This window comes from Papio anubis, chromosome 12 (genome assembly GCF_008728515.1).
Source record: "Papio anubis isolate 15944 chromosome 12, Panubis1.0, whole genome shotgun sequence".
Classification (NCBI taxonomy): Eukaryota; Metazoa; Chordata; class Mammalia; order Primates; family Cercopithecidae; genus Papio; species Papio anubis.
In genome coordinates, this window is record NC_044987.1 from 68814963 (window position 1) to 68958434 (window position 143472).

A 143472-nucleotide genomic window follows, 5' to 3' on the forward strand; every position below is an offset into this window, starting at 1 on the left:
TTCGCTGTTGTTGCCCAGGTTGGAGCACAATGGCGCGATCTCGGCTCACTGCAACCTCCGCCTCCCGGGTTCAAGCGACTGTGCTGCCTCAGCCTCCCGAGTAGCTGGGATTACAGGCACCTGCTACCACGCCCCGCTAATTTTTGTATATTTAGTAGAGATGGGGTTTCACCATGTTGACCAGGCTGGTCATGAACTTCTGACCTCAGGTGATCTACCCTCCTTGGCCTCCCAAAATGCTGGCATTACAGGCGTGAACCACCGCACCCGGCCTTTTTTTTTTTTTCAGATCGATTCTCACTGTGTCACCCAGGCTGGAGTGCAGTGGTGCTATCTTGGCTCACTGCAACCTCCGCCTCCGAGGTTCAAGCCATTCTCCTGCCTCAGCCTGCTGAGTAGCTGGGATTACAGGCGTCCTCCACCACGCCTGGCTAATTTTTGTACTTTTAGTAGAGACAGGGTTTCACCACGTTGATCACGCTGGTCTCAAACTCTCGACCTCGTGATCAGCCCACCTCGGCTTCCCAAAGTGCTGGGATTACAGGTGTGAGCCACCGTATCCAGCCTGAAATAATTGCTTTTAACCTTAACTCATCGTTTATCTTTTTTCTATATATATAGGAAATATATATCATATATAATTTCTATATATGTATAGTAAACATATATACTACTTTAATGCTTATAGCATGGTATAAATATGCCAAACCAACCAATTCTCCGGTAAGTTTTGAGTTACTGAAAGAAGTGTTTTAGAAAATATGATCTTAAGAGTTTTTGAAGGGGGCTAGAAATAAGTTACCTCTTATTTAGGAAGTTGGGGAAATTATTTAATTTCTGTATTTAAGAGCCTGGACTAATACTGATTGACAGGGAAACATTTTCAAGCCATTAATTTGACCGCATGTAACATGATAGAAAGGAAGGGAGATGAATTGGAGAACATTTTAAGCTTATGAATGGCTCTTTGAATACTATGTACATTTGAACTCTGTTCTATAGTCACTGGTAAATACTATTAATACAAGGTTCCATTACCTGTGACAAATCAGAATTAGGTTTCTCTCTGAATCCAGTTAGAATTACAGCATCCTATCCACCACCACCATCACCGCGATTCAATTTTTACAACCACTCAGTAATTTCCAGGGACACAAAGATGTCCTGTAACTGTTATCTACAATAAGAGGGCGATTTAAAAATTCTTGAGATTCTGTATTACAGTGCTTGAGTGAGTAGTCTACAGGCATGGGACTTAGTGGAACTGCATAAAAATATTCTGATTGGTTAAAAAACCCTTCTGATTAGAAAACACAGAAACATGTGGAAGGAATCGAAAGTATAAATTAAAACCGTTTGTTTTTCAGCTGAGCTCTGTACTTCTCTGTAACAGAGAATGTATCCACTGGGTAGGAGACTGATTTAACTGAGCAAAATCCTCCCGTTAAAAATAACCTAATCCTTTTTTTTTTTTTTTGAGACGAAGTCTTGCTCTGTTGCCCAGGATGGAGTGCAGTGACGCAATCTCAGCTCACTGCAAGCTCCGCCTCCCGGGTTCACGCCTCAGTCTCCCGAGTAGCTGGGACTACAGGCGCCCGCCACCACGCCCGGCTAATTTTTTGTATTTTTAGTAGAGACGGGGTTTCACTGCGTTATCCAGGATGGTCTTGATCTCCCGACCTTGTGATCCGCCTGCCTCGGCCTCCCAAAGTGCTGGGATTACAGGCGTGAGCCTCCGCGCCCGGCCACCTAATCCATTTTGTATATGTGACACTTTTATTTTAACGGCTTAAAAAGCAATCCAGGCCGGGCGGGATGCCACTGCATTCCAGTCTGGGCGACAGGGCGAGACTCCGTCTCAAAAAAAAAAAAAAAAAAAGTAATCCGGACGGATTTAAACTTCTTTATTAACAGAATATGTGTTCTAACAAAGCTTAAAGTCCTATTTTCTTTAGAATGGCGTCTAGGCCGCCATTACTCAACTATCCGTTGGTTAGGGTCCGCACCTCAAAGTAGACTTAATTGTAAATCAAAACATTTACTATCCACACTTAGAGGGCTATCTTTAACATCTTTTTTATTTATCCCCGTCCATTCGATAATCGTCTGAAATGCAAGACATTAAGTTGAACATCATCCAGATTTCTGTTTTTCTAAGCGGGATCTAAATCTTTCACAACAGGGTAGCCTCTCATTCTCTTGGTAGCTCAATTCTAACCCTGGCCTGGCCAACTTAAGACATTTTGAGTCTAATACACCCACCTCATCTTTAGTCGGCCGGGTGCGCCAAAGCAAATTTGTACTGAGTGCCTTCGGAACTGACTAGTAAGTATATCCAACGGTTTAGAAAGGGCTGGGTTGAGAGCTACAAGAAGCATTACCACAACGGACACAATTAAGTTGTACCCATTCTTAGTAACTTTAGGGAACCAGACTGAATGCTTTTCCCATCCTTTTGAATTTCCTTTATTAGTTCGCGACACAAGAACATACAAAAGACCGTAGCGACACCATTTCTGATGCCTTCAAATTTTAAACCGAAACTACGTGAAAGCACAAAGCATCCGTGGTGTCTCCCAGCGCAATCCAAGACCCCCCAGCCAGTTGCCAAGCCGCCAGAATTTCAGCAGGAGAGGAAGGCTCACCCTCCCACCGCATGGCGATGCCCCGGCGACTGGAGAAGCTCAGACAGGCTTGGAAGCCAATCCCCGGCATACAGCAGCTCTCGGGAATGCAGAGCCCCAGACCAAGACCAAGGGCCTCGGCCGGCACTGAGAGCCTCCAGGGAAAGGTCAGGTCTCTCATTCTGTCCTATTCCTCCCTTCGACTTCCCTCCCAGCGGGCTGCTATTCAGCATTCAGCAATCGCTAGGCAAAGCCCTTCTGGTCTGCAGAACGCACTCCGGCAAGCCCACCGGGAGAACCAAGGCCGACTCCTCGCCCCTGTGGGGAAAATGGCGCTCGTCACCCCTTCTCCCTCCCGGGTAATCACAAGGACCAGCCTCCCTCCCTCGCTACAAAATGGCGCCTCCCGCTGGGGCCCCAGAATCGGTGTAACTCACTAGTCAGTGAGGCGGTGTCCGTCTGGGATGAGCGGTTCTGTCAACCAGTCAGACACAGGAGTTTTGACTCTGCACTTTGCGCGAGCCACTCAGGGGCGGGCTGTAAAGTCAGGCTTGGCTGACGTCAGATGAGGGGGCGCGGCTAGGGCGGTTTTCTTTTGCGTCGACTAAACGTGGGCCAATGGAAAACCGGAAGCATCCTGTGAGTGATGTAATGACAGCCCAATGGAAGCTGGGGGCGGGCCTCAGACACACTATGCGGGTTGCGGGGCCTGGGGGCCGGACGGCTGTTTCCTGTCCTGGTGCATGGTGGTCGGACGAAGGAATTGTTGGAAAATTTTCTCGGAGGTTCGTATATAAATGTGTTTTTACCCAGTGTGCATTATTCTCCGCCCGGCCGCCGCCCTCAGCGCGGCGGCGCGGGCCCGCTTGGGCCCGGGCTCCGGCTCCCGTTGCTCAGCCTCCGCCGCAGGCCTTGCCGATTCTATGGGCCGGCCGCAGTAGCGGCGTCTGGGCAGAAGCGGAGTTTATTAATAACCCGCGGCCGCCACTCTAGGCGGCGGAGCTTTTCTCGCTGAGGACTCAACCCCCCCAAATCATCTCTGAGCGATACGCCCCGCCTGTTTCCCTCAGGGGACCGCCAACGGGAGGGAGTGAAAGAGGGGAGGGTGGAGCCCTCGGGAACCTTGGCCGCGTTTCTCGGCCTGACCTCCGCGCGGAGCGAGTCCCCAGGCGCCGCGGAGGCAGAGTTCCGCCGCCTGGGACGCCGGGCCCACGGGCGGCACCAGGCCGCAGCGGTGGCGCCGAGGACAGGGCTGGCCCAGGCCCTCCCAGCACCCCGCCTGCCGATCGCACGTAGCGGTTCCCTCCCATCCATATCGTGGGCAGATTGTTTCCCCGACACCCTTTCTTTTATTAAAAAAAAAAAAAATAGGTTACTGAGGTCTAACATCGAATATTAGAAATTTACAATTTTATCGTCCTTTTCTCCAGTTTTGGCCAAAAGAGTGAGCAAATCCTTATAAGTCGCTTTGAAACATATTATTGTGGAACGTGAACCAGTTTTTATTCCTTCCCCTTTTGCTTTTGACATTTTTTCCCCCATAATAACGAAGTTAAAAAGAGGAAAGAAGAATACCATCGCCAGCCCATTTATTTGTTTAAAGTCAACGTCAGCCTTTGCCTTGGAAGTGTCTAAATCAGCTGGTGTAATCAAGTGTGAGGATGTGGGGAGAAATTGTAGGTTCAAGATTGTGGTCGGCTTTGTCCTGAATCTTATCAGAAGATACTTATGTTTTCCTGTAGTTGACAGAAAACGGTGCAGTATTTAATGTTTTTTCTTGCTGAGTATGTAAATCAAATTTACATTTAGTAAGAAAATACGTGACAAGGAGATCACTCAAAAGCACCCATAACATGCATCGCTAATTTTATCCTGCGTATTTTGACTGTTTGGAAATTTTTTTTTGTCAGTGTCCACTATTTGGAAATTCTGTGAGCGGTCAGCTGTCTGCAGATATTTGAGTGTCTTTTTTTTCCTTTACAGAAGCCCCCCCTTTATTTTTTTAAAATAGCTTTATTGATGTAATTCACATACCTTACAGTTCACCCATTTAAAATGTGTAATTAGGCCTGGGCAGCATAGGGAAACGGCCCTCCCCCGTTTCTACAAAAAACCCATTTTTTTTAAGTCAGATCAGCGTGTGCCTGTAGTCCCAGGTTCTTGGAGGCAGAGGTGAGGGGATCACTTGAACCCAGGAGTTCCAGGCTACAGTGAGCCATGATTGTGCCACTGTACTCCTGTCTGGGTGACAGAGAGACCTGTCTCAAAAAGGAAAAAAAACAAGTTATAATTAGTTTAATTTTAGCCTGGGCGTGGGGGCTCACACCTGTAATCCCAGCACTTGGGGAGGCCGAGGCGGGTGGATCACCTGAGGTAAGGAGTTTGAGACCAGCCTGGCCGACGTGGTGAAACCCCCTTCTCTACGAAAAATACAAAAATTAGCTGGGTGCGGTGGCAGGTGCCTATATCCCAGCTGCTCGGGAGACTGAGGCAGGAGAATCGCTTGAACCCAGGAGGCGGAAGTTGCAGTGAGCCAAGGTTGCACCATTGCAATCCAGCGTGGACAACAAGAGTGAAACTCCATCTCAAAAATAAAGTTGAATTTTAACATATTCAGAGTTGCGCAACCATCACTACAATCAATTTTACAACATATTCATCACCCTCAAAAGAAGCTATACCCGTTAGCAGTTACTCCCCATTTCCTCTCAGTTGTCCCACCCCACTACTAGTTTGCATATTTGCCTATTCTGGATATTTCACATAAATGGAATCATGTAGTATGTAGTCTTGTCCAGGATCATTTATGTTATAACGTATCAATACTTTCTTTTTATTGCCAAATAATATTTCATTGTGTGAACATAGTACATTTTACTTATCCATTCGCTGTTGATGGACATTTGGGTTGTTTCCACCCTTTGGCTATTATGCATAATGCTATGAACATTTGTACAAAAGTTTTCGTGTGGACATAGGTTTTCATTTCTCTTGAGAGTAGAATACCTAGGAATAGAATTGCTGGGTCATATAGTAACTCTGTTAAACTTCTTGAGGTACTCTAAAACTTTTTCAATGTGGCTGCACCACCTTTACATTCCTACCAGCAATGTGTAAAGGTTCCAGTTTCTCCACATCCTTACTAACACTTGCTATCATTAGTCTTTTTGATTATATTTTTCTAGTGTGAATGAAATGGTGTCTTTTGTAGGTTTGATTTGCATTTCCCTGACGGTTAATAATGTTGAGCATTTTTTCTATGCCTAGTGATCATTTATAATCATTGGAGAAATGTCTGTTTGGATCCTTTACCGATTTTAAAGTTGAATTATTCATCTTATTATGACTGGGTTGTGAGAGTACTTTATACGCTCTAGCTAGAAATCCCTTATCAGATACATGGTTTGCAAAATGTTCATAGTCCTTTCCTGTGTGTTGGGATGTTGCTGTGAAGTAAGGGCTCATTGTGTTCTTCACAGAAATATAGCATGACTGTATTGAACTGTGCCTCTACTACATGGTTTTATTTTTAAAATAAAAAACCACTCCACCTTCATAGCATAGTTCCATTTCTGGAAGGTAAGCACTGAATTTTTAAATGTTCATGCAAGCATATACAGATATCTATATACATTTTTAAAAACATGAATGCAATCATATGGTATCTGCTCTTCTGCAACCTGCTTTTTCCCACTTACCATGTGTCTTGGACATGTTTCTCACTGTTTCAAATAGATAGATCTCATTCTTTTAAATGCCTACATGTTTCATTTAGGGATGCCGTGTGTGTGTGTGTGTGTATTTGTGTATAGATATTTTTTTAAAAATCAATTTTTTTTAAGAGACAGGGTCTCACTCTCACCCAGACTAGAGTGCAGTGGCATGATCTCAGCTCACTGTAGCCTCAACCTCCCTGGCACAAGCCATCCTCCCACCTCAGACTCCTGAGTAGCTAGGACTACAAGTGCACACCACCATGCCCAGCTAATTTTTAAAAAAATGTTTGTAGGCCGGGCGCGGTGGTTCACGCCTATAATCCCAGTACTTTGGGAGGCTGAGATGGGTGGATCACCTGAGGTCAGGAATTTGAGACCAACCTGGCCAACATGGCAAAACCCTGTCTCTACTAAAAATATAAAACTTAGCTGAGCATGGTGGTCCATGCCTGTAATTCCAGCTACTCGGGAGGCTGAAGCAGAAGAATCGCTTGAACCCAGGAGGCGGAGGTTGCAGTGAACTGAGATTGCACTACTGCACTCCAGCCTGGGGGACAGAGCAAGATCTGTCTCAGTCAATCAAGCAATCAATCAATCAATAAATGGTTCGTGTTAATTACATAATAAGAATAATGCTCATGCCTGTAATCCCAGGACTTTGGGAGGCCAAGACGGGTGGATCACAAGGTCAGGAGTTCAAGACCGGCCTGACCAACATGGTGAAATCTCATCTCTACTAAAAAAATACAAAAAATTAGCTGGGCGTGGTGGTGGTCACCTGTAATCCCAGCCACTCAGGAGGCTGAGGCAGGGGAATTGCTTGAACCCGGGAGGCTGAGGTTGCAGTTAGACAAGATCGCGTCGCTGTGCTCCAGCCTGGGGGACAGAGGGAGACTCCGTCTCAAAAAAAAAAAAAAAAAATACTAAATGGCCTGTAAGGGTAACTAATTTGTTAAATGTGAGTTAAAAGTGATCAATTTTTGACAACTTAGGAAAATTTATAGAAATGAAAAAAGCTGAATACAAAATGTTATCTGTATGATAATTATGCTGTAAAAATTATGTATGTGTGTGGCTAGCAAGGCTAGAGAATAAAACCAGGAAAAATGAAAATGTTTGATTTGTTAAGCTATTGGGACTTATTATTTTATTTATTTTATTTGTTTTGAGACGGGGTCTTACTCTGTCACCCAGGCTGGGGTTCAGTGGTATGATCTCAGCTCACTGCAACCTCCACCTCCCGGGTTCGAATGATTCCCCTGCCTCAGCCTCCCAAGTAGCTGGGATTACAGACATGCACCAGCACCCCCAGCTATGTTTTTTTAATTTTAGTAGAGACAGGGTTTCAGCATGTTGGCCAGGCTGGTCTTGAACTCCTGACCTTGTGAGCCACTGTGCCTGGCTGGGACTTATCTTTATTTATTTATTTATTTTTTCTGAGATGGAGTCTCACTCTGTCGCCCAGGCTGGAGTGCAGTGGCATGATCTCGGCTCACTGCGAGCTCCCCCTCCCAGGTTCACATCATTCTCCTGTCTCAGCCTCCCGAGTAGCTGAGACTACAGATGCCTGCCACCACGCCTGGCTAATTTTTTTTTTTTTTTTTTTTTTTTGTATTTTTTGTAGAGACAGGGTTTCACCATGTTAGCCAGGATGGTCTTGATCTCCTGACCTCGTGATCTGCCCGTCTTGGCCTCCGAAAGGACTTATTAAGTTTTAAATTTATATTACAATATTGTGTGCAAGGAAAAGTGTTTTTTTTGTTTTTTGTTTTTTTGCTTTTGGGAGGATTTCTCTCTGTTTCCCAGGCAGGAGTGCAGTGGCACAATCACAGCTCAGTGCAGCCTGTACCTCCCAGGCCCAAGTGATCCTCCCTCCTCCTTAGCCTGCCAAGTAGCTTGGTATTACAGGTCCAAGCCACTATGTCTGGTAAATTTTTTTTTTTTTTTTTTTTTTTTGAGATGGAGTTCGCCCAGGCTGGAGTGCAGTGGTAGATCTCGGCTCACTGCAGCCTCCAACTCCCAGGTTCAAGTGATTCTTCTTCCTTAGCCTCCTGAGTAGCTGGGATTACAGACACCCACCACCACACTTGGCTAATTTTTGTATTTTTAGTAGAGACAGGGTTTCACCTAGTTGGCCAGGCTGGTCTCGAACTCCTTACCTCAGGTGATCCACCCACCTCAGCCTCCCAAAGTGCTGGGATTACAGACGTGAGCTACCATGCTTGGCCTAATTTTTTTCTTTTTTCAGTAGAGACAGGGTTTCACTGTGTTGCCCGGGCTGGTCTTGAACTCCTGGCCTCAAGCCGTCTTCCCTCCTTAGCCTTCCCAGGTGCTGCAATTACAGGTGTGAGCCACCATGCCCAGCCTGCAAGGAAAATTTTAGTGGTCTACAAAACACAATAAAATAGCTGACAGTGTTACTAGACTGAAACGATGAGAACATGGCGCAGACAGATTACTGTAATACTTTTAAATATTACAATAGGGTAATACTCTTAAGTGAGAGGATGAAAAAGAAGTTTTTTTTTTTTTTCGAGATAGAGTTTCACTCTGTTGCTCAGGCTGGAGTGCAGTGGCACGATCTTGGTTCACTGCTGCCTCCACCCCCTGGGTTCAAGTGATTCTCCTGCCTCAGCCCCCAGAGTAGCTGGGATTATAGGCACCCATCACCATACCCGGCTGATTTTCTTGTATTTTTAGTAGAGACAGGGTTTTGCCATGTTGGCCAGGCCGTTCTCAAACTCCTGACTTCAGGTGATCCACCAGCCTCACCCACCCAAAGTGCTGGAATTATAGGTGTGAGCCACCATGCCCGACAACAAAAATTTTGAAGAGTAAAACTCATGGCTGGCTGGTGCAATGGCTCATGCACTTTGGGAAGCTAAGGTGGGTGGATCGTGAGGTCAGGAGTTCAAGACCAGCCTGGCCAGCATGGTGAAAACCCTTCTCTACTAAAAATACAAAAAATTAGCTGGGCATGGTGGTGTGCGCCTGTAACACCAGTTTACGAAGTTTAAGAGAAGTGTTTTTTGTTCTTTTGCACATCAGTGGTTCAGTTAAGATCAAACCATCACCAAACTGGGCATACCTGATGACTAGACCTAGATGTTCATTTCTAAATTCTTGTCTCTGCTCTCAGCTCTTTTCTGTCAGGTATTTTTAGCTTTAAGCCTAGCAGGCCCTATCTCTGTTGTCACTTCAAAGGTATCAGGCTGTACCTACCTGCCAGTCAGTTTCATATATTCAGTTTTGGAATAGTCCTGGAACTGCACAAAGCCTTCAAGTTTCAACATTTCACCCATCCAGTAGGATATTCTACTGCCCCAATTAAAATTGGCAGTATAAACTCTTTCCCCATACTTTAACCCTTAGCATCTTATGGAGTCTGTGAGAACTTTGTCTCATTTGCCAGCACATTCTAATTACTTTTTACTTCACTAAATGATGTTTATTTAATGGAACATGCTTAGACTCTGGCTATATTTAAATATAACTCAACACTAGGTGTGGCTTATTTCTATAATCCCAGCTACTCAGGAGGCTGAGGCAAGAGGATTACATGAGCCCAAGAATTTGAGGTTGCAGGGTCCTGCCACTGCAGTCCAGCATGGGTGACAGTGAGACTCGACTCTCAAATATATATCATATATTTTCTGGGCGCAGTGGCTCACTCTTGTAATCCCAGTACTTTGGGAGGCTGAGGCATGCAGATCACTTGAGGTCAGAAGTTTGACACCAGCCTGGCCAATATGGTGAAACCCCACCTCTACTAAAAATACAAAAACGAGCCAGGTGTGGTGGCACACACCTGTAATCCTAGCTACTTGAGAGGCTGAGGCATGAGAATCGCTTGAACCTGGGAGGTGGAGGTTGCAGTGAGCTGAGATCACGCCATTGCGTTCTAGCTTTGGCTACAGTGAGACGCTGTCTCAAAAAAAAAAAAAGTGGAGTAATGCAGTATTTGTCTTTTTGTGACTGAAAATTAGCCTATGCTAATTTTATACTCAGCAGGGGTCTTTTTCTTTTTTACCTCCCCCACGCCCCGAGACGGAGTTTCGTTCCTGTTGCCCAGCCTGGAGTGCAGTGTTGTGATCTCGGCTCACTGCAACCTCTGCCTCCCGGGTTCAGGCAGTTCTCCTGCCTCAGCCTTCCAAGTAGCTGGGATTACAGGCGTGCACTACCACGCCCGGCTAATTTTTGTATTTTTGATAGTGACGGGGTTTCACCTTGTTCATCAGGCTGGTGTTGAACTCCTGACCTCAGGTGATCCATCCACCCTGGCCTCCCAAAGTGCTGGGATTACAGGTGCGAGCTGCTGCACGCAGCCCACGGGTCTTAACAGTAGGGTACTGGTGTTACTTTGAGTTTTCTCTGTCAGCCTTTGGAGGTGCCAAGGAAATGACGTTTCATCTTGTTCTATGAACAGTTATAGATTATGGATCCTTTTGTACCTAAAAGGTCACCCTTTAACTTTTTATTTTTTTTCTTTAAGTGTGCGTGCCACCACATCCAGCTAATTTTTTTGTATTTTTAGTAGAGACAGGGTTTCACCATGTTGGCCAGGCTAGTCTCAAACTCCTGACCTCAGGTGATCCATCTGCCTTGGCCTTTCAAAGTGCTGTGAATTCAGGTGTGAGCCACTGCGCCCAGCCTTGACTGACTTTTATCATAGCACTGATACCTTTTTGTGTATATGAACAGTAGTTCCCACTTTTGGTCTAATGAGGGTACAGTTCATAGTATTTCCAAGACAAATTTCTTCAAACAATCCTAAACGTAAAATGAATTACAAATTATTACTACTATCTGTGTATTGCTCTTTTATTTATTTATTTATTTACTTATTTATTTTTTGAGACGGAGTTTCACTCTTGTAGCCCAGACTGGAGTGCAATGGCACGATCTCAGCTCACTGCAACCTCCGCCTCCTGGGTTCAAGCGATTCTCCTGCCTCAGCCTCCTGAGTAGCTTAGGATTACAGGCTTGCACCACCATGCTCAGCTAATGTTTTTTTGTAGTTTTAGTAGAGACAGGGTTTCACCATGTTGGCCAGGCTAGCCTCGAACTCCTGATCTCAGGCGATCCACCCACCTGGGCCTCCCGAAGTGCTGGGGTTACAGGCGTGAGCCACCGCGCCCATCCTGACCTGGAAAGGTCATCCTCAAGACATCTGGTTCAGTTCCCTGGCCCAAGGCAGCTAAATTATCCTAGCTACTGTTTGAGGTAAGCCAAGGTCCACAGAGGTAAGGAGACCTGGAAGTAGAAGGGAAGAAGGAGGTTGTGTTGGTGATTCGTAGAAGAGTTGCCCATTCATCCACTTATTCAATACCTATTGTACTTCTACTATGGGCCAAGCACTTTTTAGGCACTAGAGTCAGCAGTGAGCAAACAAAAAAAAAATCTCTGTCCATTCTCATGGAAGGGGAAATAGATAAACTAAATAAGTAAATACATGTAATTTGTCAAATAATAAGGACTGTGCAGAAATATGGAGGGGAAAAAAAGGATGGGGTTTACCGTGATTGAGCAGTTGGGAGGTACAGTTTGAAATGGGATGGACAGAGAAGCTCTCATTCCATTTGAGCAAAGACTTGAAGAGGTGAGGGAATAAATACTGAAGATACTGGGGAAAATGTTTCAGGCAGAAGGAAACTCAAATGAACATGTCTTAAGGCAGCAGAACATCCAGTATGCTTGAGGAAAAGCAGGGATGCCACTGTAGCTGAAGTGGAGTGAATGAGATGGTGAGTAGTAGAAATGAGGGGCAAGATCATTAGCCTCATTGGTCAGTGTAAGGATTTGGGGATTTTACTCTGATGAGGAGTCCTCGGAAGGTTTTGAGGAGAAGAGGGACATGAGCTCACTTTTCCCTTCAAAGGACACTGACTGCTGTGTCAAAAGAAGAGTGTAGGAGGCTAATGGAGAAGCAGGGAAATAAGTTAGGATGCTGTTAACAGTAATGCAGATAAGAGACTGGTTGTGGCTTGGATCAGGGAAATAATGGTGAAGGTTGTGAGAGGTAGCCAGATTCGGGGTAGATTTCTGAAGATTAAGTCAACAAAATATGCTGACACATTGTAAGTGGGAATCTTCAACAATGCTAAACCCAAAGGAGTCAAATTATGGGAATTTTAGAGATCATACAAAACTGATGGGTACAATTTGTCAGTGCGCTTCTAAGTTGCTGAGCACACTGATAAAAGATTGTGCCCATCAGTTTGAATTGTTGAATTATGAGATGCATGCCTTGGACTTCGGGCTAATACTCTTACCCTACATATTGAGTGAAATTTTACCTTATTTCCAACACCATTACATCCTCAGCAGTTTTTTGTGATTCACAAATATTCTTTGTAACTTTCATTTCATATGTATCATTCTTTGTTCCCAAGTGTCTTTATTTTTCTTCAAGGTAGAAGATGTTGTTAGCCCAAATAAATCGAGATTCTCAGGGAATGACAGAGTTTCCTGGAGGAGGGATGGAGGCTCAGCATGTTACCCTGTGCTTGACAGAGGCAGTCACAGTGGCAGGTGAGCAGTTGTGTTTGAAGGGATGAGTTTGAAAATATCATTTATCTTAAAAGAAAATGAAAATTTACAACTTCCTAGTTCCTGATTTAGCAGAAAACAATATATATAAACCTAGGTCTTTCTATGAGGGTTTTTTTTTTTTTGAAACGGGACAGAGTTTTACTCTTGTTGCCCAGGCTGCAGTGCAGTGGCGCGATGTCGGCTCACTGCAACCTTTGCCTCCCAAGTTCAAGCGATTCTCCTGCCTCAGCCTCCTGAGTAGCTGGGATTATAGGCACGCACCATTACGCCAGCTAATTTTTGTATTTTTAGTAGAGACAGGGTTTCACCACATTGGCCAGGCTGTTCTCAAACTCCTGACCTCAGGTAATCAACCTGCCTCAGCCTCCCAAAGTGCTGGGATTACAGGCATGAGCCACTGCGCCCGGCCTCTATGTGTATTTTTTACCTTGGTGTGGGTACAGTAGGGCACGTAATTTTTTTTTTCTTTTTCTTTTTTTTTTTTTTGAGACAAGGTCTCGCCTTGTCGCCCAGGCTGGAGTGCAGTGGCACAATCTCGGCTCACTGCAACCTCTGCCTCCTGGGCTTAAGACATCCTGTCACCTCAGCCTCCCAAGTAGCTGAGACTACAGGCATGCACTAGCGTGCCCAGCTAATTATTTTATTTTTAGTAGAGACATGGTTTCACCATGTTGCCCAGACTAGTCTCGAACTCCTGGACTCAAGCCATCCACCCACCTCAGCCTCCAAAAGTGCTGGGATTACAGGCATGAGCCTTTTGTTCCCAGCCTATTTTTTTGGTAAGTACTAAATCTCACTTTTTTTTTTTTTTTTTTGAGGCGAAATCTGGCTCTGTCGCCCAGGCTGGAGTGCAGTGGCACAATCTCAGCTCACTGCAACATCTGCCTCCTGGGTTCAAGCAATTCTTCTGCCTCAGCCTCCCAAGTAGCTGGGACTACAGGCGCGCACCACCGTGCCCGGCTAATTTTTGTATTTTATTAGAGATAGGGTTTCACCACATTGGCCAGGCTGGTCCCAAACTTCTGACCTTGTGATCCACCCGTCTCTCCAAAGTGCTGTGATTACAGGCGTGAGCCACCACACCTGGCCACTAAATCTCATTTTGAGTCTGAGTTAAGCAATCTACCTTTTTTCTGATCTTTATTTTTTAAAAAAATTAGCGTGTCCATATGCTAGCTGTCTAAAGAAAATACTGATTTTTTTTTTTGTAATAGATGGTGACAACTTAGAAAATATGGAAGGCGTAAGCTTGCAAGCAGTAACACTTGCAGATGGTTCTACTGCTTACATACAACACAATTCTAAAGGTATGTGCCTCACATATGGCTGATTGGTTAACACCAGTGATTTATGACCTGTGAGTTGGAGCACCTAGAAGCTATCCCACCTTTCCTATCTCTCCTAAAGATGTTGTATTGCACATGATAATTTTAAGTCATTTCAGTTTAATTCCTTTTTTTTTTTTTTAATATAATTTGGGGTCGTCCCTTGAGATACTTGGAAGATACCCTGGGATATCAAAATTAGTGGGGGAGAGGAGAGCAAGGAGTATGTCTGGACTATTTTCTAGTAAGACCTTTCTTGCTTCTTTACTTCAGGTCATTATTTCATATTTTTACCAAATATGTGTAAGAGTAAAGACATTTGGGGCTGGACACGGTGGCTCATGCCTGTAATCCCAACACTTTGGGAGGCTGAGGCGGGCAGATCACCTGAGGTCGGAAGTTCGAGACCAGCCTGACCAACATGGAGAAACCCTGTCTCTACTAAAAATACAAAATTAGCTGGGCATGGTGGTGCATGCCTGTAATCCCAGCTACTCAGGAGGCTGAGGCAGGAGAGTCGCTTGAACCCAGGAGGCAGAGGTTGCAGTGAGCCGAGATCATACCATTGCACTCTGGCCTGGGCAACAAGAGCAAAACTCTGTCTCAGAAAAAAAAAGACATTTGGTCTTGCTTATCTAACATTGTCTCTGAACTAGTGTTTGCTTTGCTCTAGGAAACAGCCAAGTCCTCAAAAACTCTTTGTTTTTATGGAAACCTACTGAACACATGCATACATAAACAAGGATCTTTTAGCCCTCAGGGATGAGAATGACAACTGACCTCACATACACTGACATATCTGTCTGTCTTCCCAGCTTCAGCTCCCCCCGGTCATGGTCACTGATTCTAAGTGACTCTGAAAATACCTATATAGCAGTCGAACTCATGTAGCTTGCTGTGATGAGCCACTCTTCCTCTTGACCTCATCTAATTGAAAATTGCAGGGGAGGAAGGATGGCTGAGGGAGGATTTTCTGCTTTCTGTAGGATCACTGGATGTGTTATTGAATTGCCTCAGAACGTTGAGGGAAGAATCAAGATGAACACGAGCTTAAGTTGTGTATGTTTTTATAGTTGATATCATTTTGAAATTGTATAAAGTTTAAAATTTTTGTTTGTGCCAATTTATTGTCTTGAATCTTTTGTTCTAGATGGAAAACTCATAGATGGCCAGGTCATTCAGTTGGAAGATGGTTCTGCTGCCTATGTTCAACATGTACCCATACCTAAAAGTAGTAAGTATTTAAGATAACAGCACAGGAAACCATTTTAATTCTCAGCTTTTAGTATTTGCTGCCTGCAGCTCCCTCTTACTACCTAAACTTGGGCTCGATCTCAAGTCCTCCTTCTGTAAAGGGAGATTATAGATGCCACAGAGTGGATCTTAACCAAGACTTTCTCTTAAAGATAATGGAAAAGAAGTTACTGGACTGCACTGTGGAGACTGAGTAACAGTCCTAAGTGAATGTTTCTGTTTTTTGAGTTGAATCGTACATGTCTCTCATTTTCTTCATTTTTCCCCTTCTTTCAACTCTCTTTAATACTGGTATATATTCCTAAAACCAATATTCTAATATCTTTTTACCTTTAAACACTGACTCAGAGAAGCTTTGCTGAACTTACTTAAATGTTCGAAGACTCATGAAGCAAATATAGATTGTTATAATGTGTTAATGGTTTATTGACTCTTGTTGCTAAGTGAGTTAATTGGAATGTGCTAGAAAACATGAGATCTAAATGTAAGCATTGTTCTTGAGCAGGGGACAGTTTGCGTCTAGAGGATGGTCAAGCAGTGCAGTTAGAAGATGGTACCACAGCATTTATTCACCACACCTCCAAAGGTAAAATAACTTTGAAAGTACGAATAAAATAAGGGAGAAGTGAGAGTGTAGGGGGAAAGAAGACCTGCGTTTAGCTTCTGAAGTGTTGTCATAGGAAAGAATTGTATTTCTTCATTAAAGTACAAGGTGGCATGATTTAAGGAAAAATTTTCCTACAATTTGAGATGTCTAGTGACAAGTTGGAACAGCAAACTAAATGATTGGTCCCTGGAATACTTTTTTTTTTTTTTTTTTGAGATGGAGTCTCGCTCTGTTGCCCAGGTTGGAGTGCAGTGGCCGGATCTCGGCTCACTGCAAGCTCCGCCTCCCGGGTTTACGCCATTCTCCTGCCTCAGCCTCCCGAGTAGCTGGGACTACAGGCGCCCGCCACCTCGCCCGGCTGGTTTTTTGTACTTTTTAGTAGAGACGGGGTTTCACCGGGTTAGCCAGGATGGTCTCGATCTCCTGACCTTGTGATTCGCCCGTCTCGGCCTCCCAAAGTGCTGGGATTACAGGCTTGAGCCACCGCGCCCGGCCGGTCCCTGGAATACTTAAAGTAGAGGCCACATTTTGTTTTTTTCGGGTGGCTTTTTTTTTAAAAGACAAGGTCTCACTCTGTTGCCAGGCTGGAGTGTGGTGGCGCAAGCACAGCTCACTGCAGGCTCAAACTCCTAGGCTCAGGGATCCTCCCACCTCAGCCTCCTGAATAGCTGGGACTACAGGTGCACGCCGCCACTCCCGGCTAATTTTTTCATTTTTTGTAGAGATAGGGTCTTACTGTGTTGCCAGGCTAATCTCAAACTCCTGACCTCAAGCCAGCCTCCCAAAGTGCTGGGATTATAGGCGTTAGCTACTGCACTCAGCCTTAATTTCATATTTTAAATGCAGCCTTGGCTACTTTTTAAAAAGACTAAGAAATAAAATCACGATGTAACATTGAAATGGTTAACTTCATATTTTATTTATTTCTGTATTTTAGAGATAAGATCTTACTCTGTTAGGCTAGAGAGCAGTGGCACGATCATAGCTCACTACAGCCTTGAATTCCTGGGCTCAAGGGACTTTCCTGCCTCAGCCTCGTGAGCATCTAGGACTATACGTGTGTGTCACCACAGCCAGCTAATATTTTAATTTTTATTTTCTGATTAAATTTTTTTTGTTAAATATAGGGTCTTGCTCTGTGGCTTCAAGCTAGTCTTGAACTCCTGGCCTCAAGAAGTCCTCCTGCTCCAACTTCCCAAAGCACTGGGGTCATATACATGAACCACTTTGCCTAACCTGTTTCTTCCTCTTAAATAGAATTTTTTAGCTGGACACGGTAGTTCATGCCTGTAATCCTAGCACTTTGGGAGGCCGACGCAGGCGGATCACCTGAGGTCAGCGGTTCGAGACTAGCCTGGCCAACATGGCAAAACCCTGTCTCTACTAAAAATACAAAAATTAGCCGGGTGTGGTGGCGCATGCCTTTAATTCTGGCTACTCAGGAGGCTGTGGCAGGAGAATCGCTTGTACCCAGAAGGAGGTTGCAGTGTAGTCGAAATCGTGCCACTGCACTCCAGCCTGTGCAACAAAGTGAGACTCTGTCTCAAAAATTAAAAAAAAAACAACCAACATATATATATATACACACATATATATAAAATTTTAAAAGCAAGGTCCTTTGCCTACTGTGTTTAATTGAAACTAAGTATACAGTTTCAAAAATATTTGAAGCAAATACAACAAAACGTTAATGCTTATTACATTTGTTTAAGGGAAGTTCAGAGTTTTGAGGTGGAATGTGTAGGAATGATGAGTACAGCTCTGCAGCCAGACTATGTAGATTCAAAACCACTGTTTTGTTTTTTTTTTAGTTGTGTGACGTTAAGCAGATTACTTCTCTGTTCTTTAGTTTCATCATCTGTAAAATGAGGATTATAGTACGTGTCCATATCATATGTAGGGTTGTTGTGAGGGCAGAATGCACAAACATGTAAAGCACTTAGAACTGTGTTTGTCACATACTAAATGCTCAACAAATGTTACCTATTGTTACTACTTTAGAGAATATTTTATTTTATTTTATTTTATTTTATTTATTTTTTTGAGAGAGTCTCACTCTGTTGCCAGGCTGGAGTGCAGGGGCGCAATCTCGGCTCACTGCAACCTCCGCCTCCTGGTTTCAAGTGATTCTCTGGCCTCAGCCTCCCAAGTAGCTGAGATTACAGGCACCCGCCACTACGCCTGGCTAATTTTTGCATTTTAGTAGAGATGGGGTGTCACCATGTTGGTCAGGCTGGTCTCGAACTCCTGACCTCAGGTGATCCACCCACCTCAGCCTCCCAAAGTGCTGGGATTACAGGAGTGAGCCACCGCGCCCAGCTACAGAATATTTTATTACAGAATGACATAACACATTTTAGAAAGACTGTTTTGTTGTGAAGCCAAAGGGAGGAATCTTTAAAAAAATTAAAACACTTAAATTTATAAATAAATTTAATTACAGTTGGAAAAATGTAAAGTCTACACCCCTTCCTTCCTTCCTTCCTTCCTTCCTTCCTTCCTTCCTTCCTTCCTTCCTTCCTTCCTTCCTTCCTTCCTTCCTTCCTTCCTTCCTTCCTTCCTTCCTTCCTTCCGTCCCTCCCTCCCTCCCTCCCTCCCTCCCTCCCTCTTTCCCTCCCTCCCTCCCTCCTTCCTTCCTCTCTTCTCTTTCTTTCTCTCTTTCGACAGAGTCTTGCTCTGTCATCAGGCTGGAGTGCAGTGGCACGATCTCGGCTCACTGCAACCTCCACTTCTCAGGTTCAAGTGATTCTCCTGCTTCAGCCTCCTGAGCAGCTGGGACTATAGGTGCGCGCCACCATGCCCAACTACTTCTTTTGTATTTTTAGTAGAGATGAGATTTCACCATGTTGGCCAGGATGGTCTTGATCTCTTAACTTTGTGATCTGCCCGGCTTGGCCTCCCAAAGTGCTAGGATCATAGGCGCGCATGGGCACACTTTTTTCTTTATCAATAAGTTTTAGTCATAAGTTAATTGTAACTGGCTAGATTTATTATTTCACTCTCTCTATATATATATATCGATATAAAATCACAATTTCATATCGATACCATTATAGATATAGATATATCTTAGTGTGGACATTTAGAGGGTAAAAAGAAAAACACCATGGAGGGACTGTGGAGTCATACTGACATGAGTTCAAATTCTGATTTCTCTACATATTGTTTTTGACTGTTAATTGTTAGTGTGGGTTTTTTTGTTTGTTTTTTGAGAGGGACTCTCGCTCTGTTGCCCAGGCTGGAGTGCAGTGGCGTAATCTTGGCTCACTGCAACCTCTGCTTCCCAGGTTCAAGAGATTCTCCTGCCTTAGCCTCCCCAGGAGCTGGGAATACAGGCGTGTGCCACCATGCCCAGATGATTTTTTTTCTATTTTTAGTAGAGCGGGTGTTTCACCGTGTTAGCCAGGATGGTCTCAATCTCCTGACCTTGTGATCTGCCCGTCTCGGCCTCTCAGAGTGCTGGGATTATAGGCTTGAGCCACTGCACCCGGCCTGTTAGTGTTTTTTAAATTTTCTGATTCCTAAGGAAAGTGATGTTACTTCTCCAAACCTGAGTTCCCATTTATACAATGAAGGCGGTAAATATACCTGCTTTGCAGAATTACTGTGAGGATTAAATGAAATAACACATATAAAGTACATGGTCCAGTACTCAGAGTAAACTACTCAATAAAAGCTCATTTCTCTCTTCCTTTCAATATGTAAATATTTGTCAGATTTTACCTTTAATTTAATGCCATTCTCTTCCACTCTCTCAGATAGTTATGACCAGAGTGCATTACAGGCGGTTCAGCTGGAAGATGGCACCACAGCTTATATCCACCACGCAGTGCAAGTCCCGCAGTCTGACACCATCTTGGCAATTCAGGCTGATGGGACAGTGGCAGGTCTGCACACTGGGGATGCCACAATTGACCCCGACACCATCAGTGCTTTGGAACAGTATGCAGCAAAGGTACAGCATTTCACAATGTTAAGAATGTCCAATATATAACTTCTTTATTTTTCATGAAAAGAAAACAAAACAAAAAAGTACACCTCATCAAAAAAAAACTGGCCAATTTTGGCTAGGCATGGCGTGATATCACACCTATAATCCTAGCACTTTGGGATGCCAAGATGGGAGGATTGTTTGAGCACAGATCCCTGTCTCAAATTCAGAAATTAAAAAAAGAAAAAGACACTAGCAATTCAAAGTCAAAATCAGTCAGTATCGAAGAGATCAGCATTTATCTTAAGTGAAGTGTAGAAAGACTGGAAAAAAAAAAATAAGGGAATAGGGTAAAGGCTTATAGAAGAGAAATGAGTGGCAGGTAATTCACCAAAAGATATACAAGGATGAAGAGCTATAAAAGAAAGTATAAATGGAACTGCTTATGAATTAAGAAGTAGTAACTATAGATGAGGAAAAGTAAAGGAAAGTCTCAAGTTTTATATCAAAAGGGCTGATATTTTTCCCCTGCATTGAACATGTATCTCTCATATAACTTAAAAGGTTTTTTTTTTTTGTTTTCACTTTTATTAGGGAAATTTTCTTTTTTTTCCCTTTACAAACAAAATAAATAGAGACAGAGTCTTGCTCTTTTGCCCAGGCTGGTTTTGAACTCCTGGGCTCAAATTATCCTCTTGCCTCAGCCTCCCAAAGTGCTGGGATTACTGGCGTGAGCCACCATGCCCAACCTATTATGGAAATTTTCAAATATACACAAAAATAAATGATTAATGAAGCACCATGTACTTTTTTTTTCTTTTGTTGTTTTTGCAAGCTTCTCCCTGAACCATGTACTTAACCAGGCTAAACCATTATCAAAATGGAAAATGTTTTAAAGCTTTATTTTATTCCTATAGGTGTCCATTGATGGAAGTGAAAGTGTAACAGGTACTGGAATGATTGGAGAAAATGAGCAAGAGAAAAAAATGCAGGTATGTAAAACTACTTTTTAATATAAAAATCTATCTTAGCATTTCTGTGCCCTTCTGTGGATGAAAGTAAGAATAGGTAACTCACTACCTCTCTAGGAAAATCTCACCAATTCAGAAAAACAATGTATGTATTAGGCAGCAGCTTTCTCAAACTGCCTGAGGTCCCAGTGTTCATTGGTGGATGCAAAATGACACTAAAGAAATGGAAATATCACAGAAATCCAGTTGAAACTTGTGTGCTGAATTCTAAGGCAGTTTTCTGGACAAGGCAGTTGTGGAGACGAGGTGATTTCCTGACTGCCCCCACCCATGGCATGGCAATTTGTGGATACTTTTTCTGGGACTCCATCATGATTCTTTCTAAATAATCCTCACTGCTTTGCTTTTTGTATTTTTAAATTTCTTCTCCTTCCAACTGATTCCCTCCATATTTTCCTTTTCAACCTCTGAAGGGAGAGTCCAGCCTAGCTAATCTTGGACAAAGCTGTTTATACTTTTTCTACCAGACTGCTTCCTGGTCTGCAGGTGGCCTATGGGCTGGTTTCCCATGGTTCAGATGTTCACCCTGGGTCCAGTCATTGGCTGCCCCTTACCTAATTAACAGCCTAGAGCACCAGTGCTTCTCAAAGTTTTGTAGTATGTACAAAATAGTCACAGGTACATTCTTGGGTATCTCCTACAATCAAAAATTCAAAACTTATGTTATTCAAGAATTGTTTTTGTGTTTGGGGGGATGTTTGTGTGGAGGGTATGCTTGGAGCTTATACAATCATTGTAGGACATTCCTGCTTTAATGCTGCTCTTTATTTTCTCACCAATTATCTCTAATATTTTGTTGACTGTTCCTTTATAGTAGGTGTTTTTTTTTTTCATTTTTCAGAGTTTTATTATATTTAACTCCTTAAATTGCTACTCAGGGTCACATTTATAACCTTGAGCATTAACATGACCACTTATGACATTGTGTGATACTGTTAGGGGTTGTCAAGAAGATTTTACATTTATGCTAATAGTAAGTGATAAAATAACAGGAATCACTGAAATCACTTGTAGAAATATGCTTCTGGCCAGGCATGGTGGCTCATGCCTGTAATCCCAGCACTTTGGGAAGGCTGAGGTATATGGATGAGTTGAGGTCGGGAGTTCGAGACTAACGTGGCCAACATGGTGAAACCCTGCCTCTACTAAAAATACAAAAAATTAGCCAGGCATGGTGGCTAGTGCCTATAATCCAAGCTACTCAGGAGGCTGAGGCAGGAGAATCGCTTGAACCCAGGAGGCAGAGGTTGCAGTAAGCCCAGATCGCACTATTGCACTCCAGCCTGGGCAGCAAGAACGAAACTGTCTCAAAAAAAAAAAGAAAAAAAAAAAAAAGAAATATGATGCTTCTACACATTGCTGAATAGCCAGTATTTCTGTTTACCAGCTGAAGTGATGCCACAAAGTGGCAATAGTATAAATACAGTTTTCAGTTCACTAAGCCCATCAGCTTTGATGCTGTGTGATTCTTAGCAAAATTTTCAGGTCTCAATTCATATTCATATTTTGTGAATGAAATGAGACTTTAAGGTGGGTGTGGTGGCTCACACCTGTAATCTGGATACTTTGAGAGGCTGAGGTGGGAAGATTGCTTGAACCCAGAAGTTTGAGACCAGCCTGGGCAACAAAGTGAGACTCCGTCTGTACAAAAAATTTAAAAATTAGCAAGACATGGTGGCACACATTTGTAGTCACAACTATTTGGGAGGCTAGGGCAGGAGGATCCCTTGAGCCCGTGGTTTGAAGTTATAGTGAGCTGATTGTGCCACTGCACTCCAGCCTGGGCAACAGAGCAAGACCCTGTTCTCCCCCACCCCCCAAAAAATGAGACTTTAATATTTTTTGTACAGTTCTATGTCAAATCCACCTAAGTCAACCTCTATTAAGATACAAACACAGGGCTGGGCACGGTGGCTCCAAGCCTGTAATCCCAGCACTTTGGGAGGTGGCGGAGGATCCACACGAGATCCCAGGAGGTCCGAGCCATCCCTGGCTAACACGGTGAAACCCCGTCTCTACTAAAAATGTCTACAAAAACTAGCCGAGGCTGAGGGTGGCGAAGCCTGTAGTCCCAGCTACTCGGGAGGCTGAGAGGCAGGAGAATGCGTAAAAGCCGGGAGGCGGGGCTTGCAGTGAGCTGAGGTCTGGCCACTGCACTCCAGCCTGGGCAGCAGAAAGCTGAGACTCTGTCTCAAAAAAAAAATTGCAAACACAGGGTAAATATATGCGGGAGTTATAGGTCAGTGGCTTGGAGTATTGGAGTGGCCCAATAAGTTATCTGTCTTACTGGTGACTGACAGACAACTACATTTTAAAAAAATAGAATATTTTAAAGAAAAGGCTGGGTGCAGTGACTCACGCCTGTAATCCTAGCACTTTGGGAGGCCAAGGCTGGTGGATCACCTGAGGTCAGGGGTCTGAGACCAGCCTGGCCGACATGGCGAAACCCCATCTCTACTAAAAATACAAAAATTAGTTGGGTATGGTGGTGTGTGCCTATAATCCCAGCTACTCGGGAAGCTGAGGCAGGAGAATCGCTTGAACCTAGGAAGTGGGGGTTGCACTGAGCCAAGATTGCACCACTGCACCCCAGCCTGGGCAACAGAGCGAGACTGTCTGAAAAAAAAAAAAAAATTTCTGAACTCAGAAACGTAACTAGGAATTCAGAACTGCTGAGGCAAAATGTCATAAAAAGCCCCATTACTCTTTATCTGTAGACATATTACCATTTGGTATGGGTACCAGTAGACAAATAGAAGACTGTTGAATAGGATTCTTTTTTTTTTTTTTTACTGTAGCTCTTTTCCTTTGCCTTTTATACCTCTTCCTTACAGACTAGATCTGCAATGTCCAGTACGGTTGCCACTAGCCATATGTGGCACTTGAAATGTGACTAGTCCAAATTGAGATGTGCTGTAAGTAGATTTTGGAGACGTAGTACGATAAAAAGAATGTAAAATATCAATAATTTCTTATATTGATAACATCGAAATGACAATTTGGACTTACTGGGTTAAACAAAATAATTACTATTAATTTCACCTGTTTCTTTTAATTTTTTTCAGTTGGTTACTAGAAATTTTTTATTTTATTTTATTATTTTATTATATTTATTTATGTATTTTGAGATGGAGTCTTACTCTCTTGCCCAGGGTGGAGTGCAGTGGTGTGATCTTGGCTCATTGCAACCTCCACCTCCCGGGTTCAGATGTTTCTTCTGCCTCAGCCTCCCGAGTAGCTGGGATTACAGGCGTGCGCCACCACGCCCAGCTAATTTTTGTATTTTTTAATAGAGACGGGGTTTCCTCCTGTTGACCAGTCTGGTCTTGAACTCCTTACCTCCAGCAATCAACCCACCTTAGCCTCCCAAAATGCTGGGATTACAGGTTTGAGCCAACATGCCTGGTATTTTTTTTTTTTTGACACAGAGTCTTGCTCTGTCAGACTGGAGTGCAGTGGTGCGATCTTAGCTCACTGCAACCTCCGTTCAAGCCTGCTCAGTTGAAGCAGTTCTCCTGCCTCAGCCTCCCGAGTAGCTGGGACTACAGGCATGCACCACCATGCCTGGCTAATTTTTTGTATATTTAGTAGAGATGGGGTTTCACCATGCTGGCCAGGCTGGTCTCGAACTCCTGACCTTGTGATCTGCCCATTCGGCCTCCCAAAGTGCTGGGACCACAGGCATGAGCCACCACGCCTGACCCCTATTTTATTTATTTTTTTGTTTTTTGAGACTGAGTCTTGCTCTGTCGCTCAGGCTGGAGTGTAGTAGTGCAGTGTTGGCTCAAGTGAGCCTCCTGCCTTGACGTCCCAAAGTCCTGGGATTATAGGTGTGAACCAATTTACGTGGCCAGAGTTTTTTTTTTTTTTTTTTTGAGATGGCGTCTCACTCTGTCACCAGGCTGGAGTGCAGTGGCATGATCTCAGCTCACTGCAGCCTCTGCCTCCCGGGTTCAAACAATTTTCCTGCCTCAACCTCCTAAGTAGCTGGGACTACAGGCACATGCCACCACACATAGCTAATATTTGTATTTTCAGTAGATACAGGGTTTCACCATGTTGGCCAGGATGGTCTCGATCTCTTGACCTCGTGATCCGGCCGCGTCAGCCTCCCAAAGTTCTGGGATTACAGGCGTGAGCCACCGTGCCTGGCTCAGAAAATTTTTAATTACATATGTGACTTGCACTTGTGACTCATTATATTTCTCTTCATTAGTGCTGGATCGGAAGTTCATGACTTCACCATTCTCTAAAACAATTAATTACCATATTTAAGGTTGAGAACCTAGTACTTTGGTTTTTTGTGGTTTTTGTTTTTTGAGACAGGGTCTTGCTTTGTTGCCCAGGCTGGAGTGCAGTGGCCTGATCTCGGCTCATTGCAACCTCTGCCTCCTGGGTTTAACTGATTCTCCTGCCTCAGCCTCCTGAGTAGCTGGGATCACAGGCACATGCCACCATGCCCGGCTAATTTTTTATATTTTTGTTAAAGAAATATAAAAAAAAATTTTTTTGTATTTCACCATGTTGGCCAGGCTGATCACAAACTCCTGACCTCAAGTGATCCACCTGCCTCTGCCTCCCAAAGTGCTGGGATTACAGGCGTGAGTCACCATGCCCAGCCTAAACCCTGCTTTTCTAAGTCTCTATCTTTCCACCTCTAAAAGAAAGCTATTAATTAGATCGATGACTGTCTTAGGGGCAAGTTTTTTTTGTTTTTTTTTTTTTTTTGAGATGGAATCTCACTCTGTTGCCCAGGCTGGAGTGCAACGGCCTGATCTCGGCTCACTGTAGCCTCTGCCTCCTGGTTGAACTCCTGACCTCCAGTGATCTGCCCACCTCAGCCTCCCAAAGCACTAGGATTACAGGCATGAGCCACCACACCTGGCCAAAGATTTTTTAAGATAATATTTGTAGTAGTTTTTTTTTAATTCAGAGAAAGTACAAAGAAGAAAACCCAAAATGACCCATAGTCTTACTCTACACATATCTATTTTACATATTTTTAAAGATAAAAGTAATCATGTTTATGTTTAGAAAATCCAAATAGTATAGATTAGTAAAAAATAAAAAGTGAGAGATTTACTGCCTGATGATAATTATTGTTAGAAATCGACTTTGTTTTTGTTTTCTCTCTCTCTCTCCTTTTTTTTTTTTTTTTTTTTTTATGAGAAGAGTCTCGCTCTATCACCCAGGCTGGAGTAGAGTGGCACAATCTCGGCTCACTGCAACCTCTGCCTCCTGGGTTCAAGTGATTCTCATGCCTGAGCTTCCCAAGTAGCAGGAATTACAGGCTCACACCACCATGCCCAGCTAATTTTTGTATTTTTAGTAGAAACAAGGTTTTGCCATGTTGGCCAGGCTGGTCTGAACTCCTACCCTCACGTGATCCACCTGGCTCGGCCTCCCAAGGATTATAGGCAGGAGCCACCGTGCCCCGCCTTGTTTTTGTTTTTTAATCTTCCTGGCAGTGCTGATGTGTTTCATGGTTCCTTAGAAGTTCCTCTGGTGCCACACTTCTAGGATTGTTTCCTTTCTTCAAAGAGAACACGTTTTTTAAAATTCAAGTTGTTTTTATTTTATCCTCCCCCAAGAATATAGATTATTTACATCATACAAGTTAACAAATACCAGATTGTAAGTTATATCTCCCATGTGCATTAGGCCATTACAGTAAATGGGATTATAACTACTAAACCAGACAATATAATGCAATATTTATCCTCAGCCCTACTGAGTCTCTCACTCTATAATTACAGAAGCTCTGCTAGTTAGGTGCCACTAGACTACAGCATCCTGAAACCTGGTAGGTTAATAGCTTGAGCTCTAGAGCCAAACTCCTTCAGATCTCACTTCCTAGATTTTGGCCATGGGCAAGTTACATTACTTAACCCCTCTGAGTCTCATTTTTTTCTATTTGTAAATCATAGATAATATTGAATTCATTGGGTAGCCAGGGGGGCCAATTAGACAGTATGTGTAAAGCAGCCACCACAGTGCATAACATAAATGCAACTGCTCAGTAAATGCCAGTTAGCCTCTTTATTTTTGAGGTCACTTTGGAATTTAATCTTAGCTCCAGTCATGTATCTACCTCTGGAATTTGCACCTCTTTAGAATATAGTGGTCCTAGGTGCTAGTATAACTAGCACCTCCTAGATTGTTTAAGCCTAAAAGGACTTAGGTTATCTGTCTAGTATGGGCTTTTCAAGCCCTGTTTTTTGAGGTTTCAGTAGTCCTGTCAGGGACTCGCAGATCTCTGATCTACCCTCATCTGCCAAGGCCAGCAGCTCCAGTTCCTTTGTCTGTTTTACACAGTAGAATGCTGTGTAAGATTTTATCTGCCAAAGGTGTTTGACTCCTTCAAAAAAGAAAAAACATTACTGACTTAGAACAATGTGTGTGTGTTTTTGTTTTTGTTTTTGTTTTGAGACAGTCTCATCTGTCACCCAGGCTGGAGTGCAGTTGCACAATCTCGGCTCACTGCAGCCTTTGCCTCCTGGGTTCAAGCAATTCTCCTGCCTCAGCCTCCTGAGTAGCTGGGACTACAGGCACCCGCCTCCGCGCCTGGCTAATTTTTTGTATTTTTAGTAGAGACAGGGTTTCACTGTGTTAGCCAGGATGGTCTTGTGATCTGCCTGCCTCAGCCTCCCAAAGTTCTGGGATTACAGGTGTGAGCCACTGCACTCGGCGTTTTTTTTTTTTTTTTTTTTTTTTGAGATGGAGTTTCACTCTTGTCACCCAGGCCGGAGTGCAATGACGCAATCTTGGCTCACTGCAACCTCCGACTCCCAGGTTCAAGCAATTCTCCTGCCTTAGCCTCCCGAGTAGCTGGGATTACTGGTGCCCACCACCACGCCCGGCTAATTTTTGTATTTTTAGTAGAGATGGGATTTCACCATGTTGGCCAGGTTGGTCTCGAACTCCTGACCTCAGGTGATCTGCCTGCCTCGGCCTCCCAAAGTGCTGAGATTACAGGCTTGAGCCACCACACCTGGCCACAATATGTTCTTTATAGACAGGCAGATACGCCCTATGTATCTTGCACAATGTTACATGATGAATTTATGGCAGAGCTAAGGTTATGTCTTAATTCTCAGAACATACATTAAATACCAGTTAAGTCATTTTCTATACATGGTTCTTGGAAGCTGATTAATATTTCATTGGTGTTAGCTTCAAAATTGCCCTTGAGAGTTTTCCCTTGTGATGATATATCAGATTGCTGTTTCTTTGACAGAGACTGCACATATCTCATGTTACATAACCCTGAAGTACCTATTATAGTTTTGGTCTTTTAACTGAGCTTTTGAGTTATGGATTCTGTCCATTTTTGCCCCTAAAACATCTGTAGAATCAGCTATTGCTTTCTGTTCCACAGTCATTATCCTAGGTTTGTTTTTATCACTTCTTTCCTGCATATTTATGATTATACAAACTTCTTTTGGTTTCCCTACCTTATTTGTCTTTTCAATCTGTTCCCCGCCATTACTGTAGTTCTCTTTCTAAAATGCAGATAGCCAGGCATGGTAGCACGCGCCTGTAGTCCCAGCTGTTCGGGAGGCTGAGACACAAGAATTGCTTCAACCTGTGAGGCGGAGGTTGCAGTGACCTGAGATTGCACCTCTGCACTCCAGTGTGGGCAACAGAACGAGACCCTGTCTCAAAAATAATAATAATAATAATAATAAATTAATTAATTAAAACACAGAGCTGATCTTGGCTTGTCCCTTACTTAAAAATTTTTAACACCTTCCTTTGGCTTGCATTGTCTAGGCTTACTGTTCGGGGTAGCATCTATTGCTTTTCACAAACTTGGTCCTAAACTTTCATTTTCATGAAACTCATTCTATTATGTAAGCATAATACTCTCATGTTGTTTCCACTTCTTCTAGATATACTGTAAACCTTTGATCATACTGTTCCTTCTGCCTGGACAGCACTCCCCAGTCGTCTTCTTCAGCCTTCAAATTTCACCCCTAGACAGCTTGCCCTAACCTACATCTCCCTACTTTTGCATTTTGCCCTGTTAGATCTTTTCATAGACTCCTGTGATAGCAATTATTATGTTCCATTATAATCCTTCATTAATAGCACAGTTTTACTAGCTAGACTGAGAGCCCTACAAAGGCAGGAACAGTATTTTATTTATCATTTTAAGAAGTAGGTATTTAGCCAATCATTTATTAAACATTTATTATTTTACAATGTTGTGATAGGAAGTGGTAGGGAGTTGTGATGGAGGGATAGGTATAAAGGGTAGTTTATTGGAAATAGAATAAGGTATAGATACAAAGTGGGTTCTAAATAGAAAAAAAACATTTATTTGGGAATTGAGAAGGTAAATGTTAGCCTAGATTGGAGATAAAGAGCTTTGCAAGGAAACATTTCCAATAAAAAGAGAGGGAATCCTATCACACCCAAATACTCTATGCATTGAGATAAAAGCCAGAATGACTTTTTGACTGTGTCTTCCTGGCCTTTTATTTTTCCAACTACTGTATACTGTAGGTCATTGCTATTTTTGTAGTTTTCTTTCCAGAGGTTTCTTTTGTTAGTTGGGTGTTTGTACAGGTATTCATCCTACTGCACTTCGTGAGAATGCCTTTAAGAGAGGTCTGTTTTGGGTAATTAGATAGTAGTGGAAATAATTCTGTTGGACACTGCCCTTACTAATAATTCTCATAGCATGCCAAATGCTAGTGACTTCAGCTGGCTTAGAAATACGAAACCTTGCTGTTATCACCCATGTCCCCACCCCACAGGCACACATTCAGAAACCTCAGTAGTTCTCCCTAAACTGAATTTTCTGACCCTTATTTTACTACTGTAAGTTCTTAAAGTCTCCACTATAGACATTAAGAATAGGAGCAAAAACAAGTACATTTTTGGAAAAAATTTCCAATACTCATCATTGGTTAGGAATTCAACATTGTTTCCTTGGCTTAACTAAATTAGATGCCAAATTCCTGGTATATGTTTCATACCAGAAATGAAGCTCCTAATAAATTGTCTTAGGAGGAAGCAATAGAAGAACAGAAAAGATTCAGATATGAGTCTTTCAGGGATTATTTGCTGCTGCTACCTAGTCTGAAAGTGTGAGCAGCTGGGCTTAGTTTGACAGATGTGGAAAGGTGGTAAGCACTTTCATTTCATAGTGCTCTTAGAGAGGAGGGGAAGAGAACAGGAAGAAGAGTCCTTTTCTCTTAATTTGGAGTCTTTCGTCAGTTGAAATCTGCCTTTACAAATCATATAAAGCCTGATGTCAATTCTACTAAAATAAAGCTCTACACTTATATGTGTATTTAAAAAACACTGGGCTGGGCATGTGGCCCACATCTGTAATCCAAACACTTTGGGAGGCTGAGGCAGGAGGATTGCTTGAGGCCAGGAGTTCAAGACCAGCCTAGACAACATGACAAGACTCCATCTGTACAATTTTTTTTTTTTTTTTTGAAAACAAACTGAGCGTGGTGGTACACACCTGTTGTCCTAACTACATGGGAGGCTAGGCAAGAGGATCACTTGAGCCCAGGAGTTGGAGGGTGCAGTGAGCTGTGATTGTGCCACTGTACTCTAGCCTGAGCGACAGAGTGAGACCCCATCTCTAAAATAAATAAATAAAAAATACTGAATGGAAATAGACCAAGAAGTTGACAATGGTTTTCTCTGGATGGTGGAATTATAACACGCTTGAGCTTTTTTTTTTCTTTTTTCTTTTTTTTTTTTTTTTTGAGACAGGGTCTCATTTATTATCCAGGCTGGAGGGCAGTGGAACAATCTTGGCTCACTGTTGCCTCAACCTCCTGGGTTCAAGTAATCCTCCTGCCTCAGCCCCTCAAGTAGCTGGGATGACAGGCACACACCACTATGCCCAGCTAATTTTTGTATTTTTTTGTAGAAATGGGGTTTTGCCATGTTGCCCAGACTGGTCTCCAACTCCTGGGCTCAAGTGATCCACCTGCCTCAATCTCTCAGAAGTGCTGGGATTACAGATGTGAGCTACCGTGCCTGGTTGAACTTTTTGTTCTTCACTATGGTATCCAGATTCCTCCAGAGTATATGTGTTGCTGTTACAATACATGAAAAAAATTATAATGAAGTTATTAAAATAATAGCTAATTTTTAAAGGGTTCATAGAGGCTCTTCTGTTTTCATGAGAAGTAAACAGAAACTGATTTTTTTGAGACAGGATCTCATTCTGACGCCCAAGCTGGAGTGCAGTGGGGCGATCATAGCTTACTGCAGCCTTGATCTCCCAAGGCTCAGGTGATCCTCCCACCTCAGCCTCCCAAGTAGCTGGGACCACAGGTACACACCACCACACCCAGCTAGTTTTTTATCTTTTGCAGAGATGGGGGTTCCCCCATGTTTCCCATGCCGGTCTCAAACTCCTGGGTTCAAACGATCCTCCCACCTTGGCCTCCTAAAGTGTTGGAATTATAGGCATGAACCACTGCATTTGGCCTAGGAAACTTTTTTGTTCTAATAATATTTGATTTCCATTTCTTATAGTTTTATTAAGATATATTTCACATACTAGCTGGGCAAAGTGTTACATGCCTGTAGTTCCAGCTATTCAGGAAGCTGAGACAGGAGGATTCCTTGAACCCAAGAACTTGAGTCTAGTGTGGACAACATAGCAAGACTCCAATTTCTTAAAACAAGAAAAAGATATATTTTACATACTTTTTTTTTTTTTTAAATTTTTGAGACAGGGTCTCGCTTTGTCACTGTAATTTTATCTATTTTATTTCTGTATTTTTTGTTTATTAAGACAGGTGTCAGCTGGGCATGGTGGCTCACACCCCTAATCCCAGCACTTTGGGAGGCCAAGGCAGGCAGATCACAAGGTCAGGAGATCGAGACCATCCTGGCTAACACGGTGAAACCCCGTCTCTAGTAAAAATACAAAAAAAATTAGCTGGGCATGGTGGCGGGCACCTGTAGTCCCAGCTAGTTGGGAGGCTAAGGCAGGAGAATGACATGAACCCTGGAGGCGGAGCTTGCAGTGAGCCGAGATTGTGCCACTACACTCCAGCCTGGGCGACAGAGCGAGACTCCGTCTCAAAAAAAAGAAAGACAGGTGTCTCACTCTGTCACCCAGGATGGAGTGCAGTGGCACAAACACAGCTTGCTGCAGCCTAACCTCCTGGACTTGAACAATCCTCTCACCTCAGTCCTGAGTAGCTGGAATTATAGGCAGGTGCCACCATGCACAGCTGATGTTTTTGCGTTTTTTGTAGAAATGGGGTTTCACCATTCGCCCAGGATAGTCTCGAGCTCCTGATCTCAAATGATCTGCCTTTCTTGGCCTCCAAAAGTGCTGGGATTATAGGCTTGAGCCACTGTGCCCAGCCTACATACTATTTATTTATTGATTTATTTAGTTTTGTTTGTTTGAGATGGAGTTTTGCTCTTATTGCCCAGGCTGAAGTGCAATAGCATGATCTTAGCTCAGTGCAACCTCTACCTCCTGGGTTCAAGTGATTCTCCTGCCTCAGCCTTCCAAGTGGCTGAGATTACAGGCATTCGCCACCACACCTAGCTAATTTTTTTTTTTTTTTTTTTTTTTTTTTGAGACGGAGTCTCGCTCTGTCTCCCAGGCTGGAGTGCGGTGGCGCGATCTCCACTCACTGCAAGCTCCGCCTCCCGGGTTCACGCCATTCTCCTGCCTCAGCCTCCCTGTGGCTGGGACTACAGGCGCCCACCACCACGCCCGGCTAATTTTTGTATTTTTAGTAGAGACGGGGTTTCACCGTGTTAGTCAGGATGGTCTCGATCTCCTGACCTCGTGATCCGCCCATCTCGGCGTCCCAAAGTGCTGGGATTACAGGCATGAGCCACCGCGCCCGGCCTTTTTTTTTTTTTTGAGACGGAGGCTTGCTCCTTTCCCAGGCTGGAGTGCAGTGGCTTGATCTCGGCTCACTGCATCTTCTGCCTCCCACGTTCAAGCGAGTCTCCTGCCGCTGTCTCCCTCGTAGCTGGAATTATAAGCACATGCCACAACGCCCACCTATTTTTTGTAATTTTTAGTAGAGACAGGGTTTCACTGTGTTGGCTAGGCTGGTCTGGAACTCCCAACCTCAGGTGAATTCGCCTACCTTGGCCTCCCAGAGTGCTGGGATTACAGTTGTGAGCCACTGCACCCAGCCCTAATTTTGTATTTTTAGTAGAGACAGGGTTTCACTGTGTTTGTCAGACTGGTCTCGAACTCGACCTCAGGTGATCCACCCACCTTGGCATCCCAAAGTGTTGAGATTACAGGCCTGAGCCACCGTGCCTGGCACAGCCTACATACTTAAATTTACCCATTTAGAGTATACAGCTTAGTGGTTTTTAGTAAATTCAGAAAATTGAACAGTTACCACAATCTTAATTTTAGAACTTTAAAAATACCCCTAAAAAGAAAAATTTCTTGTAATTCTGTTCATATATTTTAGTGGTGTGAATCCTTTTATAAATCTTACGACATTTTCAGGGTGAACCTAGCACTGTGAGTTATGAAGGCATATAAGACATAGTTCTTGACTTCAAGTAACTGATAGACTAATAGGGAAGAGAAGGAAATATAAATATCTTTACAACAAGACAGTGTGAAGGTCAAGTTTCATACCAGTGATATAAGCTAAATATCACAGGTTTGCTGAGGAAGTGAAGAATCATCTGTGTTTGGAATGATGAGAACAGGCCTCATGGAAGTAGGGAGATGGAATTTTCTAGACAGAAAAGATGTAGAATTACATTATTCTTTGTATAGGCACTTTTCAGTCTATAATGAACATTTCCCTTTTGCCCATTGGGAATTATGCATACTTTTTTTTTTTTTTTTGAGACGGAATCTCACTCTGTCTCCAGGCTGGAGTGCAGTGGCGTGATCTCGGCTCTCTGCAACCTCCGCCTCCTGGGTTCAAGCGATTCTTCTGCCTCAGCCTCCCGAGTAGCCTGGACTATAGGCCTGTGCACCTCCACGCCCAGCTAATTTTTGTATTTTTAGTAGAGATGGGGTTTCACCATGTTGGCCAGGATGTTCTCGATCTCTTGACCTCATGACACGCCCACCTTGGCCTCACAAAGTGCTGGGATTACAGGCGTGAGCCACTGCACCTGGCCTATGCATACTTTTATACAAATATTTTATCAGCAGATCTACCTTCGTTCAGAAAATTATGGTCTGCAACGTTTAATAGACATACCACAGTATGGGGATGACCAAATAAATAGCTTGTAATTTAACAATTACACTGAGATCTCTCCTGCTTGTTTTTTAGTTGATTTATATTACAAGGAAAAGTCAAAGTCTTTCTATATTCTTGTCACCTAATGCAGGGTATTTCTCAATTCCCCCACTGTTATTCTAGCCTCTATAACTCCTCCTTTCTCTCCCCTTACCATTCTGGGATGTGTGTAATTGTAGTAGGTCATTACCCAGAATTATGTGCCATGTGTGACAGTCTGCAGAGATAGGATGTTGCAACACTATCACCACATGGCCCACAGAGTAGAAAGTCATTCTTCAATTTTTATGATACCCTAATTTCTATTTTAAAAAGTCTTTAAAAATCAGTGTTTGGATTTTTATGGTATTACATCCCAGAAAAATGATCTTCTAATGAATATAAGTGCAGAGTAGTAATTTTTTTGTATGGATTGTAATGTTTCCTATAGGTGACTCAGATGATCTAATTCCCCCCTTTCTCATTGCTTTTGAAATTGAAAACACTTCTGACATTGTTTTTAGGACACAGGTTCTAAAAAAAGCAGGTAGACGGATCACTTGAGTATATCAAGGAATACCTGCATCCAATGAAGATGCTACTTAGGTTGATTTTCTAGAGTGGGAATAATCTGTGAGCTCCAGCTGTGTATTTCTGTGACTCTCCTTTTGACTGCTGTACTTTCAGAGTCACTGAATTCAGCCGTGCAATGGAATTAATGTGACTGACTTAGGGTGAGAATCCTAATAAAGTGATGACCTGAGATTGGAAACCCACATAACAGTTTTATCTTTTTTATTCTGAAAATCATAATTTGTCTATTTTATTTCTGTATTATTGATGGATTGATTGAGACAGGTCTCACTCTGTCACCCAGGCTGGAGTGCAGTGGTACAATCACAGTGCACTGCAGCCTTGACCTCCCTGGGCTCAGGTGATCCTCCCACCCCAGCTTCCCAAGTGCCTGGAAACCACAGATGCACCACTACACCTGGGTAACTTTTTAATATTTTTTTTATATAGAGACAGGGTTTTGCCGTGTTGCCCAGGCTGGTCTTGAACTCCTGGGCTCAAATGATCCGCCTACCTCTGCCTCCCCATGTGCTAGGATTACTGGCATGAGCCACTGTGCCTGGCTTAAGTAATTTAAATGATACTATTTGTTTTATTTAGATTGTTTTACAAGGACATGCTGCAAGAGTAACTGCTAAATCTCAGCAGAGTGGAGAGAAGGCATTTCGATGTGAATATGATGGATGTGGAAAATTATATACAACAGCTCATCATCTCAAGGTATATATAAAAGAAATGTTCTATCTGGTTATGAGAATACCTAGGATATTAAATACTAAGATCATATTTTTGTGTAATTCAGATGCCACTGTTTTGTCCCCATTATCAAGATACTGGGACTTGGTCACACTCATACACAGACATGTAAAAACCTATGCAGACTTTAGAGACTGTTAATTTTTTGAGGGCTTGGACTGTGTTTTTTTCATCTCTGTATTCCTGGTGTCCAGGATACTACCTGGCACATGGTAGGTACTCTATGTATTTGAATATATGTTGTCAAGTATGAAATCCATATAATTATATGAGAGATATGTGTGTAGTCACACATCTCTGTTAATTCACTGAAATCTAGCAAAAGTTGGTATTAATTTGTCTTTTAAATATTTGGGCTAAGGCCGGGTGCAGTGGCTCACGCCTGTAATCCCAATACTTTGGGAGGCCGAGGTGGGTGGATCACCTGAGATCAGGAGTTCGAGACCAGCCTGGCCACATGGTGAAACCCTGTCTCTACTAAAAGTACAAAATTAGCTGGGCGCGGTGGCAGGCGCCTGTAATCCCAGCTACTCGGGAGGCTGAGACAGGAGAATTGCTTGAACCCGGGAGGCAGAGGTTGCAGTGAACCAAGATTGCACCACTGCACTCCAGCCTGGGCAGCAAAAAGCGAAACTCCATCTCAAAAAAATAATAATAAATACATAAATATTTGGGCTAAGTATTATTATTTCACTTGTTGCTATATGTAACAGAATATACCATGACTCAATAATAGCTAAGATTTGTTAAAGAACTTCCAATGTGTCACGAAGTGTGCACTTAGCATATCTGGAATAGTGACCCTAGGGCCCATCTTCACTATTTATCAGTAACCTTGACATGTTAGTTGACCTCTTAGTACCTCATTTTCCTCATCTATAAAATTGGATCCTAAGAGTTGTCTCCCTCTCAGAGTGGTTGTAAAAATTAAATAAATTAATACCATACACATAAAGTACTAAAAAGAGTGGCCTGATGTGGTAAATGTTCAGTAAATGTTAGCCATTGTCATTGTTACTCATTTGTCACAGCATCCCTCTATGGTAGATGCTATTGTGTCCCTACTTTTCAGAGAGGCCTTTGAGGCTTAGAGAAGGCAAGTGCCCATGTCCACACCACTGGGCAGTGGTGGATCCTTGCCTCAGATCCAGGCCCCTCTAGCAGCAGCCTCCACACTCTTAACCTTACGTTGTGTAGCCTCTCCCAGCCCCCTGCTTCTAGTTTCTCATCATGTGTATGTTTCATGCAAACACCTTTGACCACTCGAGAAAGCTCACGCCTCAAACGTTCCTGTTCCCTACTTAAAATATTATTAGTAGGTACCTCTTAATATTTAACATTTAGGTCTATATTGAGAACTATTGGGCTATCGTTTTTGTGAAGTTACCTTTTTTATAAGGAAAAAAAAGCATACAACAAAATCATTTAGCAGTGTGGGAAAAAGTAGGTCTGTGTTGCAACCATATTCCTGAGGAATAGGTAAAGGAAATAGAATCATGCCTGCATTTTAATCACAGGTCCATGAGAGGTCACACACAGGAGATCGGCCTTATCAGTGTGAGCATGCAGGCTGTGGGAAGGCATTTGCAACAGGTAAAAGTATGAATTTTGTTTTTTTCTTGGTTCTAATTAGGGGTCAAGTAGAGATAGGCTAGTGGAAGGAACTGACCCCTTGGCTGTGTCTGAATCTGCAGAAGCACATGATCAGTTCTTCAGTCTCTCTCATAACTGCCTTTTGTCCTGCTTGCTCTAGACCCCTCTCTGTTCTTTTCTTCACTGACCTGTCTCTGCCTGCTGTGTTTTTTCCTTCCTTCCTTCCTTCCTTCCTTCTTTCCTTCCTTCCTTCCTTCCTTCCTTCCTTCCTTCCTTCCTTCCTTCCTTCCTTCCCTTCTTCCTTCCTTCCTCCCTCCCTCCTCCCCTCCCTCCCTCCCCTCCCTCTCTCCCCTTCCCACAGTTTCTCTGTAAGCTCAGTTTGGTGTGTGAATCTTGGCTCACTGCAACCTCCTGCCTCCCAGGTTCAAACAGGCCCTAGTGCCTCAGTCTCCCAAGTGGCTAGGATTTGTGCATTTTAATGCCACAATGCTCTATTTTGTGTTTTTACTAGTATTAGAGATGGGGTTTCACTATGTTGGCCAGGCTGCTCTCAAACTCCTGGTCTCAAGTATTCCGTCCGTCTTGGCCTCCCAAAGTGTTGGGATTACAGGTGTGAGCCACTGCACCCGGCCTGCCTGCTGTGTTTGATACTTTTCACTCCTCCACATTCTGTTTATTTTAGCAGGAAAATAAAAGCCAAGCTTTAAAGGCTGCCATAGACTCTAACATCAGGACAGGCCTTAGCAATGGGATGAGACCTCTGCATCCAGCAGGGCCGGGACTGGCACCAGGCCTCCTGACTTCCATTCTTCATTCCATGTCTTGATTCTACTTTGAGCTTTTGGAGTATGAGAACATCTGATAAAAGTGAAGCACTCGCCGGGCGCGGTGGCTCACACCTGTAATCCCAGCACTTTGGGAGGCTGAGGCGGGTGGATCACAAGGTCAGGAGATCGAGACCATCCTGGCTAACACGGTGAAACCCCGTCTCTACTAAAAATACAAAAAATTAGCCGGGTGTGGTGGTGGGCACCTGTGGTCCCAGCTACTCAGGAGGTTGAGGCAGGAGAATGGCGTGAACCCGGGAGGCGGAGCTTGCAGTGAGCTGAGATCGCACCACTGCACTCCAGCCTGGGTGACAGAGCAAGACTCTGTCTCAAAAAACAAAACAAAACAAAACAAAACTGAAGCACTTTAGAAAAGAAACACACAGCCTCTTCTAGACAGAAATGAAACTATTGAATTTTTAGGATGGCAGTCCTGAGCTGTGATACTTTTGTACATTTTTTTGTTTGTTTGTTTTTGAGATGAAATCTCAGTCTGTTGCTGGAGTGCAGTGGCGTGATCTCGGCTCACCGCAACCTCCGCTCCTGGGTTCAAGCGATTCTCCTGTCTCAGCCTCCCAAGTAGCCGGGACTACAGGCATGCACCACCACACCCGGATAATTTTTTGTATTTTTAGTAGAGACGGAGTTTCACCATGTTGGCCAGGCTGGGCTGGAACTCCTGACTTCAGGTGATACGCCCGCCTTGGTCTCCCAGAGTGCTGGGGGTACAGGTGTTAGCCACCGTGCCTGGCCCTTTTGTACATTTTAAATAGTTATTCAGTGTATTTGCCTAATATTTTATACTTGGTATTGACTATATTTTTCAGTGACTTAATCTCAGTGTGCACGTTTAGAGGAATATTGTGTAATGACATTTCTTTTAATTTTTTCTTAAAGGTTATGGATTAAAAAGTCACGTCAGAACTCATACAGGAGAAAAGCCATATCGGTGTTCAGAAGATAATTGTACTAAATCTTTCAAAACTTCAGGAGATCTACAGAAACACATCAGAACTCATACAGGTACTAGTGGAAACAGAGTGTCATATTAGGCCAGGAATTCTTAAATCTGCAGGGAGGGGACTTGAGGAAGGAGTCTCTGGAAGAGTTTCAGGAAGTCAGTATCAAGGACCTCTCTTAAAACCCTGAAATTCCATATGACTTGCTGTTTGTGCATGTCTGCTGCTTTTCAGGATGAGGTCCCATAGCTCTGTTAGATTCTCAGAAGGGTCTATGTCCCAGAAAGGATTAACAGTGGCCCTAGACCACGAACTCTCTCAGGTTTTAGGAGTTGTCTGGGCAACAAGTTTATTTACCTAGGATTACACATCTAATTAGCAGCCGATCTGAGACAGAACCTAAGGCACCCAGTTGTTTTCCTGCATTAAGCAGCTGCTAAAGAAAGTGTCTGAACCCCAACAGCCTCACAGAAAGGAAGACTCATTACTTTTTGTGATCATTTCTCTTTAAATTTTATCTTATTTTCCTAAATAGTACTTTATTCTTATCTCCCCGACCATCTCCTCTCCTCCTTATACTTGATTACTTGTGGAGTTGGTATTAATAAGGTAAATATTTGCTTTGGATTGGAGCTAAAAAAAGTTCAGCAGCTATTGATAAGAGATGCTATTATAAGCTGTTGACTAAATAATGCAGCATTAAGGTAATTTAGTTTGGGATTTTAGTATAGATGTTTTAAACATGATGTGATAGCTGTGTCCCCATATGTGGAAATATATGAAATAGTTTAGCTAATTTCCATGTAGGATTCCTGCAGCTATTAATGTTTAACCTGCAACTCAAGTGTGACCCCAAATTGGCTTTACTTTACAACATTGAGGAACAGAACTGTAGGTCCCTGCTTCCATCTCATTCATGCACTTTTTTTTTTATTGTATCAGAGGTGAGTATTTCCAAGCTCCCATAAATTCTACTTGAATTTGCAAATAAAACCAACTTGTTATATAAAAGCTATATCAAACCAATAATCTAGTTCTATAAATATTGATTTAAAAACGTCAGAATTGTGATTTATTTCATTGTATTCATTTGTCAAACCACATGTTCATATAACAGCTTTAAAATCATGATGTTTTCATTGGTATAGTGTGGGATTGAGTAAGGGGCATAAGGACTTCTGTAACAAATACAGAAGATTTCAGTGCAAAAACAAAGCAGGATGTTACAGAATCAGAGTAGTAATACAGTGAAAATTATTCTAGAACAGTTGATTCCCTATCATTAGCATGTCAGAGCTGGGAATACTTTAGAGGTCATCTAGATCCAAGAGAAAAAGACTTGCCTAAGATAAACTCTTTGTTTTCCTTAGGCTGACATAGTGAATAAAACTTACTAAAGATAGGATCAAAGATTCCTGCTCCTTTTAAAATGATTTCATACTTAAGGGGAGAAATCTTTTGGAATGCTTTGCACCAATAGGGAAATCATAATTTCATTTGACCAAAAGAAAAACAACAAACTAGCCAGGCATGGTGGCATGTGCCTGTGGTCTCAGCTACCTGGGAGGCTGAGGTGTGAGGATTGCTTGAGGGTAGGAGTTCGAGGCTGCAGTGTGCAACCGTCGTGCCTGTGAAGAGCCACTCCATTCCAGCCTGAGCAACGCAGTGAGACTCCGTCTGTTAAAAAAATTTAACATCCTTACTATATATAGATAAATATCTGTATCTGTCTACATAAAGAGATATTTTTTTCCCTTCCCCAGAAGTTGTTTGCCTAATTTGAGCTCGTCCTAGAAAAGGGTACATGGGAATCAAAAGCAAAGGCTACTTCTTGCTTGACAATTTAAAGGCCTTTTGTGTTCCAAGATTGTATAAAGCAAATATGAAGGAAAGAAACATAATTGGTAAAGCAGATTTTTTTTTTTTTTGAGACAGTGTCTCACTTCAGTGCCTAGGCTGGTGTGCAGTGGCACAGTCACAGCTCACTACAGCCTTGACTTCTCGTGCTCAGGTGATCCCCCGTCTCACCCTCCCGAGTAGCTGGGACTACCAGTGTGCACCACCACACCCAGCTAAATTTTTGTATTTTTTTTGTAGAGATGGAGTTTCGCCATGTTGCTCAGGCTGGTCTTGAACTCCTGAGCTCAAGTGATCAGCTTGCCTTAGCCTCTCAAAGTGCTGGGATTGCAGGCATGCACTACTGTGCCTGGCCAGACTTTTTATAAACTTAGATAATGAGAGTAGTAGTAGTATGTCCAGCAGGTGTTTTTGACATATGTGCTAGGCGCTAGATTTTCTTTTCTTTTTTTTTTTTTTTTTTTTTTTCTGGTTCATTAACACAAGTGTTTATTGAACACCTACTATTTCCTGACACAGTTAATATTAGGCATTATCTTGTTGAACATTAGTTAAAACACCTTTTTTTTTTTTTTTCTCGAGACAAGAGTCTTGCTCTGTCACCCAGGCTGGAGTACAATGGCACGATCTCGGCTGACTGCAGCCTCCGCCTCTTGAGTTCAAGCAATTCTCCCACCTCAGCCTCCCGAGTAACTGGGATTATAGGCACCCACCACCACGCCGGACTAATTTTTTGTATTTTTAGTAGAGACAGGGTTTCACCATGTTGACCAGGCTGGTCAAAACACCATATTTTTAAAGAGCAAAATTTTTTTTCCTGCAAGATATTGTAGAATAAATCAAGTAGGATACAAGCTTTTAGGAAATTCTGGGTTTGTTCTAATTTAATTCATGTTCCTGACTGTACTTTTCTTTTATATTTCTTATGTTTTTCTCTCTGCTTTTCTCAGCTCATTTTTTGCCTACCTGGATGATTCCATCTTGGAGAACTATGTAATCAGTGATTAGTTTTGAATACCATTCCCAGTTTCTTATGTAAATTTAAGTTTGGAGTGGAAGATGCTGTTTCCCCAACTCCCCGCCAAAAAAAAATGCCGAAAGGGAAGTTCAGCACCAGAAGGCTAGAGTCTTGAGCATGATCCTAGGCAGGATTGAAGGATAAGACATTTCAATCTTCTATATATTTTTGCACCATTTAATGTATTACCCTTTATATTTGCAGGAGAAAGGCCCTTTAAGTGTCCCTTCGAAGGCTGCGGTCGGTCCTTTACAACATCAAATATCAGAAAAGTGCATGTTAGGACACACACAGGAGAAAGACCTTATTACTGCACAGAGCCAGGATGTGGGAGGGCATTTGCCAGTGCAACAAATTATAAAAACCACGTGAGGATACACACAGGTAACAATCTCTGATCTTTTGGTCTTTTATCATTCAAGGCTTGTAACTCCTGCCTCTTCCAGAAACCATTTCCAACTAATCTCTTCCTTCCTTTCTATCACTTGGCATGGTGGAAGGAGATTAAGCAACTTAAAAAAGTTTCACCTTAACATTCATACATTCATTTATCCAACAAACAGTTATTGAGTATCTCCTGCCAGCCATCAAACAGAGAGAGAGAGATAAGACATTGCCAAGGGCAGGCTACTTGGGAAGAGATAGTAGACATACAGTTGCTGCAGTGTCTCCCATTATATGGACAAGATGCTGTGGGAGCAGAGAGGGGGGCAGTCACTTCTGCAGGAGTGGGAGAAGCATTTTGGGAAGGCTTTCTGGGGGAAATTCGGCATACAGACTCAATCCTGAAGTTTACCACATAGGAGAGAAGGGTATTCCTGGCAGGGGAAATGTCATGGGGAAAGGCACAAAGGTATGAAAAAGCATGATACTTAGTGGTTCCATATGACAGGAGCATCAAGTACATGTAGAAGATTTGTACAAGGTGAGTTCTGAGAGGTAGCCAGAGGCCTTGCGTATTGTGCTGTCACAGTTAAGGTACCTCCTAAACCTTTTTTTTTTTTTTGAGATGGAGTTTCGCTCTTGTTGCCCAGGCTGGAGTGCAATGGCGCAATCTCGGCTCACTGCAACCTCCGCCTCCCAGGTTCAAGTGATTCTCCTGCCTCAGCCTCCCTAGTAGCTGGGATTACAGGCATGTGCCACACGCCCGTCTAATTTTGTATTTTTAGTAGAGACGGGGTTTCTCCATGTTGGTCAGGCTGGTCTCAAACTCCTGACCTTGTGATCCTCCCATCTCGGCCTCCCAAAGTGCTGGGATTACAGGTGTGAGCCACCACACCTGGCCAAAGCATCTTTTTATGTATTTATTAGTCGTGTATATCTTCTTTGGAGAAATGTCTATTCAAATCCTTTGCCCATTTTAAAAATTGGGTTGTGTCTTTATTACTGAGTTGTATAACTTTAATTCTGGATCTAAGTCTCTTACTAGATATGAGTTACAGATATTTTCTTTCATTCTGTGGCTGGTTTTTTTTTTCTCTTGATGATATCGTTTGCAGTATAGAAGCTTTTAATTTTAATCCTCCATTTTGTGGATATAGTTTTGGTGGGTGAGAATGGAATGGCAAATGTGAGAGTAAGGCAGGATATGCATTAGTTTTATAAGACAAATTTTAATTATTGTTTTATTACTGGTATTAAGAGTAAACTTTTGTTAATTCAAAATTAAAATACTTTTTTCTTTAAGACGGAGTCTCGCCCTGTCACCCAATGTGGAGTGCAATGGCATGATCTAGGCTCACTGCAACCTCCGCCTCCTGGGTTCAAGCTATTCTCCTGCCTCAGCCTCCCGAGTAGCTGGGACTACAGGCGCACACCACCACACCCAGCTAATTTTTGTATTTTTAGTAGAGTCGGGGTTTCACCATGTTGGCCAGGATGGTCTCCATCTCCTGACATTGTGATCCGCCCACCTTAGCCTCCCAAAGCACTAGGATTACAGGTGTGAGCCACTGTGCCCGGCCAAAATACTTTTTTTTTTTTTTTTTCTGAGACGGCGTCTCGCTCTGTCACTCAGGCTGGAGTGCAGTGTCATGACCTCAGCTCACTGCATCCTCTGCCTCCTGGGTTCAAGCAATTCTCCTGCCTCAGCCTCCCAAGTAGCTCGGATTACAGGCCCCTGCCACCACACCTGGCTAATTTTTGTATTTTTAGTAGAGACAGGGTTTCACCATGTGGGCCAGGCTGATCTTGAACTCTGACCTCAGGTGATCCACCCGCCTTGGCCTCCCAAAGTGCTGGGATTATAGGCATGAACCACCACTCCCAGCCCTGATACTCAATTTTTGTGTGCTATACATAAACATGTACCTACAAATGAGTTCACTTACTGTTAAATAATTATGGCCAGGCGTGGTGGCTCACACCATTGCACTCCAGCCTAGGTGACAGAGCGAGACTCCGTCTCAAAAAGAAAAGAAAAAAGTAATGGAATACAGACTAATTATCTGAAAGCTAGCCATTCAACACATTTTATGGGCAAATTAGCATTCAATAAGAGAGATGCCTACATTAAGTTTGGCCATACCAATATCTTTGGAACATTTAGGTAGAGCAATGCTCTCAAATGAGGCTGCATAAATCAGTCTTTAAAATAGACTGATAGACTGATTTTCCAGATCCTGTCTGCAAAGATTCTGACATAATTGGACTGGGGTGAGGCCCAGGCATCAGGATGTATTAAAAACTCCCCAGGTCTTTTAGTAGACTGTTTGAGAATAATTGGAGTAGAGACAGTCAGTATGCAGTTATAAATGTTGGTCTGACCTAAGAGGTAGTTGTGGGCTGGAAGAAAAGATTGGCTAATGATCAAGTAACTGCTACAATAACTGGTCACAATATCTAGTAGAGTGTAAAGATTCAGTCCTGAGAAATGCAGTCCTTCCCCCCCCCCCCCCCCGCAAGGCTAGTCAGATGACCCAGTTGAGGCAGGCTATGCAACTAGCCAGTAAGGGAGCTCAAAAGCTCAATCCAAATCCTTTTGCCTGCTGGCTGTGGTTTGGTGCCACCTAGTGGCAGTTTCTGCTCCAGCCTAAATATCAATTGGGGGCTGATTTTTCCAAGTTGAGATTGGCTGCCCTTTCTCTTGCCCTCACCACATCTCAACAACCATCCACCAAAATAAGAACATTAACCTGCCTGCTTTGAGAATGGGAACTGGGCAGAGGACAGGAAGCAATCGCCAATTACGTTATGTATAAGACTTATGTTCCAGTACATTAGTGTAATATCTTATTATTTTGGGTGGGTTTAGTGTGTTTAGAACCACTGGGAAAGGTGCAGTTACCCAAGGAATGTGTCAAATGAGAATAAATCAGGACATGTATATGTATACACACTTTCATATGTACATTTTAAAAATCTGAATTCACACCAATACCTCCAATTCCATTTCACCACAGGGTTCTTCTTTTTTATTCTTCCCCCATTCCATATTTGTATTCTCCCTTTTCCACAGCTGGAGCCCTTACTTCCAGCAGCATTTGAAATATTTACTCATTTGCTCAGTGTTTTATTCCAACTAAAATAGTTTCAGAATCTCTTCACCCATACCACTACAGTAAACAAGCCTACTGCAGACGAGCTGAATATTTGTTTGCAATTCTTCCCCTCACCCTCACCACTGAGCCCAAGACTGAGGGCATAAGTCAAATACTGTGTAAATGAGCTACCTTAATTAATTTATTTGTTCCCCCACCCCAACCCCTTCAGTGTAGTTAAAAGTATTCATTTCAACAATTAGGTTAATTTGTTCCAGTTTGCTTTCAGTTTTAGGTCCGTATACCACCACATTTTAGCACTGTCTAGATATTTTGTGATACGAAGTAATATTAATTTTGTTTACATATTTTTTAAGCAGGAACACATCTTTTAGGTATACAGTCTGAAAGAAAAAGAGTGTTACCTGGAACTGTTTCAGAATAATCCTGGTCAGGAAGAAGGGGGAAATGGGTAGTAAATATAAGAAACAATATTGGTCATGAATTGATAGTTGAAGCTGGATGATTGGTACATAGGGTACTATTTCTCTATACTTCTGTGTATATTTGAAATTTTCTGTAATAAAAAGTCCTAAAAATATATGTACTGCCTATAATGTTCTCAAGCTGTTTCATGGGACAAAAATTTAAGTATTTACTTCCCTGTGTATTGCCTGCTTGCTCTTAGTAAATACTCAGTAGCTTTTGATTGGATGCAAGAAGTCAGGTTAAGTTAAATGAAACATGTATGTCCTTTCAGATGTATTGACATATCTAACTAGGTTTAATAGACTTTTAAATAAAATCCTTTTTTATTATCTTTATAAAATTCTTAGGAAGCTGCGTAAGTTACAGTAATAATAGCATTTATTATTGTCATTATTAATAGAGTATCACTAACAGTATCTAGGTTATCTAATTATGGGAAACAATAAATTACAGTTTCATTAAAGTTAAACTGGGCAACATCTCCATCCTTTTCTCATTCCTTGAGATTAAAGGGAACCTGGTGTTGATGCATGGAGACAGCACTAAGGATGCATACTACCTTTTGAGTCAAGTCAAAACCATAGTTAGGGAATCTTTTCTTGTGTGCTGCCTCATGGTGGGATGAGGAGGGATTTGGCAATTATTTATTTTTAGAGGTATTTTACCCCCTGGGGATGAAGTATGGAATGATTATGCCTACATATGTAAAAGTTGAACTTTTTGTTGGTGCTGTCTTTAGGGGAAAAGCCATATGTTTGTACAGTTCCTGGGTGTGACAAAAGGTTTACAGAATATTCCAGTTTGTACAAACATCATGTTGTCCACACTCATTCCAAACCTTACAACTGTAACCACTGTGGGAAGACATACAAGCAGATCTCCACGCTGGCCATGCACAAACGGACAGCCCACAACGACACTGAGCCCATCGAGGAGGAGCAGGAAGCCTTCTTTGAGCCACCCCCAGGTGAGAGTTTTGTCTGTTATATTTTGTTTCTGAGTTTGAGAATCAACAGTTATTAACATAATTTATGATTCATAGCATTTTCTCAAATCATAATGTGTCAGTCATATAATCACACAAACACAATTCACAGCTGCAGTAAGTGCTATTGAAGAAAAGTATGTGGTGCTCTGGGATGTATAGAAGGGAACGTTAGTCTGGGAGGTCAAGGAAGGAATTTTTAGAGAGATCTGGAGGTTGAATAGAGGTTAACTGGGTGAAGAAGCAGAGGTTGCTGGGAAGGGAAGCAGGAAGCAAAGGCAAGAGAATGTTCCAAATAGAGAGAATGGCACATGCAGAGAGCCAGGAGGTTGGAGAGACCAAAGTAAATTGGAGATACTGGATGAAGCCTGGCCAGTAGGGCAGTACTGCCTGGGAAGGTGGTGAAACAAGACTGGAGAGTGAGGCAGGGGCAGCCAGACTGTTTGGGTCCATTAAGGATGTTGCTCTTAATCGTAACAGTAGAGAAGTACTCCCAAATAACTCATCATTGATTCAGGTGCTATTAAGTATGTTATTGTAAGAGACAAAATTATTTGTTTCAGTAAACTCTTGGAAAAATATTTTAGAGAATTACATTGAATTATTTCAGGTAAATAAGCATAGGTAAGTAGGTAAAAGGAAGTAGGTTCTTCTAAAACACAAAGCAAGTTGTCTTATAGTTTCACTGAGTACTTCTAAAATGAAGTAAATTTGAAAATTAAGAGATGGCATCTTTTCTCATTTTTAACAACTGATATTGAAGCATTGAAAAACATTTAGGTGGAAAAAGTTTGTTGAAGAATAAGGGAAAGAACAAGTCATCTGCTCAGATGATTCCTTGTAGTCCTGATTTGTCTTTTCAGGTATTTGTTAGGTGATGGTAGGAGAATAGCAATTCCATCAGTCTTCATGGTGATTATTTTCTAGCCAAAACACTGTAAGTGTGCATGGTTAGATATTACATCAATTGGGGAGATACTGGTCAAAGAGTACAGAGTTTCAGTTAGTAGGGGATAAGTACCATAGATCTGCACAGCATGTGACTACAAGTTAATAATAATGTACTGTATATTTGACAATTGCTAAGAGAAAGGAAGTAAATAAGATACTACAACAACTGCTGAATCTTTTCAGTTAGAAAGCAGGCTTTAATGATATCAGACTTAAGTTTGCAAGACTCTTTTTTTATTTTTTAACCTTCCTCAAGTCTCTTCCTTAAATGTTGATATTTCAGATGATCAGAAGTTCCTATATTCTTTTTTTTTTTTTTTCTTTTTGAGACAGAGTCTCGCTGTGTTGCCCAGGCTGGAGTGCAGTGGTGCAATCCCAGCTCACTGCAAGCTTCGCCTCCCAGGTTCATGCCATTCTCCTGCCTCACCCTCCCAAGCAGCTGGGACTACAGGCGCCCGCCACCAAGCCCGGCTAATTTTTTGTGTTTTTAGTAGAGACAGCGTTTCACCGTGTTAGCCAGGATGTTCTCGATCTCCTGACCTCATGATCCGCCCACCTCGCCCTCCCAAAGTGCTGGGATTATAGGCATGAGCCACTACGCCTGGCCTGGAAGTTCCTATATTCTAGAAAATAGTCTATAATATAATAATATACATTTTATTTTCAAAAAAAAAAAAAAACTAGGATTGCTTTTCAAAGTATAGGGATGGATTTCTGTTTTCTCTCACATGGTTCCCTGGGTTTTGTAACCTATTGGAATAATGGTATATAAATAGCTGTGAAACAGAACAAAAAGAAATGAAGTAATGTCTGTCATGGAAATTACACCTTGATGACTGTAGCCATATGAGTGCATGGATTAACCATTGACTTGAGAAGTCCTCTTAGATTAGCATATTAAGTCCTTTGAGGGGGAAACATTTTTTTTGCTCTCTTTCTGACCTCATGGGAGGTGGAAAATGATGAAAGACAGAGGGACCAGGAATCTTCCTGGTTGACAGTTATAGCAGTAATGAACTGTTGAAATTGCTGTTTACTTGCTGGTTCTTTATGAAATAAAGAAGTGATGGAGTTTCCTTTTGTGTCACTAAATTATTAACCATACCTCAGATAATATGCCATACATTGTCTTTACACAGTGAGGTCATTGTGTACTGATGCCTTGCAATCAATCACTTGTGCTAAAGACCAAGTTTAGTATCAGTGAGTGTGTTTACAAACCGTTCTGGCTTTGTGGTTAATGTTTATGAAAATGAAAATAGTCTTAACCACTTTTAACAGCCTCTTTTTTTTTTTTTTGAGATGGAGTTTCGCTCTTGTTGCCCAGGCTGGAGTGCAATGGTGCAATCTCATCTCACCACAACCTCTGCCTCCCGGGTTCAAGTGATTCTCCTGCCTCAGCCTCCCGAGTAGCTGGGATTACAGGCATATGCCACCAGGCCTGGGTCATTTTGTATTTTTGTTTGTTTTTGTTTTTGAGACAGAGTCTCACTCTGTTGCCCAGGCTGGAGTGCAGTGGCGCGATCTCGGCTCACTGCAAGCTCTGCCTCCTAGGTTCACACCATTCTCCTGCCTCAGCCTCCTGAGTAGCTGAGACTACAGGCACCTGCCACCACGCCCGGCTAATTTTTTTTTTATTTTTAGTAGAGATGGGGTTTCACTGTGTTACCCAGGATGGTCTCGATCTCTTGACCTCATGATCCACCCACCTTGGCCTCCCAAAGTGCTGGGATTACAGGCGTGAGCCACCCTGCCTGGCCTTAATTTTGTATTTTTAATAGAGATGTGGTTTCTCCATGTTGGTCAGACTGGTCTCAAACTCCCAACCTCAGGTAATCTGCCCGCCGTGGCCTCCCAAAGTGCTGGGATTACAGGTGTGAGCCACCGTGCCTGGCCTTTAGCAGCTTCTTAAGTGAATGCGAGAACTTAGTGCATACTTGCTGTATTTGAAGGGTTATTTGCTAGTCTTCCTGTACAGTTCCTCCCCTCCCTGCCCGTAATACACATGCAGTATCAAGTAGTTACTCCAACTAAGAGAATAAAACAGGTCCCTAAAAATCAGAGCATTTAAATATGATACAGAAAAGTTTTTTGTTTGGTCTGCTTTGATGTGGTTTGCCTTTGCAAAAGTGGAGGTGGAGGAATTGGAAGGAGGTCCTGGAAGCCATTTTTATGACTTAGAATATGATATATGTACATTTTAATTTATATAATTTTTTCTTTAATATTTAAAATATCCTATTTTCTAAACAAATTGGTTGGTTGGTCAAATAAATGATTGATTTGTTTTAAACAGGTCAAGGTGAAGATGTTCTTAAAGGGTCCCAGATTACGTATGTCACAGGTGTAGAAGGGGACGACGTCGTTTCTACACAAGTAGCCACAGTAACCCAATCTGGGCTGAGTCAACAAGTTACACTCATATCCCAAGATGGAACTCAGCATGTAAGTATCAATCAAAAGCCAAACAAATTAAATCTTTCTGTGAACCTGGGCTTGAAAGGCAGGCTGGCTCCCCATTGAGGAAAACTTTGAAATATCAGGGCACAAAGTTTGGAAACCCTGAGGTTTTCCAGTAGTCTGCTTAAAGAGACTATGTGCAGAGAGATGAGGAGAAAGAGAATGTTTGTGACTGCAGAATCCAAATGGTATTCTTGGTGTAGCTCAAAGGTGAGATGATAAAGGTCAGCCACAGAGAGGCTGAGGTCTTGAAAAGTACTGGATCCATGTGAAACACAGCTCAGAAAAGGGATAGGATTTGGTGGCTGATTAGATCCAGGAGGTGAGATTGAAAAAACAAAGATTTGGCTGAGGTGATCAGCATATGGTGGCACCATTAAGAGATCAGGAATCATGAGAGTTCACTCAACTAGCTTCACAGAGTCGATAGAATAAGTATGTTGATTTCCCCCAGAAAAAGTGCAGTGTAATGGTTCTCTGATAGTCAAACTTGTTATTATTTTCTAGATGTTACTAGCCTAAAATAATTCCACCTTCATTCCATTTTTAAGCTCTAGCAAAGGCCGTCTCAATACCTGGTGGAAATATGCACAATGTGCTGCTTTTACCCTTCTGTGTCTGCCTCTTTCATGAGAATGCTCTCCTTACCCATCTCTCTTAGGGTTTAATGATTAATCTGCCGTTTTGATACTCAGGATTCAAAAGTACAAAGCTCTTACACCATCTCATTTATCTCCTTCCTCATTTTGACGTCACTAATTTCACACTATACTCTTTGTCCTCTGACTGGTATGCAAGATTATTAACCAAGTTTTAATTCTGCATCAGCCTTAACACTTTCTTGAATTAGATCATCACATACAGAGGTCCTCTGGAGGTTGTTTTATCTAACCTCCCTCTTCCCTATACACGAAAAATTCCCACTATAGCAGGTCTGAAATAGCCACTACTGAGAAACCCCCAGTGATTAGGCAATTTCTGTCTTAGGCAATGCTGGGCTGGGTGCAGTGGTTCACACCTATAATCACAGCACTTTGAGAGGCCAAAGCGGGTGGATCACTTGAGATCAGGAGTTTGAGACCAGCCTGGCCAAAGTGGTGAAACCCCGTCTCTACTAAAAATATTGAAATTGGCTGGTGTGGCACACTCCTGTAGTTCCACCTACTAGGTAGGTTGAGGCGGGAGGATCACTTGAACCCGGGAGGCAGGGTAAGACAACATTGTGCCACTGCACTCCAGCCTGGACAATAGAGTGAGACTCCATCTCTAAATAAATAAATAAGTACATTTTAAAAAGAGGCAATCTGTTCCATTGTTGAATAATTCTAGTGTTTGTTTGTGTGATTTTAGAGATGGTCCCACTCTGTTGCCCAGGCCAAAGTGCAGTGGCACAACCATAGTTCAAAGGACTACAGGCGTGTACCACCACACCTGGCTAATTAAAGAAACATGTTTTTTTCAGAGGTGAGGGCTCACTGTGTTATCCAGGCTGGTCTTGAACTCCTGGCCTCAGGTGATCCTCCTGCCTCAGCATCCCAGAGCACTGGGATTTCAGGCATGAGCCACCGTAATTCTAGTATTTATCAGACGAGAACCCACCCCTGTATCATCCAGTCATGGCTCCTCTCCGACCATACTGAATAAGTCTAATCCTTCTTCATATATTCCAAAACAACTATCTTTCCCTTCCCAATGTTGTACTTTCTCTACACTTAACCTTCTCATTTCCTTCAGGAATTAGATTTCCATTCCATTCTTTTAATCAGTCAAACGATAGACATTTATTGAGCATCTACCCCATGCCAGACATTTTGGTCAGTGGACTTAGTGTTGGAATCACAGGAAGGGCAGTATCACAGTCTAGTAGGAGAGAGACCCTTTTAGAATGAATAATTTTTCATAATGAGGGGTATATAATTGAGGGATATAGAAAGTGCTGTGGCACCCTGGAGGAGAGAGTAAATTTTTCTTCCTAAAGTAATCTTGCAGATCCTCATAGAGAATGGGTGTTCAGTTGGGTCTTGAAGGATTTTCATGAACTCACCAAACAGTGAAGGGAAGAGAATATGATATTTTCTAGGACTGCAAATGACTAGTTGTGGCTGGAGTGTCAGTTGCTAGTTTAAAAGTAGTGGAAGATGAGTCTGGGGAAGTTGGTAAAGGCCAGGTCATGAAAGGTCAAGAATGCTATGTAAGAAGTCTGGGCTGGGCACGGTGGCCCACACCGTAACCCCAGCACTTTGAGAGACTAAGGCAGGCAGATCACCTGATGTCAGGAGTTTGAGACCAGCCTGACCAACATGGAGAAACCCCATCTCTACTAAAAATACAAAATTAGCCAGGTGTGTTGGCGCATGCCTGTAATTCCAGCTACTCGGGAGGCTGAGGCAGGAGAATCGCTTGAATCCAGGAAGTGGAGGTTGTGGTGAGTCGAGATCATGCCATTGCATTCCAGCCTGGGCAACAAGAGCAAAACTCCTTCTCAAAAAAAAAGTCTCAACTATAGGTGATGGGCAGTCACAGGGGATTTCAGCAGCAGAGAGCATAATAAGATTTTGTTTCGTTTTGTTTTAGAAAGATGTCAACATGGAGGATGGTTAGGGAAGGGTTAGACTGGATACCTGGAGAGAAGTTGGATTCTCGTAGAAATTCAGATGGGAGAAAAATAAGGATCTAAATTAGCAACAGGAATGGAGAGGAGGAAATGCAATTAAGAAATACTGTATTGCCAGGCATAGTGGCTCACACCTGTAATCCCAGCACTTTGGGAGGCAGAGGCAGGCGAATCACAAGGTCAGGAGATCAAGACCGTCCTGGCTAACACGGTAAAACCTTGTCTCTACTAAAAATACAAAAAAAAAAAAAAAATTAGCTGGGTGTGGTGGCGGGCATCTGTACTGTAGTCCCAACTACTTGGAAGGCTGAGGCAGGAGAATGGCGTGAACTCAGGAGGCGGAGCTTCCAGTGAGCAGAGATCGCACCACTGCACACCAGCCTGGGCAACAAGCAAGACTCTGTCTCAGAAAAAAAAGAAAAAAGAAAGAAAGAAATACTGTATTGCCTGTATTGTGTGAACAGTGGCTCACACCTGTAATCCCAGCACTTTTGGGAGGCTGAGGTGGGAGGATCACTTGAGGCCAGGAGTCTGAGACCAGTCTGGGCAACATGGTGAGACCCCATCTCTACAAAAAAAAAAAAATACAAATAATTAGTCAGGAGCAATGGGTCACGCCTGTAGTCACAGCTACTTAAGACGATGAGGCTAGAGGATCACTTGAACCCAGGAGTTGTAGACTGCAGTGAGCTATGATTGCATCACTGCACTCCAGCCTGGGCAACAGAGCAAGGCCTTGTCTCCAAAAATAATAATAAAATAATAAAATAAGAATTTTTAAAAGAAATATTGTATTGATTTTTTTCTGATGACTGAATGAGTTTATTTCATTCTAAAAGACGTATTTACATTCACAGAGCAAACTTATACAAGGATTAGTCCCAGTCCTTATGTCAGATTGTCAGCTATAACAGGAAACATTGACTGCTTTGTAAAATTCACTGTATTGCAGGTCAACATATCTCAAGCTGACATGCAGGCCATTGGCAACACCATCACAATGGTAACGCAGGATGGCACGCCCATCACAGTTCCCGCCCATGATGCAGTCATCTCGTCAGCAGGAACACATTCTGTTGCTATGGTTACTGCTGAGGGTACCGAAGGGCAACAGGTAATTACTTTTTTCTGTTATATCAATCAATACATATATCAGTACCAAAACTGTTACATAGATTTACAATGTGGTACAACAGTTAAGCACACAAACTTTGGAGTGAATAATATTTTGCAACTTCTTAGCTACTTAACCCTCAGAGCCTGTTTTTCCTCATCTGTAAAGTAGGGTGCTAGTGGCATCTACCCCATAAGATTGATGTAAGGATTGAATGAGATAATGTATATAAGATACTCAGCCTACATATATATTAAGTGTTCAGTAGTGGTAGTTATTCCTATTATCATCATTATCAGATACTTAGGAAATAATTGCAAAATTTACTATTTAATTTTTTGAATATGTCATATATTCATATGGTTTAAAACTCAAAAAATATATACAGGTGTGTAATGAAAAGTCTTCATCCCACCCCTGCCTTCATCAACTCAATTCTTGCCTCCACAGATAATCAACTTTTATCAATTTTTTGTGTATTCTTCCAATCATTAAGCATATACAAACAAATACAAATAAGTAAATAGTCATCTCCCCCTTCCTTTTTTGTTAACTAGCCCACAGCTAACATAATAGCTCCCTTTTGGTTTTTGAGACAGACTGGAGTGCAGTGGCACGATCACGGTTCATTGCAGCCTCCACCTCTCAGGCTCAAACAATCCTCCCACCTCAGCCTCCCGAGTAGCTGAGACATGGTGGTATGCACCACCATGCCTGGCTAATTTTTCTGTCTTTTTCTTTTCTTTTCTTTTTTTTTTTAATTATAGAGACAGGGTCTCACTATGTTGCCCAGGCCTTGGCCCTCCAAAGTGCTGGGATTACAAGCATGAGCCACCATGACCAGCCTCCATTTTTTTTTTATTGATAGTAAACTAGTCTGTTCTGCATCTTGTATGTTGTCTTTTAGACTTAACAATACATCTTCAAAATCTTTCTATTTCATTATATAGACAGATTCCTCATCCTTTTTTTTTTTTAAGCTGCATTGTATTCCACTTACGGATGTGCCGTAATTAAAGTCTTTTGCTATTTCAAACAACACATAACCTTGTGCACATGTGATTTTACTTATATAAGTGTGAGTATATATGCTAGATAAATTCCTAGAGCAGGATTGCTGGTGCAAAGATACATGCATTCGTAATTGTGATCAGTGTTGCCAAACTTCCCTTCTAAGGTTATGCCAGTCTCCATTCTCACTTGCAGGGTTTGATAGTGCCTCTTCTCCTTCAGCATAGTCACCATGGTAGTATCAAACTTTTGGATTTTTGCCAATCTGATGTATTTTTTTGTAGTTTTAATTTTCATTTCACTTAAATAACGTAATATATTTAAAAACTGTTCTTGTACTATACTAAAGGCAATGTTGAGTCTCACTCTTGAAAAAAGAATGAAGTTGATGGTCTCATAACACCCTGAATGCAAAACTCAGAATCATAAAGCTTCTAGAAGAAAAGAGAGGCAAATAGTTTTGCAACCTTAAAGATTTCTTGGACTGTATTCAAACTGTAGTAATAATGAAAGAAAAAAAACTGATAAATTGGACTTAATCAAAATTAATTCTGCTCACCAAAAGACACTGTTAAGAAAAAGATCAGACAACTCCCAGACTGAGGAAAAGATATTCACACCATATACACACCCTATATTCACACAATACAAGTCTAAAAACGGACTTGTATTGAGAATGTGTAACAAACTTCTACAAATCAACAATGAAAAGATGAACAACCATTAAAAATGAGCCAAAAAAAGTTTTAAATGTGCAAATCATTCAGTTGCTCATTGAACAGACCTCCCACAAAAGATATATAACACAAAAAGTGCACATCTCTTATCATCAAAGAAATGCAAATTAATATCACAATGAGAGAGCATTTCAAACCCAAGAAGATGGCTAAAATAAAAAACCAAATGTTGATTTCTCCTAAGAAACTAGTGAGGAAACAACCACCACCACCACCTCCAAATGTTGGCAAAGATGCGGAGCAACTAGAACATTCATGTACTGCTAGTGGGAGTGTAAAATGATGTACGTAGCCAATAAGCATATGAAAAGATGTTCAACATCATTAGTCATTAAGAAAATGCAGGCTGGGTGCGGTGGCTCACTCCCGTAATCCCAGCACTTTGGGAGGCTGAGGCAGGTGGATCACCTGAGGTCAGGAGTTCAAGACCAGCCTGGCCAAACATGGTGAAACTCCGTCTCTACTAAAAATACAAAAGTGTTAGCCAGGCGTGGTGGTGTGGCACCTGTAATCCCAGCTACTCAGGAGGCTGAGGCAGGAGAATCACTTGAACCCGGGAGGCAGAGGTTGCAGTGAGCCAAGATTGCACCACTGCACTCCAGCCTGGGCAAAAAAAGTGAGACTCTGTCTTAAAGAAAAAAAAAAAAAAAGGCTTCTGGTTATTTTCATAGGAAACAAATTTTTGTATTAACAGTTTAAGCTATTTTAAACTGCTTGTTACGTATTGCCAAATTATTTTTCAGAAAGGTTTAATAATCATGTTATGGATCTAAAAGGTTTCTTTTTCACTGTACTCTTGCTAACATTGAGGTTTTTTTTTTTTTCCATATTTACAGAATTAACAAGCAAAAGTTAAATTCTGTTTATTTTCATTTGACCACTAGTGAAGTTAAACCTGTTTTTCATATTTGCCTGCAATCTGTTTTTTTCTTAATTGAGGTAAAATTTACGTAACAATGAAATGCATAGATCTTAAATTTACAATTCAATGAGTTATGTTAAATATGCACCCATATAACTAACATCCTAAACAAAATGTAGAACATTTCTATCAGGCCAGAAAGTTCCCTTGTGATTCCTTTGTAACCAGTACTCACCCTCCTTAGGCAGAAACTGTTGTGATAGAATTAGTTTTGCTTATTATTATTATTTTTTTGACAGAGCCTCACCCTGTCACCCTGGCTGGAGTGCAGTGACACGTTCTCAGCTCATTGCAACCTCCCGCGCCTGGCTAATTTTTTTGTATTTTTAGTAGAGATGAGGTTTTACCATGTTGGCCATGCTGGTCTCCAACTCCTGACCTCAAGTGATCTGCCCGCCTCAGCCTCCCAAAGTGCTAGGATTACAGCGTGGAGCCACTGCGCCCAGCTTAGTTTTGCCTATTCTTGAACATTACATAAATGGAACCACAGTATGAACTTTTTTGTGTCTGGGTTTTTCTACTTAACATTTTGAATATTTACTCACATTGTTGGCATATAATAACAGTTCATTCTTTTTTATTGCTGAGCAGTATTCTATTGTAACAATATACCACAATTTGTTGAGATATTCTCCCCTTGGTGAACATTTGAAATGCTTCCAGTTTTTGACTATTATGAATAAGATGGCAATAAAAATTCTAGTAAAAATATGTTTGTAGACGTATACTCTCATTTGTCTTGGATAAATACCTATTCATGGAATTGCTGGGTCATAGAATAGAGGCATATTTACCTTTCTATGATAGTACCAAACAGTTCTCCAAAGTGGTTGGGCCGTCATACACTCCCACTAGCAATGTATAAGAGTTTCATTTGTTCAGTGCTGCTTCTTGTGGTTAAAAAATTTTTTAAGGGCCGGGCGCGGTGGCTCAAGCCTGTAATCCCAGCACTTTGGGAGGCCGAGACGGGCGGATCACGAGGTCAGGAGATCGAGACCATCCTGGCTAACACGGTGAAACCCCGTCTCTACTAAAAAAAAAAAAAAAAATTTTTAAATAGGCTGGGTGCGGTGGCTCACACCTGTAATCCCAGCACTTTGGGAGGCCAAGGTGGGAGGATTGCTTGAGCCCAGGATTTTAAAACCAACCTGAGTGATGTAGCAAGACCCTGTCTCCACCACGTTTGTGTTTGTTTGTTTGTTTTTTGAGGCAGAGTCTTGCTCCGTCACCCAGGCTGGAGTGCAGTGGCACAGTCCCGGCTCACTGCAAGCTTCGCCTCCAGGTTCATGCCATTCTCCTGCCTCAGCCTCCCGAGCAGCTGGGACTACAGGCGCCCACCATCATGCCCGCCTAATTTTTGTATTTTTGGTAGAGACAGGGTTTTACCATGTTGGTCAGGCTGGTCTCCAACTCCTGACCTCAGGTGATCCACCCCCCTTGGCCTCCCAAAGTGCTGGGATTACAGGTGTGAGCCACCATGCCTGGCCAATTTTTTTTTTTTTTTTTAATTAGCCAAGCATGGCAGCATGTGCCTGTAGTCCCAGCTACTCTTAAAGCTGAGGTGGGAGGGTCACTTGAGCCCAGGAGGTTGAGGCTTTGGTGAGCCATGTTCATTGTACTACAGCCTGGGTGACAGAGCAAAACCCTGTCTTCTAAAAAAATTAAAAAGAGGCCAGGCACAGTGGCTCACGCCTGTAATCCCAGGAATTTGGGAGGCTGAGGCAGGTGGATCATGAGGTCAGGAGTTCGAGACCAGCCTGGCCAGCATGGTGAAACCCCATCTCTACTAAAAATACAAAAAAAATTAGCTGGGCATGGTGTGGTGCGCACCTTTAGTCCCAGCTACTCGGGAGGCTGAGGCAGGAGAATTGCTTGAACCCGGTAGGTGGAGGTTGCAGTGAGCCAAGATTGCACCATTGTACTCCAACCTGAGTGACAGCGAGACTCTGTCTCAAAAAAATGAAAAATAAAAAAGAGTTCTGTTTGTTTCATATTATCACCAACATTTGGAGTTGTTTTAAAGTTTTAGCCATTCTACTGGATGTGAAAGGGTCTAGCATTGTGTTTTTAATTTACATATAAAAAAGCTAATATATCACTTGATTATGATGTATTTACTTTTTCATATTTTGCTGGATTGAGTTCACTAATATATTTTTTAAAGATGATTTTTTTTAGAGCAGTTATAGGTTCACCACAAAATTGAGAGGTAAGTACAGAGACTTTCCTTATACTCCCTGGCCCCACACATGCATAGCCTCCTGTATAATCAACACCCCCACCAGAGGAGCACGTTTGTTACCGTTGTTGAAACCTACACTGTATGCATCATAGTCACTCAGAGTCCATCATTTACATCCGGATTCACTGTTAGTGTTATATATTCTATGGGTTTGGACAAACGTATAATGACATACATCTATCAGTAGAGGATCATACTCCATCAGAGTATTTTTACTGCCCTTAAGATCCTCTGTGACAGTTTGCTAGTATCTTGTTAAAGATTTTGGTGTCAATATATATGAACCATATTGATCTATAATTTTTTTTTTTTTTTTTTTGAGACGGAGTTTCACTCTGTCGCCCAGGCTGGAGTGCAGTGGCACGATCTTGGCTCACTGCAGGCTCTGCCTCCCGGGTTCACGTCATTCTCCTGCCTCAGCCTGCTGAGTAGCTGGGACTACAGGCGCCCGCGACCACTACCGGCTAATTTTTTGTGTTTTTAGTAGAGACGGGGTTTCACCGTGTTAGCCAGGATGGTCTCGATCTCCTGACCTCGTGATCCGTCCACCTAGGCCTCCCAAAGTACAGGTGTGAACCACCGCGCCCAGCCTTGATCTATAATTTATTATGAAATTATAAGAAAAAGTTTAATCTCCTGTTTCAATATCGGGGTTAGGCTTGCCTCATAAAATAAGTTGGGAAGTGTTCTATTCGGTGGTATTTTCTGATAGTTGTGTAAGATTGGTATTATTTCTCCATAAAAGCTTGATAGAATTAATCAGGACACCATCATCTAGGTCTAGAGTTTTCTTTTTTGGGAGGTTTTGTTTTTTTTTTCCCATGGATTCAAGTTTTTAAGTAGATCTATACTATTCAAGTTAACTATGTTTTTTTGTTTCCATTTTGCTAAGTTTGTTTTTATAAGTTTGTTTCATCTAAGTTTTCATATTTATTGATATAAAGTTGTTCATACTATTTCCTTATTATCCCTTTAATATACATAGGATCTGGGGACCAGGCGCGGTAGCTCATGCCTGTAATTCCAGCACTTTGGGAGGCTGAGGTGGGTGGATCATCTGAGGTCAGGAGTTCAGGACCAACCCGGGACAACATGGTGAAACCCCGTCTCTACTAAAAATACAAAATTAACCAGGTGTGGTGGTGCATGCCAGTGGTCCCAGCTACTCAGGAGGCTGAGGTGGGAGGATCACTTGAGCCCAAGAGGCGGAGGTTGCAGTGAACTGTGAGATAGCACCACTACACTCCAGCCTGGGCGACAGAGGGAGGCCCTGTCCCCCCCAAAAAAAGAAAAGAACAGGCAGTGGAAGCTAAAGCAATTCTTAGGGGAAATTTTGTTTTAAATGTTTGTATTGGGAAAAAAAGTTTTAAATGCAATGATCTTAGTTTCTACCTTAAGAAAAATTAAAAAGTAAATGGAAGGAAATAAGGACTGGGCACAGTGGCTCATGCCTGTAATCTCAGCACTTCGGGAGGCTAAGGCAAGCGGTCCCAAGTAGCTGTGACCCAGGCTGGCCTCAAACTCCTGGGCTTCAGGGATCCCTCAGCCTCAGCCTCCCAAGTAACTGGGACTGCAGGTGGAAGCCACTGCTTCTGGCAAAAAAAAAAAAAAACAATTAATTAATTAAATTGTTTGTCTACTGCCTTCTGGAACTCTAATTATATGTATATTAACTTGGTGTTGTCTTACAAGTTGCTGGGGATCTATTTGGTTTTTTTGCCTTTTTGAGACAGAGTTTTCGCTCTTGTTGCCCAGGCCAGAGTGCAAATGGCACGATCTCATCTCGCTGCAACCTCCACCTCCCGTGTTCAAGCGATTCTACTGCCTCAGCCTGCCGAGTAGCTGGGATTACAAGCACTGGCCACCACGCCTGGCTAGTTTTTGTAATTTTAGTAGAGATGGGGTTTCACCATGTTGGTCAGGCTGATCTCAAACTCCTGAGCTCAGGTGATCCACCCGCCTCAGCCTCTCAAAGTGTTGGGATTACAGGTGTGAGCCACCACACCTAGCCTATTTGGGGTTTTTATCAATCTTTCTCCAGGTTCTTCAGATGGAGAATGTATATTAATTTGTCTTTGACCTTGTTCTCCTCCCTCCGCCTCCTGAGTAGCTGGGACTACAGGCACCTGCTAATTTTTTTATTGTTTTTGTTTTTGTTTTTTTTAGTGGAGATGGGGTTTCACCATGTTGACCAGGCTGATCTCAAACTCCTGACCTCAGGTGATCCACCTGTCTCAGCCTCCCAAAGTGCTAGGATTACAACGTGAGCCACCATGCCTGGCTAAGCAATTGTAATTTTAAAATTGCATTCTGGACCTTGTGGATGACACATTATAGAGATTATGAATTTTGTTATCTTTCTGTGGAGAATATTGATTGTTTTTTTTCTATTAACTAGTTAAATTATGTGTTGAGGCTGGGTTTTGTACTTTGTTAAGGCAGATCTGTTTCAGTGTTGCCATTATGTCTTAGGGTGAATATTTAATCCTGGGATGTAATCTTACCTCATAACTTGGTAAGATTGAAACTTCAAATTCCATCCCTTTTTGGTGAGTTGCACTGAAAGCTCTCCTTAACTTCTCAGCCTTCTAGATGCTGCTTTGCCGATCTTGTTGGAACGTTATTGGAAACTGGAAATATTTGTGTTCAGGGATCTTAAGGATTTGAGGACAGTTTATACAAAGATTTGGGGGCTCCCTGCTCAGATTCTTTGCTTTCTGGGCTATTCTCTGTACTGCTATTCTGGCAGCCCTGGACTCTATTATCTTTAACATTAAGTTGCCCCATGCTGCTCAAACTGGGTAGTGCCCTCAGTGTGAAATCTGTAAACACAAATGTAACACAGTGTGACTCCCTTCTTTCGAGAATCCCTTCTAGTTTCTTCCAGCTTTTCATTGCTGCTCAAAGCCTTCAAATAGTTGCTTTTTCGTATTTTTGTCAAGCGTTTGTAATTGTTATCTGCAGGAAGGTTAGCCCAATATAAGCTACTTAGACATTGCTGGAATGAAATCTGTTGTTCTTATAGAATTAGGGAACATTACTGGGATTGATCCAAGCTAAATATCTGTTAGCTTAAAATGTAGCATTTTTAGTGGGTGAATAGCCAAGTAAAACAGCAGTTTTCATTTTTAATCTATTCTTTCTCTGAATGTGGCTGAGTAAAATTTTAGAATATCATCTAACAGAAATAGTTAATTGCCATTTTCCATGTTATCTGCCTTTTTAAAAAAGTTGTATTTGTGGTATATGAGCCACAAAAGCACGTTTAATCCTCCTGGCTAGATGCTGCAAGAGGAGTATGGGGAGATTCCATACAGTCTAAAATGGGAAATGAGTGTGAGATGAGATGCTGTTTGTCAGTAATACCACTGGACCTTTCAGTTTTCCTAGTTAAATGGAAATCTAATTTTAAATATGACAAGTAAACAGGAAAATAATCATTTATTTTCTCCTATGATCCAATCTCAGGGAAAAAAATGGACTTTTGAGGTACAAATTAGTCCACATGCATAACTTCCCAAGCAGCCCCTTAGGGGTAATTGAACCTAGGTACAGCCACATCTCCCTGGCTAATGGGGCCTGGCATAGCAGATCCATTTCTCCAGTGTCCTCTACCCTGTTTTGCCGTTGGCTTACTTCATAACCTTAAATAATGAGCCTCAACTTCCTTCCAATATAGGCTTTGACAAGTCTATGGTCAGAGGAGTTTTTCTTTTTCAATTTGAAGACAGTCCATTGTATTAAGTGGACTTTAACCTATTTAAATCTCAGATTTAATTCTTCATGTGTGTGATTTGTTTTGTTAGGTTGCAATTGTAGCTCAAGACTTGGCAGCCTTCCATACTGCCTCATCAGAAATGGGGCACCAGCAGCATAGCCATCACTTAGTAACCACAGAAACCAGACCTCTGACCTTAGTAGCAACATCCAATGGCACCCAGATTGCAGTTCAGGTGAGTACCAAGGCAAGCTGTCCTCAGTTGACAGCAGTGCTGCTCATAGCTCTCAACTTTGTACACTGTGCTTTGTGTATAACCTTTACAGGAGGCAAGGTACAGAATAATCTCTATCACCTAGCCTACTTTAAGGAAATTGCAGTGTTTGAGGTGGACTCAAAGAGACCAGCACTTTGTTCTCTACCTATCTTTTCATATTCTAGGGGAATTTATAGCAAGAAAAAAAAAACCTTCAGGTGTACATCCCTGTGTGCACCCACCCAGGCATCTTCAAATTAGGCAGGGGTCTATAAAGCACTTAAGAGCTACTCCTTAGAGCGAAACCTAGTGGAAACACAAATCCTAAATAAGTCTTCTGAGAATCTGTGCATAGCCCCCATTTTAAAGAGGGGAATGTCAGAAGAGTTAGAAGGAATCATTCTCTGGGAAGCAGAGAATTTAGAATCTTAGGTGCAGCTGGGCATGGTGGCTTATCCCTATAACCCAGCACTTTGGGAAGCTGAGGCACGTAGGTAGCTTGAGCTCAGGAGTTAGAGACCAGCCTGGGCAACATCGTGAAAACCCGTCACTACAAAAAGCACAAAATTAGCTGGGTGTGGTGGTGGGTGCCTGTAGTGCCCAGCTATTTGGCGGGGGGCTGAGGTAGGAGGATTACTTGTACCCAGGGTATTTGAGGCTGCAGTGAGCCAAGATTGTGCCACTGCACTCCCGCCTGGGTAACAAATGAGACCCCAAAATAAAAGAGACCAGCCTGGGCAACATGATGAAACCCTATCTCTACAAAAATACAAAAGTTAGCTGGGTGTGGTGGTGTGCACCTGTAGTCCCAGCTACTCTGGTGGCTGAGGTGGAAGGATCACTTGAGCCAGGGAGGTTGAGGCTGCAGTGAGCCAAGATCGCACCACTGTCCTCCAGCCTGGGTGACAGAGCGAGACCCTGTCTCAAAAAAAAAAAAAAAAAAAAAAAAAAAAAAGAATGTAAAGTAATATAGAATCCTAGGGGCTAGGTGCAGATTACCTGTCCTTAGGGAGATTTTTCCCCCCATGTGTTTACTTGATAAAGAGTTAGAACACACTAGAGGAAATGTCAGCTGTTGGTTTTATGTAGTTTGTGGGTATAGAAGCCAAAGGCTCAAGAAGCTCTCTTTTGTTGGCTGAGGTAAGCATCTTTTGTCTCTTGCATGTATGAAGATTTTTTTTTTTAAGTTTTTATTCATTTAAAAATAGAGATGGGGTCTCACTATGTTGCTCAGGCTGGTCTTGAACTTCTGGGCTCAAGTGATCCTCCTGCAGCCTCCCGAAGTGCTAGGAATGTAGTCGTGAGCCATCATGGCCGGACTGTATGAAGATTTTATCAGAATCCCAAATAAATTGCAGGCCAGGCACAGCAGAAAGAAAGAAGAAGAGAGAGAGAAAAAGAAAAAGAAAGAAAGAAAGAAAAAGAAAGGAGGGAGGGAGGGGAGAGGGGAGGGGAGGGGAGGCTGAGACAGGATAGGGTGGCTGAACCAAGGAAGCGGAAGAGTCTGCCCCTCAGCCTCTTCCTCTGAGGTGGGAGCCTCAGCCTCCCCAGCAGCTGGGACTCCAGGTGCATGCTGCCATGCCCAGCTAATTTTTGGTTTTTGAGACAGAGTCTTGCTCTGTTGCCCAGGCTGGAGTGCAGTGGCGAGATCTCGGCTCACTGCAAGCTCCACCTCCCGGGTTTACGCCATTCTCCTCCCTCAGCCTCCTGAGTAGCTGGGACTACAGGTGCCCACCACCACACCCAGCTAATTATTTTGTATTTTTTAGTAGAGATGGGGTTTCACTGTGTTAGCCAGGGTGGTTTTTTGTTTGTTTTTTTTTTTGAGACGGAGTCTTGCTCTGTCGCCCAGGCTGGAGTGCAGTGGCGCAATCTCGGCTCACTGCAAGCTCCGCCTCCTGGGTTTACGCCATTCTCCTGCCTCAGCCTCCTGAGTAGCTGGGACTACAGGCGCCCACCGCCTCGCCCGGCTAGTTTTTCGTATTTTTTAGTAGAGACGGGGTTTCACAATGTTAGCCAGGATGGTCTCGATCTCTTGACCTCGTGATCTGCCCGTCTCGGCCTGCCAAAGTGCTGGGATTACAGGCTTGAGCCACCGCGCCCGGCCAGTTTTTATATTTTTTAAGTAGAGATGGGGTTTTGCCATGTTGCTCAGGCTGGTCTTGAACCCCTGGGCTCAAGCAGTCTGCCTGCCTCCACCTCCCAAAGTGTTGGGATTACAGGCATGGGCCACCGTACCCCGCTGAGACCTCATCATATCACCAGGCCTGGCTGCACCTAGGATTCTAAATTCAAAAAAGAAAAAGAAATTGCATTGCATTATCCTCCCCTGCAGAAAATTGTTTTGTTCTCTTAATGATTGAGTTAGCAGTAGTATCTTAACAATACCAAGTGTCAGAATTACAGAGGGAAGTTTTCCTTCTAGCATGTAACATTTCTTTGGCATTTTCTTGACTGTGGCTTTTGAATTGTTAGCATTTGATGTGTGTGTTCCTGTTTCAGCTTGGAGAACAGCCATCTCTGGAAGAAGCCATCAGAATAGCATCTAGAATCCAACAAGGAGAAACACCAGGGTTGGATGATTAATCCTCAGAACAATGGAGCAATAAAGCAAGGAGTCTTTCATCTTCTGGCAGCAGAAATCCATGAAGCCCGGGCCCAGGAAAATTAGAAGTTTTCCATTCCTGATACACTGTACACATTTTTATGCGAGAGTGGAGAACATTTTATTCTTGACACTTTTGTGTGTATAACCCTTGGAATAGATTCTCAGAGTGATTCATTGTGTACAAGGAAGTATGAAATTAGGGCAATACAGTAAATTTTCATGTTACTCTTTTATCAGATCACAAACTCCTAGAGTCTACATGCAAGACTAGTAGAGTCTTATGGAGTCTTATGATGGATTTTTAACTTCCCATGGAAAAAAAAATAAAGGCTGTATCTAAAATATCAAAGGTTCTATATGTCACACAATCGTAATTCCAAAAGCCATTATGGATAATAAAGGATGTAAAGCCTTCAGATATTTCCCCAGTTAGTAGAGTGTCTGCGGTTTTTGTTCTACTATATGTTTGTCCATTTTTATTTGTATCTCATGGTTTGCAGACTATTTGAATAATTTATAGTTTCCCATCCCTGTTAAAAACCAGCTCTTCAAGCTGAAATGCTAATTATATTGGCATTACGTTGAATTATGTACAAAATTATAAAATTTATTTAAAATTAAAAAGTTAAATCTAGTGGTTTTGTTAAAGATTTTGCTTAGTATTCAGTTTTTATTACTGTTTTTTAGAAATAATGAATTATCAAAGTTTAACCACAGGCTGGTTCCCGAGATAACAGTACTGTAATTGGAAATGGCTTTACTCTGAAAATTAGGTTAGTGGGTTGGTGTAAATTATTTATTTTTGCTTATGTACTTTTGTTTTAAAGCTTATTTTCCCCAAAGTTTATTATTAATTTTGAATACAGCAATTTTTAAAATGTTACTTTTATTTTTTTTATTTATCAAATTGGGGGAATGGGGGAATGCTGCAGAAAATATCGCAAATGGAGTGTAACTTAATACACACATTGAAAAGATGTGTATCAAGTACGGAATAAGTGCTTTTCCATATATTTTTATATATTCACAACAATTTTGTGAAACATAGGGGATTTACTGCCTCCGTTTTACATATGAGGAAACCAAGAGTCCAGGGAGGCTGACTGTCTTACCAGCCCTCACAGCTACGGAGAGGCAGGACCAAGATGGGAACCCAGACCTTCTGGCACTGCACCACAGTTACCTCCTCGAATGCTCACTTGTGGCAGAGATTATCAAAATGAACTTTGGTGATACCTGATTGCCTAATGAATTGAGCCATGGAAAAACCATTTTCTAATGTTGAAAATTCAGCATTCACAAAGGTCAAAAAAAGAAAGATGAAGGTGTGTTCTGCAGCAGCCCTCCTGCACTGTCGTTCAGCGAGCTTTGTTTGCAGAGAGCTGAAATGTGGCTTTTTCATTTCAAGCTTTACAGTAGAAAGGGGAAACCATTGTGCTATTTTGTTTTACATAAATGTTATCTGTGATCAGGTTCTATGAACTCTTGCTAAAAAGGATGGTGACTTATTTGAAATAGGAACCCTTTATAGATATATAACATTAGCAAAAGCCCTAGTCAACCACAGATCCAGTCTTCATTCTTGAGAGAGACACAGACCACAGAACTCTTCGCTGAAGCCCACTGAGGCTCGAAAGGGGCTGTCGGGCTGAGATAGAAGACCAGAATCTGTGAAATCGCGGGCAGGGTGGCGCCCAGCCTCCCAGTGCTGGTCCTGGCTCCTGGCTGCTGGCCAGGAGCTCCTCCCCACTGGGCCCAGCCAGGCGCTGTGCTTCCCAGGACCAAAACCAAGCTGTCAGCCTCCCATGGCCCCTTAGATCTGACTTTGCTCAAATTTCAGGGTGTTTCTCTTTACTCCCAGCACCTTTGCCAGTTGAATTGGGCAGGGCTCAACCTGGACTGTTTTGGTTAACCTGATTATCCCTCAGCTCAAAAGCAAATGACTTCCTACTGGCACCCAGAGAAAAGGATCTAGGGTCACTGCTAGTTTTCCCTGACCTGCCGTCTTGGGAATGGGGCTTCAGAAGCCTAGCGAGGTGGCCTGTTTCCTCCAGGGGAAGGGTGCAGTTGCTGTGCTGACAATTGCTAGGAAAGCTGCTTTGGGGGGGTTCTCTTCACAGTGCAGGACACGGAAACGTCCAAGGTTGAAAAATCCCAAAAAGACACTTGAAATAAGAGTAAATGCGGCCGGGCGCGGTGGCTCAAGCCTGTAATCCCAGCACTTTGGGAGGCCGAGACGGGCGGATCACGAGGTCAGGAGATCGAAACCATCCTGGCTAACACGGTGAAACCCCGCGTCTACTAAAAATACAAAAAATTAGCCAGGCGAGGTGGCGGGCGCCTATAGTCCCAGCTACTCGGGAGGCTGAGGCAGGAGAATGGCGTAAACCCAGGAGGCGGAGCTTGCAGTGAGCTGAGATCCGGCCACTGTACTCCAGCCTGGGCGACAGAGTGAGACTCTGTCTCAAAAAAAAAAAAAAAAAAAAGAAAAAAGAAATAAGAGTAAACGCTAGCAAACAGAACCAAGTGGGGCATAACCCTCTGGAATTTGATCCAGACAATGCTCAAGGAAAACCTCTCCGTCCAAAAAAATCACCCTGCTTTGCCCTAGACACACAGCTTGAGGCCACTACAAAGACAATGTGCCTTGCTGGCAGTCTGAACTCTTTGTAAGAACTTAGAGTTAAGGGAGGGACGAGGCTTTCTCAATTCTCTACAGGTGGCAGCTGCCCAGAGAGCCGGATCTCTCCTTCCCCTCCTACCCACCAGCAGGAGATAAACCTTCTGGGATGAACCACAAAATTCAAATTGTGTAATTTCAGTGATTCCAAATATGAGATAAATATTCTGATATTTACATTTAAAATTGGCATTGTATAATACAAAACTGGAGGGTAAAATGCATGCCAGAATTTTTAATTTGTAGTTTTTCTTGCTTTTTTTTTGAGACAGAGCAGCTCTGTTGCTCAGGCTGGAGTGCAATGGCGCGATCTCGGCTCACTGTAATCTCCACCTCCTGGGTTCAAGTGATTCTCCTGCCTCAGCCTCCCGAGTAACTGGGATTACAGGTACCAGCCATCATGCCCGGCTAATTTTTTGTATTTTTGTAGAGACAGGGTTTCATCATGTTGGCCAGGCTGGTCTCGAACTCCTTACCTCAGGTGATCCACCTCGGCTTCCCAAAGTGCTGGCATTACATGTGTGAGCCACTGAGCCCCGCCTGTAGTTTTTCTTAGAATGACATTAAGTAGCAAATAAGCACCATGACAAGTCAAGAGAAAGACTACAAAAGAAGGAAGAAGCTATGTCTACCATTTTGTGTGTGTAATAAAATATACATAAAATTTACCATTTTAACTATTTTTGGGTGTGCTGTGGTACTTAGCCAACCCTCTGTATCCTTCAGTTCCACATCCCTGGGTTCCACATCCATGGAGTCAACCAACCATGGATCTAAATATTCAGGAAAAAGGCTGGTGTGGTGGCTCACACTTGTAATCCCAGCAGTTTGGGAGACCTAGGCAGGAGGATCACTTGAGGCCAGGAGTTCAAGACCAGCCTGGGCAACATAGTGAGACACTGTCTCAACCAAAAAAAAGAAAAAATATATTCAGAAAAAAAAAAAGACTTAAGTTCCAAAAAGCAAGTCTTGAATTTGCAAGGTACCGAGTACTATGTTGAATTCATAAGAGTGATGTGTAGGCATTGTATTGGGTATCATAAGTAATCTAGAGATGAATTAAAGTATACAGGAGGATGTGCGTAGGTTATGTGCAAATACTATGCCATTTATTACCAGGGACTTGAGAATCCATGGATTTTGGTGTCCTTGATGAATCCTAGAACCAATCCCCCTCCAATACCAAAGGGCAACTGTACATTCACACTGTTGTGCAACCATCACCACCATCCATCTCCAGAACTTTTTTCATCTCCCTAAACTGAAACTGTACCCACTAAACAATAATTCCACATCCCTCCTCGCTCCAGTTCCTGACAACCACCATTTTCTTTTCTTTTGATTTTTTCAGACAGGGTCTTGCTCTGTCACCCAGGCTGGAGTATAGTGTCACGATCTTGGCTCACTGCAACCTCCCCCTCCTGGGTTCATGCGATTCTCCTGTCTCAGCTTCCCAAGTAGCTGGGACTACAGGCATGTGCCACCATGCCTGGCTAATTTTTGTATTTTTAATAGAGATGGGTTTTTGTCATGTTGGCCAGGCTGGTCTCGAACTCCTCACCTCAAGTGATCTGCCCGCCTCAGCCTCTCAAAGTGCTAGGATTACAGGCATGATGAATTCATAAGAGTGATGTGTAGGCACTGTATTGGGTATCATAAGTAATATGATACTAGCCACCATTCTATTTTCTGTCTCTATAAATTTGACTATTGTAGGCATCTCAGATTATATTTGTCTTTTTGTGGCTGGCTTTATGTGTACCTTTAAAAGCACATTTTTCCTGTCTTTTGATCAAGAGGTTGCGCATTTTCATTTTTGCACAGAGCCCCACAGATTATGTAGCCTGTCCTGCTGAGGCGTGCGCTTCTACTAGCCCTTCCGTTTTTGCTGCAGATATGTGACCTGTGTTTTGGGAATATATTATCTCTTGTTAGATTATGGGCTCCTTTAAGACAGCTGGGGATTTAAATTTCCCAGTAACTCCTGAAGGCCTTGCAGAGTAGTAGGGCACCTCTAGCTGTTCCCTCCAGTTCCAAACTCATGGGGCTTGAGATGTACAGAGAGATTCCTCAATTCTCCATGCAAGAGTTTCGTTTTGTTTCTAGAGCACCGCTAAACTGGAAGGACAGAAAATCTTGCTGAGAATGAAGAATGTTCAGAATTCAGGATAATTGCATGAATAGTTAAAACTGCCTGGCAAAAGCTTTTTCTGCTCACTTTTCTGCATTCAGATTGTGAAAGAAAAATAGAATCTCGGGACCTCAAATTCACTATGCCAAAGGGAAAGTTAAGTTTGGGAACTGAGTCATGCAAACAAAAAAGCAAAAACAAAACAAAAACAGCCTTTCTTTTGTTCCCAAACAGCTGTAATTTCACATGCTTACCTTATCTTATAAAAAATGTAGATTGACTGAGCATGAGACTAATGCATAATTGACTTTTCCTCTACCCTTTCCTTTTCACATGTAAAACATAGACTCACTGAACTCTAACCAGAGCCTCACAAGAATGTAACCACTTGCCTCATTGTCTACCCACCCTCCTTTTTTTCTTCCTTCCCCTCCTGCTTGCCCTTTCCTCTGTGAAAGGAAAATAAAAACTTGGGATGCTAATTTCACTATGCCAAAAGAAAAATATTAAGCTGAAAGCTGAATTATCCAAGAAGCTACTTTTCCTTTTGTTCCTAAGCAGGTAGCTACGGGAAAAAAGTTATCTCCACAGAGCTACTCTATGTTCACCTTAGCTTCTGTAAAGATGAATATATAATTGACTATCCCCTACCTGCTCCTTTTCTCTTGCAACATGTGAATTCAGTCATGTGACCATACCCTCCGTCTTTCCCCTCCAGCCTGCTTTTCCTGCTTTGAAATATTGAAGCCCTCAAAAACATCTTTGGAGAAAGGCACAGACCTCTCTCCCAAGTGCACGTCCTTAATGATGGTAATGTAAATTTCTAAATTAATTGTTACCTATCTCACATACTTTTTGGTTTACACTTCTTGAAATATTGAAGTTCCCCAAATCCTCTTTGGAAAAAGCACGGGTCACAGATCCTATTGTGACCTGGGTTTCTTTTTCCCAGGCAAGTCCTCAGACTTGGCAAAATAAACCTCTAATCAATTGAGATCTGCCACGGTCATGTTTTGGTTTACAAGATGAAAGAAAATGAGATTCCAGCTCTAATGTCAATTCCAGACTTCTTCCTACTTTGCCTCACTGCTGCAGGGGTTCCCTGGCACACACAGGTCACAGCACACAAAAGCCCCCCACAAGCCTAAGCATGAATCTGCCCCAAAGCCCCCCAGCCTAGGAAAGGGATGTGGGAAGCAGTTCTCATCTGGGCTGCAGACTCAGTGCCAATGCCCTTCACACAAATTCTGCAAATTCTAAAGAAAACCCAAAGCAGTAAAAAAATCTCTGCTGCCCCAAGGGGTTTGGCTTATCTTGTTAAATAGGAAACCTTTACTCCAAGTCAGTGACAGGGCTTTTGTGCTGATGAGGGCCCTGGGAGGACAGTAGGTCCTGCTTGAGGGCAGCTCCCACACTCACCTGATGTTTTATTCAGATAAAACTGATTAGGCAAGTTTCCTCACGCCTTAGGACTTTTCTAATATCCTGAAATCGCTTCATGTTCTTTCAACTGAAAAAGCAGGGGCGACAGAAAAATGGAAGCGTTTTTTTTGTTTTTTTTTTTTTTTTCTCTACAAAGGTGGACTTCACTATTGGAAAGCTGGTGGAACCTCTGGGTGTTTCAAAGCCAAAAAGAAAGGAGCCGGTTAATAAATTAAAGGCAGGATGGTGGGCCTTGGGGTCGACCACCAGCAGGAGGCGCTGTGGCGGCTCAGGGAGCAATCCATCTGCTTGCTTCATCATTTCCTTCTGGGACAAATGAGCCAGCTGTGCCTTGATGGGGGCAGTCAAAACAAGGCAAGTGATGAGAAGAACCCTGACAGCCTCAGGTCATTGGGACGTCACTGAAGACGACATGCCCTCACCAGACCTGGAAGACTAGTTTTGCCTCCTTGCACAATCTGGCAGCCACTTTTGGTTTTATAGCCAGTGTTGACCAAGATGATACTTCCAGGAGTAGCTCAGATTTGGCTTCCTGAGATGCTAGTTGCAATCCTGTGAAAAGAAGGTGCTAAGAATTAAATATCATTCTCACACAGGCACTTCCAGGGCAAACCTCTGCCAGGCCTAAGGAATCTCTGGCCCCAGACATTCATTCCTAGCAATATTCCACACTCTTTGTTTTGTTTTTGAGACGGAGTCTTGCTGTGTTGCCCAGGCAAGTGGTGCGATCTTGGTTCACTGTAACCTCCGCCTCCTGGGTTCCAGCAATTCTCCTGCCTCAGCCTCCCAAGTAGCTGGGAATACAGGCGTGAGCCACCATGCCCGGCTAATTTTTGTATTATTCGTAGAGATAGGGCTTCACCATATTGGCCAGGCTGGTCTTGAACTCCTGACCTCAGGTGATCCACCCAGCTCAGCCTCCCAAAGTGCTGGGATTACAGACATGAGCCACCAGGCCTGGTCTGTTTGTTTGTTTGTTTGTTTGTTTGTTTGTTTTTGAAACAGAGTTTCGCTCCTGTTGCCCAGGCTGGAGTACAGTGGCACGATCTTGGTTCACTGCAACCTCCGCCTCCTGGGTTCAAGCGATTCTCCTGCCTCAACCTTCTGAGTAGCTAGGACTACAGGCGCCTGCCACCACAACCAGCTAATTTTTTGTATTTTTAGTAGAGACGGTGTTTCACCATGTTGGTTAAGCTGTCTTGAACTCCTGACCTCAGGTGATCCACCTGCCTTGGCCTCCCAAAGTGCTGGGATTATAGGCGTGAGCCACTGCATCCAGCCCATTCCACACTATTAAATCCAGTCCTAAGGCGAGGCCAGGTTGCTGTAGTATTTGCCATTTGGCATGCCTTCTACAGTCTTAGGAGAAGGTCTATAGGGTCACCTTCCTTCATCCCCACAGGGAAAGTCACTTGCCCATCCACAGGCAGAGCCCTGTCCAGGGCTCCAGTGTCAACCATGACTGGAGACAACATGCTATCAATAGCTTCTTTTTTTTTTTTTTTTTTTTTTTTGAGACAGAGTCTCACTCTGTCGCCCGGGCTGGAGTGCAGTGGCCGGATCTCAGCTCACTGCAAGCTCCGCCTCCCGGGGTTACGCCATTCTCCTGCCTCAGGCTCCCGAGTAGCTGGGACTAAAGGCGCCCGCCACCTCGCCCGGCTAGTGTTTTGTATTTTTTTTAGTAGAGACGGGATTTCACCGTGTTAGCCAGGATGGCCTCGATCTCCTGACCTCGTGATCCCTCCGCCTCGGGCCTCCCAAAGTGCTGGGATTACAGGTGTGAGCCACCACGCCCGGCTGCTATCGATAGCTTCTATCCCAAGTTCTTAGACAAGAAATTTTGGAATAAATGCCAAACTTATGGGATAAATGCCAAATTCCTGTCCAAGAACTTGGGACAGAAGCCCCATTGCTGCCCTGCCCTTGGACCCAAGTCTAAGAAGTGGGCTCTGATATTGTTCTTGAGGATTGACTCTGCCTTGATTACCTCTCCTGGCCCCCAGACTTGCTCAACTGTGGCCATGTTTATCCCGGCAAAACTCCAGAGGACTCAGAGTTATTGAAATCCAGGCTGGTAACAAGGAGTCTTATTCATGGGGTCTTATTCCTACCATAACTCCTCTCTTCTCCTGCCCCTGAATTCTGTACCCTTCAGAGGAGCTTTGCTTTGTTTTATTTTATTTTATTTTATTTTAATCCTATGACACTACTTTTTCACCCGATTGCCACTGTTTATTTTTATTTGAGACAGGCTGGGGTGCAGTGGTGCAATCTCTGCTCACTGCAACATTTGCCTCCTGGGTTCAAGTGATTCTCATGCCTCAACCTCCCAAGTAGCTGGAACTACAGGCGTGCACCACCATGCCCGGCTAATTTTTGTATTTTCAGTAGAGACGAGGTTTTGCCGTGTTGGCCAGACCGGTCTCAAACTCCTGGCCTCAAGTGATCTGCCAGCCTCGACCTCTCAAAGTGTTGGGATTACAGGTGTGAGCCACTGCGCCCGGCCTGCCACTGTTGACTATGCCTTCAGATACAGTGTTGCATGAGGGACCAATAAATCACAGAAAAGATAGAGAAATGGCAGTTTCAACTTATGAAAAAATGTATAACCTCACTTATAATAAGATAAATTAATATTAAAACAATACCAAAATTATTTCAAAAAGTTTTTCAAAGTTTAAAAAACCTATACTGGGCTGGGCGCAGTGGCTCACGCCTGTAATCCCAGCACTTTGGGAGGCTGAGGCGGGCAGATCACTAGGTCAGGAGATCAAGACCATCCTGGCTAACACGGTAAAACAGTGTCTCTACTAAAAATACAAAAAAATTAGCTGGGCGTGGTGGTGGCAGTCACCTGTAGTCCCAGCTACTCGAGAGGCTGAGGCAGGAGAATGCTGTGAACCCAGGAGGCAGAGCTTGCAGTGAGCTGAGATCGCGCCATTGCACTCCAGCCTGGGCGACAGAGCGAGACTCCGTCTCAAAAAAAAAAAGAAAAGAAAAAACCTACTGTACTGAAATCCCATTTTTCACCTATAAAATTGGTAAATATTTAAAAAGTTGATAATGTTGGCAGAGATGCAGGAAAATAGGTTTTTGTTTTGTTTTGTTTTGTTTGAGACAGTCTATTGCCCAGGTTGGAGTGCACTGGTGCGATCACAGCTCCCTGAAGCCTCAACCTCCCAAGTTCAAATGATTTCCCCATCTCATCTTCCTGAGTGGCTGGGACTATAGACGCAAACAACCACACCCAGCTAATATTTAAGTTTTCTTTCTTTCTTTCTTTCTTTTTTGAGACGGAATCTCACTCTGTTGCCCAGGCTGGAGTGCAGTGGCACAATCCCCACTCACTGCAACCTCCACCTCCCAGGTTCAAGCGATTCTCCTGCCTCAGCCTCCCAAGTAGATGGGATTACAGGCATTTGCCGTCACACCCAGCTAATTTTTGTATTTGGTCTCGAACTCCTGGGCTCAAGCCATCCTCCTGCCTCAGCTTCCCAAAGTGCTGGGATCACAGGTTTGAGCCACAGTGCCTGACCAGGAAAATGATTGTTTTGTTTGAGACAGGGTCAGGCTCTATCTCCCAGGCTGCAGTGTAATGGCGTGATCTGGGCTCACTGCAAACTCTGCCTCCTGCGCTCAAACCATCCTACCATCTCAGCCTCCTGAGTAGCTGGGACTACCGGCACGTGCCACCACGCTCTGCTAATTTTTTTTTGCTGTCATTGTATATTAGGTAGAGACGGCGTTTCACCATGTTGGTCAAGCTGATCTCAAAACCTCCTGGGCCCAATTGATTCTCCCATCTCAGTCTCCCAAAGTGCTGGGATTATAGATGTGAGCCACTGAACCCGGCCAAAAATAGATTTAAAGTGCATATATACTTTAATTTGGCAATTCTTCTTCAAATAGTGTATCCTAAGGATATATGAGCAGCATTGCTCCTAATAGCAAAAGTTTGAAAACAGCCTAATGGAGAGCTGTTTAGATAAATCATGGGAAAAATCATGCTGCCCCAGGCTCTTCCCGGCCTCAGCACTGCATGGGAAGCTGCTGGATAGGTTGCTCTTGGGTGTGAGGTGTCGTAGGCTGAAAAATGCCCCCACCAAATATGTCCATATTCTAATCCCCAGAAGCTGTGAATCTTATTTTATTTTTATTTTTGATTAGAGACAGTGTCTTCTTGCTCTATAGCCCAGGCTGGAGTGCAGTGGCATGATCATAGCTCACTGCAGCCTTGACCTCACAGGCTCAAGCAATCCTCCTGCCTCAGCCACCTAAGAAGCTGGGACTATAGGTGCACACCAACATGCCCAGCTAATTTTTTCTTTGTTTGTTTGTTTGTTTTTGAGACAGAGTCTTGCTCTGTTGCCCAGGCTGGAGTGCAGTGGCATGATCTCGGCTCACTACAACCTCCAACTCCCAGGTTCAAGCGGTTCTCCTGCCTCAGCCTCTGGAGTAGCTGGAACTACAGGCACCCGCCACCACACCTGACGAATTTTTGTATTTTTAATAGAGATGGGTTTTCGCCACGTTTGCCAGGCTGGTCTCAAACTCCTGGCCTCAAGTGATCCACCTGCCTCAGTCTCCCAAAGTGCTGGGATTACAGGCGTAAGCCACTGTGTCCAGCCTCCAACTAATTTCTTTAAAAAGCTTTTGTAGAGACAGGGTCTCACTACGATGCCCAGGCTGATCTCAAGCTCCTGGTCTTCAAGGGATCCTTCCATCTCAGCCTCCCAAAGTGCTGGGATTACAAGCATGAGCTACTGCACCCAGCTGAATCTTACTTTATATGGCAAAAGGGACTTTGCAGATGTTGATTAAGCCTCTTGAGATGGGGAGACTATCCTGAATCATCTGGGTGGGACCAATGTAATCATGACGGCTGTATAAGAAGGAGGCAGTAGGAGACAACGAGACAATTGTTCAGCGACACAGCAGAGGTTGGAGTGATGTGCCTTGAAGACAGAGGAAGGGGCCACAAGCTAAGGAATAGAGGAGGCCAGTAGGAGCTGAAAAAGGCAATGAAACAGATCCTCCCCTCAGATCCTCCCCTCAGAGCCTCCAGAAGGAACCAACACCTTGACTCTTTTTTTTTTTTTTTTTAAGAGATGGGACATGTCAGTATGTTGCCCAGGCTGGACTCCAACTCCTGGGCTCCAGTGATAACTCCTGTCTCAGCTTCCCAAGTAGCTAGGACTATAGGGATGTGCTCCTATGCCCAGCTAACACTTTGACTTTAATCCAGTGCAACTCATTTCCGCTTTCGGACCTCCAGAACTGTAATAATTTTTTGTTGTTTTAAACCACAAATTTGTGGTGTTTTTTTGCAACAGCAATAGGAAACTAAGGCACAGACATCCTAGCCTTGAGAGTTCAGGGTCGCTGGCCTAGCCCAGGCTGGCCCAGGGACAAGGAAGTCCTTCTGAAAGGGAAATCCAGTCTCTGTTCTGGCTCTCCACACCCCCATACATTCACTGGTGTTAGAGTTTGATCTCCTTCAAGAGAAGGGGAAACTGCAGAAAAGTCACATCACAGACATACAGGCCCCTGGGAAACAGTGGTCAGGCTCTTCTCAGATATGAGTTCGTGGAAAGACACCCAGAGGCCTCCCTTCACAAGGCAGCTCTAGCAAGGGCATCTGTATCCAATGGCCCATTGACATTTCAACCTTCTACAGAGATTTCCCCTGGCTCCTCTTCTTTCTGGCCCCTAAGTTTAAATTTCTGAGCGCATAGATGTGTTAGCTAGACAGTCATCTCCTCTCTGCAAGTTGAGTCACAAGAGTGCTTCCCAGCAGGAGGGGAGCATCACCTCAGGGAAAACCCAGGTTGACCAGGCAGTGACTTCCTTGTGCAGATACATTTTTCCCCTGAACAGCCTGGGTGTGTCTGATACCACTGCTAGGAGCCAGGACCAGGGAAAGCACGTAAGCCCTTCCTCCATTCTCCCCTAGGGCCCTGTTTTGATCATGCAATCTGCTCTCCTCTCTTTCCTGTTGAGATAGAAGAGAACAGGATTCATCTACTTAAGTTTTGATTGGAGAATTACTCATTTAGAAGGTAAAAATGTGCTCACCTCAGCAGCACATACAGTAAAAATTGGAATGATACAGAGAAGATTAGCATGGCCCCTGTGCAAGGATGACATGCAAATTCGTGAAGCCTTCCATACTTTTAAAAAATAAAAATAAAGGGGCCGGGCACAGCGGCTCACGCCTGTAATCCCAGCACTTGGGGAGGTTGAGATGGGTGGATCATGAGGTCAGGAGTTCGAGACCAGCCTGGCCAACATGGTGAAACCCCATCTCTACTAAAATACAAAAAATTAGCTGGGCGTGGTGGCAAGTGCCTGTAATTCCAGCTACTCCAGAGGCTGAGGCAGAAGAATCACTTGAACCTGGGAGGCGGAGGTTGCAGAGTCCAGATCATGCCACTGCACTCCAGCCTGGGCAACAATGTGAGACTCCATCTCAAATAAATAAATAGAAAGAAAGAAGAAAATAAAACATAAAGAAGGCTGTAGATGAACATTAGGGAATAACTATAGGCACGCACCACCATGCAGCTATAGTTATGTCCCTAACAGGTAGGTACATAACTCTGATATTAGAACTGAGGAGAAAAAAAGGCCTGAGAAAAACAAAAAGTATCCTAATTTTGGAAGAACAATATCAGAGAAAATAATTTTTACTTACCCTGTATATTTTAGTGTGATATTTCCTGTTCTGAGTACTAACTATGGACAACCTTATATGTGAGGCGAAAAAGTAGTGAGTAGAACTGAGGCCACATTCAAGGAAAAGCAAAAACCACAGCAATGGATGATCTTAACATACTTTCACATTCTAGACCATGTGATGACACTGCTACCACCTGTTCTCCTCCTGGTGCCCCCTGTTCCATTGCAGGTATGTACGCTGGCCATGGGCTATGGTAGAAGGAGTCACACATAGTCTCTCATTAGCCTTGGGGATAATCTGCTAAATGAAGGGTAAGCGCCTGTCCAAGATGGGGTGCTAGCAAATGTGGGGAGGTCACTTGCCTCTGCGTCTCACGTCTCCCAGGGCAGTCTGTAACCACTGTAACTTCGCTAATGCTTATCACAATCAGCCATCTTCTGGAAGGAGAGAGCAGATAGATGCTCATCCATCTTCTCCAACCTGTCTATCATCTTTAAAACTCTACTTATTCTGATTATCATAGTATGCAGAGCGAAAGAAAGAGGGAGAGCAAAGAGCTCCCTGGCAGAATGTTCAGGATATGCTATACCTCAATCTGTAAATTCACAGCAATTTTTTCAACTGAATGAAAAGAACGATAGTTATTGTTTAATAGAGAGTACCAGCACTGTTTGAGGTTCGAGGTGCTCTCCTGACACATCTCTGCCACTCCAAAACCTACCCAGTGTTACAAAACAAAGAATCACAACCTCAGGAAAGGTTAAAACAAATTACTGGAAAGGAAAAACAGTTTGATTAAATGATTAAAAGATAAATTATGGGAAGAAGAAAACTGGGGTGAGAGCAGTGTTCTAAAACTTGATTGTGGTGATGGCTGCATAACTATGAATTCACTAAAAATCACTAAACTGTATACTTGCAGTAGGTGAATTTTATGGTGTGTAAATTTACCTTTAAAAAAGCTGTTAAAAAAAGAAAAACCTTTTTTAAAAAAGTATGGCTCATCATCCAGACAATAAATATTATGCAGCCTTTCAAAAGAATGAGGCAGTTTCCATCCTGGCTAACACGGTGAAACCCCGTCTCTACTAAAAATACAAAAAATTAGCCAGGTGTGGTGGTGGGCGCCTGTAGTCCCAGCTACTCGGGAGGCTGAGGCAGGAGACTGGTGTGAACCCGGGAGGTGAAGCTTGCAGTGAGCCGAGATCGCACCCCTGCACTCCAGCCTGGGTGACAGAGCGAGACTCTGTCTCAAAAACAAAAAAAAAAAAGAATGAGACAGTTCTATATGCATTAATATGAAACAATCTCCAGTAAATATTAAGTGAAAAATAAGGAAGCAGAACAGTATGCATAATATGGTATACTTTCTTATAAAAACATTTGAAGGATTACATATATTTACATAGATTATTTCTGATAGGATATACAAGAAACCTGGGGTTGCCTCTGGGGAATAGGTGGGAGCTAGGAGTGAGAGGAAGACTTACTTTTCACTGTATACTTTTTTATGCCTTTCGAATTCTGTGTTATAAGCTTTTTATGGTCTATTTTATTTTTTATTTTTATTTTTTTGACACAAGGTCTCACTCTGTCACCCAGGCTGAAGTGCAGTGGCACAAACACGGCTGACTGCAGCCTCGACCTCCTGGGCTCAAGTGATCTTCCCCCAACCTTCTGAATAGCCGGGACCACAGGTGCATGCCACCATGCCAGGCTAATTTTTAAAATTTTTTTAGAGACGAGGTCTCACCATGTTGCTCAGGCTGGTCTCGAACTCCTGGGCCCAAATGATCCTCCCACCTTAGCCTTCCAAAATATTGGGATTACAGGGTTAAGCCACTGCGCCTGGCCTGATCTGTTTTTGAATAAACAAAATTATTACTTGTTTTAAAGAAACAAACAAAATGACAGGCCTTCCACCTCAAGCAAATAACACTTTGAAAAAGATTTTCTATCTTTGGTCATCAAATTTGAACTACAGGTCTTAAATATAAGGCTCATATAAGTTGATTATAATAAAGTAATTTGAATTTAGGCTCCAATGTTAGGTTTGAAGTGGAAAAGTATGATTGGTTTTTAGCAACATATTCTTTTTTTTTTTTTTTTTGAGATGGAGTCTCACTCTGTAGCAATTTTTTTTTTAAGGATGGATGGACTACTTGTTTGGGTTACTTATCTCTATCCTCTGAATATCCAACTATTCTCAATGTCAGGACTGCACCCAACTGTACCCATAAATAGAAAGGACCCCCTGGCTGCTTCTCCAGGACAGTGAGGCAACAGATCCATGACAGAAGTGCTGTGCCTCCCTTGACTTGATAAAGAAGGAGCCAATTTCTTCCCAGTTTCCTTGAGAATTCACAGCTGACAAGACAACTTCAGTCCCTGTGTCCACAGTCGGTGTGTGCTATTATACTTTGCCTGGAGAGGAAAAACCTGTTACCCTTAACTATTCTCACTGGCTCTTTTCTTCCTCATTAAGTGTCAGAAGATCAGGAGGAGAAAATAAAGCTTGCTAGTTTCTTACCCATATTGTATATTCTATGAGTAAAGACCCACTCCTTCAAAGAATAGCTCCACCCCTGAAACCAGGAACTTGGTCCTCAGCCTGATGAAGTCAACCTCTTGGAGAAATTTTAAAGTTCTTCTAAACAACCTTTTTTTTTTTTTTGAGAGGGAGTCTCGCTCAGTCACCCAGGCTGGAGTGCGGTGGCGCGATCTCGGCTCACTGCAAGCTCCGTCGCCTCCCGGGTTCACGCCATTCTCCTGCCTCAGCCTCCCGAGTAGCTAGGACTATAGGCGCATGCCACCACACCTGGCTAATTTTTTTGTATTTTTAGTAGAGACGGGCTTTCACAGTGTTCACCAGGATGGTCTCAATCTCCTGACCTCGCGATCTGCCCACCTCGGCCTCCCAAAGTGCTGAGATTACAGGTGTGAGTCACCGCGCCCGGCCTAAACAACTCTTTAATCAGTGACAAACCAAAACTGAATTACAGACTTTTTTTTTTTTTGAGATGGAGTCTTGCCCTGTTGCCCAGGGTGGAGTGCAATGGTGGGATCCCAGCTCACTGCACCCCTCCACCTCCCGGGTTCAAGCAATTCTCACGCCTCAGCCTCACAACTAGCTGGGACTACAGGTAGGTACATAACTCTTACTCTTCATTTAGCAGATTATCCCCAAGGCTAATGAGAGACTATGTGTGACTCCTTCTACCATAGCCCATGGCCAGCATACATACCTGCAATGGAACAGGGGGCACCAGGAGGTGAATAGGTGGTAGCAGTGTCATCACATGGTCTAGAATGTGAAAGTATGTTAAGATCATCCATTGCTGTGGTTTTTGCTTTTCTTTGAATGGGCTCTCAGTTCTACTCACTACTTTTTTGCCTCACATATAAGGTTGTCCATGGTTTATTTACTCCAGGCAGAATATCACACTAAAATATACAGGGTAAGTAAAATTATTTTCTCTGATATTGTTCTTCCAAAATTAGGATACTTTTGTTTTTCTCTGGCCTTTTTCTCCTCAGTTCTAATATCAGAGTTATGTACCTACCTGTTAGGTGCTGTGTGCACCACCATGCCAGGCTAATTTTTGTGTTTTTTTTTGTTTTTTTTTTGAGATGGAGTCTCATTCTGTTGCTGCCCCAGGCTGGAGTGCAGTGGAGTGCGATCTCCAGCTCAGCCCGGCCTCCGGGTTCACGCCATTCTCCTGCCTCAGTCTCTCCTAGAAGCTGGGACTACAGGCGCCCACCACCACGCCTGGCTAATTTTTTTGTATTTTTAGTAGAGACGGGGGTTTCACAATGTTGGCCAGGCTGGTCTCGAACTCCTGACCTCGTGATCTGCCTGCCTCAGCCTCCCGAAGTGCTTGGATTACAGGCGTGAGCCACCACGCCCGGCCTAATTTTTGTATTTTTAGTAGAGATGGGGTTTCACCATGTTGGCCAGGCTGGTCTCAAACTCCTGACCTCAGGTGCTTGGCCTCCCAAACTGCTGGGATTACAGGCCTGAGCCACTGTGCCCCACCCAAAGTTGTTAATAATATTTGAATAAAGGGCTGAGCATTTTCATTTTGCACTGGGTCCTGCAAATTATATGATTGGTACTGGTAATGTTCTGTTTCTCAATCTGGGTGTTGAATTTGTGAATATTCACCAAACTGTACGTATTTTGATATGTTTGCTTTTCTGTATGTGTATCATACTTCAATACAAAGCTTAAAACAGAACTATAGACTATTCTAAAAATAACTCATGAAACACTATTTATATAATGCAGCCAAAGTAGTTTTCACAAGAAAATGCATGGCCGTAAACACTTTTATTGCTTAGTGAGAATAAAAGTTCATTATTTTAAAAATAAAAGCAGGCAATGCAGAAAATTAAAAGGGGAAAATGTCACAGTAAGGCAAAATCTAAAGAAAGCAAAAGGAAAAGATTAAGGATAAAAGCAAACAGAATTATTTCAAAACCAGAAAAACAATATAATTGGCCAGGTGTGGTGGCTCATGCATGTAATCCCAATGCTTTGGGAGACTAAGGGAGGAGGATCATTTGAGGCCAGTAGTTCAAGACTGGCCCAGGTAACATAGCAAGACCTTGTCTCTACAACAACCACAACAAAACTAGCCAGCATGGTGGCGCATGCCTATAGTTCCAGCTACTCAGAAGCTGAGGCAGGAAGATCACTTGAGCCCAGGAACTGGAGGTTATAGTCAGCTATGATCACATCACTGCACTCCAGCCTGGGCGACAGGGAAAGACTCTGTCTCTCTAAAAAAAATTTTGGGGGCCGGGCGCGGTGGCTCATGCCTGTAATCCCAGCACTTTCGGAGGCCGAGGTGGGAGGATCACGAGGTCAGGAGTTTGAGACCAGTCTGGCCAACATGGTGAAACCCTGTCTCTACTAAAAATACAAAAATTAGTCAGGCATGGTTGCAGGCAACTGTAATCCCAACTACTTGGGAGGCTGAAGCAGGAGATTCACTTGAACCCAGGAGGTGGACGTTGCTGTGAGCCGAGATTGTGCCATTGCACTCCAGCCTAGGTGACAAGAGGGAAACTCTGTCTCAAAAAAACAAAACAAAACAAAACCAAAAAGTAAGACAATATAGTTGATGAATAACTCTAAGATCTGGTTCTTTGGCAAGAAGCAAGCAACAAATTTGATAAACCACTAGCTAACAAAACAAACAAAAAAAAGAAATGACATAAATATACACATCAGGAATGAGAAAGGGTTTATAGCCATCAGTACAGAGGAAATGAGAATTACAAGGGAATACCTTGCCCAACCCAATACTAATACAATATAAAACCTGGATGAAATAGATAATATTTGAGGAAATATAAATTACCAATTGGGACTCAAAAATCTAAACAGATAAATAATCATGAATAAAAGCTGCCAAAAGATATACTCAAGGACAAAAGCTGAAACTAGATAGGTTAATGAGCAACTTCTTTCAAACATTCAGGCAATCAATCATACTCATATTCCAAAGGATAAACATCCCAGTGTTTCATAAAGCCAAAATTTTACATCATACAGCAGAAAAACTATGAACCAATCTCATGTATAAATGTAGATGTAGAACACCTTAAAAAACACAGGCACATCTTGGGACTCGATTGTGAAATAGAAAAGTATAATTAAAAATTAAGGATAGGTGCAGTGGCTCACGCTTGTAATCCTAGCACTTTGGGAAGCTGAGGCAGGCGGATCACCTGAGATCAGGAGCTTGAGACCAGCCTGGCCAACATGGTGAAACCCGTCTCTACTAAAAATACAAAAATTAGCCAGGTGTGGTGGTGTGTGCCTATAATCCCAGCTACTGGGGAGACTGAGGCAGGAGAATCGCTTGAACCTGGGAGGTGAAGGTTGCAGTGAGCTGAGATGGTGCCCTGCACTCCAACCTGGGCAATAGAGCAAGACTCTGTATCAAAAAACATTTGTTTTAATAAAAAAAAATCAAAAAATTAAAATTAAAATTAAAAAATTAAAAAGGAAAAACAAAATTTAAAACTCAGGCATATCTCATTTTATTGCTCTGCTTTATTAGGCTTTGCAAATACTTCATTTAAAAAAATATTTTTCAGACCTCAGGTAACTGAAACTGCAGAAAGTGAAACTGCAGATAAGCAGGGACTGGTTTTGTTATAAAATGGGGCCCCCTGTGCTTGGACGTCTTCTTTTATTATTTTATTTATTTATTTATTTATTTTGTTTTTTGAGATGGAGTCTCGCTCTGTTGCTCAGGCTGGAGTGCAGTGGAGTGATCTTGGCTCACTGCAGCCTCTACTTCCCAGGTTCAAGTGATTCTTCTGCCTCAGCCTCCTGAGTAGCTGGGATTACAGGTGTGTATCACCACATCCCACTAATTTTTTGTATTTTTAGTAGGTACGGTTTTTTGCCATGTTGCCCAGGGTGATCTCGAACTCTTGGCCTCAAGTGATCCACTTGCCTCAGCTTCCCAAAATGCTGGGATTACAGGCATGAACCATTGTGCCCAGCCAAATACTGCATTTTTACAAATTGAAGGTTTGTGGCAACCCTATATTTAGCAAGTCTATCAGGCCATTTCTCCAACAGCATGTGCGCATTTCGTGTTTCTTTGTCACATTTTAGTAATGTTTGCAATATTTCAAACTTTGTCATTATTATTGTATCCATTATGTTGATCTCTGATCTTTGATGTTACAACTGTAATTGTTTCGGGGTGCCATAAACCATGCCCATACAAGATGGTGAATTTAATCTATAAATGTTGTGTGTGTTCTGACTACTGAATGGACTGGGTGTTCCCCTGTGTGTCTCCCTCTCTTGGAACCTCCTCATTTCCTGAGACACAAAAACACCAAAATTAGGCCAGTTGGAACCCTACAGTGGCCTCTAAGTGTTCAAATGAAAGAGTCACACATCTCTCATTCTCAAAAACTAGAAATAATTAAGCTTAGTTAGGAAGGCATGTTGAAAGCTGGGACAGGCTGAAAGTTAGGCCTCTTGCACCAAATAGTTAGCTAAGATGTAAATACAAGGGAAAAGTTATTGGAGGAGATTAAAAGTGCTACTCCAGTGAATATGGAAATGAGATAAGAAAGCAGAACAGCCTTATTGCTGATATGGAGGATGTTTTAATGGCCTGGATAGATCAAACCTGTCACAACATTCCCTTAGGCCAATGCAAGGCCCTAACTCTCTCCCTTTTTTTTTTTTTTTTTTTTAGAGGAAGTCTCCCTCTGTTGCCCAGGCTGGAGTGCAATGGTATAATCTTGGCTTACTGCAATCTCCGCCACCAGGGTTCAAGTGATTCTCTCACCTCAGCCTCCCCAGTAGCTGGAATTACAGGTGCCCGCCACCACGCCTGGCTAATTTTTGTATTTTTGTAGAGATGGGGGTTTCACCATGTTGACCAGGTTGGTCTCGAACTTCTGACCTCAGGTGATCCACCCGCCTCGGCTTCCCAAAGTGCTGGGATTACAGGCATGAGCCACTGTGCCTGGCCCAATCAATATTATTATTAATATCCCATTAAAGTCAGCAGCTAGACAAGGATTCTCACCACCTCTGTTATTTAATGTTGTTCTGGAAGTGCTAGTTAATGCAATTAGACAATAGAATAAAAGTCAAAATACTAAAGTGGATGAGAGAATTATTATCAATTACCTGATTGGTCAGCCTAGAAATCCAAAATGATCAAATGAATAGTTGCTAGAAATAATACAAGAGCACAGAATGTTCTTTCTATATTTATTTTATTTGCACTTATTTTATACTTGTGATTTTTCTGTGCTGTGTTGTTTCTAACAATTGGCTGACAAGCATACTGACAGAGCCAATTGTTTCTACCAGTTGGTTTCAAGCACACAAGACCCTGAAAGTCAGCAGAGCTTGATAGTGGAGACTGAGAGTGGGGATGGGATGGGCAGAAACAGTTACAGCTTGAATCCCTCAAAAACCTTAAATAGGGCTGGGTGCAGTGGCTCACACCTGTAATCCCAGCACTTTGGGAGACCGAGATGGGCAGATCACTTGAGGCCAGGAGTTCGAGACCAGCCTGGCCAACATGGTGAAACCCCATTTCTACTAAAAATACAAAAACTAGCTGGGCGTGGTGACTGTGCCTGTAATCCCAGCTACTTCGGAGGCCGAGGCACGAGAATCACTTGAACCTGGGAGGTGAAGGCTGCAGTGAGCAAAGATCGCGCCACTGCACTCCAGCCTGGGGGACAGAGCAAGACCCTGTCTCAGAAAAACAAAACAAAACACAAACCTTAAAGGGAAGGCAGGTGATGCAGTCAACATCAGCCGGAGTGTGTGTGAGCAATCCTAATGTTCTGAGGCTAGAATGGGGTTGGTGGGGGAGACACAATAGAGCATTTGACACTGCTCTTGACATTGCACTGTACCACATTGAAGTGAGGCTACAATGAACCAGAGGGATCCAGGAAACCCTCTTCCTTATCAGCACCTCTCCACGGACTGCAGCCAGAGCACAAAGCTGTTTGTCTGAGGGTGGCGGGAAGGTCATTCCAGATGAAGGAACCAGATTAAAAAACAGAAGTACAAGCTCCTTTCCCAAGAGCAAAGCTAGAGGAGGGACAAAGCCATGTGAGGAAATGAGGAAGGGTCAGGAATACGTGGCTTAAAAGAGAGGAGAGCTCTAAGTATATCAGAAAAGGCAAGGGGATGGATCTTCAGGACTCATGTCATAATTCTGTCTGCCCTATCCTGTCTTAGAGATGACAAGGCCTTCCTTCTGGCTCTCTCTTTAGTATGCACCTAAGCACTTTGACTCATTGTTCTCTCATTCAATCCATGCAACAACTCTTAGAAGTCAGATTTTTTGACAACGCTTAAAATTTACTTATAAAAATTTTATTTTTAATTTTTGAGGGTATATAGTAGGTATATGTGTTTACAGGGCATATGGAATATTTTGATACAGCCAAACAATGTGTAATAATCACATCAGCGGAAATGAGGCATCCATCCCCTCAAGCATTTATCCTTTATCCTTTGTGTTATAAACAATCCAACTATACTCTTTTCGGTTTTTTGTTTTTTTTTTTAAGAGATGTCACTCAGGCTGGAGTGCAGTGGCACAATCTTGGCTCACTGCAACCTCCACTTCCCGGGTTCAAGCAATTCTTCTGCCTCAGCCTCCCAAGTAGCTGGGATTACAGGCACATGCCGCCATCCCCAGTTAATTTTTGTATTTTTAGTAGAGATGGCGTTTCACCACGTTGGCCAGGATGGTCTTGAACTCCTGACCTCGTGATCCACCCACCTCAGCCTCCCAAAGTGCCAGGATTACAGGTGTGAGCCACTGCGCCTGGCCGATTTTTAAATTTATTTTAATTTTATTTATTTATTTATTTGAGATGAAATTTCACTCTGTTGCCTAGGCTGGAGTGCAGTGGTGCGATCTCAGCTCACCACAATCTTTGCCCCCCAGGTTCAAGTGATTCTCTTGCCTCAGCCTCCCGAGCAGCTTGGACTATAGGTGCACACCACCATGCCCGGCTAATTTTTGTATATTTAGTAGACACAGGGTTTCACCATGTTGGCAAGGCTGGTCTTGAACGCCTGACCTCGTGATCCACCCGCCTCTGCCTCCCAAAGTGCTGGGATTACAGGTTTGAGCCACCATGCCTGGCCTAGAAATGATTTTTATATGTCATGTTCTCTTTTTTTTTTTTAACCTAATAATAGCTGTGTGTACTGATATATGTTGATTTTGCATGTTGACTTTTGTATATTGTTTTATTTCCTGCAAGTTTACTGAATTTGTATATCTGTTCTGATAATTTTTTAGTGGTGTCTCTAGGTTTTACTAAATATAAGATCCTATCATCTGCAAACAAAGATAATTTGATTTCTTCCTTTCCAATTTGGATGCCCTTTCTTTCTTTCTCTTGTCTGATTGCTCTAGCTAGGACTTCCAGTGCTGTGTTGAGTAACAGTGATGAAAGTGGGCATCCTTGTCATGCTCCAGATCTTAGAAGAAAGACTTTCAGTTTTTCATCACTGAGTATGATACTAGCTGTGGGTCTGTCATGTAGGGCTATGTTGAAGTATGTTCTTTTTTTTTTTTTGAGACGGAGTCTCGCTGTGCTCCCAGGCTGGAGTGCAGTGGCGCGATCTCGGCTCACTGCAAGCTCCGCCTCCCGGGTTCACGCCATTCTCCCGCCTCAGCCTCCCAAGTAGCTGAGACTACAGGCGCCCGCCACCACGCCCGGCTAGTTTTTTGTATTTTTAGTAGAGACGGGGTTTCACCATGTTAGCCAGGATAGTCTCGATCTCCTGACCTCGTGATCCACCCACCTCGGCCTCCCAAAGTGCTGGGATTACAGGCTTGAGCCACCGCGCCCGGCCTTTTTTTTTTTTTTTTTAAGACAGAGTTTCACTCTTGTGGCCCAGGCTGGAGTGTAATTGTGCAATCTCGGCTCACTGCAACCTCTGCCTCCTGGGTTCAAGTGATTCTCCTGCCTCAGCCTCCTGAGTAGCTGGGATCACAGGTGTACACCACCATGCTTGGCTAATTTTTTTGTATTTTTAGTAAGATTTCTAAAATCTCTACTGGGTTTCACCATGTTGGTCAGGCCAGTCTCGAATTCCTGACCTCAAGGGATCCACCTACCTTGGCCTCCCAAAGTGCTGGGATTTCAGGCGTGAGCCATGGTGCCCAGCCTAAGTATGTTCCTTCTATACCCAGGTTTTTTAGGGTTGTTATCATGAAAGGATGTTGAATTTTGTCAAATGCATTTTCAGCGTGAATTGAAATGATAGTATAGTTTTGTCCCTCATTCTGTAGATATGATGTATCACATTGATTGATTTGCATATGACAAACCATCCTTGCATCCCTGGGATAAATCTCACTTGGTCATGATGAATGATCTTTTTAATGTGTTGTTGAATTCAGTTTGCTATTAAGGTGAGTGCGAAAGTATTGCAGTTTTTGCATTGTTGGAATTTGCCATTTGATACTGGAATACGTTCTTCAATAAATGTGGTTATGTTATACATCATTTTAATGGACATTTCTCGCTTTATGTTTTCTTGCTAATGACTTATTATTTGCTGTTTATTTTATGTTTATTTTAGACTATGGAAATGATGTTAGACAAAAAGCAAATTCGAGCAATTTTCTTATTTGGGTTCAAAATGGGTCATAAAGCAGCAAGAAAACTCATAATATCAATAAGGCATTTGGCCCAGGAACTGCTAATGAATATACAGTACAGTCGTGGTTCAAGAAGTTTTGCAAAGGAGACAAGAGCCTTGAAGATGAGGAGTGTAGTGGCCAGCCATCAGAAGTTGACAATGACCAATTGACAGCAGTCATCAAAGCTGATCCTCTTACAACTACACGAGAAGTTGCCAAAGAACTGAACGTTGACCATTCTATGGTCATTTGGCATTTGAAGCAAATTGGAAAGGTGAAAAAAAAAGGGGTCTTGATAAGTGGGTCCTTCATGAGCTGAGCAAAAAATTTTTAAAATGTTGTTTTGAAATGTTGTTTTCTCTTATTCTATGCAATAACAGTGAACCATTTCTTGATCGGATTGTGACATGTGACAAAAAGTGGATTTTATACAACTGGCGATGACCAGCTTAGTGGTTGGACTGAGAAGAAGCTCCGAAGCACTTCCCAAAGCCAAATTTGCACCAAAAAAGGTCACGGCCACTGTTTGGTGGTCTGCTGCTGGTCTGATTCACTATAGCTTTCTGAATCCCAGCAAAACCATTACATCTGAGAAGTATGCTCAGCAAACAGACGAGATGCACCAAAAACTGCAACAACTGCAGGCAGCATTGGTCAACAGAAAGGGCCCAATTCTTCTCCACGACAACACCCAAACACACGTCACACAACCAACACTTCAAAAGTTGAGCGAATTGGGCTATGAAGTTTTGCCTTATCTGCCATACTCACCTGACCTCTCATCAACTGACTACCACTTCTTCAAGCATCTCAACAACTTTTTGTAGGGAAAACACTCCCACAACCAGTAGGATGCAGAAAATGATTTCCAAGGGTTTATTGAATCCTGAAACATGGATTTTTACAATATAGGAATAAACAAATATTTCTCATTGGCAAAAAATGTGTTGATTGTAATAGTTCCTGTTTTGATTAATAAAGATGTGTTTGAGCCTAGTTATAATGATTTAAAGTTCAAAGTCTGAAACCACAGTTGCTTTTGCACCAATCTAATAGTATTTGGTTGAAGATTTTTGCATCAATGTTCATCAGGGATATTGGCCTGTTTTCTTTCTTTCTTTCTTCCTTCCTTCCTTCCCTCCCTCCCTTCTTTCTTTCTCTTTCTTTCCCTTTCTTTCTTTCTCTTTCTTTCTTTCTTTCTTTCTTTCTTTCTTTCTTTCTTTCATCTTTTTCTTTCTCTCTTTCTTTTTCTTTTTTATGTGTCTTTGTCTGGTTTTGCTATCAGGGTAATAATGGCCTCATGGAATGAGTTTGAAAGTATTCCTTCCTCCTCAAATTTTTAAAATAGTTTGAGTAGGATTGATATTAGTTATTTAAATCTTTGGTAAAATTCATCAGTGAAGCTATTGAGTCCCAGGCTATTCTTTGCTGGCAGACTTTTTATTTTGGCTTTGAACTTGTTACTTATTATTGGTCTGTTAAAGTTTTGAATTTATTCATGGTTCAACTCAGTAGGTTGCATGTATCTAGAAATTTATCTTTTTTTCTAGGTTTTCCAATTTATTGGCATATACTTACTCATAGTAGTACCTAGGATCCTTTGAATTTCTTGGTATCATGTGTAACATCTCCTTTTTCATCTCTCATTTTATTTTATTTCAGTCTTCTCTCTTTTTTTCTTAGTCTGGCTAAAGGTTTATCATTTTGTTTATCTTTCCAAAAAATGAACTTTTTGTCTTTATCCTCTGTATTGTTTTATTTGTTTCAATTTCATTTATTTCTGCTCTGGTCTTTATTATTTATTTTCTTCTACTAACTTTGGGTTTGGTTTGCTCCTGCTTTTCTAGTTCTTTAAGAGGCATCATTAGGTCGTTTACTTGAAGTTTGTATGTTTGTTCATTTGTTTGTTTGAGACAGAGTCTCACTCAGTCACCCAGGCTGGAGCGCAGTGGCCAATTTTGGCTCACTGCAACCTCCGCCTCCCAGGTCCAAGAAATTCACATGCCTCAGCTGCCCAAGTAGCTGGGACTACAGATATGTGCCACCATGCCTGGATAATATTTTTGGTATTTTTAGTAGAGATGGGGTTTTCCCATGTTGCCCAGGCTGGTCTCAAACTCCTGAGCTCAAGCAATCCACCCACCTCAGCCTCCCAAAGTGCTGGAATTACAGGCATGAGCCACTGCACCCAGCCTTTTTATCTTTTTTGATGTAGGCACTTACAGCCACAAACTTCCCTCTTAGTACTGCTTTCACTGTATCCCACAGGTTTTGATATGTTGTGTTTCCATTATTGTTTCAATAAATTTTTTAATTTTCTTATTAATTTCTTAGTTGACCCACTGGTTATTCAGGGGCATATTGTTTAATTTTCATGTGTTTGTATAGTTTCAAAAATTCCTCTTGTTATTGATTTCTAGTTTTATTTCATTGTGGTCAGAGAAGATCCTTGATATTATTTCAATTGTTTTAATGCTTTAAGACTTGTTTTGTGACCTAACAGGAGCTATCCTTGGGAATTATCCATGTGCTGAGGAGAAGAATGTGTATTCTGTAACCATTGTGTGAAATGTTCTAAATATCTATTAGGTCCATTTGATCCATAATGCAGATTAAGCCTGATGTTTCTTTGTTGATTTTCTGTCTGGATGATCTGTCCAATGCTGAAAGTGGGGTGTTGAAATCTTGTGCTATTATTGTAGTGGAGTCTGTCTCTCTCTTTAGCTCTAATAATATTTGCTTTATATATCTGGGTGCTCCAGTGTTGGGTGCATATATATTTACAATTGTTATATCCTCTTGCTGAATTGACCCCTTTATCATTATATAATGACCTTCTTTGTCTCTTTTTATAGTTTTTGTCTTTTTTCTTTTGAGACAGAGTCTCATTCTGTTGCCCAGGCTGGAGTGCAGTGGTGCAATCTCAGTTCACTTCAACCTCCACCTCCTGGGTTCAAGCAATTTTCCTGCCTCAGCCTCCTGAGTAGCTGGGATTACAGGTGTGTGCCACCATGCCAGGCTAATTTTTGTATTTTTAGTAGAGATGGGATTTCACTATGTTGGCCACGCTGGTCTTGAAATCCTGACCTCAGGTGATCTGTCCGCCTCAGCCTCCCAAAGTGCTCAGATTACAGGTGTGAGCCACCACACCCAGCCTAGATTTTGTCTTGAAATCTGTTTTGTCTGTTATAAGTATAGCTATTTCTGCTTTTTTTAGTTTCCATCTGCATAAAACATCTTTTTCCATCCCTTTATTTTCAGTTTATGTGTGTCTTTAGAGGTGAAGTGTGTTTCTTGTAGGCAACAGATCATTGAGTCTTTTTATCTTTTTAAATCCATTCAGCCATTCTGCGTCTTTTGATTGGAGAGCTTAGTCCATTTACATTCAATGCAATTATTGATAAGTAAGGACTTACTCCTGCCATTTTGTTATTTGTCTTCTGGTTGTTTTGTGGTCTTCTCTTCCTTCTTTCCTTCCTTCCTGTCTTCCTTTTAGAGAAGGTGATTTTCTGTGGTGGTATGTTTTAATTTCTTGTTTGTTATTTTTTGTGTATCCATTGTATGCTTTTAGATTTCAGGTTACCATGAGGCTTACAAATAATATCTTATAAACCATTATTTTAAACTGATGACAATTTAACACTAATTGTGTAAACTAATAAAAAGGAAACTAATAAAAACTAATACAAACTTTAACTTTGTCTCCCCACATACTAACTTTTTGTTGTTTCTATTTATATCTTATTGTGCTGTCTATGTCTTGAAAAGTTGTTGTTGTTGTTATTATTATTATTATTTGGAGACAGAATCTCACTCTATTGGCCAGGCTGAAGTGCAGTGGCATGATCTCAGCTTGCTGCAACCTCTGCCTCCCGGGTTCAAGTGATTCTCCTGCTTCAGCCTCCTGAGTAGCTGGGATTATAGGCGTGTGCCACTATGCCCAGCTAATTTTTGTATTTTTAGTAGAGATGGGGTTTCACCGTGTTAACCAGGTTTGTCTCCATCTCCTGACCTCGTGATCCACCCGCCTTGGCCTCCTAAAGTGCTGGGATTACAGGTGTGAGTCACCGCACCCAGCCTGTAATTATTATTTTTGATTGGTTCGTCTTTTTGTTTTTCTACTTAAAATATGAGTAGTTTACATACCACAACGACAGTGTTATTATATTCTGTGTTTTTCTGTGTAGTACTTATTGTTACCAGTAAGTTTTTTACGTTCAGATTATTTATTTATTTATTATTATTTTTTACTTTTTTGACAATGTCTCACTTTATCACCCACGCTACAGTCCAGTTGCTTGATTATAGCTCACTGTAGCCTCCTAGCCTTAAGTGATCCTCCTGCCTCAGCCTCCCAAAGTGCTGGGATTACAGGCATGAGCCACTATGCCCAGCCAATTAAAACAATTTTTTTTTTTTTGTAGTGATGGAGTCTCACTGCATTGCCCAGGCTGATCTCAAACTCTTGGATTCAAGCAATTCTCCCACCTTGGCCTGGATGATTTCTTATTGCTCATTAACATCATTTTCTTTCAGATTGAAGAACTCTTTTTAGCATTTCTTTTTTTTTTTTTTTTTTTTGAGACGGAGTCTCGCTCTGTCACCCAGGCTGGAGTGCAGTGGCCAGATCTCAGCTCACTGCAAGCTCCGCCTCCCAGGTTTACGCCATTCTCCTGCCTCAGCCTCCCGAGTAGCTGGGACTACAGGCGCCCGCCACCTCGCCCGGCTAAGTTTTCGTATTTTTTAGTAGAGACGGGGTTTCACCGTATTAGCCAGGATGGTCTCGATCTCCTGACCTCATGATCCGCCCGTCTCGGCCTCCCAAAGTGCTGGGATTACAGGCTTGAGCCACCGCGCCCGGCCTCTTTTTAGCATTTCTTATAGGATAGGTCTTGTGTTGATGAAATCCTTCAGCTTTTGCTTGTCCAGGAAAGTCTTTACCTCTCCTTCATGTTTGAAGGATATTTTCATCAGATAAAGTAATACTATTCTAGGGTAAAAGTTTTTTTTCCTTCAGCATTTTAAATATTGTCATGCCACTCTCTCCTGACCTGTAAGATTTCCATCGAAAAGTCTGCAGCCAGACCTATTGGAGCTCCATCGTATGTTATTTGTTTATTTTCTCTTGCTGGTTTTAGAATCCTTTCTTTATCCTTGACCTTTGGGAGTCTGAATATTAAATGCCTTAAAGTAGTCTTCTTTGAGTTAAACCTGCTTGGTATTCTATAACCTTCTTATACTTGAATATTGATATCTTTCTCTAGGTTTGGAAAGTTCTCTATTATTATTCCTTTGAATGAACCCCACCTCTCTCTCCACCCCTCTTTAAAGCCAATAACTCTTAGATTTGCCCTTTTGAGGCTATTTTCTAGCTCTTGTAGGCATGTGTCATTCTTTTTTATTCTTTTTTCTTTTGTCTCCCCTGACTGTGTATTTTCTTTTCTTTTTTTTTTTTTTCTTTTTGAGGGTCCAGAAAGCAAGTTTATTTGGTGAATGCTAATGGCAAACATCATCCAAGGGAGACAAGATGGGAAAGGTGCTGAGACAAGAGAGCCTAGGGAAACTTCAGGGTAGATACAAAATTCACACAGGAAAAGGCACAGACTCTGGGGAGACTGGGAAGGTCCTCAGCCATTCAGCACCATGTGGACGAGCTCTTCCTAGTTGATACAACCATTGCTGTCCTCATGCCCTGCCACCAGCATCTCTACTTCTTCCTCTGTCATCTTCTCACCCAGTGTGACAAGAACATGCCGGATTTCAGCACCCATGACGGTGCCATTTCCTTCCTTGTCAGACACCCAAAGTCCTTCAACATAATCCTCATAGGTGCCCTGGTCCTTGTTCTTGGCCACTGTCTGCAGCATGGGCAGAAAGTGCTCAAAGTCCAGCACCTTCACATTCATCTCATCACTCTTGGGATTCCCCAGGACCTTGAGCACCTTGGTGTTGGTAGGGTTCTGGCCCAGGGCCCTCATCACCTCCCCACACTGGCTGTACAGGATCTTGCCATCACCTGTTCGGTCAAACAGCTGGAAGGTCTCCTTGAACTCTGTGGTCTGGTCTTTGGTGAAGTCACACATCTTGACTGCTCAGCTCTGCAGGACCTTTTTGACTGTGTATTTTCGAACAGCCTATCTTCAAGTTCACTAATTCTTCTGCTTGATCAATTCTGCTATTAAAATACTCTGATAAGTTTTTCAGTATGTCAAATGCATTTTTTTGACTTTAGGATTTCTGCTCAATTCTTTTTAATTATTTCTATTTCTTTGTTAAATTTATCTAATGGATTCTGAGTTCCTTCTCTGTGTTATCTTGAATTTCTTCGAGTTTCTTCAAGACAGCTATTTTGAATTCTCTGTCTGAAAGGTCAAATTTCTCTCTCTCTCTGGGATTAGTCCCTGATGTCGATTTCCCTGGATGGTCTTGATTCCTGCGGATGTTTGTCAGTGTCTGGACATTGAAGAGCTAGGTATTTATTGTATCCTTCATAATCTGGGCTTGTTTGTACCTGTCCTTTTTGGGAAGGCTTTCCAGGTATTTGAAGAGACTTGAGTGTTGTGACTTAAGTTTTTGGTCATTAGTGGGCCATTAGTGGGTAACCCACAATGTAACCCAGTAACGCCATAGTTCTTGCAGACTCATAGAGGTACCACCTTGGTTACCTTGAATAAGGCCTGGAAGAAGTCTTTGGATTATCAGGCAGAGACTCTTGTTCTTTGCTCATATATTATATTCCTTCTTTTCTTTTCTTTTCCTTTTTTCCTCCCCTTCCTCCCTTCCTCCCTTCCTCTCTTTCTCTCTTCTCTCTTTCTTTCTTTTCTCACAGGGTCTCACTCTGTCACCCAGGGTGGAATACAGTGGTGCAATCTGGGCTCACTGCAACCTGCGCCTCCTGGGTTCAAGCAATTCTTATGCCTCAGCCTCCCGAGTAGCTGGGATTATAGGCATGCGCCACCATGCCCAGCTAATATTTGTATTTTTAGTAGAGACAGGTTTTTGCTATGTTGCCCAGGCTGGTCTTGAACTCCTGGCCTTAACTGATCCACCTGCCTCAGCCTCTCGAAATGCTGAGATTACAGGCATGAGCCACTGCACCTGACCCCATACTTTCTCCCAAACAAACAGCATCTCTCTCTCTCTCTCTCTCTCTCTCTCTCTCTGTGCTGTGCTGCCTAGATGGTGGAGAGGTTAAACAAGCACCCCTGTGGCCACCACCCCTACTCCTGTGCTGGGTCAGACCTGAAGCTGGCACATCTCAGTCTCACTGAAGTCTCACAGCATGTACTACTTGGTTACCACTGCTGCTTATATAGGGTTCTTAAGTTAGCTGGTGATAAATCTTGCCAGGACTGGGTCCTTCCCTTCAAGGCAGCAGGTTCCCTTCTAGCCCAGGTTGTGTCTAGAAATGTCATCTAGGAGCTAGGTCCTAGAACGGGGGCCTCACAACTCTGCCCAGCGCCCTTTCCTAATGTGGTTGAGCTGGCATCCAAGTTGCAAGACAAAGTTTTCTTTACTCTTCTCTCTCCTCAAGTGGAAGGAAGGGGTCTCTTTTGGATTTGCAAACTGTGTTGCCTGAACTTGAAGGAGGGGTGGCACAAGTACTCCCTTGACTGCCCCAGCTGGTGTCTTACTAAATTGTATGGCTCCCAAATCCACTGGCTCTGAGACCAACACAGGACTAAGCCTTGCCTAAGATTTGCAGTCCTTGTGGCCTAGACAGCCTTCCAATTTTATTTAGGACCCCAGAGAACATTAGCCTGTGGTGGCAAGGCTTGGCAAAACTCAAGTCCTGACCCCTAGGATGAGTGATTCCCCTCTGGGTAAGGCTGGTCTAATGCTGCCTCTACGGGCACTGGTGGAGTTCTGCCCAGTGTTGGTAGCACTGTGTTCCAATGCAAAATCCCACAATCGCTGCACTCGCCCTCCCTGAAGCACACAGATTGTCTCTCTGTGCCATGCAGCAGCTGCTGGGGAGTGGGGGAAGGGTCCTGTCAACACTGTACAATTCAAGACTGTATTTCTTACCCTCTTCAGTGGCTCTTTCAGTGACATGAAGTTAAAACCAGGTACTATGATCGCTCACCTGATTTTTGGTTCTTATGATGGTGCTTTTTTGTGTAGATAATTATTCAGTTTGGTGTTCCTGTGGGGAGGATGATTGATGGAGGCTTCTATTCAGCCATCTTGCTTCCAACCATCCAATTTTCAATTTTTGTTTTGTTTTGTTTTTAGACAGTCTCACTCTGTCACCCAGGCTGGAGTGCGGTGGCATGATCTTGGCTTACTTCAACCTCTACCTCCCAGATTCAAGCGATTTTTGTACCTCACCTTCTCCAGTAGCTAGCTGGAATTACAGGCATGCACCATCACACTCAGCTAATTTTTGTATTTTTGGTACAGACGGGGTTTCACCATGTTGGCCAGGCTGGTCTGGAACTCCTGACCTCAAGTGATCCACCCGCCTCGGCCTCCCAAAGTGCTGGCATTACAGATGTGAGCCACCGTGCCCAGCCCAATTTTCAATTTTTTGTATTTCTTCAGATGTTCTCCCTGTGATAAATATGTTTGCTTTAGGTTAATTTTCTCATTTGTTTGTTTTAATGGAATCACTATACAGTTTTGCAACTTTTCTCCATTATATGTTTTTGTTTGTTTGTTTTTTGAGACACAGTCTCACTCTGTCACCCAGGCTGGAGTGCAGTGGTACAATCTCAGCTCACTGCAACCTCCGCCTCCAGGGTTCAAGTGATTCTCTCACCTCAGCCTCCCGAGTAGCTGGGATTACAGGCATGCACCACCACACCTGGCTAATTTTTGTAATTTTAGTATGGTCTGGGTTTTACCATGTTGATCAGGCTGGTCTAGAACTCCTGACCTAAAGTGATCCATGTGCCTTGGCCTCCCAAGGTGCTGGGATTACAGGCGTGAGCCACCACAACTGGCCCTTTTCTCCATTATCTTATAGACATCTTTTCATTTTGTACATATAGTTCCAGCTCATTATTTTGCAAACTATAGTTACTTAGTATTTAATGGAAATTTGGGTGGTTTCCAATATGGAGTATAATAAACAATGCCAATTTTTGGTTTTGTAAACTTTCTCCCAGATCTCCATGTGGCTGATTTTCTCACTCCATTCAGGTTCCTGCTCAAATGCCACTTCCTCAGAAAAGCATTCCTTGATTTCACTATTTAAACTAGCACTTCCCTCCAACCCTCTACCACTTCTTCATCCCTTACTTTACTTTCTGATATCAATCTTTGTAATCTTTCCTCTCGATTTTAGAGTTTAAAATACATTTGGGTTTTATGATGAAACAAAAAAATAAGATACAAGTCTGACTCCCAATGGATCCCATTGTCCACATTCACACCATCAAGTTGTGTGCTGGGCTACCTGGAAGGATGACTCTAGACATCACACTGCTCCACTAGCCTGGCCTACCAGCTGGGTCCAGCGTGACCCTGTCTTCATCAAATCTCCCTGTTTCACCCTTCACCTTACTCCCTTCTTACTGGGGTAGGAAGAACCAGGCTTTAAGTCAGCAGTCATAAAGTCTCAGAAGGCTGGGCATGGTGGCTCATACCTGCAATCCCCACACTTTGAGAGGCTGAGGTGGGAGCATCCCTTGGAGTGTGAGAGACTGGTCTGGGCAACATAGTGAGACCACGTCTCTACAAAAAAAATTTTTTTTTTTTTTTTTTTTTGAGACTGAGTCTGGCTCTGTGGCCCAGGCTGGAGTGCAGTGGCCGGATCTCAGCTCACTGCAAGCTCCGCCTCCTGGGTTTACGCCATTCTCCTGCCTCAGCCTCCGGAGTAGCTGGGACCACAGGTGCCCGCCACCTCGCCCGGCTAGTTTTTTGTATTTTTTAGTAGAGACGGGGTTTCACCGTGTTAGCCAGGATGGTCTCGATCTCCTGACCTTGTGATCCACCCGTCTCAGCCTCCCAAAGTGCTGGGATTACAGGCTTGAGCCACCGCGCCCGGCAAAAAAATTTTTTTTTTTTTAATTAGCCAGGTATGGTGGCATGTGCCTGTAGTCCCAGCTACTCAGGAGGCTGAGGTGGGAGGATTGCTTGGTTCCAGGAGATTGAGGCTGCAGTAAGCCATGATCGTGCCACTGCACTCCAGCCTGGGTGATGGAGACCCTATCTCAAAAAAAAAAAAAAAAAACTAAAATAAAAAATATTGATAGGTCATTGGATGGATAAATTTAAAAATTTTTAAATTTTGAAATTAAAAATAAAGTCTCAGAAATGCAGTCTCAGTAATACTAGTTCTATGATTGTATGATGAAGGCATTTTTTAAACTGTGTTTCATTCTCATCTGTAAAATGTGAATAAAAATAACTCTCTTACAGAGTTTCTGTAAAGATTAAATAAGTATGTAAAGCATCTGGTTCAGTGCCTATCATATAGTTGGCACCAAAATGTTCTCCCCTCTCCCAGCTCCTGCAAAGGCACCCCAGCTCTTTGTAGCACTTAGGGCATTTCTCATATTCTGACCTGTATTAAGCAAATGTGCAGTTGGTAGGATAGATGCTTGAACATAGTAGACACTCAATAGAGGACTGCCAAGCAGAGTTGATTTCTGTAGTTAGAAACTAGTTCATCCTCACCAGTACTTTTTTTTCTTGTATACACTCCCAATCGGCTTATCGGCTTATCATGTCACACACAACTGGTTACTCTCTACCCAACTAGATACTGGATGAGGTCATTTCTCAATCCTGTCTGAGCTGAACAAGGCCTTTTATAGAACTTTAAAGTTGACTCACCACTGAGTCATCAAAACACAGCAATACCTAAACACACTCCTGTTGCTAACAAAAGACCAGCATGGGATGTCTGTCTTACCTCCTTTCCCTCCCCTAATGAGACAGGGCCCCTTGACTCACTGGAGAAGAGTCATCACATCTTTTGTGCTGCAGTAATCTGAACAAAGCCAGTTTAAATAATCACAATGTGGCCAGCAAACAACTGGCAGTCCTTGTGGTCATTCAGGTCATTTCCTGTGTATGTCACTAACCCAAAAGGAGAGGCAATTAATCAATTACTTGAATATTTAATGAGTGCCCGTACTCTGTTGGGCACTCACAGTTGCCTGTGTTTATGACATTTCTGTGAAGTGAACTTTTCAGTTATTGAAACTCATTAAAAATATAGAGAACAGCAACATTTGTGCCTCTGTAAAGGAAATAAAAAAAGGAATATTGGAGAAAATGGGGCTATTCAGTTCCATTGCAATAGAAAAGAATTACAAAATAGCAAATAGGAAGGGGTTATTTGCTAATGTTTTAGCTAAATGCTTCAGAGAGCTATAATTTTAAAATACCTTGGTTGAGAACTACTCCCTTATCTAGGAATGAAATGGTCAGTGGTATTTTCTCTTGGGAAAAATCTTGCATTAGTACCACTGCCTGACCTATTGCAGTGGACTATGAAGTGTTTCAAGATTAGGGGCCCTGTGTAAGACTAAGAACTGCTGAAATAACTAGGAGTAGGCCTAAGGGCTCCTTTCACAAATAAGGCTGGTTACAGCTGTTTCATATATGAACGGACACAACCTTTAAGTACCCTACCATGGTCTCTCCTAGCTGAAGACCCCAAGCAAAACCTGAATGAAAATCTCAGATCTTCAGACATTTTGTATAGAATCCATACAATTGATATGCCCATATCCAAAGGATACAATGATCTGTCCTTGATCTATCTTAAATAAATATCAGAACGATGCATGGAAATTGCATGTTAGTAGTCCTTAAAGATTAATTCAGCATGACAAGAAATGTTTATTTTATTAAAATACAAGCTCTTAATTGGTTGTTTTTCCTGGGTTATGCTTGTCAAGTTCTTATTACAAAGATACTCTATTCTGATTTGCTCTTCCTAGCTGGTTGTGCATAAACTCAAGCCCATCCATATTAAGTAAACTTATTTTGGGGACATCAGGAGTCATATATTGCAATTACTGACTATAAAGCCATTAACAATTATGAGTTTTTCTCAAACAACATTGCTATAATTGAAAGTATACTTGTAACTTTTTTTTCCCCCCCGACAGGGTGTTGCTCTGTTGCCTAGGCTAGAATGCAGTGATGTGATCACGGTTCACTGCAACCTCTACCTCCCAGGCCCAAGCAATCCTCCCACCTCAGCCTCCAGGATAGCTGGGACCACAGGCGCACGCCACCATGCCCGGCTAATTTTTTAAATTTTTTGTAGAGAGGGCGTCTCCCTATGTTGCCCAGGCTGGTCTCCAACTCCTAGGCTCAAGGAATCCTCCTATCTTGGCCTCCCAAAGTGCTGAGATTACAGGAGTGAGCCACCATGCCAAACCAGAAAGCACACTTATATTTATTGAACACTATTCGCAAGAGAGAATGCTAGTCTCACATTTAATAAACTGAACAATTGGCCGGGCGCGGTGGCTCACGCCTGTAATCCCAGCACTTTGGGAGGCCAAGGCGGGTGGATCATGAGGTCAGGAAATCAAGACATCCTGGCTAACACAGTGAAACCCTGTCTCTACTAAAAATACAAAACATTAGCCAGGCATGATGGCGGGCACCTGTAGTCCCAGCTACTCGGGAGGCTGAGGCAGGAGAATGGTGTGAACCCGGGAGGCGGTGCTTGCAGCGAGCCGAGATCGCACCACTGCACTCCAGCCTGGGCGACAGAGCGAGACTCCGTCTCAGAAAAACAAAAAACAAAACAAACAAACAAAAAAACTGAGTAATTACGGAAGAATTGACTTTGACTGCACTGTACTCTCAGGGTGTGCTGATGAACATGCGGTGAAATGGTCAAATAATCACATCCATCAGAGGTTATTAAGGCAAGTGACAAAGTAGAGACATCTAATTTATACCTGGGAAGTCAAACAGGAGCAGTCTAGGAGTTCCCGCATTCTAGCCTGAGATTTGTATTCCTGAGGCCAATAGGCAGCTGGTAACAGAGCTGGGTTGAAATAAAGTGAGACTTGCTGCGAGAACAAGCAGAAGGGGAAAGGTAAAGATAACAAGGAAGATGAATAAAGTTGAACTCTTTAAGCATATTATTTGTCTTTTAAGTGAAAAACTGACATTTGACTAATGTGTCTTTTTTTAAAGTTAGAAATCTATCAGAGTAGGGTCTTTAGAGAAACTGATTACTTCTCCAGAACAAAGAGCATATTAATAGAAAAGATTCAGCTTTCGGTAATGGCTGACCAGTCTTAAGAAACATTCCTGAAGGCTTTGTATCACTGAGAAAAGTTGGTTCCTAGTTCTGAAGGATTTCATTCAAAGTGCAAGGCTCATGTTAATAGGAATATGCATGCATATTCATGTGCTATATGTGTTAAAAATACTTGAGAAGGTGATTTAGAAATCTCAGTTTTAAATCTTCAGGGCAAGAATCTTGCTTGTTTTGTTGCTAAGGAAGGTGAACCGGTTGAAAATAGTTTTAAAGCCCTTTATGTGCTAAGTCATGAGTCTAAGGAGGATAAACGGGTTAGGTTTGTTATCCCAGAAGCTAGAGGCAAGATTTTTACTCAGTTCTTACAACATTACCACAAGCATGTGGATTCTGCAAAAGTTGCCTAGCAACATTAGTTGGAAACAACATTGGTTGGAGAAAGGAACTGGAAATTTGAATTAGATATGGCCTGGGGCAGGCGGGTGTAACCCATCTCTCCAGTACAGTGTGTGCTGTACTCAGAGGAGCGTGAAATTTTAAAAATCAGAACAGTCACTTAAAATTTCAGTTAGGATGTTGCTACAGTTAAACCATAATATTGTGCCATGTTCTCAGCTTGAAGAGGCAGGGCCTGGGTTTTTCACATATTTTGGCACTTTTGTTTTAAAGATCACTGGATTTTCATTAAATTATTCCGGAAACATTTATTAAGCACTTTCTCAGGGGCCGAGGCACAGTGCTGGTTGCTGGAGCTCTGAAGACAAATACAGTTTGGACCCAGCCCTGGGCAGTATGAAAACCAGACAAGTAACAAAGTAAGAGTGTTACATAGTCTGTGCTGGGTGCGGTGGAAAGTCTGGAGTAGAGAATGGAGAGTCAGGAAAGGCTTCATAGAGGAAACGGCTCTAGCACTGAGTCTTGTTTTCAACTTAAAAAAAAAAAAAATCCTTCAGCCAGGTGCAGTGGCTCACACCTGTAATCCCAACACTTTGGGAGGCTGAGGTAGGTGGATCACTTGAGCTCAGGAGTTCAAGACCAGCCTGGGCAACATGGTGAGACCTGGTCTCTATAAAAAATACAAAAATTCACCAGGACTAGTGGCACTTGCCTGTAGTCTTGGCTACTCAAGAGGCTGAGGTGGGAGAATTGCTTGAGCCCAGAAGGGGAAGTTGCAGTGAGCCATGAAAGCACCACTGCACTCCAGCCTGGGCAACAGAGCAAACCCTTGTCTTCAGAAAAAAAAAAATCCTTTCCCCTAGTCATTCTACACATTCATTGTGAGCTTACCTCTTCAATTTTGTGTGAGGACTTCAAAGTCCGGGGTCTGTGGACCAAGAACTCTTCCCTTCCCATCCACAACCCAAGCCCTTCTGCCTTAGCCTACTTCAAAGACCTCCCAGTTTAGGGAAGCAGACAGGTGGCAAAGTAGGAGTTGACAAAACAAAACAAAACACTGTTAAGAGTGTTTACCTTCAGGAAGGGGAACTGGGCTGGGAATTGAAGGGATAGGTGGGAGAATTTTGTACCATTTAAATTTTTGTTATTGGAGTGGGGAAAAACCATGGGGAAAAATATAAAGTGTGATGGCTGCTACCTGTACAATCTTGCATTAAATAGAGTAATAGAGTGGTGATCTCTGTTCAATTTTTTTTTTTTTTTTTTTTTTTTTCCTGAGAGAGTTCTGGCTCGGCTGCCTAGGCTGGAGTGCAGTGGCATAATCACGGCTCACTGCAGCCTTTGTCTCTCAGGCTCAAGCGATCCTCCCACTTCAGCCTCCTGAGTAGTTGGGACTACAGGCATATGCCACCACACCCAGCTAATTTTTAAAGTTTTAGTAGAGGTGAGATCTCACTGTGTTGTCTAGGCTGGTCTTGAACTCCTGGCCTCAAATGATTCTCCTGTCTTGACCTTCCAAAGTATTGGGATTGCGGGTGTGAACTACCACGCCCAGTTCAAAATCTTAAATAGGCAAACTTATCTGCAAATGTGCCAATTTAGGAAGCAAATAAACCAACAATTATTTAAATAAGGGCTCTTTTATCACTCACAAGGGAGTGAGCACCTAATCCACATAAGAATACTGCAATAAACAAGGAATAGAAGGTCCCTACCCTAGGGGACCTTATTTTTCTAGAAGGAGATAGTAATAAACTAACAACATACTTTGAGATAGAAATAAGCCTGCTAAGGAAATAAAGCCAGATGTTGTGAAAGAGCAAAGGGTGAAGGAGGGGACGTGAGAACAGAGATACAGAATTCTTACATAGGAGGAGTTCAGGAGCATCAATCTAGTTGTGGAGAGGTATCTAAGGGGCTTTAAAGTCCCATTTACTTAGAAGCACACTATTTTCACATGCAGTTTACGTTACAGATCGACAAAAGTAGTGGTTCTCTATTTTTATTTATGCTTCATCTTAGAAAAAATGTCAATTATATCAAATAATTATATTTGTCATCAGGAGTGGCAGGAGGGGGCCCACAGCCTGGGCAACATGGTAGCTCATGCCTGTAATCCCAGCACTTTGGGAGACAGAGATAGGTGGATTGCTTGAGCCCGTCTAGACCAGCCTGGGCAACATAGTGAAACACAGTCTCTACTAAAAATGCAAAAATTAGCTGGGCGTGGTAGCACACATCATTAGTCCCAGCTATTTGGGAGGGTGAGGTAGGAGGATCTCTTGAGCCTGGGCAGGTCGAAGCTGCAGAGCCGTGATTGCACCACTGTACTCCACTTTGAGACAGGGTAGGCAGAGTGAGATCCTGTCTCAAAAAATAAAAATTTTAAAAAAAGGAGTGGCAGGAGGAGAAGTATTGGAGGGAGGGTTCTGAAAATCACTCCTTGGCTTTGGCCACTGTGGATCAGAGATTAACTCTCCTTATACAAGTCGAGAGTTCTTGTCCTCCAAGAGCTTAAAATTAAGTTTGCATGACCATATAAAAAACACATTTATACACCGGTTAGCAAATGTTGGGAGAAAAGACAGCTATTGATCCTTCACTGTGTCTTCAGTTGTGTGATCTCAGGAAATTCCCGATTTGACGTGTTAAGTACTACCGTGTGTTTCATGAAAAATTCAGCTTGAGTTTATTTAGCCTTTGAAAAGCATTAGAACAACATATATGACAAAGTGTTAATATCCATAAAGGGGCCGGGCGCCTGTAATCCCAGCACTTTGGGAGGCCGAGGCGGGCGGATCACGAGGTCAGGAGATAGAGACCATCCTGGCTAACATGGTGAAACCCCGTCTCTACTAAAAATGCAAAAAATTAGCAGGGCGTGGTGGTGCGCGCCTGTAGTTCCAGCTACTCGGAGGCTGAGGCAGGAGAATGGCGTGAACCCAGGAGGCGGAGCTTGCAGTGAGCGGAGATCGCGCCATTGCACTCCAGCCTGGGCAACAAAGCGAGATTCTGTCTCAAAAAAAAGAAAAAAAAAAAAAATCCATAAAGGGCTAACAATAAGAAAAATAGGCAATAGAAATAAATGTAAATTATCATTAAACCCATGACAACTGTTCAACAATATGAATCAAAACAATAAAACCACATCAGCGAACATTAAATATCCACTGATGTCCAGAATTCACAGAGTGTGCTCTAATCCACTGCTGGTGAGAATGTATTGTGTTTCTGGAGGGCAGTTTGCCAGTTTATATCCTTTGACTGAGGAATTCTCACTCCAGGGAAGTAGCCAAAAGAATATTTTAAAAAGGCCAGGCGCAGTGGCTCACGCCTGTAATCCCAGCACTGTGGGAGACCAAGGCCGGGGGTGGGGGGGGGGGGGGTGGGGGGTGGGATCACCTGAGGTCAGGAGTTTGAGAGCACTCTGCCAACATGGTGAAACCCCGTCTCTACTAAAAATACAAAAATTAGCCGGGCCTGCTGTGTGCTTGTAATACCAGCTACCCGGGAGACTGAGGCAGGAGAATCGCTGGAACCCGGGAACCCGGGAGGTGGGGGCTGCAGTGAGCCGAGATCGCGCCACTGCACTCCAGCCTGGGCGACGGAGCGAGACTTCGTGTCAGAAAATAAACAAACAAACAAAAAACATGGAGAAGGAAGAATATACACCACGGGGTTATTTACAACAGAAAACTGGAAGAGGCCGGGAGGGGTGGCTCACGTCTGTAATCCCAGCATTTTGGGAGGCTGAGGCGGGCGGATCACTTGAGATCAGGAGTTGGAGACCTGCCTGGCCAACATTGGGAAGTTCGTCTCTACTAAAAATACAAAAAGTAGCCAAGTGTGGTGGCAGCCGCCTGTAATCCCAGCTACTCGGGTGGCTGAGGCACGAGAATCGCTTGAACCCTAAAGGCGAGGTTGCAGGTTGCAGTGAGCCGAGATCGTGCCACTGCACTCCAGCCTGGGTGACAGAGCAAGACCATGTCTCAGAAAAAAAAAAAAGAAAACTGGAAGAAACGTGTAAGTGCATTAAGGGACGGATTAAATCAGTTTAACGAAGCACTAGGAAGATTTTTTTTTTAATTGCGTTTAAGTTTGCAGCGAGCCGGGCCAATCGGTTTTGCCAACGCATGCCCACGTGCTGGCGAACAAATGTAAACACGGAGATCGTGTGCTGGGCACTTGGTTTCATGGTGGGCGACTGTGCTGCTGTTCCTTTTGGCCGCGGACAAGGTCAGCTGCAGAGGTGGACCTCTGCTTGGGAGAGCTCTTCTCGCTGTGCAGACACCCGCCCCTAACAGCCACCCACCCGGGGAAATAATGGGGCTCGGAGGCCTCCTCCCAGCCAGTGTCCAGCCTAAGCACATCGGCTCCCGCAGTTCAGAAAGGTCCTGAGGCCTGAGTCACCATTTCCGGCTCAGACCTCCACCCGAAACGTGGATACCCACTGCCACGCCCACTACGCCTCAGTGGCTTGCCCCAAGCGACAAGCGGCAAGAAGCGGCCTCCGGGGACAGCGGCCGAAGGCCATTCGGTCCCTGGCTCTTCTCAGCTCGAAGAGACCGAGAGGTGCTGCTCGGCCGCCTGCCCCTCTTCAGATCCCCCAGCACGGGAGGAGCAGCGACCAGGCTGCGTCCACGCCGGCTTTCGGGTCGGCTTCGGCAAGTCCAGCTCTCTTTTGCCCCTCCCAGAAGGCCGCCTCGGGTCCCGGGCCCAGCCCCGTCCGGGCGGTGTTCCAGCCACCCCGGGCTAGCTCATAGGCCCGGAACACTACAGCCAGCCCAGATTTGGCTGGCGCCGAGCCGGGGGCGGAGCCAGCGGGTTCCCGCCAAAATCGCGTAGCTGGTCCTTCCCCCGCGGGCTACGTCGCGCCCTCCTTTTTTTTTCAAACCCGGAGCTGGACGGGGATTGGTGGACTGGGCACTCACGTGGTTAACGGTCGCGGGAAGCCGCGGAGCCCGAACCTGAGACTGGACCTGAGGAGACCTCAGCCTCGGTGCTCGGGCCGCCCCGCCTCTGCCGGACAGTCCGCGCCGCCGCTGCCGCCACCGTCCGCAGCCCGAGCGCCCCGGAGCCGCAGGCCGCCGCCGCGCAGAGACGCCGCGACTGCGACTAGGCGCGCCCAGCCGCACGTGGCGGACCCGCCCCCTGGTCTGCAGTGTCCTGGACCCCGTGGGTCTCCGCTCTCCGGTCCTCGGCCGGGTCCCCCGGGCCGCGATGAGCTTTCTGAGCCGGCAGCAGCCGCCGCCGCCCCGTCCCGCCGGGGCGGCCTGCACCTTGCGGCAGAAGCTGATCTTCTCGCCCTGCAGCGACTGTGAGGAGGAAGAGGAAGAAGAGGAGGAGGAGGGCAGCGGCCACAGCACCGGGGAGGACTCGGCCTTTCAAGAGCCCGACTCGCCGCTGCCGCCCGCGCGGAGCCCCACGGAGCCCGGGCCCGAGCGCCGCCGCTCGCCCGGGCAGGCCCCCGGGAGCCCCGGCGAGCTGGAGGAGGACCTGTTGCTGCCCGGCGCCTGCCCGGGCGCGGACCAGGCGGGCGGCGGGGCGGAGGGCGACTCGTGGGAGGAGGAGGGCTTCGGCTCCTCGTCGCCGGTCAAGTCGCCAGCGGCCCCCTACTTTCTGGGCAGCTCCTTCTCGCCGGTGCGCTGCGGCGGCCCGGGGGATGCGTCGCCGCGGGGCTGCGGGGCGCGCCGGGCGGGCGAAGGCCGCTGCTCGCCGCGGCCGGACCACCCGGGCACCCCGCCGCACAAGACCTTCCGCAAGCTGCGGCTCTTCGACACCCCGCACACGCCCAAGGTGAGAGCGGCGGGCGCGGGCACCCAGCGGCCGGGACCCCGGGCCCGCGCCGACCCAGCCTTTTAAAAAGGCCGCGGCGCCGGAGCCCAGCGCCGCTGCCTGGGTTCGGTTACATAACCGGCCGGCTGCACCCCCGCTCGCTTTCCTGCGCCGCCCCCCAAAGTTGGCAGCCCTTGTTTTTGGCCCTGTCCCGAGGTTGTCCGTTGAGATTATGTAACTGAACAATGGGCCTCGTCTGGAACTTTTTCATCTTACAAAGGGGCCGATCGGCCCGTCCAGGTGGCCGAGGATTTGCCGCCTGTTGAGTCCGGGCCGCCCCGAGCGGCAGCCTCGAGTGCGGCACCGATAACGCGGTTTGCGAGGATGCTGGAGGGTACTGGCTCGGCCACCTGACACCTCCGGAGCCATATGGTGCCTTTTAAACGCGGTGATCGGGCCTGTAATTTGGGCGGTGCAGGCAGAAGGAGTTAAAAAAAAAATTGTCCTGCGCTGATCGTGTCGTGTCGTGTCGTGTGGCGTTGATGGGGGGAAAGTCTGGGGCATGCAGGGAGACTGCGCTTGGACTTGGGAGTAAAGGCTGGCCTTCCAAGCATTTGCAGTCCTAGAAACTCATCCTTATCCGTAAGTCCAGGTAGCGCTGAAGCCTCTTTCTGGACAAGGGCTTGGCCTAGCGTTTGTTTATATCGTTGGGTTTGTAGTGCCCAGAGTTTGGCCGGCCTCCGTGCGATTAGGAACATCCTACTGTTGATAAGGTATCTTAAAGAAGGAGGTGTTCAGCACCTGTGTTTTGAATGGCCTTCCAGTACTCTGCAGATTACCACTATAAAACTGCGGATTTTAAAGCTGATACTTCCAGAGATTAAGACAAGCCTCGCATTTGTAAGATTATTATGGAAAATACACCTTTTAAAGTGAATTTGTTTTGTTTTCAATGTACCGTTTGTCATCAGCCTCAGGAATATGTGTGCTTTTGAGCTTTACGGTTTATTGGCCGACTTGCTCAAGGCAAAATCCCACTGGAAGTGAGGGGAGGAGTCCAGTGAAGGTGGTTATCCAAGCCCTATTTAGATGGGGGAGGGGAGCTTTTATGAGGCTCTCGGACTGCTTTCTATTTTTGGATGGGTTGAAATAATTTGTTAACTTTTAGCCACTAGAATGAACCTAGTTTTAGGCAGCATTCATATTCTTTTTAGGGTTAGAGGCAGATTTTCCTTGGCTATTTTTTTCCAGAAAAGGTAGTTAATACCCAGCTTCAGTCTTCCTAAATTAGCCACAATTTATTTTGCTCGAACTCTAACAAAGGCTTGTGTGTCGCTTTGACCTACGCATTCAGCCATACGAATAAGGCTTGTTGAAGGTTAGGTTGAGAAGGCTGAGGATAGGACTTGGATCCTAAAAATTGTATTTGTATTTTTCCTTCCCTAGAGTTTGCTCTCCAAAGCTCGAGGAATTGATTCCAGCTCTGTGAAGCTCCGGGGTAGTTCTCTCTTCATGGATACAGAAAAATCAGGAAAAAGGGAATTTGATGTGCGACAGACTCCTCAAGTGAATATTAATCCTTTTACTCCGGATTCTTTGTTGCTTCATTCCTCAGGACAGTGTCGTCGTAGAAAGAGAACATATTGGAATGAGTAAGTCGTTTATTTAACAATTTGGTTATCCAAATAACCTAAGATTGGTTTGGTATACTTATCAAAATTTAGTTTCTGTTAAATGGCGTGGATGTATCTGTCAGATATATTGATAGAAAAATACATATTTTTTCAGTTCCTTTGGTGAAGACATGGAAGCCAGTGATTATGAGCTTGAAGATGAAACAAGACCTGCTAAGGTAAATAGCTTTTTATTTTTTTTTTGAAATTTACCTTTCTACCACTTAAAGTATGCTATGAATATGTTAAATAAGCATTTATACATAAGGTAGAATGGTTTTTAAATTTCACACATAGCCCTATCACCATAGCAAAAAATAATTGTTTTCGTATATTTGTATTACATATATGGAAACACTTTTTATTACAGAGAATTACAATTACTGAAAGCAATATGAAGTCCCGGTATACAACAGAATTTCATGAGCTAGAGAAAATTGGCTCTGGAGAATTTGGTTCTGTATTTAAGTGTGTGAAGAGGCTGGACGGATGCATTTATGCCATTAAGCGATCAAAAAAGCCATTGGCCGGCTCTGTTGATGAGTATGTATTAAACATTTTGTCTTTTGCTCTTTTGTCCCCTATGGTGTTACTAACATTAAGGTTTCAGCTGATCAAACACTGAATTCCATCTCTAACTTTGAGAAGTTGTAATGATTTAATCAGGTCTTTTTCACTTAGTACCATCAGTTCTTATTGGACTTGTTGAATAATATGAGTAGTCTGATTTGGAACCTAACTTAAATTTCTTATTTCTAGTCAGCATCCATGAATTCACAGTAAAATGGAGTTTATTCTTACCTGAGTCCTAGGGCAAGCAACATTTCTTCTTTCTGATAAATCTTTAGTGGAATCTGCCTTTGGAAAAATCTCTTACAAGTCTAAACCCCTTCTCTCTTAAGCAAGTTGCTTTTTAGCATAACAATAGATACAAAAGTTTATTGTATGAAGTTTCAGATAAATTAATTCAGTTTAAGCTTGAGTGAAAATTATTTACCATTCTATTAATCTCAAATTCTCCTAGGCAGAATGCTTTGAGAGAAGTATATGCTCATGCAGTGCTTGGACAGCATTCTCATGTAGTTCGATATTTCTCTGCGTGGGCAGAAGATGATCACATGCTTATACAGAATGAATATTGTAATGGTGAGTGATGTAATGGTTTTCTTGTGAGTTTGAGAAAATGAACACTGAGGAAGTATTTATGGTTATCTAAAATCTTGCTCTATTTCTGTCACTTTTATCTTTTATAAATTTAAAGATCAGAGGCCTATACAAATTTCAAGTACAAGATTAAAAACCTTGTCCCTTCTGAAGCACCTAGTACATACCCAGTAGTAGAACTTTGCTTACTATTTATGTGCTTATCACTCCAACTGAACTTTTTGAGAAGACAATGGCCTCGCCACATATACTTTGGTGTCCTTGGTACCTAGCATAGTGTGTGGAGCATGTAGTATTATGAAATGTTATGTTGAATAGATTCTTCTGTGTCTAGTCTTTTATTTCCTTTTCATGTGGCGTGGTGCTAAAACTGATGTTTGTTAGTCAGTGAGTCTCCATTGATCTAAATTCAGCTGTTTCTTTAAGCGTTCTGTAGTCCTGCCCTACTCCCATGTGTCCAACCTAGTCTACCACTAGAATCCACTAACACTTTTATTATGTTACATTATTTTAGTTCTCTAGCTTGTCTTCTCTGCCTTCTCTCCCCCAAGGATGAAACAAACAGGCATGTATGGATTCAACTTTGGATGTCTCTGTATAGCTTTCAGTTTCAGTAAGTCCTTCAAGGGCCGACTTACGTCTGTCCTTTTCTATTAAAAATCTTTACCAAAGTCTTGGTCAGAATTCTGGTTCTTATGGACGTCTGTCATTATTATACACCAAATCTTTTATAGATTATTTCTCAACATTTTGTAGTTATAAGCATGATGATTGGGTTTTCATACTCAAGTGTGAAATGTGCCTCCCTCTAACCTTGTTACAACATCAGCACATTACCAGTCTGAAATGAAAAATATCTATAGATTCTGTTTCTGTATATCTTTTGTGAATATAGAGAATTTAGAGTTTAGTGAACAGTTGAGAGGAGATAACAATGATTTATTTTTGTTGATTCTTTTTATTCCTTAAATAAACAAGACCAGTTATCTCATAACTTGTAAATAAATAAGTGGTGTAGGTATGGATTCAGGTCCCCCATATTTAAAAACAGTGAACAAAACAGAAGTAAAAGATCCATTTTTCAAACCTGATTCCTCGTTAAGTTATTTAATAAAGTTCTCCACACTTGAAAGAACGTGTCTAGTATACAGCATTGCTGCTAGTTTTTTTCACACAGCTCTTGAGATGTTTCTATTCATACCATCAAAATATTTATGTAACTATCACAACCTTATGGATTATTCTATTTCTTAACCTTTATTTTTCAGATATTGCATTTGACCTAGAACAACTTGACCATAATGTCATGTCCATTCCATATTTGCAAGACACCATCTCTTTTCAGTTTCCTTTTTTCTCTTTCTCACCTTGTTGATGTGAATAGTTCTCTTAACAGAATAGTTCATTAGTAGTCCAGGAATGGCAAATATGTAGCAACCTACCAGTACATGGTTGTGTAAATCAGATGATTTTGAGAAAACTTACTTGAGCCTGGGAGATAGGGAAGAGTGACTAGTCTTGCTATCCTCTCAGATTACAAAAACCTTGACCTGTAATAATGTTAGATTATAAATAATCTATTGAAAGTAAGTTTTTATTTAATTTATTATTTTGTTTTGAGACAGAGCCTTGCTCTGTCACCTAGGCTGGAGTGCAGAGCAATCTCTGCTCACTGCAACCTCACCTCTGGGGTTCAAGTGATTCTCCCGTCTCAGCCTCCCGAGTAGCTGGGATTACAGACACGTGCCACCATGCCCAGCTAATTTTTGTATTTTTAGTAGAGACTGGGTTTCAACATGTTGATCAGGCTAGTCTTGAACCCTGACCTCGTGATCCGCCTGCCTCAGCCTCTTAAAGCAATATAAGACTCTTGAAGAAAGTAAGTAGTCCTGCGTGAAACAGGACTGCCTCTTTGTGTGGCTATTTGTCCTAGTTAGATAAAAGAAAATAAGACTATCTGGATGCATTTGTGATCTCTTCCTTTTGTTTCCTGTGTCCACCATTCCTCTTTCCACATAAAGCTTTGAATATACTAATAGGGCTCATCTTCACATCTTTTCCACAGTTTCACAGGAAAATGATTCTGTTATTTGTACATGAGTAACTGATTCCCTTTATTGCGATTTAATTTCCTTATTATCTTATTCACTTACATTATAAGCCTTTTATCTTGGTTTGGTGATAGATTGGAATTAGCCTGTATAAACAAGTGTAGAAAAATGTTGATGGATAGGGAAAGAGAACCTGAAATGTCAGACCCTGTTTTACTCTCGTCACCTTTCTTGCCCTTCTAGCAATAAAAGAAGAAATTGGCACAGCTAAGGTTGCTGAATCTGCTAAAAAAAGAATTAGCCATATTCTTTCTAGCAAATTTGATCTAGGACTTTGCCTGTCTTGGCTGACAGTGTTATTGGTTTGCTCTCTTCTAGAGCACTCTTTTCCCCCCCTCAGTTCAAGATTTGTACAAGTAAGGAGAACATACTCAAGACTAAGATACCGAGATGGTAATTTATTTTTATTTTAAAAACACGTTTGACATTATATTATTCAGTCTTATTTAAATTGTAGGACCTCCTTTTCTGACTAATACATCATTGACCTTCCTAATTTTATTACCCAGATCTGATTTTTTTATTCCTAAGACTTAAACAGAAGATGTTTAAAACAATTCCTCATTGCCTTTGAGATAAAATATAAACTTTAAAAGTTTGAAAAAATATAAACAAATTAACTGATTGATTTAACTAATTCTATAAAAGCAGGTTATAGTCTCATTCACAGTAAGAGTAGTATAAATTAATAAGTTAAAACTATACTAAAATACTGACTTTTTACCTATAACATTTATAGACTTGTCAAGGGTATAGGGAAACAGGTATTCTCATGCATTGACAATGGGCATATATATTGGTACAGCCTTCTCGATGGAGAAATGTGTATGTGTAAAACACACAATCTCCATATATTACAAACGTGCATACCCTTTAACCCAGCAATTTGGCTTCTAGGTGATATACTAAATGTATGTGAAATGACCAATGTACAAGGTTATTTATTAGGCCATAGTATGTAATAGCAAAGACTTGGAAATAATTTTAAAATGTCCATCAAATGGGGGACTGATAAATGCATTTCTTTTTTTTTTTTTTGAGACTGAGTCTCACTCTGTCACCCATGCTGGAGTGCAGTGGCCTCATAGCAGCTTACTGCAACCTCCGCCTCCCAGGTTCAAGCATTTCTCCTACCTTAGCCTTCTGAGTAGCTGGGATTACAGGTGCGCGCCACTGCGCCCGGCTAATTTTTGTATTTTTATTAGAGACGGGGTTTTGCCATGTTGGCATGGATGGTCATGACCTCTTGATCATGACTTGTGATCGAACTCCTGACCTTGTGATCCGCCCGCCTCAGCCTCACAGAGTGCTGGGATTACAGGTGTGAGCCACCGTGCCCAGCTGATAAATGCATTTCTATTCAATTATACAATGGAATTCTATAGAGACAAGAAGAAATGGGTTGTCTTTGTATATTGGTATAGAAGGATCTTTAAGATAATAAACATATGCCGTTATTTATGCAAAAAGTTGAAAAGAATACGTAGACCTGAGCTGGGTGTGGTGGCAATGCCTGTAGTCCCAGCTGCTTGGGAGTCTGAAGCAGGGAATTTGAATTTGGGTTTGGGAATTCTAGGCTGTAGTGCGCTATGCCGATCTAAGTTGAGCATCAGTATGGTGGCCTCTGTGGAGTGGGTCACCACCAGGTTGCCTAAAGAGGAGTAAACTGGCTTAGGTCGGAAACAGCACAAGTCAAAACTCCTGTGCTGATAAGTAGTGGGATCAAGCCTGTGAATAGCCACGCATTCCAGCTGGGCAACATAAATAGACTCTGTCTCTTATAAATTAAAACAAACAAACAAAAAAACAAAAAACCCTGATAATACTGGTTTACTCTGGGAAAGAAACAGGTGGGTTGCTGAGGTGTATGATTGAGAGAGAGACTTTACATTTTATTTTGTACCCATGCAGATGTATTACCTATTGAAAAAATAAAATTTTGATTTCACAAGCAGGTTGAAGGGAGAAGGTCCTATAAAATAACACTTTCTTGGTTGAGATTGGTTGGTTGAGACTCATTCAGTAAAGATGGAAGAAAGAAAATATTTCAGAAAGAAGAAAATGCTAATATTTTCTATTTTTGTCAGGTGGAAGTTTAGCTGATGCTATAAGTGAAAACTACAGAATCATGAGTTACTTTAAAGAAGCAGAGTTGAAGGATCTCCTTTTACAAGTTGGCCGAGGCTTGAGGTATATTCATTCAATGTCTTTGGTTCACATGGATATAAAACCTAGTAAGTATTGCAGATCTTCTGACCTGTGTTCTTTGGGGTTATAGAGAACAAATTACTTCATTATGACAACATTGAAAAAATATGTATCTTATGTTTTCTCATTGTTAGTTTTAAAAGGCCTTGGATCTACTTACCAATATTGTTTTATGATTTCTGTTTATCTCTTCCCTTGTTAACCCCCAAAATTTGAGATGATAAACTTTTTTGGCCTCCAGGCCGGAATGCAGTGGCACCATCTCCACTCACTGCAACCTCCCCATCCAATGCTCAAGCAGTCATCCCACCTCAGTCTTCCGAGTAGCCGTGCTACAGCCATGTGCCACCATGCCCAGCTAATTTTTTGTATTTTTAGTAGAGACGGGGGTTTCACCATGTTGGCTAGGCTGGTCTCAAACTCCTGACCTCGTGATTTGCCCACCGTGGCCTCCCAAAGAGCTAAGATTACAGGCGTAAGCCACTGTGCCTGGCATGTGTTTTATTTTCAAAAGAGAAAAATATCTTTGGACTTAAGGCAGTAAATGTGAATTCTTAAGGAATAGCTGTATTCATATAAAGTGTTAGACAAATATAATAGACCCTTATACGGTATAAAAGTTGAAAATATGAAGGGATGTGAAGTTTAAAAATCTTCAGATTTAGGCCAGGCACAGTGACTGACACCTGTAATCCCAGCACTCTGGGAGGCCGAGGTAGGTGGATCACGAGGCGGGAGTTCGAGACCAGCCTGGACAATGTGGTGGTGAAACCCCGTCTCTACTAAAATTACAAAAATTAGCTGGGTGTGGTGGTACGTGCCTATAGTCCCAATTACTCGGGAGGCTGAGGCAGAAGAATCGCTTGAACCCAGGAGGCGGAGGTTGCATTGAGCAGAGATCGTGCCATTGCACTCCAGCCTAGGCGACAAAGCGAGACTCTGTCTCAAAAAAATTGGCCTGCGTGGTGGCTCACACCTGTAATCCCAGCACTTTGGAAGGCCGAGGCGGGCGGATTGCCTAAGCTCAGGAGTTCGCCACCAGTGTGGACAACACAGTGAAACCCCATCTCTACTAAAATACAAAAAATTAGCTGGGCATGGTGGCAGGTGCCTGTAGTCCCAGCTACTCTAGAGGCTGAGGCAGGAGAATTGCTTGAACCCGGAAGGCAGAAGTTGCAGTGAGCTAAGATCACACCACTGCACTCCAGCCTGGGCGACAGAGCGAGACTGTCTCAAAAAAAAAAAAAAAAGAAAAACTTCAAATTTACAAATACCATCATAAAATAAGTTGTCCTATGAAGAAAGTAAAACTGTATAGATGACTCCAGTAAATGTAACATAAATTTAATACTATATATTTTTGTGTATGTGTGCGTGTGTGTATATATATATATTTTTTTCTTTTTTCTTTTTTTTTTTTTTCTTTTTTTTTTAGACAGAGTCTCGCTCTGTCGCCCAGGCTGGAATGCAGTGGCGTGATCTCGGCTCACTGTAACCTCCGCCTCCCAGGTTCAAGCAATTCTTCTGCCTCAGCCTCCCTAGTAGCTGGGATTATAGGCGTGCACCACCATGCCCAGCTAATTTTTGTATTTTTAATAGAGACGGGGTTTTGTCATGCTGTCCATGCTAGTCTTGAACCTCTGACCTCAAGTGATCCACCCACCTTGGCCTCCCAAAGTGCTGGGATTACAGGTGTGAGCCACCACTCCCCGGCCTTATTTTTCAAAGATAGTCTCACTCTGTTGCCCAGGCTAGAATGCAGTGGTGCAATTATAGCTCACTGCAGCTTTGAATTCCTTGGCTCGAATGAACTTCCTGCCTCAGACTCACAAGTAGTTGGGACTACAGGCGTGCACCACCATTCCCAGCTGTTTTTATTTTTTCTTTTTCTTTTTTTAGAGACAGGGTCTCACTATCTTGCCCAGGCTGGTCTCAAATTCTAAGTCTTAGGCAATCCTTCTGCCTCAGCCTCTCAAAGCACTGGGATTACAGTCTTGAGCCACCATACCTGGCCAATACTATACTGATAAAACTATTAAAATCTGCCACTAAAAGCTCATGTTAGTCATGATCTTACCTGAATTTGAAGAAAAAGGTAATGTGTATACGGTAGGAAATAGTGAATCACAAAGCCATATTGCAAGGTAGATGCTGTATGGTCAGCCAGACTCACTGGCTAAATGACTCATTCTGCTCACACCAGCCTTATAGCACTACATTAAAATTTGGGCTTTCACAGAATTTCACAAATTACTGATATTACCTTTTTTGCTGAAGAGTAATGTGCAGAAGACAAGGGCCTCATCCAGTTTAAAGTGTTTAGGATCAGTGATAGGCTGGAAAATATATTCCTAGAGGCCCAGAGTGGTGGCTCATGCCTGTAATCCCAGCACTTTGGGAGGCTGAGGCTGGAGGATCACTTGAGGCCAGGAGTTTGATCAGCCTGGCCAACATAGCGAAACCCCATCTCTACTAAAAATATCAAAGTTAGCTAGATGTGGTGGCATGTGCCTGTGGTCCCAGCTACTCAGGAGGTTGAAGCATGAGAATTGCTTGAACCTTGTTGCAGTGAGCCAAGATCATGCCACTGCACTCCAGCATGGGCAACAGAGCAAGACTGTCTCAAAAAAAAAAAATTCCCAGCAAATATAACCCTGGTCTCTATCCCCTGAGATGCTTATTCCATGGGTTTGGGCTAGAACTTGAGAATCGGCATTTTAAAGAGTATTCTGGATGATTTTGGAATATGATCTTGTTTATGAACTCTGGCTTTATTATTAATTGTTAGTTTGGCTTACATAATTAACTGTTTGACAGGTAATATTTTCATATCTCGAACCTCAATCCCAAATGCTGCCTCTGAAGAAGGAGACGAAGATGATTGGGCATCCAACAAAGTTATATTTAAAATAGGTAAGAAAGGTAACCAGATTATTACCTTAAAATAAAGAGAAGGCTGTTTTGTTTTTGCTCTTCACTGTATTTTTTTCAATACTTCCAGGTGATCTTGGACATGTAACAAGGATCTCCAGTCCACAAGTTGAAGAGGGTGATAGTCGTTTTCTTGCAAATGAAGTTTTACAGGAGGTAATTTTTCTTCTCCCTTAATCATAGTTTGCTTTGTAACACTTAGCAGTTGATAGAATAATATAAATTCAGATATACTAAACTTTTAAGTTTAACTAATAGAAGGGAAATACAATCTAAACCATCATCTGAGGGCATTTAATTAGCAAAAAGTCATGAAGGCGAAGATTTATAATGGAGTTGTGGTAAAAAATATGTTCTCATACACCACTGGTGGAACCTTAAAATGGCATATCCTTTTTGGAAATCAGAGTATTAGTATTGCATTAATATTTAAAAATCATGTACCCATTGACTCATAATTTTTACTTCTAGGAGTTTTTCCTATGGACATATTCATATACAAACACAAGTTGAGAACAATGTAAATAAGTGTTTACCAATAAGAGAATGATTAAGTAAATTATGGCACATAGTTTTTAGTATGGCATATAGTTTCAAAAGAGTGTGACAAAGTATTTCTTGATAAAAATTTTGAATGAAAATAGAATAAGTAGAAAAATTTAAAGTGTAATTGTCTGATCCCATTGTTCTTTGTAAATATGTGTGTATATATATGTTTGATTTATCACGTATATGTGTATTTGTAACTTGTCAGTGTGTTTCTACGTGTTTTGTGTTTGCATATGAATCCCTAGAGGTAGAGGGGTTTCTTTTGAGAGTTGAATTGAGCTGTTGATAAAGAAGAGGCATTTACTTTATATATGTGTGTGCATTTTCCCCCTAAGAGTGTATATTACTTTGTAATTTAAAAAATAAACCTCCCCAAATTTAGCAGTTTATTCTCTGAATAGGTCCCAAACTTAAATGTGATATTAGACATTTTGATTAAGTCTTATTTTTCACCTAAGTCATCTTTGAGGTGTAATCTTGTTTTATTTTGACCATGTTTACATTCCTTAAAAAAATTGTTTTAATTTTACAGAATTACACCCATCTACCAAAAGCAGATATTTTTGCGCTTGCCCTCACAGTGGTATGTGCTGCTGGTGCTGAACCTCTTCCTAGAAATGGAGATCAATGGCATGAAATCAGACAGGGTAGATTACCTCGGATACCGCAAGTGCTTTCCCAAGAATTTACAGAGTTGCTAAAAGTGAGCATTTTATATATGAGGCCCTTTATTGACATGGTTCTATGTTTTATTAAATGCATGTCCGTACGTTAATTTTACTTTACTTTTTAAGGTTATGATTCATCCAGACCCAGAGAGAAGACCTTCAGCAATGGCACTGGTAAAGCATTCAGTATTGCTGTCCGCTTCTAGAAAGAGTGCAGAACAATTACGAATAGAATTGAATGCCGAAAAATTCAAAAACTCACTTTTACAAAAGTAAGTGAGGGTTTTATGTTTTCTTTTTACTTTTTCATTCGTTTTGATTCTCAAATTTTAATGAGAGATGATTTAAGCTTTCTGTCAACCAAGGGTGTGGTGGTTTTTTGTGTTTTTTGTTTTTTGAGACAGGATCTCACTTTGCCAGGCTGAAGTGCACTGGTGCTATCATGACTCATTGCAACCTCCACCTCCTGGGCTCAAGCTGTCTTCCTATCTCAGCCTCCTGAGTAGCTGAGCCACAGATGCGTGCCACAACACCCAGCTAATTTTTATATTTTTGTAGAGATGGGGTTTTGCCATGTTGCCCAGGCTGGTCTTGAACTCCTTGGGCTCAAGCCATCCACCTGCCTTGGCCTCCCAAAGTGCTGAGATTATAGGAGTGAGCCACCTTACCCAGCTCCAGTAGTTCTATATGTTGTTATACAGTGAAAGCCTGGGGACTTCTGCCATAAATTAGTATTTGACCTATTAAATTTGTGTTGTTTCTAAACTTTAAAATTATGAACTTTAAAAATGTTGAGACTAACATATATTTGCAAGTGGCGATAGTCCCCAAGCCATAAATGGTAGTAAAAGCTAAGTGAGCCTATACCAATGTTTTCTTCCCAGATTGTCACCAAAAATTAATATTGTCCTTGAAACATTCTATTATTTTATGAAAGGATGAAATTAATGTCAATTTGGTTAGTAGATGATTCTTATACATATGTTTTTAATTTCTGGCTAAATCTTTTTATCCTGAATGAAGATTCTCATATTTGACTTCATGACTGGATATTTTCGAAAAACTGGTTGCAATGGTAAAGGTTATTAAAAAGAGAATATTAGAGAATATTAAGTTACCACAGATCACATTTCTAATTTTTTGATTTATTGCAACCATTTTGCTTTTAACCTAATAAAACTGACTTGAAAAGGTTATGTTAAGTATTAAGATTTAATATTTAAATTTTAAAAAGTGGGCCGGGCGCGGTGGCTCAAGCCTGTAATCCCAGCACTTTGGGAGGCCGAGACGGGCGGATCACGAGGTCAGGAGATCGAGACCATCCTGGCTAACACGGTGAAACCCTGTCTCTACTAAAAAAATATTAAAAATTAGGCGGGCACCTGTAGTCCTAGCTACTCTGGAGGCTGAGGCAGCGTAAACCTGGGAGGCGGAGCTTGCAGTGAGCTGAGATCCAGCCACTGCACTCCAGCCCGGGCAACAGAGCAAGTCTCCGTCTCAAAAAAAAAAAAAAAAAAAATTCAAAAAGTGTATATTAAGAGGTTTACTTGCCACTAGTTTGATATCCATCATAGTTCATACAAATAGGAAATAAAGTGTTCCTTTCATCTCTGTTATGTAAGGATAGATTCGCAATATAAATTGGAGTTTTTGAAATTATTGCTTATTTTTAATTTTTTTTTACTGGGGATAGGTTTGTCTGGAAATTATTTATTATTATTTATTTAAAAAGATGGGGTCTCGCTCTGTCACCCAGGCTGGAGTGCAGTGGCACTATCATAGCTCACTGCAGCCTCAAACTCCTGGGCTCAAGCAATCTTCCAACCTCAGCTTCCCGAGTAGCTGAGACTATAGGCGTGAGTCACCACATCCAGCTCAAATTATTTTATAAGAACCAAAGTCATTACTAGCATCTTTACTACTTGTTTTCAAGTATATGTGATATTTTAATTCAAAAAGCACAAAATAATTTCATAAATTTGTTTTGATAGAAGCTTCAGTTTCATGTTTTATTTTTCAATTATGTCTTAGAATAATGATGGCATGCAAATATCTGCCGATCGACAATATAGTTTGTGTTTAGTTTTTTAGGGTCTCTTCCTAAGAGTAATACCTTGTTTTCTATTTTTATGTCAGAGAACTCAAGAAAGCACAGATGGCAAAAGCTGCAGCTGAGGAAAGAGCACTCTTCACTGACCGGATGGCCACTAGGTCCACCACCCAGAGTAATAGAACATCTCGACTTATTGGAAAGAAAATGAACCGCTCTGTCAGCCTTACTATATACTGAGCTACTCATTTCCCACCTCCCCCTGAACACTGTGACAAGAGGAAGCTAGGTTGAAATCACTGATAGAATCCAGTTTGCAATTACTTTCTCGATTGGTGTCAGTAGTTTTACTGATTAGGACTTTTATTGTGAATTACAGTTGAAAGCTGTATTTTGACCATTGCTATGTCAGGCTTTCATCTAATCTTACCAGTCTGTCTTCTGTAGGATGTGTCACTGTTGGATGTTACACCAGCCTTTCCAGGGTTAACCACTGTGGTGGTGTGCTGCTTATAGTTTGCTGTTGCATTGTAATAAAAGGTGTCTTTCCCTGTAGTGACCTGTAAAAAGTACTGAAGGGCTTTGTTACAGACATACTCTCCCTTTGAAAAGGGACATGCTAAAAGACTCGTTACTACTCAGCCTTCAATGTACCTTTGTGTCCATCTTGTATTTTTTTAAATTGTGAATTAGACTTGTATATCCCACTGGGAGCACTTTGTAGGCATTGCATGAACCATGGGATGATGATTCTGTGGAAGTATTGCCTTGTGAATTTGCTGCTATTTTAGTTTTGTCTTTGCTGTAAACTTGTAGCATTAAACAATCATTGTTGTTAATAGGTCTTCTTTTTGAAACAATTATGTGAAATGTATAGCTGCTTTTGATGAAAAGCAGCTATTTGCCTTTTTTTTTTCCTTTGAACTTTGAAGCTAGTGCATTGGAAAAATGCACCCTTTCCCCCCTTTGGAATGCTGTATTAATGTAGTATAATAATTACTGGTTTTGTAACTTGTTCTGGTAATGTCCTTCCCTGACTCTTTTAAAATGTCTCCCCTCAAGTTTTGTACTTGATTGTATTATTAGTCTGTTTTTAAATGTTTTGCCCGGTTTCTCTTCAATATTTGTGTATATAAACTGATCTTCGTGATATTGTATATAGCTGTTTGAAATGCCAGAATGACTTCTGACATTCCAAGTTTTTCACAAAATATATTTTATCTGTGATTAGCCATTTGACTAATAATACTGGCTAACAGATGTTGAAAAAAATTGTCTATTGTTTGTTTTCTCATTAATTTTGGTCTAAAACATGTTTGCACTTGTCTTTGACTTGTGTTTCATTAACATTGATTGGCATATTAAAAGTCACTCTGAGCTTACCTTAATTGTCTAAATCCTTGTGATGCCTGTTTTCTAATATTTTATCTCTATTATCACTATACTATAAAATGTATAGTGTGTATAATGTACTATTATAAAAGCAGAGGGCACATTTTGATTGCATATGGAATTTTGTGGTGGGCTTTAGAACAAAGCTACATTTTGCCATTGAAAAATTTACCCATCAACTTTGAATATATTTTGTCATAAATGTTTAGTATTTTTATATCACATTGCATGTTATGCATGTGACTTGCTAGAAATGTAGCATGATGTAATTTAAAATATCTTCAGATTATTAAGTAATACGATTCACAGAAGAAAACTTAGGGGAGGTTTTGTTTTTGTTTTTGAGACAGTCTCACTGTATTACCTAGGCTGGAGTGCAGTGGCATGATCTCTGCTCACTGCAACCTCCACCTCCTGGGATCAAGCGATTCTCCTGCCTCAGCCTCCCGAGTAGCTGGGACTACAGGCACACACCACCACACCCAGCTAATTTTTTGTATTTTTATTAGAGACGGAGTTTCACCATGTTGGCCAGGCTGTTCTCGAACTCCTGACCTCAGGTTATCTGCCTGCTTTGGCCTCCCAAAGTGCTGGGATTATAGGTGCCTGGCCCCTGAAGTGGGGAGGGTTTTAATTCTCACTAAACTAGGCTGGGTTTTAAGATTTGAGGCGAGGTGTCTTGGCTCAGGCCTGTAATACCCACCACTTTGGGAGGCCAAGGCAGGAGGATTGCTTGGGGCCAAGAGTTCGAGACCAACCTGGGCAACACAGTGAGACCCTATCTCTACAAAAAACAAAAGAATTGAGTGCAAATTGAAGTGATAGTGTTATTTCTATGGTATCTTTTTCTGATGTTGATTAGAATCAGAGATGGGGACTCATTGTTGCTTAGGCTGGTCTTGAGCCCCTGAGCCCAAGAGATCCTCCTGCCTCTGGAGTAACTGGGACTATGAGTGTGTGTAATCATGCCCAACCTCTGCCATAAATACTTCTAACAAACTTGATTATATTAGCTTTCTAGTCTATGGTATCTTAAAATTTAGAGGTGTGAGATGAATTGGTGCAGACAGAAGAATTAGATATAAAAGCTGGTCAGTATGTGTGATAAGACCTAAAAAGCTACAGGAACTGGAGCATGCAACTCACACCTTTTAGTAGCTACTGATGACAAAGCTATAAAAAGATCACGATAATTGGGCTGGGTGCTGTGGCTTGCACCTATAAAATAAGCTACGATGCTACCATTGCATTCCAGCCTGGGTTACAGAGTGAGAACCTGTGTCCTAAAATATATATAATTGGTGTTAATTTATGATCATTTTAAGTCACTAAGGTGTATTTTTCCAGTGCACTAGCTTCAAAGAAACATTCAGGTGTTTTTCATCAATATTTGCAGTAAAATTTTCACATAAGAATATTGGATTAAGAAGGAAAACTGATTATTTGGTGTTCAAAGAGGGAATTCTTAGGCCATCTAAAAGCTGATATGAGAGTTAGACTCATATTTAACCTAAAGGTACTTTTGTTGAGTGCTATGTGCTGACTATATAGTAGACCAAAGACCAGTAAGAATTAGTTTTTGCCCACTAGGATATCAGGAAAAAATAGAGGAGACTTTTGTAAATGTATAATGACAATAAAATGTAATAAATGCTAATGCTGGAGGGATTGTGCAAGGTAGAATGAAGGTTCGAAAGACTATACATATCTTATGAAGATACTGGTGGTAGATTGGAGAATAGATCCAGGGAATTATATTCAGACTAGTTTCAAGATTATTGTATAGTAATGACTATACAAGAAAGGAGGGCCTGAACTAGGACCTTGCTGTGGATAGAAAATAAGTGGATAGGGATTTTCTTTGAACAGTTTGAAACTTTGAACAGTTTTTGTTTGTTGCTAAGATTGAAGCATTGAAGGTTTTTTCAGAACACTTAACTAAAATGCAGGGGTATGTTACTGTTTGAGACAGGTATTCACCATCGATAAAACTTTTCTTTTTTGGAAAGCTGACTTTGGTAAGGTAGAAAATTTTTAAGTATTGACTATGCAGTTGGGTAGGAGGTATTACATATTGTGATTGACTGCAAATTGAAACTGTTGCCTTAACTTTATCCTGCCAAGAATACAAGAGCAGTAGGCTTTAATTAATGAACTAATGTATTTTGGAGAGTCCATTATTAAGCTTTGATTTTCACTCCACTTTGTTCTGGAAGTCAAGAAACTATGGTATTTTTTTGAGGCCAGGCACAGTGGCTCAAGCCTGTAATTCCAGCACTTTGGGAGGCCAAGGTGGGCGGATCATGAGGTCAGAAGTTCAAGACCAGCCTGGCCAAGATGGTGAAACTCCATCTCTACTAAAACTACTAAAATTAGCCGGGTGTGGTGGCACGTGCCTGTAATCCCAGCTACTTGGGAGGCTGAGGCAGAGAATTGCTTGAACCCCAGAGGTGGAGGTTGCAGTGAGCCAAGATCATGCCACTGCACTCCAGCCTGGGCAACAGAGCGAGACTCCTTCTCAAAAAAAAAAAAAAAGCAGGGCATGGCGGCTCACACCTGTAATCCCAGCACTTTGGGAGGCCGAGGTGGGCAGATCACCTGAGTTCAGGAGTTTGAGACCAGCCTGACCCACATGGAGAAACCCTGTCTCTACTAAAAATACAAAATTAGCCGGGCATGGTGACCCATGCCTGTAATCCCAGCTACTCGGGAGACTGAGGCAGGAGAATTGCTTGAACCCAGGACGGGGAGGTTGCGGTGAGCCGAGATTGCGCCATTGCACTCCAGCCTGGGGAACGAGAGTGAAACTCCGTCTCAAGAAAAGAAACTATGGCATTTTTTAAAAAGTTCATAACAGCTAGGTTTAATGCTAACTGTCCTGGGATGCTCCAGGCTGTCTCCCAATTCTTAAGCAGCAGCATCCTGACAGTAGAGTAGTTTTCCTTCTTCCCCAATCTTTACAAAGCATCTCGCTGACTTTGACCAACAGAGCAAATAAGCTGTTGCATTTTTTTTTTCTAAGTTGGCTTGCTACAGAATTTGTTGCATTCTTAAGGTATCTTTATTTGTGAAATTTGCAAAGGCCAATTAAAGCCTTAATACAAGGAGGATAGACCAAAAAAGAATTTTGTAAGTGTTTTGGATATCATGTAAATCTTAAGTGAAGCCTGGAACTAGGAATTTGGAGGAAACTGCCTCATTCAGTATTTTTGAAGGTATTTGTATAACTGTAAAAAGCATCACTGAAACTGACACTGCAGAGTAAGTGAATCTAGAAATTTCTCTTGCAAACTGATACTATTGCTGGACATTTCTTGGAAGCTCAGCAAAGTAGATGTTTATAAAAATGGAAGAATAAGACATCATTGAAACTGTCCCTCTCCCAACATTTAACATTCAAAAACTTTTGAGAGGCATTCATCTGAACATCACTGAACTTTCTTTTTTCTTTGTGGCAGATGACCCTAATTTTCAATGCAAATTCAAAGGTCTCTGGAGTAAGGAAAAATATCTATGTATGCCCTAGGAAGATTCACCAGGAAAAGATGGCATGTTGTGTCCAAACTTCATTAAACTAAGAGTCAAAGAAACTTCAGCCAGTCCAGTCCATGAAGAAAAATACCTCAAAGGAACGTTTACATCACAGTTCACATTGTTTAGTTTTATATGGTTAATAAACATTTTGAAGAGCATATATTTGTTCCGATTTTTGACATAGTTATGGTATGAAACAGGTTTCCAGGCCTGGAATTCCAATTTATGCTTACTAATTCATTATGCCAATGGGAAATACAGTTTTTTTGTTTGTTTGTTTTGTTTTTGAGACGGAGTCTCACTCTGTTGCCCAGGCTGCAGTGCAGTGGCACAATCTTGGCTCACCACAACCTCCGCCTGCCAGGTTCAAGCGATTCTCCTGCCTCAGCCTCCCAAGTAGCTGGGACTACAGGCACCCGCCACCATGCCTGGCTAACGTTTTGTATTTTTAGTAGAGACAGGGTTTCACTATGTTGGTCTAGAACTCCTGGCCTTGTGATCTGCCTGCCTCAGCCTCGCAAAGTGCTGGGATTACAGGCGTGAGCCACCGCACCCGGCCTGGAAATATAGGTTTGGTATACAATTCAATTTAGGATGACTATCCAGGAGAGAAGGAACTTTCTTGCAGGTGAAAGTATGAAGGCTCAAGGGAGTAAAATAATTTAGGAAATCAATTTAGTAGGTAGCAGAGTCAGAATTCCAACTCAGATCTCATAGTAAAGAATCATGCTTTTGGCCGGGGGCGGTGGCTCAAGCCTGTAATCCCAGCACTTTGGGAGGCCGAGACAGGCGGATCACGAGGTCAGGAGATCGAGACCACCCTGGCTAACACAGTGAAACCCCGTCTCTACTAAAAAATACAAAAAACTAGCTGGGCGAGGTGGCGGGCGCCTGTAGTCCCAGCTACTCTGGAGGCTGAGGCAGGAGAATGGCGTGAACCCAGGAGGCGGAGCTTGCAGTGAGCTGAGATCCGGCCACTGCACTCCAGCCCGGGCGACAGAGCGAGACTCCACCTCAAAAAAAAAAAAAAAAAATTATGCTTTTTCTAGACATATGAAAGTTGAAGACAAATACTAATTAAAGAGGTGATCCCCAACCTTTTGGGCACCAGGGACTGGTTTTGTGGAAGACAATTTTTTCACCGGGATTGAGGGGTTGCAGGGGAATGGTTTCAAGATGATTCAAGCACCTTACATTTATTGTGCACTTTATTTCTATTATTATTACATTGTAATATATAATGAAATAATTATACAACTCACCATAATGTAAATCAGTGGGAGCCCTGACCTTGTTTTCCTGCAACTGGATGGTCCCATCTTGGGGTGATGAGAGATAGTGACACATCATCAGGGATTACGTTCTTATAAGAAGCATGCAACCTAGATCCCTCGCATGTGCAGTTCACAATAGAGTTCGTGCTCCTATGAGAATCTAATGCCATGGCTGATCTGATGGGAGGCGGAGCTCAGGTGGTAATGCAAGCAATCAGGAGCAGCTGTAAATACAGATGAAGCTTCTCTGGCTTGCCTGCTGCTCATCTCCTGCTGTGCAGGCCAGTTCCTAACAGGCTACGAACTGGTATCGTAGGGTTTTCACCTTAATTCAGGGGTTGAGGACCCTTGACTTGAAAGAGAGTTGACGAAGCAAAGTAGAGTTAGAAGGTGCAGGCTGAGAATTAGGAAAACTAGATGGAATCTGATAAAGAACAAGAGAATTTTGAAGGAGAAATTGATTAACTGTGACTAATACAGAAAAGATTGAACAATGCTCTGTGAAGATATCTAGAGTGCATTAGAAGATATTTGGTGAGCAGGGGAAACAGCCAGATTACAATGGGTGTAAATGGGAGATGAGGAAATAGAGATAGCAAGCACAGATTACTTGCAAGAATCATGACTGAAAGAGAAGGGGAAGGGAGGAGAGGGCTATAATTAGAGGGGAATCTTCTTCGGGTTTTGCTGGGGTGTTTTGTTTTGTTTTGTTTTGCTGAGATAGGGTCTCACTTTATAGCCCAGGCTGGAGTACAGTGGCCCAATCTCGGCTCACCACAGGCTTGACCTCCCGGGCTCAAATGATCCTCCTGCCTCAGTCTTTCAAGTAGCTGGTGACACAAGTGTGCATGACCATGCCTGGCTAATTTGTGTGTTTTTGGTAGAAACGGGGTTTTGCCATGTTGCCCAGGCTGGTCTCAAACTCCTGGGCTCAAGTGATCTGTCTGACTAGACCTCCCAAAGTGCTGGGATTACAGGTGTGAGCCACCGCACCTGGCCTGGGTTTTGCTTATTTTGCTATTATTTATCATCTACGTGCTAAGTGTTTTATATACATAATGACATTTAATCCTCATAAGAACTCTGTGACAAAATCCCCATTTTACAAATGGTTTTTAGAGAGGTAAAATGTTTCCCCAATTACAAAGCTACAGCGTCAGGATTCAAACCTAAAGGTGTTTGGCTGAACCACTAGCCAAATTTGTAGCAAGTTCTCTGAGCCTGGAGCAGAGGAAGAATAAGTGTGAATGAGACAAGTTTTGAGAAGTGCAGGAAATGGGGAGGGGGAATTCCAGTGTAATGCCCTCTCCTCTGAAGTCCGAATTGTGTCCCAGGAACTTAAAGTGCCTCCGGGGACTGAGAACAGAGGCACATGCACAGAAGGAATGCCTCCTCACTCAGCTGCCGCTGCCTTCTTTCCTTCCGGATGAAGTGGTTAAAAGTCTTCAGAGGGCTGGGAGTGGTGGCTCAACGCCTGTAATTTCAGCACTTTGGGAGGCCAAGATGGGTGGATCATTTGAGGTCAGGAATTCAAGATCAGGCTGGCCAACATGGTGAAACCCCGCCTCTACTAAAAATACAAAAATTAGCCAGGTATAGTGGCAGGTGCTGTAATCCCAGCTACTTGGGAGGCTGAGGCAGAAGAATCACCTGAACCTGGGAGCTGGAGGTTTCAGTGAGCTGAGAATGTGCCACTGCACTCCAGCCTAGGTGAGTCTTTAAAGTATACTACATAGCTATTTAAAGCAGCGTTTCAAGAAGTTTTTATGATTAGAGAAATGTATGTGTTATAATAAAGTAAAAAAAATCAGCAAACAAAATTGTACACATGGGATTGTTGTTAAAGCACTAAAAGAATAAAGGCCAACAACAGCTGTCATTTATGTGAGTGGTGGGATTACCGAAGCTTTCCCACTCCTTTGCCTTTTAAAAAATATTTGAGGCCGGGGCCGTGTGCGGTGGCTCACGCCTGTAATACCAGCACTTTGGGAGGCCAAGGTGGGCGGATCACATGAGGTCGGGAGTTGGAGACCAGCCTGCCCAACATGGAGAAACCCCTGTCTCCACTAAAAATACAAAATTAGCTGGGTGTTGCGGCGCATGCCTGTAATCCCAGCTACTCTGGAGACTGAGGCAGGAGAATCGCTTGAACCCAGGAGGCAGAGTTTGTGGTGAGCTGAGATCGTGCCATTGCACTCCAGCCTGGACAATAAGAGCAAAACTCCATTTCAAAAAAACTATATATATATATATGTATGTATGTATGTATGTATGTATATTTGAGACATGGTGGCTCACACCCGTAACCCTAGCATTTTGGGAATTGCTTGAGCTGAAGAGTTCGAGACTAGCTTGGGCAACTTGTGAATCCCCATCTCTACTAAAAATACAAAAATTATCCAGGTATGATGGTGTGTACCTGTAGTCTCAGCTACTTGGGAGGCTGAGGTGGGAGGATCACCTGAGCCTAGAAGGCAGTGGTTGCAGTGAGCCAAGATCTGCACTCCAGCCTGGATGTCAGAGTGAGACCCTGTCTCAGAGAAGAAAAAAAAAAATTATTAGCATATGCAGTCAATAGAAATTGAGCAAGTCACCTGGCTTGCAAAGATTTGTCCAATAATCATCCTCTACTCCCCCTACACATTTTTGATAATGGGCACCACTCCCTTGAATACAGGGGCACCTATATGATCTGGGCTGAACCAAATGGAGTTTCTCCTGGAACCTTGCAGATGCTCCAGTTGCTGGCAAAGATAAGGAAGCCAAGCTGCTTAGCAAAAGCTGATTTGCAGGTGAAGTGAATGAACCGACACAGAAGTAGAATTGAGAAATGAGGAGGGCAAGATCTGAGAACGTCTGAGTCCCTGACGCCAATCTTAGTTTGGTTCCGTGAGCCTATACATATTCCTCTTTTGGCTTAAGCTATTTTAAGGTGAGTCAGTTGCTTGAAATGAAAAGAGCTTGCCTAATGCAACATATTTCTCTAAACTTGTAGCCATCAGTTAAATCATCTAGATACTGTATTGTTGCCAGAAAAATGGGTTTTGATCCAGACCCCAAGAGAGGGTTCTTGGATCTTGTATAGGAAGGAATTCAAAGTGAGTCACAGAGTGCAGTGAGAAGAGATAGTTTATTGAAAGCTACTGTCAGCCGGGGGCGGTGGCTCATGCCTGTAATCCCAGCACTTTGGGAGGCTGAGGCAGGTGGATCATCTGAGGTCAGGAGTTTGAGATCGGCCTGACCAATATGGTGAAACCCTGTCTCTACCAAAAATATAAAAATTAGCTGGGCGTGGTGGCGGGCGCCTGTAGTCCCAGGTGGAGGGTGAGACAGGAGAATTGGTTGAACCCAGGAGGCGGAGGTTGAAGTGAGCTGAGATTGTGCCATTGCACTCCAGCCTGGGTGACAGAGCGAAGACTCCATGTAAGAAGGAAAGAGAGAAAGAAAGAAAGAGAGAGAGAGAGAGAGAAAGAGAGAAAGAAAGAAAGGCAGGCTACTGTTACAGAGTAGAACATTCTCAGAAGGCAAGAGGAGGAACACCTCATCTTTAAGTTTTTCTTATATAGAGGTCTTGTCTACATAAAAACTAGGCTAAGATGTGTCTACATGAGAGTAGGTTGACAGCATCACAAAATTTATTGTTCTGTTGATTTAAAGAAAGCTATCCTTGACATTCTAGTGTGTCAGTACCTCAAAGTGTAACTATAGTTATATTTTGGGTTTTTTTTTGGGGGGGGGGACAGAGTCTCACTCTCTCACCCAGGCTAGAATGCAGTGGCACAATCTCAGCTCACTGCAACCTTCACCTCCCAGAATCAAGTGATCCTCTCACCTCAGCCTCCTGAATAGCTGGGACCACAGGTGCACATCACCATGCCTGGCTAATTTTTTTTTACTTTTGTAGAGATGGGGTCTGGCTGTGTTGCCCAGGTTGGTCTCAAACTCCTGGGCTCAAGGAATCCTCCCTCCTTGGCCTTCCAAAATGCTGGGATTACAGGCATGAGCCACTGCATCTGGCCATTATAATTATCTTGAAAGCATATATTGTTATGGGTATTGGGACATCTGGACTTTTAGTTGCTGTAGGAGTATGTCCTTGCAAGTATCTTTAAGCTGTTTCCTCAACTGTAAACAGCTTGTGATCGTGAGTCATGAGTGGCAAAGAATGTGCCTTGGCTAGTTTTAAGATGGAGTTTAGGCCAGGCATGGTGGCTCATGCCTGTAATTCTAGCATTTTGGGAGGCTGAGGTAGGTGGATCACTTGAGGTCAGGAGTTCAAGACCAGCCTGGTCAACATGGTGAAATCCCGTCGCTACTAAAAATACAAAAATTAGCCAGGCGTGGTGGCATACACCTGTAATCCCAGCTACTCAGCTACTCAGCTACTCAGGAGGCTGAAGCAGGAGAATCACTTGAACCCGGGAGGCGCAGTTTGCATTGAGCCAAGATTATGCCACTGCACTCCAGATTGTGCCACTGTACTCTGGGTGACAGGGTGAGACTGTGTCTCCAAAAAAAAAAAAAAAAGATGGAATTGATTTTAAAATGATGTCTCTCTGACTCTCCTTCCCTAACAGCATGGCAGAGAATTGCATGCCAAAGATCTGAGGGTGCCTGGGTTCATTCCTTGGTTGAGGTTTCTGCTATGCCAAGAATGGTATGTGATAGCAGCAGACCCCACAGCATCTCCTCCTGGCCTGCCTCACTTTCCTGGTTACATGTACTTATAGCATTAACTTTCTAGTGGCTACTTGGTGCAAAGCACCAGACACAGCAGTTCCAGAAAGAATTTTACTGCTAGACCTTGACTTCTGTTGAACAAGATTAGACATCCTATAGTTCCATTAATAATTAAAGAGACCTATGCAGCCAGGTGATTTGGACAATAAAATGTGTGGTTTGTTTTCCTGTCACACACTATTGCTACAAGTATTGAACAACATATTCCTGGGGAATGAAAATGGAGATAAAAGCTCCTGAGGCAGGCCAGGCACGGTGGCTCATGCCTGTAATCACAGCACTTTGGGAGGCCAAGGTGGGCGGATCACGAGGTCAGGAGTTTGAGACCAGCCTGACCAACATGGTGAAACCCCATCTCTACTAAAAATACAAAAATTAGCCGGGCATGATGGTGCACGCCTGTAATCCTAGTTACTTAGGAGGCTAAGGCAGGAGTGAGCATCACTTTAACCTGGGAGTTGGAGGTTGCAGTAAGCTGAGATCACACCACTGCACTCCAGCCTAGGTGACAGAGTGAGACTCCATCTAAAAAAAAAAAAAAAAAGCCCATGAGGAGTCTTAAATTTGTATTTGAAATTGGGAAAAGGTGGTATTTCAAGGCTCCTCATTCTTTATTATTATTATTATTTGGAGATAGGGCCTTACTCTGTCACTCAGACTGGAGTGCAGTGGCATAATCATGGCTCACTGTAATCTTGAACTCCTAGGCTCAAGCTATCCTCCTGCCTCAGACCCCAGAGTAGCTAGGACTACAGGCATGCACCACCATATCTAGCTAATTTTAAAATTTTTTTGTAGATATGGGGTCTTGGTGTGTTGTCCAGGCTGGCCTCAAACTCCTAGCCTCAAACAATCCTCCTGCCTTGGCCTCCCAAAGTGCAGGGATTACAGGCATGAGCCACCAACCCCAGCCTTAAGCTTCCTTGGTAAAAGATTGAGCAAAATACTGAAGCTAGGGAAGACAGAGGACCTGGCTCCACCACGTGCTTCCCAATTAGATTCCTGGCTCCGACATTGAAGGGACCAGGGCATACAGGAAAATGGCACTTAGGTTTACTTTGTTGATTCAATTTTTTGGTTCATTTTTTTCAATAAACATTTTTTAAAATTTTATTTTTATTTTTTGAGACAGTCTCACTCTGTTGCCCAGGCTGGAGTGCAGTGGCATGATCTTGGCTCACTGCAGTCTCAATCTCTCAGGCTCAAGCCATCTTCGCACCTCAGCCTCCCAAGTAGCTGGGACTACAGGCTCCTGTCACCATGCTTAGCTAATTTTTGTTTGTTTGTTTGTTTGTAGAAATGAGATTTTGCCATGTTGTCCAGGCTGGTCTCAAAGCCCTGAACTCAAGCCATCTGCCCACCTTGGCCTCCCAAAGTGCTACGATTGCAGGTGTGAGCCACCATGTGCAGTAACATTTACTTTAAGGATCTGCACTGTGCTAGTCCTTGCACCCTCATGTCTCCTGCGTCATCCTCCTGCTCCCAGTGTTCTGGTGCTGTCTCCTCTGTGCCCAAGCCTCTGTGCCTGAGACTTGAGCAATGTCAACCCCAGGTCCCCTTCTTTCTCCTGGTACCTGAATGCTGAGCAGTTACTAGCTAGTGCTAGACACAGATACACATACAAATACAAACAAGATAATCCTTCCTCCTTCTCCATTGTACATAGTTTAGTGGCAGTACTAGGCAGAAACAACTAACTATATACAATAAAATAATGTTCTTTTGTGGCAAGCATAGGTCACTATGGGGATCAAATGATAAGCAATTAATCCATGGGATAAAGAGGTGGGTATTGCTGTTCCCAGGAGAGGCGACACCTCAACTAGGGCTTGAAAGATGGGTAAGAGTTTGCCAAGTGGATGAGACAGAAGGGTTTCCTAGGTAGTGGGATCCATCATCATGAACAAGGCCCACAGGAATGCAACTGTGCAGGTTATTAAGGTGGCAAGAGCATAGTGTGTTTCACTGTAGTGAAGCCAGTTTCACTGCCAGGTTCATGTTTTCCATTGCTGGGTTTCAATTCAATAAGCAAACTTTTGAAAAATATGAATTTCTGTTTATTCTTGTTCAGACAAGAGCTAAAAATATTGATGAATGAGCAAATGAAAGGAATGTATGTAAGAGAGCCTAGGCTTTTTCCACCAAGGAAGGAGTCACAACAACCCTGGGAAGAAAAGAAGAGAAGGACTTGTGTCACCATTGCAATGTTGTCCTCTTTGGAGCCCCATCTTCTTCTGGCAAGGGCCCAGAGCAGCTACTCTTGCTGTAACACCAGCTCTGCTGTCTGCTCCTTCAGCAGGCTAGATCTAGGCACTGTCCCTCATGCCCCCTACACCATCTTCCTGTTCCCAGTGTTCCTGGTGCTGCCTCCTCTGTGCCCAGGTCCTTGTGCCTGAGTCTTGAGCATCACCACCCACAGGTCCCCTTAGGTCCCTTCCTATCTCCTGGTCCCCAAATGCTGAGCGGCCCCAGTAGAGACAGAGCTGGAGGCTGGTGGTGGAGGGCAGAGCTGTACTTCGGAGTTGAGCATTTCTTCCCCTTTGGCAGGGCAGCTGCTTCTCTATCTTTCTTACTCCTTGGTGCCCAGACAGGACCAGGAAGAATCTAGCTCCCTCCCCCACCGGAAGTAGTATGCATATTTGCTGCTGAGCCCCAAGACTGTTGCTGGTGTGAGGTTGACTGGAGGACTTTCCCACAGGCTGGGTTTGGGGTTTAATGTGAAAGCTGAAACTAGAGGAGGAGATGCTAACCAAAGTGGCCAGAAGGTGAATAAGAGCTCAGACCTTAGGGAGCAGCAAGGGCCAGTGCAGACGTCAAATTCAATTGCAAGCCAGAGGCAGAAGGCTTGGATCCCAGCTTGCACTTGGAGTGAGTGGGAAGGGCCTGGGACAATCACCGCCCACTCTCAGCTGCACACTTGTCAGTTGTACGCAGTTGGTCTGTCACACAGGCTCATGCATGAGCACACACACACATGCACACACACACACTGGCTCACACATCTAGGGGGGCAGAAAATCCCCTCACTCGGGGAGGGACCCAGACCTATTTGGGGAGTCTGCAACACAAATGCCCCTTCCCCTCACCTATTCTTCTGCATCAGGTTTTTTTGTTTGTTTGGTTTTGGTTTTTTGGGGGTTTTTTTGAGACAGGGTTTTACTCTGGTCACCCAGGCTGGAGTGCAGCGGTGCAGTCTTGACTCACTGCAACCTCTGCCTCCTGGGTTCAAGCTATTCTCCTGCCTCAGCCTCCTGAATAGCTGGGATTACCGGAGCTACTGTGCCTGGCTAATTTTAGTATTTTTGTAGAGACGAGGGTTTGCCATGTTGGCCAGGCTGATCTTGAACTCCTGGGCTCAAGAGATCCGCCTGCCTTGGCCTCCCAAAGTGCTGGGATTACAGGCGTGAGCCACTGTGCCCGGCTGCACCAGATCTTAGAAGGAAACTCTTCCTCAACTGCCAGTCTTATGGAGCGCATGCAGATTTATATCTGTAGATGTTTCCCTTCCAGGAGACTTCAAGGCTCTCCCTTTGGGCATAACAAGAAACGAGATCACCTCAGAGGGAGGGAACACAGAGGGCAGGGTTTGTGTAGACACTTTTGCAAGCAGCCTGGGAGAGAGGCTGAGGCCTTGGAAGCCAGGAGAGGGGGCACAGCCCAAGGGCCTGAGGGACTGACAGAGCAAGGAGAGAGGGTTCAGCCATGTTCTTATGTGCTTTGGCACATGACCTCATTATCATGGGCAACGTGCTAAGGCTATTTGACTGTGTTGTGGGAAAGAATTAAAAAGCACTTAGCGGCCGGACGCGATGGCTCACCCCTGTAATCCCAGCACTTTGGGAGGCCAAGGCGGGGAGATGGCTTGAGCCCAGGGGTTTGAGACCAGCCTGGGAAACATGGCCAAACCCCGTTTCTACTAAAAATACAGAAATTATTGTATTTCTGTATTTAGTGAGGCAGGATAATCGCTTGAATCCAGAGTATGGAGGTTGCAGTGAGCCAACGTTGTGCCACTGCACTCCAGCCTGGGTGATAGAGTGAGATTCTGTCTCAAGAAAAAAAAAGAAAAAAAAATTACTTAGCAATGATGTAGTAATCCCACTAAGGTGGCTGCCCATATTCTAATTCTAATATTGTAATTGCAGTCCAAATTCTAATATTCTTTTTCCTTTTTTTTTTTTTTTGAGACAGAGTTTAGCTCTTGTTGTCCTGGAGCTCTATGGTGGAATCTCAGCTCACTGCAACCTCTGCCTCCCAGGTTCAAGCGATTCTCCTGCCTCAGCTTCCTGAGTAGCTGGGATTATAGGTGCCCGCCACCACGCCCAGCTAATTTTTTGTATTTTTTAGTAGAGACGGGGTTTCACTATGTTGGCCAGGCTGGTCTCAAACTCCTGACCTCAGGCGATCCACCCGCCTCAGCCTCCTAAAGTGCTGGGATTACAGGTGTGAGCCACCCCACCAGCCCCAAATTCTAATATTCTTACACATCCTTCTACCCTGGAAATTGTCCTTGTTACACAGGGTGAGTGCCCAATGACCAGGTCTGTACTATGCAACTCTGTCCCCATGGCATATAGCTAATTGATCCAGTGGCAGACTTGAATCAAGAGGTCTCATCAGATCTCTTCACAGCTCAACCACCAATAGTTTGGGGGTCTCCCTCCAAGCCAAGCCAGGCCAGAGTCCCTTTGCAGAGCAGAGTGAGAATAGACCAGTACCTCTCTGCCAGTGGCAGGTGGGATGTGAATGAGGCCAGGGAGCTAACGGCACTCAGTCACACTGAGGAGTTCAGGCAGTGGTGGGGAAAGTTGAAGGCAGCGTGCAGAGGAAACCAGAGAACTAGACATTGAATCCTTGGTTCCATTCATATCTGACCAAGGCCCCAAATCAGTTTCTCTTTTATTCTTCTGGTTTAGTTGCTACTTGAAACACTCAATTATCCTTCCAGCAAGCTTCAACCCCTGCTTTTCCTTCTTAAAGTAGTTGATTAGGTTTTTTGTTTCTTGCACCACAGACCAAGAAAACAGATGACAAACTGAGTAGGTTAAATTAATGTCATCCAAAGCTTTGTTCATCCTGAGACCTCAGATTACTTTCCATCCCTCAATCACAGTGGCACCCAGGAGGCGCTGTGTCAATAGGGACTGCTTTTCCCCTAGGCAGTTTTGGAAGCTCCATTACCAGAGCTGGTGCCTCCCTTTCTAGAAAATTCTCAGTCCATTTACATAAGACTTGGAACTGCCTGGTAAGAGCCCACAGTTCAAAAGGTGATATGAGACCCCCCTGGAGTGTCCTCAGAGGACATGCTGGGGGCTCATCTCTTTTCAGCTTTACACATGACTCAACTTTTTTTTTTTTCTTTCTTTCTTTTTTTTTTGGTTGAGATGGAGTCTGGCTCTGTCACCTAGGCTGGAGTTTAGTGGTGTGATCTTAGCTCACTGCAACCTCCGCCTCCCGGGTTCAAGCAATTCTCCTGCCTCAGCCTCCTGAGTAGCTGGGATTATGGGTGCGTGTCACCACGCCCAGTTAATTTTTGTATTTTTAGTAGCGACGGGATTTCACCTTGTTGGCTAGGATGGTCTTGAACTCCTGACCTCAAGTGATCCACCTGCCTCAGCCTCCCAAAGTGCTGGCATTACAGGCATGAGCCACCGCACCCGGCCATATGTTCTGTCATGTCCCACCGAGTGTAGGGTAGAGAATAGAAAGTTCAATTTGGGAAATGCTGAAATTAAGGTCCCTACAGGGCATGTTAGTGGCAATACCCAATGAGCAATCAAGGCCCCAAATTTAGGTTTGGATATCATTAGCATTTAGGTGGTTGTTGAAACCTTGGGTATGAGTGAGATAATCCAAGAAGAATTTGTAAAATGAAAGGAGAAGTAAACCAAGACAGAGCTCTAGGAACAGCAACATTTATGGGGCTGATGGGAAGAAAAGGAATTAGTGAAGAAGAAGGAGAAAGCACATTTGAGGAGATAGAAGAAAATAACAGGTGACCGGCAATTTAGTGGCCGCAGAAGAGGATTTCAAGAATGAAGAAGCGGTCAACACAGAGAAGAAGACTAAAAAGATAAGGACCTAGAGGACTAAGAAGATAAGAGATCCCTCTAGTTTAGCAACAAGGAAGTCCCTGGCGACGTTAGTGGCTTCAGTGGTGTAGTAGAGAGAGAATCCAGATGTCAGGGGGTTGAAGACCCTGGCACCAGTCCACAGGGGAATGGAGCTTTCCCTACACTGCTCAGCACTACGTGAAGACAAGAAGATGGAAGGTTAAGGGGACACAGATGTAATGAGATAAGGAAGGGGGAGCTATAAGAACAGGGGCTTATGTTTGGATAATTGGATTTTGTCAGAGTATTACTTTTAGGTGATGACAAGGCTCAGAGTGTGACCAAGGGGATGAGTGGCCTGAGCAGTAAGAAGGGCTAAGGTCACTGAAGACAAGGGGGCTAGAGACTTTAAGATTAAGATATAGAAGGTGTTATCCACAGGGATACTAAATCACCCAGGATGATGGCAGTATTTCTCCTGGAAAGTCTATGAGTCAGGGGCCAAAGTCCTCAGTGAACGTAGGGGAAGTGCCGAGGAAGGGAGCCCAAAGAACAGTGGTGATCTGAAAGAGGCAGTGAGGGCAGGGGATGCAGACCACCTTCCTCCTTGTCACATGGTAGGTGGCCTATCTTGATGAAGTTAGCAAGGCCTCATGCCATGTCCTCAGCCAGGTTTCAGTTAAAGCAGAAGGTGGAGTGAGCTCCCATCTATAAATGAACCAAGGTTCCAGGTGATACAGGCTCACGACGCTGTAGTAGTAGCAGGAAACACAGAGGGCAGCATCATCCTAAGAGTACAGGAGAGGCCCACTCTCTGGATTCACTTGCATTAGGATGACAGGAAGAGTTGGGGGCATCATGGGGCTGATTGAAGAGGCACTAAAAGAGACCACGATTGACTCGGCTTCCACACTGTGCAGACCAAGGTCCTAGGTGATGCCTACAGCCTGGTATGCACCAGGTTCCCAACAGATATTTGGTGAGCCTCTGCAGTGCCTGGCCCTGGTGAGGAGAGGGGTAACTAGACCCAAGTCAGAATAGAAGTAGACAGTGGTCTCCTGGACCCCTCTGGGTGGATATGTCTTTGTCATGGATTCTGTAGTTGGTCCCCCATCCATTCACACACTGTTCCCTATGGAGGAGCTGTTTAGGTAGGACTGGCTTCACTTCCAGCCTCAGTGGCGTGTCCTAAATCAGTTAGAAAAATCCCATCCCCGGGCCCAGTGTTTGGATCAGGGAATGGCCCAAGCCAGCTCTACCCTCCTTTGTGTGTTGACTTTTCTCTGGTCACAGGGGTTGCTTTAGAATGAATCTATGACAAACGACCCAAACAGATTGAAGCCCAGTCATTTGAAGTGATAGATTGAAGTCTAGTGCAAAGATGTAAAATCTTGAAAAACTGCAGCCATTTCTGCCCCTATAAGGAGAAACAGCCTTGTCTGAGTCCATTCTTTTTTTTTTTTTTTTTTGAGGTGGAGTTTTGCTCCTGTTACCCAGGCTGGAGTGCAGTGGTGCAATCTAGGCTCATCGCAACATTTGCCTCCCAGGTTGAAGCGATTCTCTTGTCTCAGCCTCCCTAGTAGCTGGGATTACAGGCATGTGCCACCATGCCCAGCTAATTTTGTGTTTTTAATAGAGACAGGGTTTCTCCATGTTGGTCAGGCTGGTCCTGAACTCCCGACCTCAGGTCATCTGCCTGCCTTGGCCTCCCAAAGTGCTGGGATTACAGGCGTGAGCCACTGTGCCCAGCCACCTGGCTAATTTTTTTGTTATTATTAATTTTTAGTTTTTGTAAGCAAGATACAGGGTCTTGCTTGGTTTCTCAGGCTGATCTTGAACTCCTAGGCTCAAGTGATCCTCCCACCTCAGCCTCCCAAATGTTCTTTATTATTGACACCAGTTTGAACTGGATTTTCTGTTACCATGCCTTACCTGAGAGTATCCCAGCTGAAAGAAACATACCTTAGACATCCCTTTGCCCCATTAGCTCCCACCCATCTTCCGGGACCAAGGTATGTATGGGGGCTGGGCATGTGTAGATTCTGGAGTTCTCAGCCCTCAGGGGACTGTGATTCTGAAGACAGAGCTGGATGTAAACTATGAGTCAGGGAGGGAGTCAGTTTTCTCTGTCAGAGACTATTTGACCCCCAGCCCCTATCTTGGTGACTCAGACATTTAGTTATATTTTGTAGAATCTTTTGCATGACCACACCTGACTTTCTTAGTAATCTCCCTAAATTAGTTTTCTGCTAATAAGAATGTTTCCTGTTGTCTCTGATTCACACACCACATGGTTATTATGTGCTTTTCCTTCCCACTCTTATTCAGTCAGTGAATATTTGTCAAGTGTCTACCAGGTGGCAGGCACCATTCTGGGCACTGGGGATACATCAGTGAACAAAATAGACAACAATCTCTGCCCTTGGGGCTTATAGGATTACATTCTAATAGGGAGATACAGACAATAAACAAAATAAACAAGTAAAAAATATATAACTTTAAATAGTGATAAAATGGGCCAGGCATGGTGGCTCACTCCTGTAATCCTAGTGCTTTAGGAGGCTGAGGCGTAGGATTGCTTGAGGCTCGGAGTTTGAGACCATCTTGGGGAACACAGTGAGAGCCCTGTCTCTACAAAAGATGAAAATAAAAAATTAGCCAGGCATGGTGGCACATGCCTGTGGCCCTGGGAGGATGGGGCAGGAGGATTGCATGAACCCAAGAGTTCAAGGCTGTGGTGAGCTATGATCATACCACAGTACTCCAGCCTGGGTGATAGAGCAAGACCCTGTCTTGAAAAAGGCAATAAAATGCTAAAGTGGAAAATTCAAATCAGGGAGTTGTTTGTGTGTTTATTTTAGATAGGTTGTATAGGGAAGGCCTCACTCAGAAAGTTGCTTTGTCTTTTGTGTAAAGACCTCATCAAACTGAGACAGGGACCACGGATGAGTATGGAGGGGAAGATCACTCTCAGTAGAGGGAACAAGTCCAGGGCCTTGAGGTGGGCACATGTCTGGTGTGTTTGAGGAATAGCAAGGGGGCCAATTCGACCCAGAGGGGTGATGGAAGGGTAGAGTAGGAGGTCACAGAGGTGATGAAGCTGGTCACATGGGGCCTTGTGACTTGCTATTAGTTGGCTGGGTGTGGTGGCTCACACCCGTAAACCCAGCACTTTGGGGGGCTGAGGCCGGTGGATCACTTGAGGCCAGGAGTTCGAGACCAGCATTGGCAACATGGTGAAACCCTGTCTCTACTAAAAATACAAAAATTAGCCAGGTATGGTGGCACATGCCTGTAATCCCAGCTACTTGGGAGGCTGAGGCAGGAAAATTGCTTGAACCCGGGAGGCGGATGTTGCCGAGAGCTGAGATGGCACCACTGTACTCCAGCCTGAGTGAAAGAGTGAGACTCTATCTCAAAAAAAAAAAAAAAAAAAAAAAGAATTGCCTTGCTATTAGTTGTTAGAGAAACTATGCGTGTGTGTGGGGAGGGCAGATGGAAAATCAGTGGTCAGTTTTGGGCATTTAATTTTTTTTTTGAGACAGGGTCTTGCTCTGTTGCCCAGGCTGGTGTGCAAAGGTGTAATCATGGCTTACTGCAGCCTCAACCTTCCTGGCTGACGTGATCCTCCTGCCTTATCCTCCTTAGTAGCTAGGACTTACAGGCATGTCCCAATATGCCTGGCTAATTAAAAATTTTTTTTATAGAGACAGGATCTTGCTGTGTTGCGCAGACTGGTCTTTAACTCCTAAACTCAAGTGATCTGCTCGCCTCTGCCTCCCACAGTGATGAGATTACAGGTGTGAGCCATGGTGCCCAGCCTGGATATTTAAATTTGCAGTGCCTACCAGACATCTAAGTGGAGAGGTCAAGTAGACAGGTGTATATTTGAGTCTGGAGTTCAGGGTTAAGGTTCAGGTTAGGGATTTATTTGAGACGCACTAGAAAAGTGATGGTAATTAAAACTACAGAACTGGCCAGGTGCAGTGGCTCACGCTTGGAATCCCAGCACTTTGGGAGGCTGAGGTGGGTGGATCATTTGAGGTCAGGAGTTCGAGACCAGCCTGGCCAACATGGTGAAACCCTGTCTCTACTAAAAATACAAAAATTAGCCAGGCATGGTGGCGGGTGCCTGTAATCTCAGCTACTCGGGAGGCAGAATCGCTTGAATCCAGGAGGCGGAGGTTTCAGTGAGCCGAGATCAAGCCGCTGCACTCCAGCCTGGGCAACAGAGC

At 43.1% G+C, this 143472-nt stretch overlaps 3 protein-coding genes and 2 non-coding genes across 16 annotated transcripts; 4 read left to right on the plus strand and 1 right to left on the minus strand.

Moving 5' to 3' along the window:
- The first annotated feature begins 3156 nt into the window (after positions 1–3156).
- ZNF143 (zinc finger protein 143) lies at positions 3157–66071 on the plus strand. Of its 10 annotated transcripts, none has more exons than XM_009186618.4 (16): positions 3157–3409; positions 12757–12871; positions 14107–14199; positions 15368–15451; positions 15974–16057; positions 19837–20033; positions 20927–21001; positions 35428–35547; positions 37101–37176; positions 38901–39026; positions 42042–42221; positions 46545–46772; positions 50038–50186; positions 53768–53929; positions 62648–62794; positions 65318–66071. In XM_009186618.4, the coding sequence occupies exons 1-16, from the start codon at positions 3287–3289 to the stop codon at positions 65399–65401; spliced, it is 2043 nt and encodes a 680-aa protein (XP_009184882.2). In that variant the 5' UTR covers positions 3157–3286; the 3' UTR covers positions 65402–66071. The 10 variants fall into 10 exon arrangements, with proteins under 10 accessions (XP_009184882.2, XP_009184884.4, XP_021781790.1 ...); XM_009186620.4 differs by having other exon boundaries at positions 15977–16057; XM_003910241.2 differs by having other exon boundaries at positions 3298–3409; positions 12753–12871.
- An 11673-nt stretch (positions 66072–77744) lies between these two features.
- Positions 77745–77852, plus strand: LOC116269972. The gene has a single exon (XR_004177762.1). It is a non-coding gene; the product is annotated as a U6 spliceosomal RNA (small nuclear RNA).
- Positions 77853–95002: 17150 nt separating this feature from the next.
- Positions 95003–96293, minus strand: LOC101012560 (myosin light polypeptide 6-like). The gene has a single exon (XM_003910239.5). It carries the CDS (start codon positions 95617–95619, stop codon positions 95197–95199), a length of 423 nt encoding a protein of 140 aa, XP_003910288.1. The 5' UTR covers positions 95620–96293; the 3' UTR covers positions 95003–95196.
- Positions 96294–108016: 11723 nt separating this feature from the next.
- WEE1 (WEE1 G2 checkpoint kinase) lies at positions 108017–127330 on the plus strand. Of its 3 annotated transcripts, XM_021926095.2 has the most exons (13): positions 108017–108911; positions 110337–110542; positions 110679–110742; positions 110934–111106; positions 111588–111709; positions 114157–114231; positions 115926–116072; positions 118864–118959; positions 119048–119133; positions 120059–120229; positions 120321–120466; positions 122331–122419; positions 127095–127330. In XM_021926095.2, exons 1-13 carry the CDS (start codon positions 108336–108338, stop codon positions 127160–127162), a joined length of 2019 nt encoding a protein of 672 aa, XP_021781787.1. In that variant the 5' UTR covers positions 108017–108335; the 3' UTR covers positions 127163–127330. The 3 variants fall into 3 exon arrangements, with proteins under 3 accessions (XP_021781787.1, XP_009184881.1, XP_003910286.1); XM_009186617.3 differs by lacking the exon at positions 114157–114231 and having other exon boundaries at positions 108052–108911; XM_003910237.4 differs by lacking the exons at positions 114157–114231; positions 127095–127330 and having other exon boundaries at positions 108083–108911; positions 122331–123641.
- LOC116269922 lies at positions 112472–112574 on the plus strand. The gene has a single exon (XR_004177731.1). It is a non-coding gene; the product is annotated as a small nucleolar RNA U13 (small nucleolar RNA).
- Positions 127331–143472: the final 16142 nt, after the last annotated feature.

What these genes read in the sequence shown, in the direction of transcription:
- ZNF143 (XM_009186618.4), top strand. Translation starts at nt 3,287, where the DNA reads ATGGAAGCTGGGGGCGGGCCTCAGACACACTATGCGGGTTGCGGGGCC. An exon ending in CATACAACACAATTCTAAAG is followed by an intron (nt 14,200 to 15,367) that starts GTATGTGCCTCA and finishes CTTTTGTTCTAG; the next exon opens with ATGGAAAACTCATAGATGGC. An exon ending in ACACATCAGAACTCATACAG is followed by an intron (nt 39,027 to 42,041) that starts GTACTAGTGGAA and finishes TTATATTTGCAG; the next exon opens with GAGAAAGGCCCTTTAAGTGT.
- LOC101012560 (XM_003910239.5), bottom strand. Translation starts at nt 95,619, where the DNA reads ATGTGTGACTTCACCAAAGACCAGACCACAGAGTTCAAGGAGACCTTC.
- WEE1 (XM_021926095.2), top strand. Translation starts at nt 108,336, where the DNA reads ATGAGCTTTCTGAGCCGGCAGCAGCCGCCGCCGCCCCGTCCCGCCGGG. An exon ending in TTGGCCGGCTCTGTTGATGA is followed by an intron (nt 111,107 to 111,587) that starts GTATGTATTAAA and finishes AAATTCTCCTAG; the next exon opens with GCAGAATGCTTTGAGAGAAG. An exon ending in CAAATGAAGTTTTACAGGAG is followed by an intron (nt 119,134 to 120,058) that starts GTAATTTTTCTT and finishes TTAATTTTACAG; the next exon opens with AATTACACCCATCTACCAAA.